Source organism: Sminthopsis crassicaudata, chromosome 1, assembly GCF_048593235.1.
Source record: "Sminthopsis crassicaudata isolate SCR6 chromosome 1, ASM4859323v1, whole genome shotgun sequence".
Taxonomy (NCBI): domain Eukaryota; kingdom Metazoa; phylum Chordata; class Mammalia; order Dasyuromorphia; family Dasyuridae; genus Sminthopsis; species Sminthopsis crassicaudata.
Genome location: NC_133617.1, coordinates 596,450,843 through 596,572,738, shown reverse-complemented (window position 1 = coordinate 596,572,738; position 121,896 = coordinate 596,450,843). Strand labels below are relative to the sequence as shown.

Genomic DNA, 121,896 nt, shown 5'->3' with positions numbered 1-121,896 from the left:
AGACAGATAACATTCAAGGTGAATGTCAGTCCTTCAGAACTTTTTTTTTTTTTTAAGTGCCATAACACTGTAGAAATCTCAAAGGAGATTAAAGCTAAAAGCCACAAAAACTATACTCTAAAGAGGATACCTTTTTTCTTTTTTGAGAGGGACAATTAATTATTCTGTGGTACTAGCATTTGAATGATTCCATAATCATTTTTCTCTGGTTGCTTTTATTAAAAAAAGCATAATACATATACAGATATACTTACTTTTAGACATCTTCCCTTTTATTTGCATTTATTTGCTTCCAAAGCTATCTCTAAAAGATATCTGAATAGTGGATATTACCTCTGAATTATATTTAATATAACAGACTCCAAAAAAGTTGCTTAATCTTCACCATTGAAGTGAAGTGGTGAACATTTTAACTGGAGTTAAAATAAACTCCAGGATCATTGAAGTGTTTTATGAAGTCAACAGTGATCATCTATAAAGCCAGCCCACCTTCAACAATATCTAAGCTACTGGTTTCACCTCTTCTCAGTGCTCAAAATATGAGATATTTTTCATGCATGTTAGACTTCTTTGAAGAGGATTCTACCTTAACTGCCTTGTATCAGTGTAATGAAAGGTATTGAGCAAGACCTTTAGATTCTATATAGCAATGGAAAATGTCAAAACAAAAAACAAACAAACAAACAGACAAACAAAAACCCTGAAGATTCATTTCTTTTTCTTTTATTTTTTAAATTTTTTTTAATTTTTTTTTCCCCTGCTGAGGCAATTGGGGTTAAGTGACTTGCCCAGGGTCACACAGCTAGGAAGTATAAAGTATCTGAGGCCAGATTTGAACTCAGGTCCTCCTAACTTCAGGGCTGGTGTCAATCCACTGTATCACCTAACTGTCCCTGAAGATTCATTTCTAATCTGCATATTACCCTCCCTTTCAAATATCAGAAACCCAAATAACTTATCATAAAAATGCAAGCTCTTGGTTTTGAAGAAAAACATACAAAATGTACTGCACATCTAAATATGTTCTGATTGTCTAGGAATATAGGATAACAGTCTGAAGTATCTGTGTCAACATGAGATTTCAATTATTCTTGCTTTTGCAGACTCCATTTTTCACAGTTTTGGGCAGCCTTTGCCCCTTAGTGTAAGCACGATACCAAAAGTGGGAAAACAAAATCAGGAAGATACACCCATAGCACAAAATGATGTACTGGAAGATTGGAAACTGGTATTTGCAATCCTTCACAAAGAAAGACTGTCCTATATGGACTGTCACCATTATAAATTGAACCTAAAGAAGAGAACAACAACAACAACAAAAAATAGTCAGGTATTTTAGTAATTTAATGTAATTAATTAACTTAAAATGTTTTAATTAATTAGTAGTTTAATTCTTAACTATTTGCAGAACCAACCTATATCTCTCTTCCACCTCTATTGCCTGTTCCTTGTCCATACAATGTTGACTAAAAAGTAACTTCCTTGAGAGTTATTTTGCTATGGATATAAGTTCAGGACTGGTTGCCACTAGCAACAGAGAAGATCTTCTTTGGAGAATCTAGGTTGTCCTAAATGTATCCCTAAATGAGTGCAGGAGGGAGTAAGTTCAAATTGGACCTCAGGCATGTCCTAGCTGTGTGAAAGTGGGAAATTCACTTAACTCTGCCTCAATTTAATTGTTTGTAAAATAAAGTGGAGAAGGAAATGGAAAGTTACACCAACATCTCTGCCATAAAAACCTCAAATGGGGTCACAAAGAGTCATATGCAACTGGGCAACAACAATCTAAATGTATAGCGGTTCTCTTTGCAAAATGAGCTAAGAGCATCTCTGACTTTGAAATAATAATAATAAAAAAATCCTATCATCTTCTCACACACTAAATTTAGTTCTTAAAAAGGATGCCCCAAAGTTTAGGCAGTTATGTCCCAAATGAAATGGAAGGTCCACTTTCAATTACATAGAGATGTATGATTCAGGAATTAGACGGAACTTACATTTTCATACTTATAATTACATGCATAAGCCTCTCAAATGATACTGTAACTAGTTTGAAAAGAGTTTTGAGAATCATTGTTGCATGCAAAAATGGCTTTCCCTTTCCCTGCTGTTCTAAGTTTTCAGAGTTATGTTCTACAAAGAAGGATTTACTGATCTCAGTTTATAGGATTTTAGGATCATAAATCTAGATCTAAAAGGGATTTCAGAGGCAATATAATCCAACCTTTTCATTTTACAGATGAGGAAATCTCAAAGAGGTTAACTAAGTTAACAAAGCTAGTTAAAAGTCAGAGTCAGCATTTGAACCTAGAAGTTTTCCTAGTTCCAATTACAGTATTTTTACTATAACACTATGAAACTTTATAGGAGGCTTCCTACAGAGAGAACAAAGAGTAGCTCCTTCTGGATATACTCAAGGCAAACAGACTAAGCATACATTCAAATCTTGACATGGCACAAGTCTTAAATCAAAAATTAATTCTTCTATCTTAATACATGGAACATAATGATAGATTTGTTTTATTGGGTACCTAGCATTTTCTGGGCACTCAATCCTTGTTAAGCAATAACTAGAAGTTCCTTTTTTTTAATGTCAGATCTAGCTACACAACCCTAAATCTATTCTTTCTTCTTTAGCTTTGGACACAGTGAGTTGCTGATAGAAAAACATTTAAGCTAATACTCTGCTTAAGTCTTAAATAATACTTCTAAAGTAAACATAGCTACGTCATATTTTTTATAGAAATTTATATGATGCAGAATTTAAACTTATATGTTGGAGAGGTATTCCTGCTAGACAGATTTTTTAGGCATGTGTTTTAGGTATGTGACTATTCATTTGATTAGAGGGTAATTATGAACTGTGATTGGAAAACAATTTTTAAAAGCATTATTTGTTTATTATTTATCACCTTTCTGAATTTTGGTTTTGGGTTCTGATAATAATCCTCTCATGTTAAAGAAATATGGGAATTTCTACATATTAAGGTTAGGAATAGTGCAGAGGAGGAAGAAGGGTTAGTAATTTTTAATTACTTAAAAATTAAATAATTCATTCAATATTGTGGGATAATCTATAGAGTGTTTAAACCAAGAAACAGAATCTTTTTGTCTTTCAGTTCAGTATTATAGTCATAATAGATCCCATTAGGCTAATTCATGTTAATTATTCAAATATACCTATTTGATTTAATTAAATGAAACAGCTGGGATAGTACACACATTATTCTGGCTTAAGATTTTATAATTAGTACTTACTATTTTATACATATACTCAATTGTTTTCAGCTAGATTAGTGATAAAACTAAAATTATATAAAAAAAGATTAACTGCACACTGTACAATGATGAAGTTATTTGTTCGCTCGGTGGACTATTTAGTTGGGAATATAATTTACATAGAAATGGACTGATTTCTACTTATGGCCTTAAAATCCACTGTGGGGGGAAGGAAGGGTGAATTACTTACAAGCTGTAGTGTTGTCAAATATTTTTTCCACCACAAATATTTCTGGTAGGCTGGTCCCAGGGCACACAATCCATAGTAGGTGTACATGACTACATGGACAGCTGTATTCAATAAGGCATGGAATGTTCCCAAACCACCTGCAAAAATTCAGCATTGTCACTGGTTGTCTAAGAGACAGATATATATGATTAAATATTTTAATGTTATTATTCTTTGATTTTTAATTGGAAGAAAATGTCATGTGAAACCTCAAGTTTACTGAATCAACAGACTTAACAAATTAGAAAAAATATATGAACAATTACCAAAACTGGCAAAATACATGACTTTAGCCAATATAATTTGTTTATATGAGGTGTAAAATGGCTCTTGCTTCAAATACAACATGAACTTCATTAAAACCATTATCAGAACATACTTTTTAAAAATTTGTTCTATCTACAATAGTTTTCAAAAATATTCTTTAAGTAGTACAATGATTTGTAGTACTGACAGGGAAATATTACAAAAAGTTTCTCCTTCCACCAAAGACACAATAGGTAACATATTTTTCATGGTTGTAAGAGAAGATATCCGTTTTGGTACTTTCAAATATAATAATAAAAGCATTTTGCTTTTTCCAAAGAATGGTGCTCTTTTAATTCATTAATATAACAAATCCCCAAAGCTTCAGATTAATTACTGGAGAAACCCAATTTAAACCAAAAAAATTTAAAATTATAAAATTTTAAAGAAAATAATTTTTTAAATCTTCTAACAATTAAAAGATCTGTATTTTTATCACTAGGTTATTTTCCAATAATGTAGATTAGTAGCTCCTATGTGGAAGCACTGAGTTATGTTCTATATATGCAAATACAAAATCAAAACAAAACAAAAAAAAAAAAAAAGTCCCTGTCCTCAAGGAGCTTACTTTGTAATGGAGGAGGCAAGTAGTAAATATATCAGCAGCTTCAAGATATTTGAAAAAAGAGAGAATGCCAAAAATTAAAGGGAAATTAGGAAAGATTTTCTGTAAGAGTGGTACCTAAGCAGAACCTTAAAGGAAGTAAAAAATTCTAAGACAAGATTTATTAAGTATTTTTGTATCATGGACTCCTTTGAGTCTGGAAAAGACTTGTGAATATCTTATCAGAGTAATATTTTTAAATGATAAAATGTAAAACATGGGACTGATTACAAAGAAAAACAACTATACTGAAATAGTTAACAAATATTTTTAAAAGCAAATTCATTTTACCTAGGTTAAAATATCCTGTGTTAAGATGCAAAGATGAGAAGGGGATACAAGCCAGGCATGGAGGGAATGGATTGTATAAAGGTAAAGAGCCTATGAAATGAATTCAGAATTCTGGAAATTTCAAGAAGAATATTTTGAATAGAATGTAGAATGCCTGAGAGGGACTTACATGGAAATAAGTTAGGAAAGGACCTTAAATGTTAGGCTAAGGAGTTTGTGTTTTATTTCCAAAGCAATAGGGTGTCCCTAAAGATTTTTTAGGCAAAAGTATACTGTGGTCAGACCTGTACATTAGAATGGTTATTTGGGGAACTGCATATAAGATCATTTGAATAGAGGTTGGAAGCAAGAAGCAAATCCAAATTATTTTTGCAATAATCAAAGAAAGAGACAATAAAGGTCAGAAACAATTTCAGAAATGTAGAAATAGCATCCATAAGAATTAGTAATTGATTGGATATAGTTGGCGAAAGGAAAGAAAATTAAGGATGACTACAAGGTTGCAAATCTGAAAGTAGAAGGATAATGATGCCCTCATTAGAAATAAGGAAATGTGACGGAAGAAAAGTTTTATGGGAAAAGACAAAAAGTTTCATATTTAACTTAGTGAATTTAATATGCTAATGAGATACCCAGATGACATTCAGAAAAAAGACTATTATCTATATGAACTTTAGTGGCCACAAAAAGTTATCAACTATTGGACAATTTTTGGTGTTAAACCTCTTGCAATTTAGAACATAGATAGCAGATTTATACCTAAAGACCTTCCAAAAACTTGATAGAAACTGAGACTATGTGAAAGAACCATCAAGGTTCCAGGTTACCCTCTAAGGATGGAATAAGACTTTTGTGGAGCAATACTTTATATATGAGTCCTTGTGGAGAACTCTCTTATCAACTAACTATATATGACTTAGAACATCTGTTCTAAGGAATTTTGTGGGTACTGATTGATTAGGTGTTTGCCTAGGGTCACACTGCCAATCAGTGCCAACCATGGAATTTTAATCCAAGTCTTTCTGCATCCCAATCCAACATTTTCTTTACCATATTGCCCCATTTGGTTTTCTAACACAGTAGTTTAGTGATCAACATAGAAATAGATAATTACTTCTAAATATATACAAGAAGTCCAACTAGATTAACAAAATGTTATTTCAAAGAGATTAGATGAATTTATAAGATTTATAATCAGCATAATAATTATACACAAAACACATGCTCACAAGGCACCAAGGGAGTGCCTAAAATAATTTATTCTCTCAAGCAATTGCATTTCCCTCCTCTAATCTTGTTGATACAATTTGCTTTTAGCAAACTCTTTCTTTATAAGCATGGTCAAATTCAATTTTGGCAAGTCTCTGTGCCCCCAGAGTTCCCACTGGAGTCAGAATTAATGAAGTTTTATTATGTATGTAACCCTGATTATTATAATTTTTAAACTTTCTATTATTCACATTTTTCTTAACCTTATAAAATATAAATTTAAACATATACTAGAAGAGTTGCAAAATTTTTCTGGAGAGCTACAAGATGTAGTCCATTTTTGATTGTTTATGTCAGTTCACAAAAACGCTTTCATATTTAACACATTTTAGATGTTCATTTGAACTTCATGATTCTAGGATGGAAAAATATTTCCTTGGTATTAGCATGGAACCATCATTATAATTATCTATTAAATCATGAAATTCTGATTATTCTCACCAAGGAAAGGTTTCTAAGGTATAGATTCTAGAATCAATGACTTAACAAGTCAGAACCTATTACACAGAGTACCAAAGTATATTAATGATAATCTTCTCTTTAAAATGTCTATTAACATGCCTAAAATGAGATTTTATCATATATGAAACTCATACTCCTATAATTCATCAAACTTTTATTATTCGCAATTTGCACAATCTTCTGGAAAATAAATTTAAGCAAATATGCCAGGAAAGAAGTAAAATGTTTTAAAGAAATTTAATATATGACACTTAATCTATCTTTGATAGTTTAGGTTTAAGCTTATTATTCTTGGTTTTGCAAGGTTTTCCTAATAAAAGATTATTTTTCTCTGAAGTTGTTTTTCTTTCTCTGACAACAGGTCTCCCAAGTATTCGAATCTTCAAATGCATTAGATTTTGTAGATATACAACACAAAATATTTTATTACCTGGAGAGGAAGGAAATTCTTGCCATTCTTTTTTTCTTTCTTTTGATTTGGACATATGCTAAGTCAATTTCAAACTTATCTACAGATATCTTTTAAGCACATACTCTTTTAAATAAAGGAAAACAAAGAGGAAAACCCATACTAATGTTATTGTATAAGGAAGTTCAACAGCCAGCCAGGATAAATATCCACTGGGCTGGAATGCATTAAAAAATCTCTTCCAAGTTGGACAATTTCATTCTGAGTGAGAAAGGTTAGAACTACAAGTTGAAAATATTTAAATATTATTGCCTTGAATGGCACTGAATACGATGAACAAAATACCATGAACAAAATATTTCAAAGACCTCTACATGAAAGACCAAACAAAGATGCCAAGAAAATAATTCATATAGTTCTGTGAGGTTTCCAAAGTGTTTTACAAATATTATTTTATATAATCCCAGGGCAGGGTGTTAAGTGCTATTATCATATCCCTATTTTGCAGATGAGGCAATTGAAGTAGACAAAGATCAGATCACTTGCTCAGGTCACTTAGCTGATATCTAAAGCTGGATTTGAACTCAGGTTTTCCTGACTCCAGGTCCAGTGATATAGTTACCTCAAAAATGCATGAATCCAAAAAAAAAAAAAAAAAAAAAAAAAAAAAAAGCTAGCACGACAGAAAGTAGAAGCCATTGATTTTAAGAGAATCCGGAATACAGTGTATTATATCAACAAAATTGCTGTCTTTAGAAAATTAAAATAAATGGTCTCTAAAATCCCTTTCAGCTCTAACTTTTACATCTGATGACTTTCAGGAGCTTCTGTTTCTTCAAACTTTAAAGTGGGTATTGGCCCAAAGGGCCTCTAAAGTTCTTTCCAGATCTAAATTCTTTTTTTTTTTTTAATTTTTTTTAAATTTTATTTATTTATAATTTTTGACAGTATATATGCATGAGTAATTTTTTTTTAAATAACATCCCTTGTATTCATTTTTCCAAATTATCCCCTCCCTCCCTCTACTCCCTCCCCTTGATGACAGGCAATCCCATACATTTTACATGTGTTACAATATAACCTAGATACAATATATGTGTGTAAATACTATTTTCTTGTTGCACATTAAGTATTAGATTCCGAAGGTATAAGTAACCTGGGTAGATAGACAGTAGTGCTAACAATTTACATTCACTTCCCAGTGTTCCTTCTCTGGGTGTAGTTTTTCTGTCCATCATTGATCAACTGGAAGTGAGTTGGATCTTCTTTATGTTGAAGATATCCACTTCCATCAGAATACACCAGATCTAAATTTTTAATATTTTTATTAACTCTCAAAAGCAATAAAGAATAAGATTTTGAGAGTCAATGGGCACAAAATAAAATGTAAAATAATTCTCAATTCCTCTCAAATCCTTTCTTGTACTATTAACTTGAATTATCTACATAGTAAATCCTATTAAATCACCTAAGCCCACTACATGATGTCATATTATACAGAGTCCTCAGAGAGACTCCTCTTAAATCTGATCTCAGATACTAGCTGTGTGATCTTAGGCAAGTCATTTAACCCTGTTTACCTTAGTTTTCTCATCTATCAAATGACTTGTAGAAGGAAATAGCAAAGCACTCCAGTGTATTTACCAAGAAAATCCCAAGAAGAGTCGTGAAAACTCAGACATGATTGAAACAATTGAACAAAAACAAATCAAGAGTTGGCTCTTAAGCCAGACATATTGGCTATATGGGATACTGGGCAAATAAATTACACTCTCAGTACCTTAAGACGGTGGTGTCAAACTCATAGAAACAAAAGAGCCCTGCAGTTCATGCCATTGATTCAGCATAAAAATGTAATGTTATCATATGTGTTATTGTATTTTTGTTTATTTTGTTAAATTTTTCACCTTTACATTTTTTAGGTAAGGTTTTACTTTTTTATTGAGAATTCACAATTACATTTTAATCTGATTCAATGGGAGTGTTGTGGTTTGCATGCTGCTCAGGGACATGTAAGAGTAATTCTATTCCAGGAAACTCAAAAGTGTGCTAGCTAGAGGGTGCTTTGAATAGAACACTGGCCTTGATCAGGAAATACTGAGTTCAAATCTGAACTCAAATACTTAACACATATTAGCTTAATTAACCCCAATTGCCTTGCAAAAAAAAAAAAAAAAAATTAAAGAAACTCAAAGGTGGAAAGAAGCAGTCAACCTTCACTGTTACAAGGAGTTCCCTTGCCTGGAAGTTCCTTATACCAATGAAATTAGGGGCCAGATTCTATCCCCCTATCTGCTGAAACTTTATCCCCATGCACAGAAGGGCTACTTAATGATGTATGAGTTGTAGATAAAAATCTTTTCCATATGTATATGTACACATTTAAAACTTAAGAATATGATTGGAGTAATGTCTGCTTTATATTTTAATATTTATAAACATATATATTTGGGTAGCTAAGTAACACAGTTGATTGTTCTGTGCCTGAAATGATGACGATTCATCTCCCTGAATTCAAATTTGGCTTCAGATTCTTACTAGCTGTATGACTCCGGACATGTCACTTAATCCTGTTTGCCTTAGTTTCCTCATGTGTAAAATGAACTGAAGAAGGAAATGATAAGGCACTCCAATATCTGGGTGAAGGTAATCCCCAAATGAGGTCTGATGAATTGGACATGATTGAAAAATGACTAAACAACTTACCGTGATATAAGATAATAAATCAAGAGATAAGGCAGCTAGGTGAATAGAGCTCTGGGCCTGTAATCAGATAGACTCAATTTCTTAAGTAATTCAGTGGATAAAGTGCTGAGTCTGGAATCAGAAATTCAAATCTGACTTTCCTGAGTTCAAATGTGACCTCAGATACTATCTGTGTGACTTTGGGCAAGTCACTTACCTTGTTTAAGTCAATGAGTTGGAGAAGGAAAAGGCAAACCACTCTAGTATGTTTGACCAGAAAACCCCAAATAAGATCATGAAGAGTCAGACATGACTGAAATGACTGAATAATGACAACAAATACATTTTTATGAAATATGGATTTAAAGACTAGGCTTAAGTAACTTAATCTTGTGTTAAGGATTCAGATATGGTTGTTCCTCACTTTATGGCCTTAAAAGTCTCTTGTAAAGTAGTGTTAATATATAGATTAGATAGCATTTTTCTAAAAAAAAAAAAAAAAAAAAAAAAAAAAAAAAAAAAAGCTTAATACTTTTTGAGATTTTATTTATTTAATATTTATTGGAAAGCTATAATGTAGTTACTAAGGCATTATACCATGAATTCTAATCCTTAAAACGTCAATGACTTTTTATATATGACAAACAACTATAAAGATGACTTAGAACTCAGTAAGAATATTTTTAAGCCTTTAACAATAAATAGAAACAAGATAGGGTGGAAGAAGGTAGCAGAGTAACAGTGACTTCTCCCTATAAATCCTTAACAAAGGATTGCTTGGAATTATATTTGTACATTTCACCTTGTATGAATATTCTCTCCCTCCTATTAGATTATAAATGCATCAAAGAGGGGTGGGTTACTGCTCCCATTTGCACTGGCTTCTCTCTCTTTTGAGTCTAGTATACTGTGTTGCAAATGGCAGGTACTTAATAAACATTTCTTAAATGAAAGTAAAATGAAATAGATACAGTTAAAAAATATAACTGTAGCCTAAATTCTATTTCATGAACTGGGTTAAAAAAATCAGATCTGTTTCCTCAGGAAAAATTCTCCCTGGCTAGCTGCCCACTTGAACAATTTCAATGGCTGATATGTCTCCTGGTATGCAGGGAACTCAAAAGCAAGTATGAAGTCACAGTAGGCTCTGCCAACTCCTTCTGCTATAGTTTCCTCTTAGTTTTCTTACCCCTGAATTACAGTGGGTTTTTTTCACAAGGTTGTGAGTTTGTTATGTCAACTTGGAACTGGAAGCTTCTAAAAGTTTTCTCCTTAATCTTTAAAATTAGATTGCAATCATATTATTATGTAAAAAAAAGCTTTATTCCAGCAGCCTGAAAAATTCTTAAACTTGAGAACAGCTATAAATTTTATTCCCCAAAATTTTATACTATGTAAGAGAAGGTTCAATTTTTTAAATGTTATTTCCCTTTTTCCATTCTGAACTTAACAAATATCTAGAAATGAAAACATTTCCAAGTGCAAAAAAGAGGATTGTACATAATCTCAGTTATATAAACTGCATTTTTTTTTTAAAGTACATCATAAATTTAAGGTGGGAATCAATCCTGGATTGCACTATTTGTATGAGATCTTGGATGAAAGTCTTGGGGAAAAAAAGACTCAGTGGAAATTGATTTATATATCAGAAAAAGGATAAATTCTCTGAAAGTTCTCTTTGTAGGCCCAATATATAATTTAATAATAATTATTAACATTTATAATTATAAGCACATATTAAATAATTATTTAAATGATTAGTATAATTGTATTATGACTATAATATTAATAATATTCAAGACATATTATGTAAAATACTCTTCACTCAATATATATTTATTAAACACAACAATGGGCAACTCCTAAAGACTTGGATCTAGTCAGTCATAAGCTAATTGAGATCTGTATTGAAAGAAAAAGTTCCTATAATAAAAGTTTTCTCAGCCAAAGTAATTACAAGAATCATAGATCTAGAGCTGGAAGAGACCTCTCAGATGGCCATCTAATCCAACCCTCTCATTTCACAGATCACAGAATTGAGCCCCAGAACAACTTTTCCCAAGGTTATGTAGGTTGTAATAATCAGAAATGAGATTTGAACCCATATCCTCTGACTCCAGAACTGGCGTGTGTTCTTCCCACTATACCATGCTGCCTTCCTTTTAAAGTCAGTTCATAAATTAATCTAGGAGCTGGAATATCTATGTCTTTAAATAACTTAAAAGATAAAATAATTCCAGAGTTCATTAATCATATCAATTCAAAAGAACTAAATTCAAATACTATTCATGACCAATCTAAAAAAAATTTTTTTTAAGAATATGTTCAGAGGATACTTCAGTACTAAAAGTAGCACAAAAATTTAAGTCAATTTTGGACAGGTCCTTTAATGGGAACATTACTGATTATGTTTAATAAATGTTGGTGGGAAGAAATCTAGATATAGGTACAGTATATTGAACATTGACATTAACTTTCCAGTATAGAAGGGGAAGTTAGGTGGTGAAATGGATAGAGCTCCTGGCCTGGAATCAGGAAGACCTAAATTTAAATCTAGCCTCAAACACTTAGCTGTGTGACACTGGGCAAGTTACTTAACCCTATTTGCCTCAGTTTCCTCATCAGTAAAATGAGCTGAAGAAGGAAATGGCAAACATTACACGTTCTCTTTGCCAAAAAATTCCAACTAGGGTCACAAACAGACACAACTGAAACAAATTAAATCCAGTATTTCATGAATGAAGAAATGTTCTCATCAATGGAGGTTGACACCTTCTTTACAAGTTACAGTCTCAGAGGATTGCCTTGGAGAAATTAAGTTAAGTTGCTCAAGGTCATATTGTCTGAATATGTCATAGGAAGGACATAAATCCAGGTCTAGACTTAACTGGATTATTATGCACTATGCAATGCTGCCTCCCAATTATTTAACAAAATCTCTACCAATAAAGGATTTACATTACACTATGGAGCAAATGATACTGGTAAAAAGAGGACCCAAAGTATTCTTAAATAAATAAAGAATACATTTTCCAAAGAACATTAAATAGCTAGTATTTTGGACTAGGAAAGAGTAAATAGGCAAAACAGAAAAAAAAAAAAAAAACTATGTAAAATCCCCACAAATGAAGTGAGGGATTTAAAAAGTCAACAAAGAGTTTCATTTGAATTTCTTCTCTGACCTTCCAGGAAATTTTAAAAAATTATTTTAATGACTATTTTCATGTATTATTCTGGGGAAGACCCCTTTCTGCCTCAGTTTCCTTATCTGTAAAGGGAGGATAATATTAGCACCTACTTTCCAGGGTTGTTTTGAGGATCAAATGAGATAATATTTGTCAAGGCACTTAGAAAACCTTTAAGTGCAATGTAAATGCTATTATCATTATTACTGTTGTTATAACATGGAAATTTTATTATTATTATAACACATGATCCCAATTCTCCCTCAACTACCTGCAGCAAATTTGACTCCAAACCACCAGGTCCATGGCATGATGGTGTGATGGAAGACATGCAGGAAAGTAACTTGGCTATTTTTCTTACGCAGAACAAAAAAGATCTGAAATAATTTAAAGAAAATCAAGTTCACATTTAAAATACATGCAATAATCATTTAGTATACACAAACACAGGGAAAGTATGAAATATTTTTAGTAAATACACAAACATAATTTGCTTTAAAAATCAAGTTTTCTGGAATGTTTACAGAAGAAAATGGTTTCACAAGAGGAAACATCAAAGAAACTGTCTCTCCTTTATCTGATTATGAAGTCAGATAATTCAAGAGAAATTAAGGTTTTAGTGTTATGAGGAATGGGGAAGTAGGAATGAAATGAATTGGTCAAATGGGCAGGGTAGAGGAAGGAGTAGGAACAAATAAAAGAAATCAGAGTGATTTTTTGAAGCAAATGTGAGAAAATAATGATAGGAATAGACTAGCCTTAATTCTTGGGATTAGAAACAAATTTAGATAAATTCAGACTTAAACAAATAAGGAAGATTTTCTTTTCAAACGATTAGCAATCGTCCAAAAAGAAAAAAGTAAAAGGGATAATAATAATAATGTGCTGTGTGTTGACTCCAGAATTAATTTGGGAAACAAAAGGCAAAGTAGTTCAAGAAACATGGCCAAGTCAAGGCACTATAAAACAGAATCTGCTTATTGGTTTGAAAAGTATGAAAGAAAAATTAATAGGAAACTTGAGAGTAAAAAAAAAAGGTTAAAAAGAAAAGAAAAGAAAAGCAGAATTCCACAGGAATAAGCTAACTAAGAAGAGAACAGCCCAAGGAACAATGTTATATAGCAATATTGAGAAAGAAGAAGATTACTGGAAGGCAAATGCACAGCATTCTGCAAAGTACCAAGAGCATGCAAAATAGTAACACAGCCAAAATATATATGCTTACAAAAATATAAGGAAGCAACATGGTTCTGTGGAAAGAAAACTGAACTGGGTGGGAGTCTATAGGATTCTGGTCGTTGACTTGTTTTCACCCAGGATTCACTCACTATGACTTTGGAAAAATCAGTTTATCTCTCTGAGCCTCAGCTGTGTTATCTGTAAAATGAAAGAGTTGGGCTAAAGGATATTTAATATCCCTTCCACTTCCAACATTCTCTGAATAACAAAATAGAGAAAGAAGTGAAGTGAAAATTTGAAACACAGGGCATGGTTGTATAGCTCTAGTGGGAGAATACAATTGAAAAGATTTGGAGTTTAAGGTTCTCATACTAGGTCTAATTAGAGTTAGAAGCAACAGAGAATGGAGTGATTCTTTTGTCCTAACTTCCATAGAAGGAAAAGAAAAAAAACACATGGATTTTTTTTCTAATGGGATCATTTGAATTGAGAGAAAGGGAATCTTTGGTAGAAGCATTTCAGCAGATCCTGAGGCCAAAGTTTGCAGACACTTCGCATACCCACAAGCAAGATTAAAAGGAGACCTAATAAGCAAGGGCTTTAGTATGAAATAACTCACTTGGATTGTGCTCTCTATAGATCCATGATAGGTTGGTTGTGAGAGGATTTATTGTTGTTTGCTTTTATTTTATAAGATAGGTTCTTTGGGAATCTTTTAGCATTTGTTTATAGTGCTTTAAAGACTGAAGGTCCTTTACCCTCTGATAGGAAAAATTTTGTTTAATAACAATAGTCCTTCCCAAATCTGAATTATAAAAAGCCTAGAATAGATTCGTTCCTGTCCTGAACTTAATCAAAAGACTCAAAGTAATGAAAAATATTTTAAGGATTTTGAGACAGTATTGTAGAACTCAAATCAGTGGAGTAAAGGAGAACTCTTGTATAGATTGTAAAAAAGTTGTGCTTATGTATATTTATTACTTAATAATACATTATTTGATGTATAGAGATATTCTTTTTTAAAGTTTGGGGAACATTTTGAAAACTGAATTATTTTTCTCCATGCATTCTTTTTTCTTTTTTAAATGAGAGATAATTAAGCTAATGAAAGATACAAAATCTAGCTAGTGAGAAAGGGAAGTGAGGCATCAAAACAATACTGTTTTAACTTCTTTATATTTACTTAACTGGATGACTTCCTACTTACAGTGTCTAATAGCTCAATGAACTTGGAGAAGTAATAAAGCCAGCACGTCCATGCCATCTGCAAAAACATACATAGGAGAACAAAAAATTTTAATTAGAGACTGCAAATAATGATACTAACATTTTCTATTACATCAAAAAAAAAAAAGAAAAGAAAAGAAAAGAGAAAGAAAGAAAGAAAAGGAAATTATGTTCAATTTTCTGATTTTTTCATTAAAAAAAATTAAGTTCTTCTAAGGCTTTCAGCCTCAAATCTGAATTCATTCATTCATCATCAGTTTTTAAGTTAGTAAATTAAAATTCATAGATTTTTATTCAGACACCATAATTAGTAACTATTATAGCTGGACAATCAGAAGGATTTTTTAAAACTGATTTTATGTTGATTCAATATTCTATTTTTCCCCAATTCCATGTAAAAACAATTTTTAACATTTCTTTTTAAATTTTGAGTTTTAAATTCTCTCACCCATCCCTTTATTGAGAAGGAAAGCAATTTGATACAGGTACACAAGTATAGTCATGCAAATATTATTTCCATATTAGGAATCGTGTGAAAGAAAACATAAACCAAACAACAACAGCAACAACAATAAATAAAGAAATTAAAGAAAAAGTATGCTTTGATCTGCAATCATATTTCATCAGTTCTCTGGAGATGGATAGCATTTTTCATCACAAGTCCTTTTGTATTGTCTTAGATCATCATATTGCTGACAATAGTTGCCATTCATAATCATCTTATTATAAATCTATTACTGTGTACAATGTTTTCCTGGTTCTGTTCATTTCACTTTGCATCAATTCATGTAAGTCTTTCCAAGTTTCCCCCAAAGTATCCCGCTCATCATTTCCAATAGCTTAATAGTATTTCATCATGATCATATATAACATTATGTTCAGTCACTCCCCAATTGATATACATCCTTCATTTTTCAATTCTTTGCCATCATTAGAAGAGTTGCCACAAATATTTTTGTACATATAGATCCTTTCCTTTAAAAAAAAATCTCTTTAGGATATAGAGCTAATAGTAGTATTGCTTGATCAAAGATATGCATGGTTTTATACCTCTTTGGTCATAGTTCCAAATTGCTCTACAGGATGATTGAATCAGTATACAATTTTACTAACAGTACATTGATGTTTCAATTTTCCTACATCTACTCCAACATTTGTAATTTTCTTTTTCTGGTGCAGTATGGTAGCTCAAAGTTGTTTTACTTTGCATTTCTTTAATCAACAGTGACATAGAACATTTTATATGATTATAGATAGCTTTGATTACTTTTTTTTTTGAAAACTATCTGTTCATATCCTTTGACCTTTTAAGAATTGAGGAATAGCTCTTATTTTTATAAATATGACTCAGTTCTCTATGCATTTGAGAAATTAAGTTTTTATTAGAGAAACTGCTTGTAAAGTTGTTGTGAGGATTATTCAAAAAAAACTGAGTGTAATCCTTCATGAGGAATAAAGTAGATATTTAATAAAATAGAGGACTTTCAAGCATTCCTGATGAAAATAGCAGAGCTGAATAGAAAATTTGACTTTCAAAGATAAGACACAAGAGAGGCATAAAAAGGCACATAGGAAAAAAGGAATCATAAGATTCATGGGAAAATGATATTGTTAATTTGTAAAAACTTTAGAGCAGTTAAGAATATACCTATTCAGAGGGCGCAGGTATGAGTTGAATATAATGGGGGGTTTGTACATGTTCCAAGACCTCTTACCTTATAGAGAAAAAACCAATATGTCTTATGTTTTTCTGACTGTAGTTCCATGATATTTGAATTGTTTATTTCTGCCTGCTTACATTTTTTTTTCCTTGACCTAAACTCTAGAATTAGTTATAATATTCCCGGGAGTTTTCATTTTGGGCTCACTTTCAGGAGATAATCAGTGGATTCTTTTGATTTCTATATTTTTACCTCTGCTTCTTGGGATGAAAAATTATTTCACCTCATCCTTTTGTAGGTTCTACAAATCTAGAATTTATTTTGAGACATTATTTTGGTATTTGGAGGGGAATTTGTGAGAGTTTAGGTGAGACCCAGCCTTTTCTCTACCATCTTAGGTCTATCCTCCCACTGATTTTGAATCTATGGTAGAGTAAATGTGATTAAAATTGAGTTTAAAAACACCCTTCTAAATTGTCCAGCTGTAATAGTAACTAATTATCTTTGAGGACAGCTAAGTGGCACAGTGGATAGAATGCCATGCTAGGAGTCAAAGCCTCTTCTTCCTGAGTTCAAATCTGGCCTCAGACACTAGCTGTGTGATTCTGGATAAGCTACTTTATTCTGTTTGCCTCAGTTTCCTCATCTACAAAATGATCTGGAGATGGAAAAAGCAAATCACTATAGTATTTATGCTAAGAAAACCCCAAATGCGGTTATAACTAGTCAGACACAACTGAAAAATTACTAAACAACAACTTACCCTTAGGGCTATAGGTGATCTGGAATAGTCAACAATGTCACACCGGTATGAATAGCCTACACCCCAGCCAGACATTATGAACTACAGATAAAGAAAAAATAAAAAAACAGGAAAAAATGAGGAAATATTTGCTTACCAGCTGCACCTAAGTATTTCAATTAGGTTTTCCCCACACCTTTCTTACAAGAATACCTGAATGAGAAATCTCAACAATGAAGGAAAAAGGTTAGCTAAAATGGTGACCAAGTATGAATCATACTCAAATTAATTTTGTTGTTCATATAAATATTGTTCCAAATAAAATAACTTTCTTTGGACCATTATCCCAACATAGTGTATTCCACTGAAACAACAAACAGAAGAAAAGTGAAGCAAAGATTATCCAAAATGAATTTAACTCAGATGCTTCCCAGGTGAAGAAAGATGATATAATCAGCTTTTAATACCTGAAATTTTTTCTTATAACTGGCAACAATCAATATTTGATTTAAGAAATCATCAAATAACCAAGTCAAAATATTAATTTAAGATATTTTCTAGGTAAACACAACAACTGTTTTTATTTGCCTTCTGCCCAGGGTTCATCTTTAAGTTATAGATCATATGACACTATTTTCTTTTAAATAAAAATTCAAAAAAATGGACAAAGTAGTATTTTTTAAAAAGATAAGGGAAACTAGTAGATCTTCTTCTTTATGGCTTTGGATCATCTAAAAAACAAAACAATCTTGTTAGTAAGTCAGCTACAATTTTGCAAACTGGTAGACCTTAATTCCAACACACCCACAAAATGGCTTTAGTCCAGTAAAGAAAAGAATGAACTGTTTGTTGAAGATGATGGCTTGAAATTGAATATAAATACTGTATCAACATACTTTCAAATCTGATTGTGATCAAGTTTACTATTAAAACTCACTTGAAAGTGAGTAACCAAGGTTTCTATTTATTTTAAAACTAAGGGATATTCTAAGTGTTTGGTAATAGTCTATTTGCCCACAAGTGCCCACATCCAACATTTCACTTTTCTTAGAAATTTTCACTGAGTAGGACAGTTGATGTCATTGTCTTTCCCCTGACTTCAGTATGAACATTTCTAATTTGATAAATCTAAAGCAAAAACTTTTAAATTAAAAACATTTCATCATGTGATGGCACCTACTTAAACTTAAACAAATAGTCTATCAGAGATAAAATGTAGTCATATCATTTTTAAACTTGAAAATATGATTTTTCAAGGCCATATGGAGACATTTCAGGAAGAAAAAAAACCATGAAATATCATGAAGGTTGTGTGATAAAAAATTCATCTTAAAAATACAAGCACCTGACTTGGATTATATATATATATATATATATATTTAATTTAAAATTTTATTAGTATCTTTTTTTTTTTACAACATAATTATTTTCAGATAGATCCTCCTACTCCTAACCAGCAGTAGTACCTTTTTTGTAACAAAGAAATACAGCAAAGCAAACACAATTGATATCATTTTATTTCCCTACACATGATAGATTTTTACACATGTTATTAATAGAATGATTATAAAGAAAGCATAGTTCTATAGATACAAATACATAATGTATCCATGCATAGATTAAAGGGACACATGTGATTTCAATTATTGAGAGCACAATCAATGTAGAACCTCTTCTATTCATGGGGATTGACAATTTATCTCTAATTTAAATTCTCAGACCATTGTAAAGTTGTGATTTTTTGGTCATTGTCATATTTATTATGTATCTGAGATAGGAAACATACTGCTTCCCTATTTTGATAAAAATACATGCATAAATACATTGTCAGGACTCTCTTTTCTAAATCAGCTGAGAAAATTTCAAAATGGACCACAGGAGTGAGACATGTCAAAAGACATAACTGATTCCATTAAAGGAAAGCTAAATCTGCTAATATCTGGAAACCTTTTTATTAGTACTCTCGTTTACACTAAGACATAGTCTACACCTCAGTTAAAGTTTTGCTTTGTGTTCCTGAGACCTAAACTGTAATGATTAATTAATTTATAATTATCAATAAATAATTAACCTGTGTCCTTTGCTGGATCTTCATCCAGATCACCTTGTTAACCTCAGAAAAGGCTTCTCTCCTGGTCTCTTCTCCCTCTGTTAAACTTCATATCCTGATCTCATCTCATGCTAATTATTCTCAAATCCACCTACTTAGCCCCACATTTTTAGCTGATTTCCAATTACCTATTAAACATTAAATTGTATGTCATGGGCAGCTAGGTGGCGCAGTGGATAGAGCACCAGCCTTGAATTCAGGAGGACCAGAGTTCAAATCTGGTCTCAGACACTTAATACTTTCTAGCTGTGTGACCCTGGGCAAGTCACTTAACCCCAGCCTCAGGGAGGGGAAAAATTGTATGTCATATAAACACCATAAGCTCAACATATTCAAAACTGAACTTGTTATCCCTTCTCCCTTACAAATTTTTCTATTACTATTGAGGGCAGCAGCATCTTTTCAGGCATTCAGGCTTACATTTTATGCATCATGCTTGACTTATAACTCTCTTTCACACACACACACACACACACACACACACACACACACACACACACACCACCATCACTACCATCAATCCCATCAGTACCACCACCATATCCAATCAATTATTTCTCTTTGGCAAGTCTCTCCTACACTCGGCTACCAAAGCGATCTTCCTAAAGCACAAGTTTGACCATATTGTCCCCTAATCTTCATGTAATAAACTCCAATGGCTCTCTCTTACCTCCAGTATCCAGTGCAAAATCTTCTGTTTAGCTTTTAAAGCCCTTTATAACCTGATTTCTTCCTATTTTTTCCAGTGTTTCTCTATTTTACTTAGCTCCCAATATCTATCACTGAAGCAACACTAGCTTCTTTAATGTTGGAACAAGATCCATGCATTTTCTCTAGTTATCTTCAATGCCTCGAATCTCTCCCTCTTTATCTCTACCTTCTAGTTTCCTTTAAATCCAAGCTAAAATTCTACCTTCTACAGACATCCTTTGCAACCCCTCTTAATTATAGAGCCTTGATGATTTTCAATTTATCCTATATATTGCTTGTTTGTACATGATTATTTGCAAGTTGCCTGTTTCATTATATTGTAAGGTCTCCAAAACAAAACTATCTTTTACCTTTTGTATCCTCAGTAAAGTACCATGCTTAACCCACAGCAGGAGTTTATAAATGTTTGCTGACTGACTGGCCCAACTATCTTTTTAGAAAATTTCTCCCCCCCAAAAAGTCATCTTTCCTTGAACACCATTGTCTTTTATATTAGAATATAAACTCCTCAAAGATAAAGACCATAATTTTCTTGTTTGTATTCTTAGCACTCAACACAGTACCTAGCATATTATATGTATTTAACAAATACCTTTCATCAAGTCATACTTTAAGGAACTCTGATTTTGACTAAGTGACATTCCCTCCCTTACGACTCATCCTAATGGCCCCATAGATTGTTTTTACGAGTTGCTTGTGGCCCAAAAAGTTCTCAACAGATAAATATCTTATTCTATAGAAAATAAACATTATATTGAATTGTATTGACAGTACATGAAATTTTTAACTTTTACATTCTACACTAGACTCTTTCTTGGCCTCTAATGTGTGCTGAGTAATTAATACTCTTAAGGAGATTTTGAATATACATAGAATATGAAGAGTATAATATCCTAAGCATAATATCCAGTCTTGGTTCTTCAAGTAAAAATTTTTTTCTTTATCTCATTCCCAATTTGACCCAGGGTCAACAAGAGCCTATCTTTACATTCTTGATAAGGTTATTTACCTTGCATACTTAATGACTCCATATCTTATACAACCAAGAAAGCATCTTTTTTATCTGTTAAAGGTAGCAACCTTTTTGCTAAGGTGGGGCTCTTGCTGCTTTTCTTCATTTTCTTATCTCTAAATTTCTATTAGTTAAGAATGCCACAGTAAGATATGCATATATTCATTTCACATATACTTGAGTCTTTCAAAATAGCTATTTAACAAGGATCAGAAATCACTTACATCATCCAAGCCAAAAGGAACACCCATTTCATTGTGAGAAAAAGCTGGTGCAAGAGTAACTCAATCATTTAGGCTAACTGAATACAAGGCAGGCTAAGAGGAAAAGACATTCTCTTCTTATCTCATTTCTAATACTTTCAATTTCTTACTCATCAGTCCACAATGCATAAAGAGAAATGAGAATTTTTGCTACAAGCAGCATAGGGAAGCAAGTAGAAGGAACAAAGAAAATGGTTAAATTCCTTTTTACTGAAGATGATGAATGAAGTTGGCTCTATTTTGCTCTGGAAGGGAAAGGGCAAGCTGAATGCAGCCTGGTTACTGCTTAATAGAAGAAAATGAGGTCACAGAAGTACTAGTTATTGCGGTACAAGGTATGACTAGCTCTTTTGATCTTCACAACAAACTTGGTTGGAAGATACTGTTAAACCCATTTTAAAGATGAGGAAACTGAAACAAAGTGAAGTTAAGTGACACACCCATAGTGACACAGCTAGTAAGTATAGGAGTCTGGATATACTCAGGTATTCCTGATTTCAGGCTCAGGCTTATCCACTGCACCATCTAGCTGCCATTACAAGTATCACTATATACAACAATTGCATAACTAGCCTACTTCCAAGCTCCAAACTCTTACAAACCATCTACTGTTATCACAACAATGGAATTTGTTCCACTTTCTCTACTCCCTGTCCATCTACCCTATGTAATAAATTCTACCTTCAGACATCAACCTCTAAAAAGAAAAAAACTTGGGGATTACAAATTTGAAGCTGAAAGTTACCTTAGTGGTGATCTTAACCTAATTTTACAGATTACAAAACTAAAGCCAAGGAAGTTAAATGATTTGCCTAAGACCCATATATAGTAAGAGACATGGTAAGATTCCCACATTCAAGTACTCTGATTTCCATCCAGTTTTCTTTCCACTATACAGATTGGTTTAAGCATTGGAAAGAAGAGAATATTTTTTGATAACCAGGAGCAATTAGTCCACTAATTCATTCTCTAATTTAATAAGCATTTATTTTCTATACAAAGGATACATAATCAATATGTTTTGTTTTCAAGACTTGCCATTTGGGTGCATTAATTTCAGTAGAATTCCATTATAACTAAACATTTTGGAAATTCATTATAACATATCCCCTCCTCCCACAAATGAAGTGCTACATAATCACTATTTTAATAATATATTTATTATATCTGAAAAACAAAAACAACAACCAAAAAAACCCCACTGTTTTTAGCTTAATAGGACTAGAATGGGTTTTTAATGACTAAAACTTTAAAAAACACTTCTTGAAATACAGACTAAATTAAGTGCATAAGAAAACTACAGCCTTCTCATAATATGCAACACTACCATATATTTACATAGCTTTTTAAGGTTTTCAAAGAATATTTATATCATTTATGTCTTACTACATCTTGGTTTGCAAGATTGCACAGTTACCTGGGAATCAGGAAGATTTGTTTTCCTGATAATAACGATATTCAATAATAACTAGCATTTACATACTGATTTAAGGTTTTCAAAGTATTTTACAAATAGTATTCCACATAGCAATATTAGGATGTGGTAACTATAAGAGGAGCTAATATATCAAAAAGTATTTTGGGGATGAAAATGATAAGGAAAAATGTCATTAGAAAGCTTTTTTTTTTTTTCAATGTCAAAACAAAGGAATTTCTACTTGATATTCAGTGCCTCCCACCCCAATCTATTTCCTGAATATTTTAATCATAATCTTTCTGTGAAACATTTTTAATATTTCACAAAAAAATTCAGATTCCATACTTTTAAAGCTAAAATTTAATTTGGAATTATTAACTTTAAAGCTATTAAAAATTCACACTGCTTTGATAAATTAACAAATTTCTCACTTTGCCTCTAGACTGAATTTTACTGAGCTTGTTCCTGATTCATTATCTTTAATACAATTCATGGAGTTTTTAAGGGAAGCATATGACAAAGCCTTCTAAGGCTCAACTCAGTCAATAAAAATCTGTCTCTGTACTTTTCCTCATAATCATAATAATTATTAAAGTGACAGTATGTGAAGCAAGCTTATTATATACCCTAATAACAAAAAAATCTCCCATTAGAAAAACTAAAAATACTTACCTCATAACACATATATAAAGAAAAGAGCACTATTAAGCAGTTGTATATAATCATCAATTTCTTGAGGTCAAAGGGCTTGCGGTTTTCCATAAGCTTTGGACCCAGAGAAGTGACAAAGTAGACATAGAGCCCAAGGATAATGGCTTGTGGCAGAGGAGAAGACATGAGTGGCCAGTCTCCCACTCTGGGATCTAAAAGAAAATCACATGTTAATGAATGCTGTATCAAGAGACAGCTAATGGAGATTATATATTATTCCAGTGATTAGAATGAGGTGTCTAAATTGGAATACATAATAACATAGGCAATCACTTTGGATTCAACCCCACTATTATTAATTGTGTGATCATGGAAAAATCATTTAATTCCTCTTACCTCCATCATTTGTTTAAGATGGTAAACTTTACAGAAGAGAAAATTGTGACTTGCCTAAAATCTCATAGAAAGTAATAAAGAGAATCAGGCTTTAAACAAAGTTCTCTAATAGTAAATGCAGCATTTTTTCCCTGTGCCACACTGTCCTGACACAGATATGGAAACTGAAAAATTGTGACTTGCCCAGGGAAGTCTTAAATTGGACCTTAAACCACCTTTAAATTAGACACAGGTAAATTTTAGGTTAAAAAATATTTTAATCAAATTAGAAAATAATTTTTAAATAACTATTTTTTTCCTTCAATATCACACTAAATGGAGCTTCTCTTATGTTGAGTTGAATCCACATCTTCTAATGGGTTATCCAATGGAAGGCTATAGAATAAATCTAATATATCTCATTTATTTGATAGCTATGCCTTTTCCATTTACCTTATTTTTCATGCATTATTTATTTTTTCTCAACTAAAAATTATCAGTTTCTACAATCATTCACCGATGACTCTAAACCTCTTTACCATCTTATATTACTAAGTTCTAAATGTTCCTTTAAATTTTAGTGTCTTGAATTGCACAGTTGGGCCTACCTATTACTTTGTGATCAAGATTTCTTCTATCCCTTTTGGGTATTTCACCACTCATTGTCACCTTTACCAAAAAGGAGAGTTCTACTGATAGTAGAGAGAATATGAGTTAATAGGAGCTTTAAAAAAAAAAAAAAAAAAAAAAAAAAAAGGAGAGAGACCTTAAAAAAAAAAAAAAAAACCTTAGTAGTAGTTATAGTTAAAAGGCAATATGGACAAAGTTGAAATAATCCCTAATTCTCACTTTGCCCATTAGTTGTATAAATTAATCTTTACAAGTTATTTATTTCATTTCTTTCTTTTCCAGCATTTTTGGGAAGAGTTTATAGACATTTTAATGTGTCTTATTTTATTGTGCTTTGCAGATATTATAGGGAATGGTTTTTTTTTTTTGTTTTTGTTTTTGCTGTGATTGATGTTGTTTACAATTTGAAGGTTTGCGGCAAAGAGCAAGTCTATCAGGGCTATTTTTCCGAACAGCATGTTCTCTGTTTCACATTTTGGTAATTCTCAAAATATTTCCAACTTTTTCATTATTATCATATTTGTTAGGGTGAATTGTGATCAGTGATCTTTGATGTTACTATTTTAATTGTTTTGGGGACCATGAACCACACTCATGTGAGAGAGGAAATAAATGTTGTGTGTGTTCTGAATGCTCCACCTACCAGCTATCCCTCTCTTTCCCTCTCCTCAAAATTCCCTATTCATAACAAAATTAGGTCAATTAATAACACTCCTATGGCCTCTAAGTATTCAAGTGAAATGAGGAGTCAACTGTTGAGGCAAATTTCATTGTCCTATTTTAAGAAATTGTCATAGAGACCTAAATTTTCACCACCCCAAATAGCCATCATTATTGAACCAATACCTTTCACTGGGACAATTATGACTTACTAAGAGGTAGGATTTTTATTAGTAAGTATTTTTAATTAAGGCATATACATTTTTAAGACATAATACAACTGTACATTTAATAGTGTAATAATGGTACAGTGTAAATATAACTTTTATATATACTGGGAAACAAAAAATTTCATGAGATTGGTTTTATTGCCATATTCACTTTATTGAGATGTTTTGGAACCAAACCTGCAATATCTCCAAGTTATGCCTATACTCTAGAGAAAGTGATACTTTTTTCAAGATTTATTTTTCTATAACATATATTATAGTTTTAATTAAAGAGAAATTTGGTAACAGTTAGCCTAGTAAATCTCACTAAAGTCTCAACTGCTTCTCAAAATCTCCCTTCACTTATAAAAGTAAAGAACCAATTTTTTTTAATTTAAATTTAAAAAATTTAAAACAATAAAAAAAAAAGTAAAGGACCATCTGTTAGACCATCACTGTCATATCAATTAATATAGCCAGTGTAAACCTCGAAACTGATTCATAAATCACCATCTTTGAGCAACACCATGCCAAGAGGAGATTTAGGAACAAAAATAATCTCTTACTTTGGCATAGCCAAGGTTTACAGAACACTTTACATAAATTCTCCCTCAAAAAATGGTTACAATTATACAGAACTGGGATTGACTAAGGAAGCCATAATAGATCACAAACAAAAGTTGTTTGTGACAAAGTTGGAAATGACTGAGAAACTCAATAATTAGCTTTGAGATAATCTGATCCCTAAAGAATGATATTAATTTATTGTTCTTAATAAAAGGAATCCAATACTATAACATATTTAATATGTATGGGAATGCCTGCCATCTAGGGGAGGGAGTGGAGGGAAGGAGGAGAAAATTCGGAACAGAAGGGAGTACAAAGGATAATGTTGTAAAAAATTACCTATGCATATGTACTGTCAAAAAATGTTATAATTATAAAATAAAATAAAAAAAATTTAAAAATAAATAAATAAATAAAAGGAATCCAGAGAACATGTGTGAAACCAGAACACCAGTATATATTAGTTTCCTGATTTATAAAGTGAGGTTGAATTAGATGATTCTAATGGTCCCTTCTAGCTCAAATCTAATTGCCTGTAAGGCAGAATGCAGTTTTCTTCCCTTTAATAATATTTATATTTTCCCAAGTGCATGTAAAAATGTTTTAACATTTTTTTGAACTTCGAATCCCAAATTCTATCCCTCTTCTTACCCTCTCTCCTTCCCAGAGACAGTAAGCAATTTGATATAGATTATTTATGTGCAATAATGTGAAGTTTATTTCTAAATTGTTCACACTATGAAAGAAAACACAGGCAAGTTTTATTTTTAATAAAGTGAAAATGAGTATACATTCAGACTTTATCAGGTCTTTCTCTGGCGATGGATAGCACTTTCATCCTAAATCCCTTGACAATCTCAGAGCATTATGTTACTGAGATTAATTTAGTTATTCACAGTTAACCATCCCACAATATTGGTTTAACTGTGGACAATGTTCTTCTGATTCTGTTCATTTTATTTTGCATCAGTTCATGTAAGTCTTTCCAGGATTTTGTGAACTCAGCATGCTTGTGTTATCAAAGAACTCTGGAACTCAGAAGGACTGGGGAATAAACCAAGAGGGAGCTGCCACTGCCCACTGCTTCCCCAGTTGCAAGCTGGTCCAGGAATAGTGTTACAACCATCACTGAGTTTAGTTTAGAGTGAGAGAAGATCCTTTATTCAGCGATTCTCATGAGAAGTGGGTATATTCATAGATGAGGCACAATGAGTACCTTAAGGTAGCAAACTTTATACTGGTAACTCATTTCTTTACCCCTCCTTTCAAGGTTTAGATTAGTCAGATTTACAGTCAGGATTGGTTACAATTGGTCAGATTTACTATTCAAATAGTAACTAGGTTGGATACAATTGGTCGTAGATTCATCATCTGAATAGCAATTAGGTTGGATTATAATCCCCTCAAAAAGTCTTGTACGGTGTCACTGACCATATCATAGCTGATTTAGGTTAAAAACACCATTTGTTAAGAATTTAGTTGTCTAACCAGTTCCTCAACTCACAAGTGATTGGATACACCCCAACAAGATTTTACCTCTCCCTCCTCTTTTCCTGTTCTATCAATATCTGTGGAAACCCAATTTCTCATACTTATCCACACTTATCTATAGCACAATAATATTCTATTACAATCATATACCACAACTTATTCAGCCATTTCCCAATAATGGGCATCCTCTCAATATCCAATTCTTTGCCACCACACAAAAAACTATTTTTGTACTAATAGATTCTCACCACCACCCCCAATCTCTTTGAGATACATATATAATAGTTGTATTGCTAGATCAAAGGGTATGCATAGTTTTATGCCCTTTAGGCATAATTCCAAATTACTCTCTGGAATGGTTGAATAAGCAGAATGTACTTTAATTTTACTATATCATTTCTTGACTTGGGAAAGCATCTCATTCATTATTTTTTTCTTTTAAAAGACATCATCTAGGACTTTTCCTCCATGACTGTCAGCATAAAAAGAACACATAAATAAGTGATTTAGGATGACATAGGATTATTGATTCATATGAAGAGAAGAGAAAAATGAATTATTTATTTTAAATATCATCTTTTACTTTGATCAAAACTTCTTTCAGCTTAAAGTTTAAATATGTCTAATTTAAAGTGGACTAAGATTTCTGTATTTCAAAGCTATAATTTCACCAATGTAAAGATTTCCTTGGATAAATTATAATTTTTCTGGGCCTCAGTTTCCTCAGTGAAATGGGGGAGTGGAATATATGATCTCCAAGGTCCTTTTTATTTATTATTTTTTTCCCATATGGAAACCCCCTCAAATAGTATAGATCTGGAACTTATAGTCCTAGAGAGTTTCCAGGACACACATGATATGACTATCATCATAAAGCTAGTAAACTAGTAAATGTCAGAAGATTTGAACCCAGTGCTTTCTAACTCCAACTCCAGCACTCCAGAAACAATGCCATGTTGCTTGTCATGTGTGTGTTTAAAAAATAAATACATTTTGTTCTTGAAAAGTAAGTTGAACCAAGAAATAAAATTCTAGAGTGTCCACACCCCCCCACCCCCCCACCAATCTTTGGAAATGATAGAAATCTTGTCCTCTGGGAAAAGATGTCAATTTTTTTCACATGCCATTTTCAAAGCAAGCTTATTTAGCAGAATTAATGATTTATCAGGATGATTTCAGGAAAAACCCCAGATTTTTAAAAATTGTTTTAACATAATTGGAGGGAGACATTTATATTAATATCTATATCTATGTGTGCGCATATATAATGTGTGTATGTATTGCCTTTTAACAGACATTTTAATTAAGGAACATGTTCATTGTATAAAAAATTTTTCTTATTTCCAGATTCTTTTGATGTTTTGATTGAATATAGGATAATGATTTTATCCACAGTGGGGACAGAGAAAACATGTGGCTTGTTTCCAGCCCTTTTTTTTCCCATCCCACAACTGCTTTCCATGAATGCATATTGGTAAAAGTATTATTTTCTTAAGAAAGGACTCATAGGCTGGCAGTAAGATCACAAACTCTCAGACCAAGAACTGGAAGTAATGTTCAAGGATAAGCAAATCCAACATCTTTATTTTACTGAGGAAGAAACTGAAACCCAAATAGTTAAGTGACCTGCTGAAGGTGGGGGGAGGATTGAGTGACTGGTATTATATTCAAAAATCAGGTTTTTTGACTCTAAAACCAGTTCTTCTCAATTCAAGTCAATGAACACACAAGGTGAAGTTAAGAAGTTGAGAGTCTAGGGAACAAATAGGTAGGTGGTACAGTGACCCTGGAATCAAGAGAACTGAGTTCAAATACTACACTGTCAGTAGGCTTCCCAACAAGTCACTTAACCCTGATTACCTCCAAAAGAAAAGGAAGAAACAACAAACAAAGAAGTTGAGACAATTAATTTTTTCTCAGTCTTTAAAAGCATTTTTTTAAAGTGTTAGTCTCCTACATCCTCCATCTAATATAGTATGTTAAACATATTTTTGGAATCAGAGAAGTTGATTTCATTGATATGGGGAAACTCCAAATGAGGAAACTCCCTCTACCAATACAACTCAATACCTGCTCTTCTTATAGTTCTAAAAAGTTCTCTGAGAGCCCTGGCAGATTAAGGGATTTGCCCAGGATCCCACAGGTCATATGTTAAATTTGAATGGAGATCCTCAAACTTTTGATTTCATTTTTTCTATCCCTGATGCCATGCTGCCTCTTTGGATGAGTTCAAAGAAGGCTAATCTATTGTTAAGTAGTTAAATGGAACCAGGATACTAATTTCTTAATCCTTAAAGAATACAAAGAATAGATTTTTAAAATACTAACAAAATTCTCATTTCCCTAGCTACTTACTCTCTGACTCCTTGATTAGTAGAATAATACTTTCCTTTTGCTCATTAATTACATTTGTAATGAGCATTTGGTCCAAGCACAGATCATCTAAGATGGCTTCACTCACATAAAAAATACCAGGTGCCTGATTCCAGGAGACAGGAGAATTGGTGCATGTGGTTCATTCTGACATTCTGAAATGGTGTACCATGTGGTTCAGAGCAGCCTTTTCCCACTGGCCATACAATTAGAAATGCCATGTCTTTAAAAATGCCTGACTCAGTGCAGTCTGGATCTTTTCTGCATTTGCATTGTCACTCACATCAGGAGACACATAAGAGGGGAGGATTTAAGAGCCATCTCTCTCCTTCACCTAATTAAATTATATGGCCCCAAGAAATAGAATGGGAGTTCTGGTCTTTTTTTGGTTATCCTTTTCAATTCTAGGTATAAAAATATGAGTCTCTAACCTGGCAGCTCAAATCATTGGGATCCTGATATTTAGCAATCCAAATGAAAGTATTGCAGCTAGTCCAGTTGTTCTTCAATCATTTTTCAGAGATATCCAATTCTCTGCGACTCCATATGGAGTTTTCTTGGCAAAGATACTGGAGTGGTCTGCCATTTCTTTCTCTAGTTCATTTTACAGATGAGGAAGCTGAGGCAAACAGGAGTAAGTGATTTGTCCAGAGTCACACAGATAGTCAGTGCCTAAGGCCAAATTTGAATTCAGGAAAAGTTTTCCTGACACTAGAGCCAGTGCTTTATCCACTATGCCACCTCACTGTCCATCCAGTCCCATAGGGAAACCCTAAGGAGCAAGGGTCCTGGGTCTTAGCCTAGTGGAGCTTTGAACTTCAATTTGGTAGGAAAAATGCCATGTAGGGATTGAGCTAAATTGTGAGTTGAATTTTCCTCCCTCCCCCAAAGACTGAGATGGTATAATGGAGTTATAATGTCCACTAAGCACTGGAAAAAATATTGATGTATTTATTCTTACCAATCTAATGTTAAATAATTAAATGAAACTAGGATGCTAGTAAGTCAGACTTTAAAACTGGAAGAACACAATCATTAGTAGTTCCAGCCAATGACAAGAAAAGGGAGACTCCTCAATCCTGGAAAACCCTGGTGGAAAGGATGGAATAAAATGTAACAGACCTGGCCAGAGTGTACCCAGAACAATCCGATACACATGACTTGGCACTTGTTATATTACACTAAGATCAGGCAATTTATATGTAGGGATCATCAAAGGTGCCCTTGACAAATGTTACTTTTAATTAGCTTTGCTTTGAAATATATGCATTGTTATTGAACCTGCGGGGGATTTGCAGGTTTTTGATCTACTGCCAAATTCTGGTTTTTTGTAGTTCCTAGACCATGGAATTTTCCTGCTGATGTTAATAGTCATGATGTCCATGCCATCACAGGTCAAAAAATTATTAACATCAGCAAATTTCCCAAGAGCTATGGGTACCAGAATTAGGGTCAAAGTCAAGATTCCAGGCCCTCAATCTTGAGCCCAGATTATTGTAGTCTTAAACTAATTTATTCTTCTTTGACATTTATTCAAAGGTGAGCAAATAAAAACACAGGAAGGACCAAAATGATCCTAGACTACAGAAGCTCTTGGCCAAATAGAGGAAACAAACTTGGAAAGAGGTATTCTAACCGTGTGTGTGTGTGTGTGTGTGTGTGTGTGTGTGTGTGTGTGAGAGAGAGAGAGAGAGAGAGAGAGAGAGAGAGAGAGAGAGAGAGAGAGAGAGAGAGAGAGAGAGAGAGAGAAAGAAAGAGAAATAGGGATCCTTTGGCAGCTGGTGAAACCTCTAAACCACTTCTTTCAGAATGTTTTTAAATCATTGAAGGAAATGCTAAGTTTTAGTTAGAGATCAATGAAAATAAAGATGTAATATTTTTTCCCAAGTTCACCAACCTCTTCATATTTATGTACAATTCCACCCAAAACCTTAGGAGTAAATCTTGAACTATTTTTTTTTAATTAAAGCAAAGCAAAACAAAACAAAAACCCTAAACATCTCTAAGGTGAGAATTTAAAAGGAAGAGATGATTTTTTGGGAAAAAAAAGAAGATGAAAAGATGAAAAAGACAATTCTGTATTTTTGTTGTTGAGGCAATTGGGGTTAAAGTCATTTGCCTAAAGTGACACAGTAAGTGTTAAGTTTCTCAAGTCAAATTTGAACTCAGGTCCCTCGTGATTCTGAGTTGATGCTCGATTCTTCGATATTTCAGACCAGCTTTGGACCAATCATTGGTAGACCACTTCTCTCCACCTTACAATACCCATTCTGTGCTGCCTCAACTTCTGTATCATAAGGTAAATGGCTTCAAGATGGTTCTTTTCCCCTCTACATTTGAGGTACAAGAATCTTCAATATATAATCTATTGAGCTTATTAAGTCTTTATGTAGTGGTGGTAAAAGGGAAAATATTTTAAACCCTAACTTAAAATATAAGCTTTAGACTGAGAGGCAGATCTGACATCTAGTTATGTGACCTTGGGAAAAATCATTTTAACCTCTGTGAGCTTGAATATTTCATTTAAATTATACAATTCTATACACTTTCTTTCCTGGCAATAAAATTAATCATTTCTTTTAACTTGGAGGGGGAAAAAAAAGCTTTGACCACAAAGTACTCATTTAGATGCAACAAAATAGTATTAAATATCCTATTTAAAAAAGAGAACGGGAGATCTCTATGAGACATACAAGAAATTTAGTAACTTACCAGCATCTTTGATCCATTCATCATAAAGGTGCACAGTCCTCGATGTAAGATCACTGAAGACCATTTCCCATAAAAGTTATTGGACCTCAGGCTGGATCCTTCATTAAAAGAAAGCAAGAAAAAAGCTCTTATGGTTTACAAATGCAAATAAGCCTAATCTTCATGGAATGCAATATTCAAAAATGCTAAAAATTTAATAGGGACAACTGGCAAAGCAATAAGCTTTAATTGTAGGCTAATGCATTAGCAGAATACATTTATATTGGACCCAATGCAGTTTCAGATGAGTCAAGTTTTCCATTATTTCAGAGACATGGCTTACTTCAGTAAAGATGGTTACAATTTCATGTACCAAATGGAAAAACTGTAAAAGAAATATTATTTCAAGAAATACAGCAAGAGTAACTCCCATCCCAACAATTACATAGGACAATATCAACTGAACCTGTCTCTACCATAGTTACACTGATGTAAAATCCAAGGGAAAAAAAGATTTATGAAGATAAGTCTTCAAAAGTTAGAGACAATTATGCAAGTCTCTGATAGTAGGTGAAGTGGGGGAGTAGGGAAGGGGTTACATATGAATTTCCTTGCTGAAGCTAAAGAAGACATAAAAGGGAGATGAGGGTTAGAGAATTTAATTTCTTCAAAACAGTATCACCATCCAGTAAATCAAGTATGACTTAAGTCATGGCCTCCTAGTTATACAAATGAAGTATTTCAAAATCAAGGCCCCTCCTACCTATATAGTATCATATAGACATTCAATTAAAAGTAACAAAATGTTTTATTAGCCTTTGATTGTGAAAGAAAAGTCTTAAGCTAGAAATAAAAAAGATCTTTAAATACATAGCTTTGAAATTTGAAATTTCAGATTCATCATAAACAAGTGGAAGATGTTTCACTTCAAAAAAGATCTTTTTGATCACCTCTCAAGTTATCCTGTATCTTTTCTCCCCATCACAGCCAAATTCCCAAGAAAGAAACATCTACTTAATTTACTTCCCATTTCTCAACCTCTTGCAATTTGAATTCCACACCCATGGTGACTAAAGCTGTACTTGCCAAGATTACCAATGATATAGAAATAACTAAATCCTATGCTCTTTTCTGAGTTCTCATACTTTTTGATCCTTTTTGATTTTTGCACTATTGAGCACCTTCCACCTACTGAATACTCTCTCCTCCATCAGATTTTGGGACATTGCTCTCTCCTGATTCTCCTCCCAGAACATTCCTTTCATGGATCAATCCAATGAACCTCCTCTTAAAGCATAGGTATATTCCAGGGTTTAATCTAACCCTCTTCTTTTTCTTTACACCTCTCTCAGTGACCTCACCAATTCCTCTGAGTTCAGTTATTATTTTATGCATATGATGTCTAGATCCATAAACGCAAATTTCAGCTTTCTCCTACATTCCTCAGCAACTGCCAACTGGACATCTTTACCCATATCTCAAACTCAACATAACTAAAATGGAAATCACTATCTCTCTCTCTCTGAATGTGCCTCCACCCTATTATCCTTATTTCTATCCAGAGCATGACCATACTTCCAGTTAGTCAGGTTCATGCAGAGACTTAATAGGCACAGAACACAGTATCTTAGGGATTCTATGCACCCAAATATAGAGAGGAAAGGAACCACCTTGAAGCTCTTTCCCTCTTGTACAGAGTGGTTGGATAGCATAAGGGTGGGAATGAGAAAGTTTAGCAATGATTGACTGGTTTAAAGCTGCTTGGAAGGTTGAAGAGTTGTCTTAAAAAAAAAAAAAGACAAGATAATTCATTCCTTTTAAATTCTCTTCTGAGAATAAGCAGAAATTCTTAACATGTAGTCTAACTTTTCATTCTGCTTTCTAGGTCTCATCATTTCAATCATCACAAATCCTTGCCCATCCCATTTATTACTTTTTACTCACCTTACTTTTTAACCAACACCATAAATCAGGTCATTATTGTCTCTTACCTAAATTCCTTCAATAGCCTCCTAATTCTGTTTCTTGCTTCCATGGTCTCCTTTGTTCAATCTATCTCCAATACAAATGCCAAAATAATCTTAAAGCACAAATCTAATCAATTCCATTCCCCTCCTACAAGATCTTCCAAGATTTTCTATTGTTTGTAGAATAAAATAAACTCTGCTGTTTGTCATTTCAGACCAAGGATAATCTGACAGCAATGTAATGTTCCAAACATTTTTTATACATTACTTCATCCCACATATGCTAAACAATACTGGCTTATTTTCTTGCCCCCATGTATAGTATTCCATCTCCCATATGCAGGACAATGCACAGTGGATCCTTCATAACTATAATATACTCCTCTCTCACCTCTGTTTCTTGGAATAACAAAGACAGCAACTAGCATTTATATATCACTTTACACACACACACACACACACACACACACACAACATATATACAGGTATTTTTGTGTGTGTGTGTGTAGATAGATAAATAAATAGACAGATATAGATATAGCTATAGATATATGCATGTACACATATATATATATATATATATGTGAATATGTACACACACACAAAAAAAAAGATCCATGGCTTTCTTCAAGATTTCTCAGGTGTCAATTCCTTCACAAGGCCTTTCCTGATCTATCTTCATTTCACAGTTGAATGTGCTTTTCCTCTTCTAAAACTATTTTGAATAAACTTCATAACAATTTATTGGTATAATATCAAATCTTCTCCACTGAAGATAAAGTTCTAAAGGATAAACATTCTTATTTTTATACTTATTTTCCCTGTGTCTAGCACAATGTTTTGCACCTAGTAAATGCTAATTTACTACTAAATTGAATTAAATTAGTAAATGGGTGGTTATCTGATCTATTCTTTACTTTTTCTGTTATTTCATTTACACTAAATGTAATCTCATTTTCAATTACATTAACTAATAGATCTTGTGAATATACAATCCTTTAAGCTAATATTGGGAGATAATGAATGAAAAATCTCTGCCAAATACAATTGCATCCTGAGATTTCGTGACTATGAGATCATGAGAGGGGTTATTAGATAAGAGGAAACAATTCCATTTAGCTGTACAGACCAATTCCCAACCTAAAGAGTTGTCATATGAGGTTCACCCCAATGGAGTCAGTCACTGGAATGAGTAAAAAGGACAATGTATCTTTGGGCAAGTCATTTAACCCTTCAGAAACTAAATGATAAGTCAAATGATAAATTACAAAACAGTCATTCCCTTATTCAAAAAGATGGTGGTTCTCAAACTTTTGTTCTTTAAACTATTAAGAGTTGTTCAGGATGTGTCCAAAGAGTTTTTGTTTATATGGGTTACATTTATGGATATTTATCATATTAGAAATAGAAACTAATTTTGGACCCCCTGAGAGGGTTTCAGTGACTTCAAGATTCTCTGAATCATACTTTAAGAACTGCTACAATAAGAGGCAGAAGAAGAGAAAAGAAATAGTAGTTGGTAATCCTCTTCTTAAGGATGGCAAGCCTATTGTCTTCCAGGGGTATACATCTAAAACATAACACAGAAACCTCAAAAAACTGAACAGAACTAAAGGCAAGTACCCACTTCTTGTCCTTCTATAGTAGCAAAAATAACACTTCCAGAAGGAAGATAAAAAGTATTGCCAATGTGTGTGAATACACCAGTGGGGCAGTGAACTGGTCCAACCATTCTGGAAAGCAATTTGGAACTATGCCCCAGAAATTATTAAATTGTATCCAACAATCCAACACATTGATCCAACAACAATATCATTAAACCTATATCCCAGAGAGATCAAAGAAGGGTAAAGGAACCCATATATTCAAAATATTTATAGCTTTCTTTTCTATCGTAGCAAATAGAAACTGGAGTAGATGTCAAATGAAGACTAGCCAAACAAATCATGACATATGAATGTAATAGAATACTATTGTGTCATAAGAAATAATGAAAGGGATGATTCCAATATAATTTAGTTTGAATTATATGCATTGATGCAGAGTTAAGAAGAAAAACCAGAAGAATAATTTATACAAAAACAATATTGTAAAAACAAACAAGACTCAAGAATTTTGATCAATGCAATGACCTACACAATTCAAGAAAAATGATGATGAAATGTGCTGTTCAAAGAGGCAGAATGAGACATTTTTAAAAGTATGAACAACACAGAGATTTGTTTTGTTTGACTATACGTGTTTGTTATAATTGGGGAGCTAGGTAGCACATTGGATTGAATGTAGGGCCTGGAGTCAGGAAAATCTAGCCTCAAACACTTACTATCTGTATGAGCCTGGGCAAGTCACGTAATCATATTTGCCTCGGTTTCCTCATCTATAAAATGAGCTAGAGAAGGAAATGGCAAACCATTTCAGTATTTGAAGGGTGCCAAGTATTTTCTTGTGCCAAGAAAATTATACATGAGGTCATGAAGAGTTGGACACAGTTGAGAAGCAACTGAAGAACAAAAGGGTTGAAGTGCTACATAGCACTATATATTAAGAAAATAAACTCATGTGAGGAAATCCAGACATTTAGAGGAAAGTGTAGAACAGAATATTTGATTGGTAGGAGAGAGAAACAAATGATTTTTATCATGAATATATCATAGGCCACCTGAACAAAAAGAGGAAATGGATCATGAATTTAAAACAAAAACCAATAGTTCAATTATCCAGACATTTCTGGAACTCTCTGTGCCAAAAGTTTAGCAACTAATAATTTCTTGAAGACACAAAGGGAAATAAGTCTAATAAGGGGAAAAGTGGTTTTATTCAATGCTGAAAAATTATCCATGCATATATCTTGTACATAAAAAGCTATAATAAAAAAAGCTTAATTATAAACTTAATTGCAATTTTAAAAATTGATTTATTCAAATAAGACCAAGGAAAATGAGTAGCCAACTTAAATTTTTTAAAAGGAATGCAGATTAAAATGGTAATAGGTTTTGCAAAACTAAACATGATTTCAGGACAGGAGACGGTGAGGGAGAGAAAGAAAAAAACTGGAATACAAAACCTTTTTTAAACAAATGTTAAAAATTGTCTTTATATGTAAGTGGATGAAAATTTTTTTTCAAAAATATTTTTTAAGGAATATATAGAAGCAAGGCCAAGAAAAAGAAATGTAAATATAAGAACACAACACATGATGTAAAAAATAATATCAGGAAGGCTAAAACTCAGAATGAGATAAGGCTGAACAGAAAAGCTAAGGACAAAAAAAAAAGGGGGAAGAGGTGTGTGTTTTTTAAACCTATTGGAGGAAAAAAGGAGGTTCAAAGAAAGAATAGGGTCTTCACTTAAGGGTCCATGAAACAATTACTGATAGCAGGTACAAGGTGAGGTTACTGAATTTTTTTTCTATGTTCTCTACAAGGACAGTGGCCTTAACATTGGGAATGACAGAACAAAAATGACTAATAGGGAGTTGATATTCTAGATTAATACAAAGATAACATGTAGCTACCTGTGATAAATTCAAGTAACCTGGCTCAGATGAACTATATCTTTATATCCTGAAAGAAATGGCAGATAGGACTGTTGAGTCACTGTCAGTGATATTTAAATGATCATGAAAAATAAGAAAGGTACTACAAAATTGGAGATGGCCAAATGTCTTGCTTTTTTTATTTAAAGGGAAGAGAACAGAATCTGAAAATTATAGGCCAGTAAACCTAACTAACTTCAAGTCCTTGGGGAAATTCTAGAACAGATCATTAAAAAGATGACTGGTCAACATTTAGAAAGGAAACGGGGTGACAACAAAAATCAGCTTGACTTCATCAAGAACAGGTCATTCCAGAATAACCTCATTTCATGATTTTTAACATGATTAGTAAATTAGTAGAAAAGGGGGAAAGCTTTGGATGTAGTTTGCCAATATTGTAACAAGCTTTTGATATTCTTTTTTAATCTTTTTTAAATTTTATTTTTTTAGATCATACATGTACATTCATTTTTATATATTTCCATATGAGTTAGATTGGGAGAGAAAAATCAGAACAAAAGGGAAAAACCATCTCATAATATTTTTATAGAAAAAATGAAGTAGGCAATAATGATGCATTCAGATGAATTTAAAACTGGTTGGCTGAACACCTTAAAAAGTGGTTGTGAAAGGTTTAGTGTCAATGTGGCAGGAAGTGTCCAGTAGAATATCCCAAGGATCTATGGTTGGTCCTGTGTTGTTTGACATTTTTATCAATGACTTGGATGAAGCCATAGATGTAAGCCATTATTTTCATTATTTTTAGAGATGACACAAATCTGGAAGGGCCAACGCAATAAATCACAGGGTCGGCTCCAAAACAACCTTGAGAGCCTAGAGCTTTGGTGTGAAATACAGGGATATATCAACATAAAAAATGGAGCATGTGAGAAACATGGATAGACAGAAGTAGTTCTGAAGAACTAAAACTCTGGTACACTTCAAATGCAATGAAGCAGTAGTGTGATGCAGCAGTAACAAAAGTAAATAGAATCTTAGTTTAATTGGGATATATCTTCCAGGAAGAGGGAGATCATAATCTCACTGAATTGGGCCCACACTTGACATTATTTAGAGTATTGTTTTCAGTTCTAGACACCAAAAGAATACTCATATGTCGAGGGCAAACCAAGGAAAGGCAACCAGGACGTGATGGGCCTTGAGTCCATGTCATATGTCTATCAATTGAAGGAAATGGACATGTTTAGCCAAGAACAATACAATGATTTCAGAGCAGAGGTAACAAGGACATACACTATGGGCCATGGTCTGCAACACTCCCAAATACGGCCCAAACCAGATTAAAATGTAATTAGAAAAATTTTAAACAGATAAATTTTAAAAATATAATAAGACAGAGATAATATTATATTTTAAAACTAAATTAATATTCAGCTTCCTGGGATCCTTTATGTATGGTTTAATGGTCCCCATTTCTTTTTAAGTTTGACAGGAGGGAAGGAGGGAGAAAGAAATTTTTTTTTAAATTTAATTTTTATTTTATTTTATAATTATAACTTTTTTTTTGACAGTACATATGCATGGGTAATTTTTTACAACATTATCCCTCGAACTTACTTCTATTCAGATTTTTTCCCTTCCTCCCCCAACCCCCTCCCCCAGATGGCAGGCAGTCTTATACATGTTAAATATATTATAGTATATTCTAGATAGAATATATGTGTGTAGAACCGAATTTCTTGTTGCACAGGAAGAATTGGATTCAGAAGGTAAAAATAACAGTTTACACTCATTTCCCAGTGTTCCTTTTCTGGATGTAGCTGATTCTGTCCATCATTGATCAATTGGAATTGGATTAGCTCTTCTCTATGTTGAAGATATCCACTTCCATCAGAATACATCCTCGTACAGTATCATTGTTGAAGTGTATAATGATCCCCTAGTTCTGCTCGTTTCACTCAGCATCAGTTGATGTAAGTCTCTCCAAGCCTCTCTGTATTGCTCCTGTTGGTCATTTCTTACAGAACAATAATATTCCATAACATTCATATACCATAGTTTACCCAACCATTCTCCAATTGATGGACATCCATTCATCTTCCAGCTTCTAGCCACTATGAAAAGGGCTGCCACAAACATTTTGGCACATACAGGTCCCTTTCCCTTCTTTAGTATTTCCTTGGGATATAAGCCCAAAGGTAGTATGGCTGGGTCAAAGGGTATGCACATTTTGATAACTTTTTGGGCATAATTTCAGATTGCTCTCCAGAATGGTTGGATTCTTTCACAACTCCACCAACAATGCATCAGTGTCCCAGTTTTCCCACAGCCCCTCCAACATTCATCATTATTTGTTCCTGTCATCTTAGCCAGTCTGACAGGTGTGTAATGATATCTCAGAGTTGTCTTAATTTGCATTTCTCTGATCAATAGTGATTTGGAACACTCTTTCATATGAGTGGAAATAGTTTTAATTTCATCATCTGAAAATTGTCTGTTCATATCCTTTGACCATTTATCAATTGGAGAATGGCTTATAAATTCTTATAAATTAAAGTCAATTCTCTGTATATTTTGGAGATGAGGTCTTTATCAGAACCTTTAACTGTAAAAGAGTTTTCCCAATTTGTTACTTCCCTTCTAATCTTGTTTGCATTAGTTTTGTTCGTGCAGAAACTTTTTAATTTGGTGTAATCAAAATTTTCTATTTTGTGATCAATAATGGTCTCTAGTTCTCCCTTGGACACAAACTCCTTCCTCCTCCACAAGTCTGAGAGGTAAACCCTCCCATGTTCCTCCAATTTATTTATGATTTTGTTCTTTATGCCTAAATCTTGGACCCATTTTGATCTAATCTTAGTATGTGGTGTTAAATGTGGGGCCATGCCTAGTTTCTGCCATACTAATTTCCAGTTTTCCCAGCAGTTTTTGTCAAATAATGAATTCTTATCCCAAAATTTGGGATCTTTGGGTTTGTCAAACACTAGATTACTATTTTTATTCACTATCTTGCCCTGTGAACCTAACCTATGCCACTGATCAACTAGTCTATTTCTTACCCAATACCAAATGGTTTTGGTGACTGTTGCTTTATAATATAGTTCTAGATCAGGTACAGCTAGACCACCTTCATTTCATTTTTTTTTTTCATTACTTCCCTTGAAATTCTCGACCTTTTGTTGTTCCATATGAATTCTGTTGTTATTTTTTCTAGGTTATTTAAATAGTTTCTTGGAAGTCTGATTGGTATAGCACTAAATAAATAGATTAGTTTAGGGAGTATTGTCATCTTAATTATATTCGCTCGGCCTATCCAAGAGCACTCAATGTCTTTCCAATTATTTAAATGTGACTTTATTTTTGTGGCAAGTGTTTTGTAATTTTGCTCATATAATTCCTGACTCTCCTTTGGTAGATATATTCCCAAATATTTTATACTATCTACCGTTATTTTGAATGGAATTTCTCTTTGTATCTCTTGCTGTTGGATTGTGTTGGTAATGTATAAAAATGCTGAGGATGGGAGAAAGAAAGTAAGGAAAGATTTATTAAGCACTTATGTTCCAGGCACCATGCTAACCACTAAAGATATAAATACAAGCACAAAGATGATCACTGCACTCAAGGATCTTACATTTTAGTAGGTGAATACACATAAAAGGAAGGGGAAAGTATTACAAAAGGAGATTATTTTGAAGACTAAAGTCAGAAAATCAGGGCCAGGGGATAAATGGAGGGAAGTATATCCTTCTGGGGACCTCAGGGAGAACTTGCCAATGGATGAAGACAAGATAGTTCTTGCAGAAGATTATCTGAGGGTGAAAGCATAGTAGAATGTTCCAGGGGAAGAAGGCCCCAGCAATAATTGAAGTGCAGAAAAAAATCAAGAATTGGTCTGAGAAGATATGAGTAAACTTGATACCAAATAGAACTTGAAAATGTGAGATGTGTTAAGCAAAGTACTATGAAAATTTAAAGAATGAAGGGATTCCTTTTATTTAGGGCAGGAGTTCTTAACCTTTTGATGTCATGATTCCCTTTGGCAGTCTGGTGAAAACCAATGCCCTATTTTCAGAAGAATGTTTTAAAATGTATAAGATAAAATGCAGAGGATTAAAAAAGAAATAAGTTCTAGTGAAATAAACACTATTTTTTTTTTAACCATCCAAAATAATAGGCCTTTCTTATTATTCTGTCCACAGAATCTTTAGGGATCTATGGGCCCCAGGTTAAGAACCTGTGAATTAGAAAAATAATCTTTTCTCCCACCTCTCCCACCTTTAAGATTTTTGTACTATGATGGAAGGTGTCATGGAGGAGTTGGTACTTGAGCTGAGGTTTAAAAGGATAAATAAGATTTTGACTGGCAAAAAAATACAAGGAAAGGATATTTCAGATAGAGATAATGAAGAAGGAACCCTGAAACTCTCTAAAACTCCTTGAAGGACAAATTCTCCTTGAATGCTGCCACTGTGGGAACCCCACCGGAGGACAAGCAGCTTCATTCTGTTGTCTGCTTGGGGCTGGTTGAGTTCCCAGTTGGAGATACCACCCCTATTGAATTAAAGAGACTCATTCAATTCCATTCAATCCAGCTCAAAGTGAAATCCAACTTGTAGATAAAAAGAGCCAACTTGGAATTCCACCCACTAGCCCAGCTCTCATGGAGCAGGCTTAGAATGTAGCCAGACTTCCTTATAAAAAATGGCAATTAAAAACTCATTTCTTTGAAGAGGTCCTAACATGTCATGCCATGCTATGCCAAGGAAACCTCTGCCCACTGGAATAATATTCTCTTCCAGTGCTACCCTCTCTTTATCTACCTCATCTATTTCCCTAAAGAGACGTTTTATCTCTTTGCCGGGATTTCTCTAAATTTTACTTCTCTGCTGGAACTCTTCCACTGAGAAATTCAGCCTTTCTATTATTGCATAGTAAAGACTGACTTCCCAATGCTAATAATAAACATCTTTTATCAGTCTAGCCTTAACAGGTCTGTAAATTCCATTACAGAGAATCTCTGTGTTGCCAGAAGGGGGTTCCCCAAAACTGTCTACACTTGCACCAAATCCCAAAGGGGTATAGCAGAGCCAAACCTCTCCATTTGGTTCCCTAAGCTCCAAACCTGTCACTAGACCTTATTATTTAACTCCATGATCACCAGTAACCCTATCTCATTTTGGTTCCCTAAATCTAGATCTCATCAATAATAATACATGCAAATGCACAAAGACAGGAAAGTACATGGTGAGTTCAAGGAACAAAGAACAGTCTCTTTGGTTTGGACACTGGAAGACTATACTATAAACAACAATATTTACCTATGTAGTATTTTGTAACAATTAAACAATTTTTGAAATGAAAAAAAAATCCCTGAATGATGTCCAATTATAATAAGCAAACTGGACCCTATTATAAAGAAATAATAATGCACCTCCCTCCCATCTTTGTAAAAGTTATATGGGTATGGAACATTTCAAATAATGTCAGACTCGATCAGACTAATATATCAATGTTAGTTTCATGAACCACCTTTCCCCCTTTATTTTTAAATTATTTGTTTCAAAGGATTATTCATAGATGCGGGAAATAAAGGCCAGAAACATTAGGAGATAATATCAATAAAAACAAATTTTAAGCATTTTCAATACATCATTTCACTTTATCCTACAATAATCCTGTGGGATGGTTGGTATTGCTGATTTTAATAGTTTACAGATCATTTTAAATTTCAAGAAGAGAAATAACTTACCTATGATATGAGAAGTAAGATGTGCGAAAAAAGGGAGGATTCAAAAATAAAGGTTGAAAATTAGTTGGGCAACACACTGTAGAGTGACAAATATTTGGCTTCTAAGAAGGTGAGACTTAGTAAGGGAGTATTAAAGACTTTTGAGCAAAGGGATAACTTGAATAAAGTCATACATCAAGAAGATTAGTCCCAAATGGTGAGTTCAGCAGGACCAAAAATACAAAAGAATGGCAATACAAAATCACTTAAAATATTTTTACAATAGTCCTCTGAAAGATGTATGCCTGTGGTGCATATGATGTAAATTGTGTCCCCCTTAACCTTTGGGGGGGGGACTCTGATGTAAACTGTCCCCTTTGCGGGAGCTCTCAAACTGTGGGAAAAGCACACCCTTCAGTCTATGAGGGAAACTCCCAGTTAAATGGTCTCATTCAATTGGAGATCTGGGCCTGATAGTCCTTTATTGAGTGGCTCAAACTGCCAGTTAAATAATCAATTGAATTGAAGCCCCAAGCCTCAGATGATAATAAAAGACAACTCTGAATCTGAATCTTTGCAGACATCCTAAACAGGACCTTGCCCACTGTTGAAGATATTTTCTTCTCAGTGTAACCCACCTTTGCCTTACCCACTAAGAAGTCTGTCTTCCTAGAAAGCTGGCTTCTTAGTGTAATTAAATCCCATTTTCTGCCACAAATCTCATGCCTATATTCATTGGAGTTTGTGAATTCTTTCTTTCACAAAGCCTGCCACCGGCCTGGGGGATTCCATTGCGGTTAGGGGATCTCTTTCCCTTTATTCTCATATCTCATCATTTGCACCTTATCACATTCTTTTCAATATGTGTAAATGGTGGTTAATCTTCATCCTTTCAAAATGGATGCACTTTTCAAAAACAAGTCTCAAGTCATTCAGAATTGAATCTAGTGATGACAGTTGATGATGGATATAATAAAATAACGATGCAGATTTTTATCTTATAAACTAGCTCTGAAGGCAATTACAAAGAGCTCTAACACCAATGTTAAGTATCCTTCAAAGAAAGGTGATTACTTTGAAGGAAAGTAGTTATTTGGATTTATCTATAATGATCCTTATTTTTAATTGATCCTATTATTTTAAAGCCTATTCAAATAATAAAGTCAAAAGACCTTTTCTTTTTAAAAAATAGAACAAATTGGGTGTCCAGCAATTGAGAAATGGTTGAACAAGCTGTGACATAATAATGCAAAGGAATATTATTGGGCAATAAAAAAATAAGGTTATAAGAAAGCCACAGAAACATAGAGAAAAGTTTATATAAACTGCTGGAGAGTGAAATAAGCAAAACCCAAAAAATAATTATATATATAATGTAATGTAAATAATGTACTGTATAAAATGTATTATATATAGTGTAAACTAGAAGAATATTTTAAAAAACAGAACACTGAAAGGAAATCATACTCTAAACTGGAAAAAAAATCATTGATGGTCTGGGAAAATAGATGATGAAAGCTTCTTCTCTCTACAAAGATGAGATATGAGAAAGAGTAACTAGGACAGAATACTGCAAGAATTATCATAAATAATCACTGACTGAATTATTTAGGGCTGGTTTTCCTTTGTTAGAAGGAAAAAACTCAGATCATGATAAAAAGTATCAATAAGACATTTTAGTTTCTTTGTTTTTTTATCCCATTCACCCTTTTACTTCTCCAAAAATTGTTTAAAATTCTGTTGCTCTCTTTCTCAACTTTTACATTCATACTTTAGAGAAAAATAATAAAGCAGAGTCAATAGTCACTCATACAAATTCATGCTGATTCTTGAGTTTTAGTAGTATCTAGTAGATTTTATCTTCTGTATAATTCCAATCAAATTCCCCTACCCAGGCTCTTTTCTACTCAAAGCCGCACCCCAAACCTGCCCAAACTCTGTGAAAGACTTCATTCTACTCCATTGAGTACACAGATCTTCAAATGGGTAGGTATTATCTCTTTCAAATTTACTTCAGAATAAATTCATGATTTAAATGATTTAGTAGGTTTATTATTGGATTTGATGTTCAAATCTCATTTTTTACATTTACTAGCTACATACCCTTGGGCAGATAATTTAACCTTTAAATGCAAATAGCAATAGCAGCTACTTGAAAGAGACCTTGAGAATTAAATGAGGTATAAATAAGTATTAGTTATTATTATTATTCAATCATTGTCTCCTTTCCAATCCTCAGAATTCTTTCTTCTCCAGTTTGTGGATAATTCTTCCTTTTGCGTCCTTAATCTAATTTCTAACCTCTTCCAACAGGACCTAGTTCTATCAATTATTCCTTCTCTCCTTCTATCATCTTCAGAAAAGTCTTCCCCTCCCAGATTTATAATTTATGATAGGCCATCTTTTGTCTCAATTCTTATTTACTCCTTATTCATTGATTGAGACAAATTAAGATCTTAGAAAGAACTTAATTTAGAAATACCAAGATCATCTACTATATCTCAGGCCATCTTGACTTTTATCTTACCACTGGATTTCATGACAATCGGCATGATAACACATTGTTAATTACATGAAAAATTATTATAAGAAACATAGGGATAGCCATCTTTATCACCCTGAGGACAAATGAAACTGAGTTTGAATTAAAAGATGAGTAATTTGAGCTATCTATAATGAAGAATTATATTTCATTCATCTGTTGATGAAGCTGGTAGAAGAATTTTTAAGAGAATGCGAAAAATCTTTTACCTAAAGATCTCCAAGAATGAAGGCTAGAAACCTGAGTTTGTATGCCTTTGTTCTCCTAACAATTTGTCCCCCCTTACATGTATCAAACTCATATTGCTTGAAATTGTATGAAAGATGTAACAATGGATATAACTTTGTTTTAGAACCCTCTGATTACTAATAGTAAAAGAGGTCTTCCACATATTTGCCATTTAATGCAGGTGATTCCCCTACGTCAGGGTTTCTTAAATTCTTCTGTGATTTGGCTCCCTTTTGACAGTCTGGTGAAGTCTATCCTTGGAATAATGTTTTTTAAATGTATAAAATAAAATACATAGGACTAAAGAGGAAGCCAGCTTTATTGACATATATAAAGGAGGAAATAGCTCTGATCTCCATAATAAGGAAAACTCATGAACATCAAGTTAAGACCCTTCTATAGATGATTATGTCCTCCAGAGTCTCGTTTGCAAATAACAAAGAGCTCATCGTATTGGGTCCCATGGAGCTTTCTAAATGATACTTCATACCCCTGAAGGTTTTAACCTATTTGAATGGGGTGGGAGAGGGTATTAGAGGGGGGAGATGTGGACTTACAACAATATGCAGTTAGATTCACAATCCACAGAGTTGATATATGTCTATATTTTGAACACTTATCAGAGTCAATAAATTATGCCTAGTAATGAAAAGGAGCTGAGGAAACTTTAATACCTTTCAATGAACTCAGTTTCACACCGAGTTTAACAGAAATTTAACAGAAATATTCTTGCAGGAATACTTTGTAGTTGTAAGTGATATACTATAAAGACTCTGGAGAACTAAAGGGAGGATTATTCCCCTCTCCCAAGAAAGTATTGGAAAAACTTACATGGCTATGAATGGGGTGCAATACATTACCTGTTAAGAGTTCTACAGAAAAGATAAATTGTCATTAAAAGCTTGTGTGATTAGAAAGGAAGATGAGAAAATTACATATTAAGAATCATAAGACAATCTGTGTCTTCTGTTGGTATCTAAGCAATGCCAAGGAAGACAGAGGAAGGTTCCCAAACTGTTGGACCCAAAGAAAGGTATTATTAATGGCAGAAAAGACTCAAGAGTTGCACTGAATTGAGAGACATGGACAAGTTGCCACCTGCATCTTTGGCTGACGTGCCAACAGTGATGCAATCACAGAGCAAAACAAGTTGTCTTCCTACACTCTAGAAGAATTTGGGAGTAGTTTTAAAAAGTAAGGGCTCAGGGATGTCTATTTGATACTATGGAAAACTGACAAAAAGACACCACATAGGAGCACTGCTACAAATGTCAAACACATTCATTCTCCCTCCCTCCCTCTTTTCCTCCCTCCCTTCTTGATTTCCTCTCGGTAGATAGATAAGATATGGGAGGGGGGAGTTCTATTTCTGTCTCTATATCTGTGTGTGAAGGTGGAGTTGACTGATATTTATACAAACAAGACACAAATCAATTAAAAACATGTTTGTTCAATCAATCTCAGTCAGACTTCAGACAAAATGTGAAAAATGTCTTTGAAAGCTGTTGTACGAAAATGAAATGACGTAAGACAGGAACTGTGTTACAATTGACTCAGAGATTTTATCATGCCTTATGGAACTACTTGCATCAAAGCATGGAGTTTAACTTAAAAATGAAGCATTCTAATAATGGCAAATAAGAGAGAGGCAATTGCACTAAACCCTGAGAGGTAGGGGAGAGGAAGAAGAGACTCCAGGCTTGGTTTTGGCCTAAGTCTTAGAATGAAGCACATTTAACAATTGCTGTCCAAGGGGGAAAATGTAACCAAGATAGAATTTAAGTTTAATCTCTATTATTAACATTTTCTCCATTGTTTTCTTAAATCTAGTGAGTCAAGAGAAGAATAAATCAATCCTTGATTTGTAGCATTTGCTGGTTTCTAAGATATAAATGTTCACACTAAAAACTTTATAACTACCTATTGAAAGCCAAGTTGAGCATATTCTAATCTTTTATTTCCTTAACCTCATTATTTGGGCCGAAGGAAGACTTTGTGTTTACATATGTGTATAACTATATGTGGGTGGCATTTATATACATATACATGTGTATATATACACACATATATCTACATATAAACACATATACTTCCATGCAAAATACATACAAAATAGAGACTTCCCCTGTAGAAGGGTCTTTATCATATCTAGCTATACAACTTATACCTGAATAAGAATTCTCACTACAAAATATCTAAGAATTCAGTCCATAGACAGTAATAAATAAAGATAGACATATAGGTAGACAGATTTAGATAGATGGATAGATAATAGTTAGCATTTATATATCCCTTAAGGTGAAAGAAATGATTATTTCTCTCTTATTTTAATAACCAATTATTGAATTAGGATCAAGGTTTTTCTCTTTTTCTATTTCCTCATCCAGAAAACAACCAGTATAGGAAATCTTTTTCAAACATTTACCAAACCAGGATGGCTAAGATCTAATCAGAGAAAGTAAAAGAAATTCTAAGTTTAGTAAAATGGGTGGATTCCTGCTCATTGTGTTTACTCAGACAGGTCTGAGGAAAATGTGGACTCTCCCTTTTGTCAGATCTCTTTAACCAAGACTGGGTGATCCAAATCATGTATTTCCCCAAGACCCTCATTAGAATAAGCATATTCCTCAATGTAATAATAATTATTCTCTCATTAATTGTTAACTAAGCACAGTTGATTGCTACCCTCAGGAACAGCCACTTTTTCAAGTATGGCTAAGCTGTGTGCATACTATCATGAAGATCTTTGGCTTTTAAGAGTACCACTTATCTTCTTTATTAATAACATGCTAACTTCATTAATAAAATAAATAAATTATCCAGAGACTATGTCTTTTGAACTTTTTAAATATCCCAAAGGTTTTCAAAGTGCTTTAATATATTGTCTCATTTGATCGCCACAAGAATGCTGTGAAATAGGTATTATTATTATACCTATTTTACAAGTGAATAAAATAAGGCTTAGAGAGTTTAAAGGGCTTGTGTAGAGTGATAGTTAATGAATAATAGGCAGGTTTTCCTGACACTCAAGTCCAATGTTCTATTTACTACTGCATTCAAGTAACCTGGATTGCAGAAAGGCCCCTGTAGATGGGATGGAGAGTGGAACAACACTTGTAACTAAGTCCTGCTGAGTATTCTATTAAAAGGCAGTCTTTTGTAGCATCCTAGATCCCTTGGAATCCTTTCCCTTTATTATACTTCTGCCTTCACAGGATTTCTGAAATATTGGTAGATCTTACAAAGGCCTGAGTAAAATGAAGATTGACAATTGGGGGGATAGAATCTGGTATAAGCTCTCAATGAGGTGATAAAGCTTTCAATTCTTTGAGGACCAAAGGTTAGCTATTTTTCTCATGATAAATAAATGCTAAGCTTAGTTAACATATGCCATCATAATTATAGCAGATGGGGGGGGCATAAGACATTCTATTTTCCGGTTAATGATAAATTTTTTTAAGTGAAAGTTGTTTTACATATAGAAGAAAAAAGAAAAAAAAAAAAACCACTACTCCTTCCTTTAGTTTGAAACTAGAGAATACACTGAGTTCTGTGGTTTTTAGACTTTAAGTATCTATGATATAATCAGCTTAGACATAAACGAGTCACAGTTCCTCTTTTTAAATCTTTCCCAGATAATGAACAACTTAATTTTTTTATTGGTTTTGCTGCTCTCATCATGCAAAGCAGTATGATGGGTTTGAAGAAGTTCTAGAGGGTCTGAGTTCAAATCTTAGCTTTATTCTTTCCAGTATACTTGTATTATGAAGCAAACCTTTTTGAGGATGCTACTGTTTTCTTCTGTGAGGTGGGTGAGAGTGGGGTGGGACAAGGCAGCATGGAAGAGGGTTGGAATAAATGATTTTAAAGATTTCTTTGTACTCATGATTTTTAAAAATTCATCCCAAATTTCATACAGAAAAAAAGTCTCAAGCTTTCATGCCTTCCAGTTCTGTAAACAGTCTCTAGAATGTTGATTTCTGGCATTTTATTTAACCTAATCACAACAACCAAATTTGATGCCAACCTCTCCCCAACAGGGGAAAAGGATAAGAATGTATATGTTCTAAAATATTTATAGCAACTGTTTATATGGTGCCAAAGAACTGGAAATTGTGGGGATGCCCACCAATTGGAGAATAGTTGAACAAGTTGTGACATATGATTGTGATAAAATATTACAGCTATAAGAAATGATGAGGTTAATGATCTTAGAAAAACACAATTGGATTTGCAAAAAATAATAAAATAAGCAGAATCAAGAGAATGTTGTATATACAGTGACAGCAATATTGTTTTAAGAACAATTTTGAGTAAATCATTTTGACTATTATAAATGCCCAAATTAACTCAAAGGACCCATGAAGGAAGACACAGCCTACATACAAAAACAAACAAACAAAAAAACCAAACAAACTAGTAAATAGATACATAGAATAATTTTATATTCATACTATATGTATACATACATATATATATATATACGTGAACATATTTCAAGAAGTAGTGAAGGAAAAAAAGACCTGCTCTATGGGGTGACAAAGAATCAGACACAACTGAATGACTGAATAACAATTAAAATATAGAAATCTGAAATCATAAATTTTACTGATGTCTCCTATCTTGATTTTTGTTTTCTATGAATTTGTGCAGATGCTTTTTCTTCCTATAGTAGTTCGATAAATATCTGTAGGCAGTTTCTCTGTCTACAGCTTAAAGTCATTTTAATTATATTTGTGAAACTCCAGACTAATTATCTAGATAGTTAGCTATTGTTCAATTTATGCCACCTCATCAAAAAAATCCTCATCGTTCATATTAGAGAAATTAAATGACTTCTTGATAATTTTTAGCTCATCTTCAACTCCTAATATACTTTTTTTCTACTTTTCCCACCTGCCTATCCCATGTGAAAATACAAAAAGTACAAAAAAAAAAAAAGATTTTTTTCCCCTCATTTTATCTTGTAATTATTATATCTATAGTTGTCCTAATTTATGACTACTTCACTGTCTCAATTCATATATCTTCCCAAAGTTCTCTGGATTTTTCATATTCCTTGCTTTCATCACAATAATCATTGACTTCATTCATGTTCTATCTTTTGTTTAGCCATTTCCCAAATAATGGGTATCTACATTATTTCCCATCCTTGTCTATTACAAAATTTTGTTGCTACAAATACAAATTCTTGTTGTCTACAAATATTTTGATGTATAAGAAAAAAAAAGGTAACTATTAAAACTGAAAGATTTTTAATCTAAGGAGTGCAAGAAAGGGGGAGCTTTAATGAAAAATTAATATTTCACTTCATTTTGATATCCAATAACTGGAGACCTCTTCAAAATGGTCAGATTTGTTGACCATGAGATGTGCAAATCCTGATTAAAGTAGTTCATTAAAAGTGAAGTAGGGTTTAATTACCTCTGCACTTTCTCTATCTTCCTGAACCGGGTCACCAAACCAATTTATTAGTCAGTGATCTTCAAGCAAAGAAAGCAGCATATTAAGAATCCCTCACTTCTTTCTCTCTCTTGGTTTTCAAATAACAAAAACACATTTTGAACAATTCCCACAGACAACTAACACAAAAACTTAAATCAAGTCTAACAGCATGATGGTAGAGAAGAGAGAGCTTTGAAACTGGCTGGCTTCATGTCACTCACTTTTTATTTTTGGCTAGGACAATTGGAGTTAAGTGACTTGCTCAGGGTCACAAAGCTAAGAAGTGTTAAGTGTCTGAGACCAGATTTGAACTCAGGTCTTCCTGACTTCAGGACTGGTCCTCTATCCACTGTACCAACTAGCTACCTCAATGTCACTCATTTTTACCAGCAAGTATAGCTCATGCACAAGGACATCCTAACCTTGGTTTCTAATGCCTCAGGAGGACAAATGATAGTAAAACTACCCTCTCCTCTATTACTTTAAAGTTTAAAAAAGGCTTTCTCCACAATAAACCTGTGAGATAAGCAATGCAACTATAAAATTGTGTATTTCACATATAAGGAAATGGAGACTCAAAGAGCTTATGTGTCTTGCCAAGAGCACAGTAGTCAGTAAATTTTAGGATTAGGATTACAAATCTGATCTCTGGATCCTAAATGCTGTCCTCTTGACATTACAGCATGCCGCAGACATTAGCAGAAGACAGAGAATCACCATCATTACAGCAGTTCTTGCCATTCTCACTAACAATATAACATGCATGACACTGAGGAGTAATATGGTTTGTCAATCTCAATTTCAGATTTTGTCTTCTTAAAAAATATCTCTTAATAGAAGCTAATAGAAAGACAGAGTTCAACATAAAATACCTTGGCTATTTTCAGGAACTTTTTTGTCTTTCAGTTCAGTATTTGTCATGTCCTACTCTTCATGACCCTATCTGGGTTTTTTTTTTTAAAGATGCTGCAGTGGTTTGTCATTTCTTTCTCCAGCTCATTTTACCAACGAGGAAACTGAGGCAAACAGAATTAAGTGAGTTGGTTAGTAAGTGTCTGAGGCCAGATTTGAATTCAGGAAAATGAGACTTCCTGATTTCTGTCCCAGGGCTCTATCCACTAAGCGTCCCAAAGAAACTTGTTCATCTTAGTCAATTTGCAGACAAATTTTACCAAGAGGACTTCTTAACTACATTAATGATTACATGGTAAGAAAAGAACCTCCAAAGAAGTCAAATCAGCAGCAGTACTAAAATGGCAAGATCACAGATCCAGGGTGGGAATGGACCTCAGAGGTAAATTAGTCTGACCTCTAGCATTTACAAAGGAAGCAGCTGAGACTAACAAAAGATTTCACTGAGGTTGCAAAGGTACTTATTAAGTGACCATGATGGAATTGGAACCTGGATCCTCTAATTCTTTTCACTAGAGCACATGTCCACCATCATTCTCTGATTCCATTTTAGAGCTAGGAGAACCTTGAAGATCATCTTGTTGAAACTTCTACCTTCTTTTTTGTGGAAAATGGAATGGAAAAACTGAAGAACCCATGTACCCTGTGAAATGCCATGTGGTTGAGAAGCAACATGAAACAAAGAGTGATTTCAAACTCTATGACTGCACTCTGACACACATAATTTCAAATCTCTGATCTAATGCAGACCAATTAGCACCTCTATGACTCAGTTTTCTCATTTGTGAAAGAGGGATAGTATTACTTGTAATATAGACCTCTTGGGATCCTTGGGAAGAAGAGTGTAAAAGCTCTATAAAAGTTAAATAAACTCAATTCTGTCAAGTTAAGAAGAAAAAGTGTTCACTGTGCCAGACATAACAGGAAGCACTACTACAGTTATCCTCTTCACATCTTATGATTAGGGATGATGTGCCTTTACAATCTGGAAAATTCAAGTAAAAGCCTTTGGCCTTCCAGAGCCAAAGACCAGAAAAGAAGTCTAAATTATTATGGTACTAAAATATAACATTATACAATATACAAATGCAAATATACAATATAAAATATACAAATATTATATAATATTATGCGATATATGTAGTTTATACATTTCTGTGTTTCTAAATTTTTTCTGTGTCATCTTCTGGCCTTTTGTGTATTGTCTGCAGTTTCTGCAAAACTGTCTCAAAATTCCCATTTAATTTCCTATGCCAACTTAAGATATATAAAAACCTTGATGGGAAAAGTCATAATAAGGATAATTATGCTACCAAACAGTCTAAGTCCAGTTATACACTTAGGAGCAAACTACAAGACACATACAATTTTTTGTCCATCCTCTTCCTGAACCATTGTAATATGCAATTAAGAATTTCTTTTCAATTCAAAAAGCACTTGGGCAGGCACAGGAGAGCCAAACACAAGATGAAAATCCAGCTTTGTCCTTTATAAGCTTACATGCTACCAAGATAAGATGCACATAAGTAATTTGCAAAATTGTGCTCTTCTCATAGGCATTCCAAATGGATTTATGCCTTTCTGAATCTGACTAATTCTTTTGGTCTTTTGTTTTAAGAAGAATTTTAGTTTAAAAGTGATTTTAATTGTTGACTATGTATTCATGCCACCTGGACTAATGTTGATGCACTTTTAAGAATGATCTTTCATATCATCTTTTATTCTTCCTTTTCCCATAACAATTTTATAATAATTAGTTATACAGGACAATTGTGTGGTACAGTGGATAGATTGACAGGCTTGGACTCAGAAAAACTTAAGTCCAGATCTGGCCTCAGACATTTACTAGCTGTGTGATTCTGGCCAGGTCACTTGACTTCTATTTGCCTCAACTTCTTCATCTATAAAGTGAGCTAGAGAAGTAAACAGCAAATCACTTCGGTATCTTTACCAAGAAACCCCCAAATGGGCTCACAAAGAGTCAGAAATAACAGAAATGACTGAACAACAATTAATTATTCCTTAGGAATATCTCATTAGTATCTCATTAGGAAAAGACTTGATTTCTAAAAGTGTTGGGAAAAAATGAGATAATGATTAAATAACTGATTTTGTAAAGTGTTTTAAGATTTACAAAGTTTTTTTTATTGTAAATTCTCACCTAGTCCACACCACTAGTCAAATATCTCAGAAACTATCACTATTCTGAAAAAGCTGAGACTTGGATATCCATAATTGCATAGCAATAATTACTATAACATATAATAATAATAATTACTATGTGCAAGATACTGAAATTATTAAAGACAAAAAAGAAAAAATTCCTGTTTTTAAGCATTTACATTTTACTGTGAGGGAGATGCAACAGACAGTCAAGAAAGTAAACAGGATGTATATGCAAAGTAATTTCAAAAATTATGGAGTGACAATAATGGAGAATACAGAATAGGAATCAGGAAAGAATTTGTGGGCTTTTTTAACTCCTGAAGAAGGCAGAGAACCCATTACCAGGACATCAAAAGATATCTACATTGAAGCGGTTGTCTAAGAAATATGGGACAGGCATATATTTCTTTAAATCCTGATTTATTTATTTTCATATTTAAATTCTAGATACCAGCTGGACATCTCTCAAGTCAACAATCCCACAATTCTCGAGTTATGAATTATTTTTAAACAAAACCTTACAGAGGACATAGCAAGCCAGTAGAGTCTAACTAGCCTCTTATATAACATAAATCATTCGCACACCTAACCAAGAAATACAGGAGATAAGCTGGAAGAATAACATATGGGGAAATAAGAGTGTTACTGCATTTCATGGAGATGTTGAGTTAAGTGTCTGGGGGAGGAAGGGCGGTAGCAAGAGATAGTATCATTATTAACAAAGAGTTCTCTGATGATTCAGAAAAACATTCAAGATATAACTTAAGTCTAAGGAACATGTCTTTATGATTCAAGAGCAGATAGATTTTGAAAAATATTGGTACAAAGAAGTTGTATAAATATGAAATTTTCATATATTAAAAAATAGGATCCAGGACTACTTAATAAATTAAGAACTGACAGACAACAAACTTTGTTATGAAAAGAGCTGTGTAAAAAGAACATATGCTAAAGAAACAAAGACATAGTCAACTCTCAAGTAGCTAAGTAGGAATTATCTACAATAAAGATTGTTTGCAGTGAATTTTTAAACATGGATTGCCCTTTCCCTGTTATACAGTGAATTTATAAGTTCCTTCTCCCACTGTCCAACTGGTGTTGTATTCAAAGAAAGCAATTTTGTTATAAGAGTAGTTTAAATAAATATAAATGAGAAGAGAAATAATGAATTTCAAATATTTTATCCTGGTTTTCCCATAATTGTGTAAGAAACTATCAAGCTCCAAAACCAAATGAAAAAGGTTTACAGGTGAAAAAACTGAGGCTTGGAGTGGTTGTAACTTACCCAGAATCACATAGCAATTAAGTTAAAAGAAATTCAACAAATATTAATTTCCTACTATATACAAAATAATTATTTCAAGGAACTCACAATCTAATGGAGGAACATGACATAAAAAGAAACTGAAAAGGGTCATGTTTCTCTTTAAAAATCTCCAGTGTCTCCCTATTCCCTACTATGTCAACTTCAAATTCTTTTACCCAAAATTCAAGGTCCTCTATATCAAAGCTTCTTAAATTGTGGATCACAATATGGAGTCGTGTAACTGAATGTGGGGGTAGTGAAAAACTTGGCAACAATAAATGACATCAAATATTCTGCCAAGATTTAATTCTTTATGTAAAAATAAACAAGCACATCCATCTCATTAGTATGCAAATTTGCTTTTGTCTTTAATAAATGGTAAAATTATATGTCAAAGAATTGTTTTGAAATAAATTTCTTTATGATTTATTAATAGAAAAGATTTGATTTGTGTACCTATTTTATACACCTACATACTTTAGGTGTCATAAAAATTTCTCAGGCGAAAAGGGGTTGCAAAGGGAAAAAATTAAGAAACCTTGCTCTATATTATGCTTTCTCCATCCTTATCTCCCATTTCTTTTCACTCCACCTCTCTCCAAAAACAGTCCCCTGGACTTCCCTTACCTCCACGCCTTTTCATAGGCAGTAATTACTATTCCCAGTTCTTGGAATGTCTTCCCTCCCTTCTCCTTAACTGCTGAATTCCTACCCATCCTTCAAAGAACAACTTAATGCTATTTTTCTTCTCCATGAAATCTACCTTGACCTCCTCTGGCAATTATATTCCCTCTCAAACCTCCCAAATATCTTTTTTTGGGCAGCTCTTTAACATATTTTATCATATGATAATATACATTTTATTCATAGGATAATAAGCCAAGTGCCAAGGGCAAGGTATCTACCTTTTCTAAAATTTAAATCATCCTAAGCCTAGCATAGAGTTTACTTTGCTAATATACATTTAATAAATGTTGAATAGAAGATCCCTGATGAGAAAACAGTTTACCTAATATCTGAGTTAAATAGTAGACCCCAAACCAAAGTCTCCTAACTTCTATTGAAAGTTCTAATACATCATAGTTACTCCTCTTTATGATTAGTATATAGATTGTTATTGTAATTGTTCAGTCATTTTCAGTCATATTCAACCCCATTTGGACTTTTCTTGGCAAAAATAATGGTTTGTCATTTCTTCAGTTCAATTTGCAGATGAAGAAATTGAGGTAAGCTATGTTAAATGACTTTCCCAGAGTCACACAGTTAGTAGGTGCCTAAAGCCATAATTGAACTCAGAAAGATGAATCCTACGGACTCTAGGCCATATACTTTGTCTATTACACAACTTAGCTGCCCCAGAATTTGTTGTTGTTCATTCAAAAGCATACAGAAGCAATGCAATTCAACAAAATGAATGCTACGTTTGAAGTCAGGTAACCTGGGTTCAAATATAGCCAACAAGCTATATGCAAATTGCATATAGCTATGCAATTATTCCATTTTCTTTAATACTCATCAAAGCCCTTATTAGGACACATGGTTTAGAAGGCCCATTCAAAGCTTCACATTTTAGGGAATATGGAAGAGAGTACTATTTAAACTGGGATAAATGAAGAAAGTATTCCCATGGAATCAGGAAATACTTTAACTTGTAATCTCATTTCTAATGCTCAGTAGCTTTCAGAACATGGAGAAATCATTTAATCATTATAGTTAGTCTCAGTTTTCTTATCCACAAAATGGGACTAATATCTACAGCACTATCTCATAGCGCTGTTGTGAAGTTCAAACAAGATAACATATGTAAATACTTTGAAAATCTGAAACTACTAAATAGTTATAAAACACTGTTAATATTTTATTACTCCTAGTAGGTCTGGTGTTTTTTTGTCAGCTAGTTAAGAAATATTTATTTAGTACTTACCATATGTCCCAGGTACTATGTTAAGCTCTGGTGATATAAAGAAAGGAAAAATTTGACAGACCTTAATCTCAAAGAGCTCAAAGGGAAGTCAATGTGTAAATAATCAGGGTCAAACAAGATACAGGAAAAAATGGAGATGATCAACAGAGGGGTTGGAAAAGACTATAGGTAGGATTTTTTTGAAGGAAACCAGAAGGCAGAGTATTCCACCCACAGGAAATAGCCAATAAGAATAGAGGTGGATTATCTTGTGTAGGGAACAGCAGGGAGACTAGTGTCAAAAAATTATAGCATTTAGGGATTAGTAAACTTCAGAAGAGTGACCTGATAGGAAAGGATTACTATTAAGAATGTCCTAAATGTGTATTGTCCACCAACTTCCATACAATTTGAACAATATCTCTATGCAGTCTAGAATATGTAATCCCAGCTAAGATACTTGTCATGGAATAAATTCTCTTTCACATAAATAAAGTACCAGTTTAATTTTCTTAAAATAAGAAAAAATTTTAAAAGAATATCCTAAAAGTGCTACTTAGGCAAATAAATGAGTTTTTAGAGGCAATTACTGAATCTTTGGTTTAAAAAAAATGGTGAGCTTATAATCAGGGCAGCTAAATGGCACAATGGATAGACCATGAGCCCTGAAGTCAGAGAGATGTAAGTTCAAACCCAACCTCAGACACTTACTAACTGTGTGACCCTGAGAAAGCTATTTAACCCTGTTTACCTCAGTTCCCTTATCTGTAAAATGAGGTGAATTACTCCAGTATCTTTGCCAGAAAAAAAAAAAAAATCCAAGTACAGTCATAGAGAATTGGTTTCAATGGAAATGACTGAACAACAACAATCATTCACCCCTTGGGCCTGGGAATATTCTTACATTTACAACCTTTCTCACTTTGTGTTTCATGCAGCTCTTTCATTCCACAAATAAAAACAACTTTGCAAACAGATAAAAGCCAGCCTTGGAAACAGAAAGACCAGGATTCATCGCCTAACTCTTTCACATATTGGCTGTTTGTCCTTGGACAAGGAATTAGCTTTAATATGAAATCACAGGTGCAGGAGAACATTACAGGAGGAGAGAACAACAAACACTATGGAAAAAGAAAGTGAGATTGGGGATATAACTCCAGAGTTATATGAGCTTTGTATTGGATGATCTAGTAAACTGGGAACAAAAGGTAAGGGATTTGAACTTTGTTCTATATAGGTAACCCTTTATAGTTTATGGATGGGTGAGAGTTATGTTCAGAGTGATGTTCTAAAGGTTAATGTAATGCAAGATAGATAACAGAGGAGAGAGACTAAAGTCTAGGAGACCAGTTAGGAGAGTAGGAAGTTATAAAGGCCTAAAATAGGATAACAGTAGTGAAAATAAAAAGAAAGGATGGATGTGAAATGGGGAAAAGGGAAGAATTTATAGCATTAGGAAAACAGTAACAGAGGCAAATGAATTAAAGATGAATCTGGGATTATGACCCTGGGAGGTCTAAAATGATAACATTAATGGAAGGAGTAAGGGCGATGAGTTTAGCTTTAGCTTTTCAAATGCTAATGGATTTTTCTAGTGAAATCATTCAACATGTAGTCAGAAATTTGAAACTAAAATGAAAAGAGAGAGATTAAGAGGAAGATAAAATTTGGAACTTACAATGATAGAGATGACAATTGAAGCAACAGGGAAAAATGAGCTCTCTAAATGAAGGAGTGCAGAACTTTGTAAAATACTTATATTTAGGTTGCCAAAGAAAGAGTAAGAAAAGACTACTCAGGGACATAGACAAGCAGACTGGCTTATCAAAGGAGAATATAGAAAAGAAGTCCAAAAGGATAAAGACTATGAAAGGGTTATTAGATTATATAATAGGGCACCACCAATGACCTTCAAGAAGGCAGTTTCAGTTCAGTGTGGAAAGAGAAGATAGATTGCTAGGGATTAAAAGGTTTTTTAAAGAACAGCATTATTTTATATATTTTTGCCAATATCTTTACTGTCTGGCTTCACAGAAAATATGGTTTCTCATATCTATTTCTACATTCTATCTATTGTGTGATGTATTGTTTTGGTTTTAGTGTATCAAGAAAATCTGGCCTCACATAAATAGGAAGTTGGAAGACTATTATAATGGGTAAATAACATTTCAGTATTACTACAAACAGTTTTGGCCCTGTAGACTCTTGAAAGGGTCTTGGAGACCCTATACTTTTGAAATCATTGGACTAAATTGTGAAGATACACTCACACTGATAAAAATCGGTTATCTAGATCTGCATGCACACGTGTGTAAGTATAGATAAAGCAATAGAGATAGACTTTTGTTCATCCCTTCACCTCTCTCCTTAGGTGGTCTCCTACAACCACCTTAACTCTGATCTTTCTTTAGAGCTGGAGGGGAGAATATGAAAACATTCTCCTGTTAATTTCAATACTTAAAAGCTCATTTGTTTATATCAAGCAGTAATTTCTCTTTAAGTCTGATGGCTAACTACTCCCAATGACTGTAATTTTTCAAAAGATTCTAAGGCCAAAAAATGAATTTTAACTTAAAATCAATTACCACAATATATCCTGGAACTTTTCTTAAGACCAATATACAAGCAGACAAATTGAAAAGCTTGATATATAGTTATCTGGAGTGACACCTCTTAAAAGATATCACTCTTAATCTTTTCAGTTTTTAACCCCAGGCAAAAGAAAACTTCCCTGTCTGACTTTTTGAGACCCTTTTGGGGTTTTTTTTTGGCAAAGATACTTGACTGGTTTGCCATTTTCTTCTCTGGCTCATTTTATAGATACAGTTTAAATCAACCTATCTACAACTTACAACTATGTCTGCTCCTTGGGACCAAGAAGAATAAATTTTATCTCTTTTTCAAGATTGTAATAAAAAAGCTGAACATCAAGGGTCAAATACAGATTTCTGAATCATTGTTCTGAAGACCTCTCTGGAAGCAGATGACTCTCAGTTAACATATAATCTGTGGACATGGTCAATCAGCCAATCGATAAACACATACTAAATACCTACTGTTATAAATATTATTGTGTCAGTTACTGTGCTAAGCCCTGGAAAAACAAAAAGAGGCAAAAAAATTAGTTTCTATCTTTAAGAAGCTTACAATCTAATCTAATGATGAGGCAAAAAAAAATTTTTTTAAAGCTATAAACAGAATAAAGAGGAAATGATTAATAGAGGGAAGGCCCCCAAATTAAGAAGGGTTGGGGGAGGCTTTCTGTAAATGGAATTTTAATTGGGACTTGAAGTCAGGGAGAGGAGTCCAAGTATACAGGCCAGCCAGAGAGGGTGTATGGGTTTAAGAGATAGAGTATATTATTCATGGAACAGCTAGAAGGCCAGGTTCATTGAACTGAAGAGTGCATGTTGGGGAGCAGGTGTCAAAAGACTGGAAAGGTAGAAAAAAGCTAAGTTATGAAAGGTCTGAATGCTAAACATAGTATTTTGTATTTAGTCTTGGAAGTAATAAGAAGTAACTGGAGTTTATTATTAGCCAGTTCCATATCCAACTGATTCTGCTCTCATCTAACCAATATCTTTATTTTGTCTACAAGGATTTTATCAAAGAAATTATTGAAATCTAAATATGTCTATGGCATTCTCTTAATCAACCAGTCCAATTATTCTGTCATGAAAGGAAATTAATTTTATCTATACTGATTTATTTGACATGCCGACTTTTAGTGATCACTGCTTCCCTTTCAAAGTTCTCATAAACTATCCTTTTAATAATATGTTATGAAGATTTCTAAAGAATAAAAGTCATGCTCACTAACCTGCAGTTAGCAGATTTCACTTTCTTTTCTTTTTTTCTTTTATTGAAAACTGGGACATTATTTGCCCTTCTCCAATCCTATGAAACATCTCCCATTTTTTCCAGATCTTTCAAATATCATAGATCATAGGCTTTGATCTGAAGGGACCTTGAAGTGACATAATCCAAGTCTTACCTTGAAGAAATTGATGTTAAAATTGTATCTGCTAGTACTATCAGTACTCTAGGATATAATTTACCCATGCCTAGTTACTCTAAATATTTTAATGTAGGTAGCAAACTGCCCTTGGCCTTGGCAAAGGATGCCAGGCCAAGAGAAGGTTTTTGGTATGGCAGAGTTATTGCCCTTGTTAGAAGGCCACTGGAGAAAAGATAGGGGAGTGCTTCAACAAGCTGTAGGCTGAGCTGAATGATGTGACTTGTCTAGAATGTGAAAAGAAAGATGGGCTAGGACTTGAATACAAGTTCTGTAACTAGAACTTCCTCTTCATTGTCTCATAATGAGTGGCCAGTCCATCCTTCTTACCATTGTCTATTATCATCCTGTCTAGAAGAAATAACAGGGGTCCTCTATCCTGTTCTAATCCAGAATAGAAGAGAGAAAGGTATTGTAGAATATAGTTAGAATTTTATAGGGCAAAATTTGTTCTAATGATTTTTTCAAATGAAATTCAGATATTTTTAAAACTAGTTAATTTACTTTAGGGTTTCCCTAAAGTAAACAGCAACACATACTGTTTTGTATTTTCTTTTCTCTACTTTTACCATCACAAGCTGCTATAAGGTAGCATCTGAAAAAAAATTATGATAGAATAATGTATAAAAAGGATGATTATATTTGAATTGAACAGTCTTATTTGGGTTAATAGTCTACACTAATTTAAAACTTTCCCTGAGCTCTTACTTGACAGAAAGGAGAGGGATAGAAGGGAGAGTGAAAAAGACAGAAAAAGCCACCTTCTCTATAAATCAAAACATCTTGATTCATATATGGTTCCACACAAGCTTAGCATCAAACACATTTTCTATACCTCAGTTTATTTATTCATAAAAAGATGGCTGCATCAGAGACTCTCAAATATATTTTCCCCAGCTCTAAAGTGATGTGATGCTAACAATACTTGAGAATAGATCAGTGTTCATACTGGTATGAGTTGTGCCTCCAACAGTTCACATCACAATCCATCCATGTCTTTTCATCCCTTGCAACTATTGTCTATTCTATTCTATTCATCCGCCCATCCTTTCATCCCCTGCACATGAGGGACCAAACATGCTTAACTTCTCTGGGATATACTTTTCTCATTTGTAAAATGCAGGTGCTATATCATCTAAAAACCCAGTTCTATGACCTTGTGAAACTCTATGAGTCCTAAGAAGATCAGATTCCCTAAGATAAAACTCAAAATATATTTAAATACATTGAATATTTTTTAGAACAGCTGGATAGGATAGTGAATACAGCACTTAGTCTGGCATCAGAAAATTCTTCCTGTGTTCAAATCTGACTTCAGACCACTTTCTAGCTGTGTGATCCTAGGCAAGTCACTTAATCCTGATTGCCTCACTTTCCTTATCTGCAAAATGATCTGGGGAAGGAGATGGCAAACCACTTCAGTATCTCTGCCAAGAAAACCCCAAATGGAGTCACAAAGTCAGATTTGATTGAAATGACTGAATAACAAAATGTTTTTAAAAATTATCAACAAATGAAATTTCGCATATGCAAGTTTCATCTGCCTTATTTTTATGCACTCTCCAATTAGTCCATAACACTAATGACTTTTTTTTTCTTACTGAAATTATGTTCATTGATAGAGGGAAATTCCTAGACAGGAATTTCAATGCAGATTGGCACCTGCTCTGAAACCTACATTATTACAGAGCTGCTAGATGACAGTGAGTCTTTAAGCAACTTGTGCATGATCACACAACCACTTATGTGTTAAAAAAAAAAAAAAGACTTCCACCCAGTTTTTCCTGACTCCACAAGCTTCTTATTAACTCTTCTACCTTGCCTCTCATCAGTGCTACTACCAATGGAAAAGCAAAAACCAAGATAACAACAAAAATATTAAAGTGTGAAAAACAGCCAGTCATCTATGACATTATTCCTTTTCTCAAACAACAAGCAAGACTTACTACTCACACAACTATAAAAAGAAAATAATACTTGGGCCAAGAGGAGGAATCAATATACATTATTACTGAAACAACAGCCAAGATAGGCATCAGGATGATGGTGCAAAAGCACTGACTCGGTTCTTGTCATGAAGAAATGTTCCTGATGCAAATTCCCATCTCAGATAATTGTTTCTTGCTTTAAAAGACTATGCAGCAAAATAGCATGATTTAAATAATGAAGAGTTTGCCTTTTATTACTTGGCTTTCTTCCTGCCAGTACAGAAGGAGGTTACTGCCTGTTAACACTTCTACCACCGGAATCGTAGCCATATTGTATCACCACCCCCACTTTACAAGGAACCTAGAATCATAGCCAGTTCTTAGGTATGTTCCACCTAGTATTATCCTAACCCTGATCGTGGTGGTCAATGTAAAATGGACTTGTTAAGGACATTCTGAGCAGCCGGGCAGCACACTAGACAGAGTGCTGGGCTTGGTGTCAGGAAGACTGAGTTTACCTGGGTTCAAATCCAGGCTCAGATACTTATTGGATGTGTGACCCAGGACAAGTCACTTAACCCTATTTGCTTCAGTTTCCTTATCTATAAAATGGAGAAGGAAATGGCAAACCATTTCAGTATCTTCACCAAGTAAATCCCAAAATGGCTCACAAAGAGTTGTATACAACTGAAAAGACTAACCACCACCAAGAAGAAGAAGGACATTTCAAGGATGATTCTAAACTGGAATTATAGGTCTAAATTTTTTTTTCATAATAGCCTATCCCTTTCCTTCAAGTCTGACAATGTCCTTTTTCCCAAACTATACACTGTTATCTCTTCCTAGGGCTCCTTTCCCATTATTACTTCATTCAGAGTAGCAATTCTTTCCTCCTCTATCTAGCCATAGCTTGATCCTTATTCTTGCCTGTCCTAGAAGAAAAACGAAGGAAATACTAAAAATTTAACACTTATTTTTCCAATCCTATCTTTATGAGTCTTTGAAGTGTCACTTGAATTAGGACTTGAAGAAAAAGAGGATTTTAATGGACAAAAATAAGGAGGGAAAAAGTCTATTCCATGCAGATGATCATGGGCAGAGATGAAAGAAGAGAGGATAAAAGGAGTATTTTATGGATAATTTGGTTTGATAGCAAATTTTAATATTTACAAAGGTCTGTGCCCTTTACAATTACTATTGTAATTTAATTTTCACAATAACCCTGTGAGATAGGTGCTATTAATACCCCTATATAACAGATAAGGAAACTGAGGCTGGAAGAAGTTAAATGAATCTGCTTTACATTACACTGATAGTAAGTACCTGATGTTTTGCTGACTCCAAAGCTATTTGCTAAAGTTATTGTTGTGTCCTAATCTTTGTGATTCTATTTAGGCTTTTCTTGGCAAAGATACTGGGGTATCTGGGGTCACAGAGAGTCAGATATGCCTGGAAGAACTCAATAACTAAAGGGCTGTATTCAGAGAAGTTATTGACTTATGGATTCACACTTATAAGCACAAGCTCTCATTGGGGGGAGGGACAAAGACGTAAAATGGTAGCATAAGGATCACAATCACATTTGCTGATTTCACAATCTAGATGAGTGAGCATAGATGTTTAAAATAGACTCCTGTCCTAAATCAGCAGCTCACCAAATATAAAAAAGTAAGAAATATAGTTAAATTAGTACTCATCATGGCTTACCACTCCCTCTCTATTACATAGACTTTGAGTTATAAATTCAGGGGACATGGTTCACTTTCTTTTAACTTCTAGGGTTCTTCAGATAACAATGTTTGAAATGAGAGACTTTTGTGATCTGATCTAGTTGCCTCATGTTATAGATGAGATGAGAAAATTGAGTTCTGGGAGGGTCAGAACATAAAGTTAGTTAGTTGACAGAGGTGATCCAATACTCTAGGTCTGTTGGCACTATTTAAAAGAAAATTCAATAATTACATTCTTGCTCCTTAAAGGCTCAGTTAGAACATAAGACAACCATTTAAGTATCAACAATTTTTTTTAAAAAAACTGAACAACCAAAATGTTTGTTCTTGTCATCATTATTTGTATTCACTGAGCACTGATTATAGATGTGAGACAAATAAGAAAAAAAAATACTTCCTAAGGGAATCTGGCCACAGATCTAGTTCCTTTACTTTCATAGTTGAACAAACAGGTTTAAAAATAAGTTAGCAACAATCTGACTACAAAGGCAGTGACGAAAATCAGAAAGTATCATAATGACCATATGGATCAAATTTTTCTGTGTTGACCCAGACTTTAGGAATAAAAAGTCAATTTCTAATAAGGTTTTATAAGCCAGAATATTTTTATTGTCTTTTATTTCCCCAAATTTGAGGCTTAGACATTCCCTGAACTTACATAGTCATAATACCATACCAAATTAACTACTGGTACCCTAGTGAAGTACACAATTGCCTCTGATGGAAGACTTTGTACAATGGGTATGTGTGTATATGTCCATATTTATATTACACATATATATATTCCTTAATAATTCATATTGGTATGGCACTTTCAAATCCACAAAGTAATCACTCTAACCCTTTAAAGGTAAGTAGTACAAGTGTCAGACAGTTAGATGGTACAGTAAATAGAACTCCTGGCCTGGAATCAAGAAGACCTAAGTACAAATCCAGTCTCAGATATCTCCTAGGTGTGAGATCCTGGGCAAGCCACTGAATTCTGTTTGTCTCAGTTCCTCATTATAAAATGAGCTAGAGAAGGATATGGAAAATTATTCCAGTAGTTTGGCCAACAAAACCCAAAGTGGAATCATGAAAAGCTGAAACAACTGAACAAGTGTGGTTCAGGTGTGGCTCATAATGACAAACTTATGTAATGATGGAATGAGGACCCAGAAGTGGAAGAATCATAGAATCATACATCTAGAACCAGAAGAACCCTCAGAAACCAACTAATCCAAATTTTCATTTTCTTTTAAAAAACATAATAGCTTTTTATTTTTCAAAATCAATGCAAAAATAGTTTTCAACATTCACCTTTGCAAAATCTTCCCTTCCTCCCCTTTCCCTGGACACCAATTAATACAATATATGTTGAACATATGTAATTATTCTAAACATAGTTCCACATTTATCATGCTACATGAGAAAAAATCAAAAAGGGAAAAATGAGAAAGAAAAAAAACAAGCAAACAAACAACAAAGGTAAAAACACTATGCTGTGATCCACATTCAGTCTCCATAGTGTTCTTTCTGGATGTGGATGGCTCTATCCCAAGTTCTTGGAATTGCCATGAATCACCTCATTGTTGAAAAGAATCAAGTCCATCACAGATGATCATTACATAATCTTATTATTGCTGTGTACAATGTTCTTTTGGTTCTATTCACTTCATTTTGCATCATTTCATATAAGTCTCTTCAGGCCTTTTGGAAATCATCCTGCTAATCATTTCTTACAGAACAATAAAATTCTGTTACATTTATATACCATAACTTATTCATCCATTTCCTAACTGATGAGTATTCACTCAATTTCTAGTTTCTTGCTACTACAAAAAGGGCTGCTTTAAAGATTTTTGCATATGTGGATCATTGTCTCTTTTTTTATGATCACTTTGACACAGACACCCAGTAGTGATAATGCTGAATCAAAAGGTATGCACAGTTGGATAGTCCTTTGGGCATAGTTCCAAATTGCTCTTCAGAATGGTTGTATCAATTCACAATTCTACAAACAATGTATTAGTGTCCCAGTTATCCCACATTTATCATTACCTTTTCCTATCATCTTAGTCAATCTGAGAAGGGCAAAGTGGTACCTCAGAGTTTTCTTAATTTGCATTTCTCTAATCAAATCTTCAATTTCAAATGAGGTAATGGAGGCCCAGAGAAATTAAGGGTTTTGTCTATAAAATGGAAGAAGAGTGAATTTAATCCTGGTCTCTGGTCCAAAACATTCCACTCCTCCCATCCTTAGCTTTTCTCTACTTAATTTAACTGCTCAAGAACCTTAGCCATAGTTATTTATGTTGACAAAATTCATTAATATTTTGCATTAACATTTTTTTCAAGAAGAAAAATGTTAATTAGAAATAAGGAGTTGATTTAAATAGTCAAAATTAGAAAACAGATCCATTAAATTTTAAATAGTAGGAGCAGCTAGGTGGTGCAGTGGATAAAGTACCAACCCTGAAGTCAGGAGGACCTGAATTCAAATTTGGTCTCAAGACACTTAACTTTTCCTAGCTATATAACCCTGGGCAAGTCACTTAACTCCAATTGCCTTAGGAAAAAAAAATAATAAATTCAAAAGGAATTCATTTAGAGGGGTCCAAATCATGCTAAATGGCAGTTTGTCCGGCTGGGTAGTTTTAATCTTATGTATTGATAAAAGAAGAATTTTGAATAGTTAAGTCATTTAAGATTCTTTGTAATTCCATTTGGATTTTCTTGAATATTAGAATAATTTGCCATTTCCTTCTCCAGTTTATTTTACAAATGAGGAAACTGATGCAAATAGGATTAAGCCCAGGATCACACAGCTAGTAGGGTTAAATTTGAACTCACAAAGAGAAGTCCCTTTGACTCCAAGCCCAGTGCTCTTTTCCTTGTGTCACCTAGTTGCCTGTTTGACAATTTAATTTAATGGAAGTAAGTCAACTTAAAAGAAATTAAAAAAAAAAAAAAAGTAGGATATAGGGCCGCCATTTGATTTTTCCTGAAACCAACTCTTACTAACTAACTAAATCAACTAAAGGCAAGACAGTGATATCATTTTTCTTTTAATAGGTACTTGTATCTTTAAGTAGGTACTTGTATCTTTAAAAAATAGAGTTAAAGTAAAAAAAAAAAATTAAAGCAGTTACATTAAATAAGATGATTGAAACATCATTCAAAAACAGCAACAGTTAGAAATATCTGATATAATGTGGTGAAACATCAGCTACTCCAACTAAGTTTTGGGGTTTTTTTTGAGTCTAAAGAGAACTTCTTAAGACTATCAAACGTTCAAACTAGAATAAACTTCTCCAAAAACATGACAATTTGAGGTTTCCTCTTCCTTGAAACCAACGTCCCTTAACTTTGTTTCTGACACAAATCCAAGACAAATATCTGTTTTATAGTCTAAATCATTTTTCAACCTTGTGATATATCTACTAAAAAAAAAAAATCACACATATACACACAATATATATGTATCATGGGCAGAGACATCAACTCTACAATTTAGGAAGCATGTAAAGGAGTTATGGCTTGAGCCTGAGATTAATCAACAATGGGAGTTACTTTCTATAGGAAGCTTTCATCACAGAGTAACCTATCTTATTCTGGGGTTTGGAGCTAGCTTACTGATAAGATCAAGGTACCTCCCCCTCTGTTATTAGGATATATTTCATAATGCCAACCTAAATGGTTATTAGAGGAAAAACTCATAAACTTGGGGATTGTAAAATGTTATGAATATATGTTGAAATCAAGAAGGATCATGATATCATATGGAAATACAATCAAAAGGGTGATGACTTGCCAAGAATCTAAAAAATATGGAGGACAAGATTAAGGACTTCAATGTTTTCTGTACCAAGAAGAGGGCCTTCCAAATCTCAGTCCTTAACACAGCCACAGAAATATCCTTAGAATGAAAACAAGCAATTTATGGGGCTGCTCCATCACTAGTTAAGTGTCTGAAGTTAAAATTTTAACTCAGTGAAATGAACAGAACCAGAAGATCGCTGTACACTTCAACAACAATGCTGTATGAAGATGTATTCTGATGGAAGTGGATATCTTCAACATAAAGAAGATCCAACTCACTTCCAGTTGATCAATGATGGACAAAAACAACTACACCCAAAGAAGGAACACTGGAAGTGAATGTAAATTGTTAGCACTACTGTCTATCTACCCAGGTTACTTATACCTTCGGAATCCAATACTTAACGTGCAACAAGAAAATTGGATTTACACACATATATTGTATCTAGGTTATACTGTAACACATGTAAAATGTATGGGATTGCCTGTCATCTAGGGGAGGGAGTAGAAGGAGGGAAAGGAAAATTTGGAAAAATGAATACAAGGGATAATGTTATTTAAAAATTACTCATGCATATATACTGTCAAAAAATTTATAATTAGAAAATTAAAAACTAATAAAAAAAATAAATAAAAAGAAAAAAAAATTGAACTCAGGTACTCCTGACTCTAGAACTAGTACAATATCCAGTGCATCACCTAGTTGCCCCAACTCTCCCTTATTAACACTTAATTTTGTCTTAATTCTATGTCTAACCAAGTGATCTACTGAATTATAATATGATTACCTGAGCAGAGTTGTATTTTACTTCTAAGCCACTTAATTTCTGGGCCTCAGTTTCCTTACTGGTAAAATGAATGGGTTGTGTTTGGTGAACTCTGGGGTCTCTTCCAGCTATCCTTGGTTGTGTTAAAATGAAATCATCTTTCAAAGTCTAATTATCCCCTCAGGTGAATGGATTGGGAATGGAGAAAGCTGGATATGACCATAATGATTCCATGAACATGTAACCATCTCACATTTCACCTACAATGGCCAGCTGATCCCATTCTTATATTGAGGGTAAAAAAAAGTGAGATGCATGGATTCCTAGAATGATAGATTTAGGATTGAAAAATAATTTAAAAGTAGCACAACTCTTTTATACACTTATACATATTGAAACATAAGGAGGTTACATGACTTATCTATGCATTGAAAGAAAAAAAATATTTGAGCCCAAGTCCTGATTCCAAATTTTAGGGATCTTTCCAGCTTTCAATCTATGACCCTGTAGATTTCCTATTTTAGTGAGGCATGGGGTCTGCAATGCAACAAATGATAATAGCCCTAAAATGTGTATGGAAACATTAAAAGAGGCTCTTCAAATATACTTGTAGCATACAGCTTGTTGCACAACTTATTTGATCAGTGCAATGGCTAGACCGAAGGCCTCAAAGGAAGGAAAATCTAGGTTCAAATCTTGCCTCAAATAAATACTCTGTGTGATGCTAGGGAAAATCACCAAATGGCTCTATGTTCTAGGACCATCAAGAATATATGCTGCAGAGAAAATGTTGACCTGCACTGATACAGTTTCCTTATTCAGGAGGTCCCAATAGCAGGGAAATCACTGATCTAGTCCTTACCTACTTGGTCAGAATTATGTTTCATGGCAATTATAAAGCTGTATTTGAATACATATTTTGAAGTCATCTGCTATGGGACTTCAAATGATAAAGGAAAATTCAAGATGAATGCCTTTCCTCCTTACTTTTATTTACATTTGGATCAGTGATACTATTCTTAGAATTATAAAACATTAATATTTCAGGGCAAAAGGAATTTACATTCTCTCTCCCCATTGCAGAAAGGTACATTATCTCTCTCATTTGCCTAGTCCTACCTTCTAAGAGGCAACTAACTAGTCCTAGTTCAAATCCAGCTTCAGATACTTATTAGTTGTGTGATCCTGGGCAAGCCACTTAACCTTAGTTTGCCTCAATTTCCTTAGTTGTAAAAAGACGATAATAATATTTGCCTCAAAGGAATTGTAGTTCCTTCCCTTATCTTTCATTATTTTTCTTTTTTCTCTCTTTCCTTTCCCTTCTTTCCCTTTCCTAAGAGCCATTTGGACCTGAGTTTAGATCTAGATCCAGATATTTACTAGCTGTGTGCCTCAGTTTCCTCAAATATAAAATTGTGGATAGTAATGACATCCATTTCTCAGGGTAGTTGTAAAGATTGAATGATTTATTTGGAAAGCACTCAGCATAGTGCACGGCACAGAGTCAGTGCTGATCTTTCCTTCTTTATTTTCTTCTCTCATTAATGTTATGTACAAAACTGAAACATTTTTATTTCACCTCTTTTGCAAATAGTAATTTTTATCTATGGTAAAAATTTATATTTTAATTATCAATTAAGACCTAGATGTTGGCAAGTTATATGTTTCTTTCTGAATACTCCCACTTTTCATTAATTTTATACAATAACCATCTATGCAACTTCTCAAAACAAAAGTGATTTTTACTTGAATAAAAGAATTTTTGCATTCTTTTCTCTAAGTAGCCCACATGAAAAATATTTATCATTCCTTCAGTCTCTCTTGTTCAGTCCTTCTTATGGACAACTCTAATGCTTAAGGGTTAGCAGCTATTTATGTTTTTGTTTTGTTTTGTTTTGTTTTTTGTTTTTTAATGTCTAGAAACAGAGAACTTTAAGAGACAATGAATCCTTTTACCAAAATACAGCCACTTCTGGTTCTGCCACAAACTTGAGGCAGGTAAATGAGTAGACTGCACAAGACAGATTGGTGTTATATTATTCACAACAGAAATCAGGAGAACTAGCTCATTCAGGGAACCAAGCTCCATCCTTTTTGAATTCCATTCTGCTTGGAAAGTCTTTCCTCTCAAGGTTTTCATGACTCGATTTCATCCTGTTTTCTCTTACCTCTCTGACAACTCCTTTCAGGTTTTCTTTGCTACACTATCATCCTTGTCATACCCATAAAAACTGAGTTTCCCCAAAGCTCTGTTCTGGTGCTCTTTTTTTTGTTCCTTCAATCTCTTCTAGTGATCTCATCAACTTCAATAGATTTTATGATCATCTCTAACCAGATGATTCAAAGAACTACATATTCAGTCCTTCTCTTTCTTCTGAGCTGCAATCTTCCCTCATCACCAGCTGGCTAACTGACATTTCAAACTGAATATCTGGTAGGCGACTCAAACTCAACATGTCCAAAACAGAATTCATTGTCTTTTCCTCCAACCCACTGGCCTTTCAAACTTCCTTTGGCCCTATGGAGGCTACTAGATTCATAACTCCAGTTTAATTCTAGAGTCCAAGGTTCATAACTCAGTTTAATTCTAGGGTCTTGTACCCCATATATCTAATCAGTCACAACATCTTGCCATTTCTACTACCACATCATCTCTTATGAACTATCATTTCTCTCTAGTAACATCATCACTACCTTACTTTAGCACCTCATTATCTCACTTATATTATTGCAAAAGCCTTCTAATTAGTCCCCCTACCACACAATTCTTTTGCCTACTCCAAATCTCTTGATCCATAGGCAAACAGTTTAAGTGACTTGTCCAGAGTCACACAGCTAGGAAGTTTCTGAGGCTATATTTGAACTCAGGTCTTCCTGAGTCCAGTACTCTCTCTACTGTGCCATCTACCTGCTTCTTAATCTGCCCCTTTCCTTACTATCTAGCCTTATTATACAATATTCTTCTCTACATATTCCAATTCAGTCTTACTGATTCATTGGTTGTAGGTCGCTTTAGCACAAAGCACTCCATCTGAATATGAGCCTTTGTCCTGGCTGGTTCCCAAAATCTCCTTCCCCCCCTCCCAAGCCTTTTGAAATCAGCTCAAGCCCCACCTGATGAAATGTTCGATATCCAGCAATTGTTCTCTTCCTCCTTCCCTTCCTCCCCAAACTACCTTTATGTATGGTCTGCATATACTTCTATATTTATTTGTTGTCCTCCTGGATAGAATGTAAACTGTCCAAGGTTAGGGGCTGTTTCATTTTTGCATTTCATTTCCAGGACATTCTTGGCATGTTTGCTGACTAGTTAAACTGAGTAATAGTTAAGGAGAGTCTCAGATTTTGGAAAAGAACCTTAACTTTTTTTTGGATTGACTCTATGCATTGTAAAATAGGAGCAATAGGGTTAAAAACCTTAAGGACAGCAAAGTATAAGAGAACTAGACTACCAGTCAAGAAGATCTAGGTTCAAATTCCAGCTCACCAGCTCTGTTATTGTGAAGAAAATCTCCCAGAGGCTTAGTTTTCTCATCTGCAAAATGGGAATTTTCATCTCTAGTACTTAGGCTACTCAAATTCATGTATGTAAAGTGCTTTGCAAACTTTATAAATGTCCGTTGTTGCTATTTATTAGCTGTTGTTATTGTTGTTTGTCCTTTGTTCTTGAAGAGGACCCTGACTTCAGGGAGGTGATGCTATGACATGCAAGTGAATTGGATTTGAATGAGGGAAGACTGTACAAAGTGACCCGCCTCAATAGCGTAATCTGTGTCCAGTGGCAATATACAGATCAAGATGATTGGAGATGGCCCTGAGTGAAAAGGAAGACCTTGGATTTTTTAAACTAAGGCTTTCAACAGATTTCAGTTTGACTAAAGCAGCATCCATTCAGTGCTAGTGAAGCACAAGAACCTTAGAGAGTTAACTAGGACATTGGTCTGCCCACAGTCATATAGTGAGTCGGAAGTGTCATAAGTGGGAATTGAAACCAGGTCCTCCCAATTCTGAGGTCAGATCTCTATCCACTATATCTTGGAACTCTCAAAGCCTAATTACAGAGTGTGAGCAAGTCTCAATCTATATCGATAGAGAAAGTTTGCCATTATAGGTCTATGTCCTCACTCCCAACATCCGAAAATGTAAAAACAGCAAAGGAAAGTATGTAGGACAAGAAGAAGTTGTACCCTAGAAGCAACAGATCTGTTTCTGAGCTTCACTAAAATGAAGTGAAACCTTTGATCCTCTTGTTCTTTGCAACAATGAGTCATTAGGGAATATTATTGTTCTTTAAGAAATGATGAACACAGAAAGGCTAACTGACTAAGTAAATAGAACTAAAAAAACATACACACAATAGCAAAATTATGTGATAATCACCTCTGATGGACATGGCTTTTTTCAACAATGAGGTGATTCAGCCCAATTCCAATAGACTTGTGGATGGAGAAAGCCATCTGCATTTAGAGAGAGGACTATGGGGACTGAATGTGGATCACAACATAACATTTTCACCTGTTTTTTGTTGTTTGTTTGCTTTTTTCTTTCTCAATTTTTCTCCTTTTTGATTTGATTTTTCTTGTGCAACATGATAAATGTAGAAATATATATGGAAGAATTGCACATGTTTAACATATATTGGATCACTTGCTGTCTAGAAGAGGGAGAGGAAGGGAGGGAGAAAAACACAAGATTTTCCAAGGATGAAGGTTGAAAACTATCTTTGCATATATTTTGAAAGTAGAAAACTATTATTTAAAAATAGATAGATAAACAGATAGACAAACAAATAAATAAAAAAGAAAGAAATGCGAGTAAGTGGCTTTTTAAAAAACCCCAGAAAGATCTATATGAATTGATGCTAAGTAAAGTTAGCAGAACCATAAGTGTCCATAGTAACAAGATTATGTGATGATCAATTATGAGATTCTTGACTCTTCTCATCAATGTAGTGATTCAAGGCAATTACAATAGATTTGTTATGGGAAATGCCATCATGTCTAGAAGAGAACTACAGATACTAAATATGGATCAAAGTACAGTATTTTCACCTTTTTGTTTCTTTCTTTCTCCTGGGTTTTATTTTTTTCCCTTTTGGTCTGATATTTTCTTGCACAACATGACAAATATGTAAACATGTTTAATCAGATTCCTTGCTATCTTAGGGAGGGGGAAGGTAAAGGAAGAAACACAAAGTTTTACAAAAATGTATGTTGAAAACTATATTTACATATATTTGGAAAAATAAAATATTATTAAAATAAAAATGAAAAAAAGACCAAGTCATTAGGTTTTAGTCCCAATGCTGCTCCATCTTCTTTCCTGATAGAACATTCTCCAGATATGACAATGTGTCCAGCTTCTGGTCAAGCCTACTACTCCAGTCAAAAGATTACTGGGTCACCATGGGTTTATAGATTTCAATCTAGAAGGGCCCAGAAAGCGACTATAGAGGATGCATATAAAAGATTTAGTGATTTGCTCAAGATAACACAAATACTAAGTGAATGAATCAGTTTGAACCCAATTGTGAAATCAATTCCAACATTCCAGACCCCCCAAAAAAAAAAAAAAAATCAAAAGATACCACAACAATGTCTTGTAAAAGGTCCTTCTATAAATGTCAAAATTGTTACATTTCAGCTGCACTGGACTGGCAGAGTGATAAAAATATACAATACCAAGATATCAAGGATATAAATCACTCCACAGAATTCACTAAATGTTTACACAGAACTTTGTGCTCTAGCACCTAGAAGAGTATGGTGAATTATCTGACCATGAAGATGAGGGATCAGCCCAAGGATATTAATTAAACTTATGTGTGGTCAACAAGGGTACAAAGTAATCTCTGGAAGCTTTCTAGTTAGCAGGGAGATTATCCCCACTTCACTTCTTCATTTCTTCAGCAGGCACAGTGAACATATTTTAATCTTTTCTTTATGACTAGAGGCCATTATTTTAAATATAATAATAATTTTAAAATCAGCATTTATATAGTACCAATTATATGCCAGGTAAGCACTTTATAAGTATTTTCATTTGATCCCAACAATAAACGGGGGAGGCAGGTGCAATTATTATTCCCCTTCTATAGTTGAGAAAATTCAAATCTAAAATTATACTGAATTGTAATTGAGTAGTGACTTCAGAGACTTCTTACAAGAATAGGATTATTTGTCCCTTCACTGAATAATGCAAGATTGCTATATTTTTGGGAGGATTATGTGTGTTCTTTGTAGGGTTTTTTTCTGGCTCTCTATTATCTTCCAGCCAATCAAATTATTTCTTACTCCTAATAGCATCATGCCTGTCTCTTCCCTTAAATGTGTTGTTTTTAATCTTTTATGGGATGGAAACTTAGTCAAACTTGTTAGAATTATGGCTAAACAATTTGGAACTATAACCAAAAGGCTATAGAACTGTACATACCATTTAACCCAGCAATATAACTGTCAGATCTGTTTGCTAAAGAGATTTTTTTTAAAAAGGTGTTTTTTTTTTAAAAGTTATTTTTAAAAGGGGAGACATAATCTATTTATACAAATATGTTCCAAGACAATCCCAAAAACTCATGATGAAAAATATTATCCACCTCTAGAGAAAGAACTGATGGCATTTTATATAGTATAAAATAGTATTTCTCACTTTCTTTCTTTTTTTTGTTTGTTCAAGTTTTCTATAAAATGATTAATATGGAAACATTTTTACATGATTACACTTGAATAAACTATATAGCACTGCTTGCCATATGGGGAGGGAGAAAGAATTTGGAACTCAACTCCTTTACTTGTGTCTATTTATTTTTATTTTAATCAAAGTGGTACTCAAACTTTTAAAATAGGGGGCCAGGTCACTGTCCCTCAGACTGTTGGAGGGCCAGACTATAGTAAAAACAAAAACTCACATTCTTGTCTCCACCCCTCAGCACATTTGCCATAACTCAGTGGGCCACATCTGGCCCCGGAGCCGTAGTTTGAGAACCCCTGAGAATTAGCTTTCCTATGAGCACATAAATCCAGTGAGATGGCATTTATGGCATCATTTTTGCCTGCTAAGAAGTCTTATTCTTTCTTTCCTTCCTTTCTGGTTCATGGGGCACAGTTTTTAGGATCATCATAAAATCATAAAAATAGAGCTTAAAGATGTTTCAGAGGCCAGGTTGTCTATCTGTACCACTCCCACCCTTTTTTAATCTATGAACAAACCAAGGCCCAGAGGAGTGAAGTCACTTGTCCAAAGGCCACTTCAAGTGGCACAGCCAATATTAAATTTCAAATCCAGTGATTCCTAAGTTCAGTCCTTTTCCAACTCCATCGCTCTGCGTTGTTTCAATGATGCTCCAGATAATTATGGTTGCTAGAGAGATGCAACCTCTGGAAAACAACAGCTCTGTTTTATATAGTTCTTTCCTTTTACTACTTTCTTCTCAATGACTATTTGATGCAATTAATGCAGATATTATTGTTTTAATTTTACAAATGAGGAAACAGATTCTGAGAAATGATTTGCAGAGAATCACACAATTAAGTGGCAGGGTTGAAATAAATAAAGTAGCTTTACTTCAGATCTTTTGCCCATTCTAGAGTCAATGTTGATGCAGGATGGTGAACTGAGATCTTCTGCAATTTATGTTTCATAGAGCAAGTGAATTTTTCCTAACCAAAGAAAAAGTATAGCTCTGGCTTTTAGTGAATTTTTAGTGAACAGTTTAGCAAAACTATATTAAAGTCCTAATATGAAAACTCATCATAGTATGGAAATGACCCGGGGTTTGCAAAAAAGGGAGGGGGGGAAAGTAAATTTTATTTTTAAATGTGAAATTAATCAAACAGTTCAATTTACAAAGTATTACTAAAAAGAGGATTATGTAAAACTGAATTTTTTCTTTTTAAAGAATGTATATAATATGTAAACTTTAAAAGTAGTAACTAAATTGTTCTGTCAACATCCATTATTATACTTTTTCCTTCTGTGTTTGTCTTTTTAAAAGATTTTATTGATGCTTTTTGGGAGGCATGTCTGTTACTATCTACCATATCACATGCCCTCCAAATAGAAGACTTTTAACAAACAGATATAATCAATAAAAACTACCTCTGACCCAAGAGATGAGAAGTATTCAATTTACTCCATCAAGCTTTCAAAGCTATGATTGGAATGAAAGGAATTCTGAAGTCTTTCAAGACCTGTTTCTTTCCTTATATCCTAAAGAGATCTTAAAGAAGGGAAAGGGCAAAAAAAAAAAAAAAAAAAAAAAAAACTGTGCAAAAATGTTTGTGGCAGCCCTTTTAGTAGTGGCTTGAAACTGGAAACTGAAAACTGAATGGATGCCCATTAATTGGAGAATGGCTGAATAAATTATGGTATATGGATGTTATGGAATATTATTGTCCTGTAAGAAAGGACCAACAGGATGATTTCAGAGAAGGCTGGAGAGACTTATATGAACTGATATGGAGTGAAATGAGAGAACCAGGAGATCATGATACATGGCAACAACAAGACTATACGATGATCAGTTCTGATGGACATAGTTCTCTTCAACATTGAGTTGATTCAAACAAGTTCCAATTGTCCAGCAATGAAGACAGCCCTCTACACCAAGAGAGAGGCTTGTAGCATTTTCATTCTTTCTGTTATTGTTTGTTTGCATTTTTGTTTTCTTTCTCAAGTTTTTTTTTTTCATTCTAGATCTGATTTTTCTTTTGCAGCAAGATAACTATATAAATATTCATACATATGTTGGTTTTAACATATAATTTAACATATTTGACATGTATTGGACTATATGCCATCTAGGGGAGAGGATGGGGGGAAGGCGGGGAAAATTTAGAACAGGAGGTTTTGCAAGGGTCAATGATGAAAAATTATCCATGCATATGTCTTGTACATAAAAAGATATAATTTTTAAAAATTTTAAGACCTGTTTCTCTCCCATTGTTATGAACATTATTAAAATTATTTTGGTTCTACTCATTTCACTCTATCAGTTCAAATAAATTTCCGCACAATTTTTTGAAACATTCACATTTTTTCTGGCCCAATAATATACTATTGTATTTATATTCTAAAGTTTCTTTAGCCATTTATCAACTACTGGGCAATTATTTTGTTTACAGTAACATGGTGACATGTTACATATATTCTCGTACATGACCAGCCTGTTTAATTCAGTCAAGCAATGGAGGCATAGATATCAGTGATTACTTGTTTTCTGCCATGGTGACCAAAGACAGTCTTAGACATGGAGTTCCCAGGATTTGGATTAGCAGAGGAAACACCTACATCAACAAAATTAAAGGTCTTTAAAGCACACACATGTGTTTCAATCAGTATTTTTTAAGGAAGTTCAAGAATAAGCAAAGGAACATAGATGAAAGTTGAGCTATGATGGCCTCATCCCTTTTCCAAAGAAAGGACTACAGATTGGGCAAATATAAAAGTCTGTGTCTCTCAGAGATGATTATAGCTTATTGTTACACTGCTTCTCATTTAGATTATTATAATAGCTTCCTAATTGGTTTCCCTACTTCAAATCTCTCTATATTCCAGTCTACAATCCATGTAGCTTTCAGTGCTTCTCCTAAATCAGATTTGTCTGTTTCACTGCTTAACTAGAATGATCTTTATGTCCTCTAGGATAAATTGTAATATTTTTTAGGAGGGTTAAAACTTACCACAATCTGGCCCAAATCTCTCTTTCCAGCCTCATTATACATTATTTCCCCTCCTTCTTTATAAGATTATAAATCTAACCTGACTTTATAACTTTCTAGATGAAAATCCAAGTCAAGTGCCAAGTTGAAATTCCAAGAATTTATTTTCTGTCCTGGTTCATCCTTGCTATTAGGAGAAAAAAATCTCTATTCTTTGGATCACAACAGTGAGACTGAGAATTAAGAATTCTATGACTACAAGAGAAGGAAATGGGATTGGATAGTGGGTTCTAAGACACCCCAATAGAAAGTCAGAGATGAGGGGAATACTGAAGTTTCTAAAAGGAGAAAAGAAAAAAAAGACACTGGCCATTACAAGAAGTCAGATCTTTTTTTGTGAGTAAATCTATATACATGGGACACTGACAATGAAGAAAAGATAAATTGATTCTTCTCTCTTACCTTTCCAGTTTTCTTATACTTTTACTCAAGTATAATGTCAATGTTGTTCAGTAGTTTCGTCCCAGCTTTATGATCCTATATGGTGTTTTCTTGGCAAAGATACTGAAGTGGTTGGCCATTTCCTTCATTAATTCATTTGACAGATTAAGAAACTGGGGCAAAAAGGATTGACTTGCCCAAGGTCACAGAGCTAGGACATGTCTGAAGACAGATTTGAATTTAGGAAGATGTCTTCTTGACTCTAGACTTGGCACTTGATTCACTGCCCCACCTTAGCAGCCCATCAGAGCATTTCACTGGCAGCAAAATTAGCCTACTTGCTATTCTCATACACAACTATCTCCCTTTGTCTTAACTACTACCCATGCCCCAAATGCTCTCATCCTTCCTCTTAGCTTTTCTTGCCTTCTTTCAAGATTGAGCTCAAATCCCACTTCATGCAAGAGGCTTTTTCCAGTCACCTGGATATTAATACTTTTTCTTTTCAAATTATCTTCTGTCTATATGTCTCATATGTATGTAGTCATATTCATATTTCCCTCATTAGCATGTGAGTTCCTTGAGGAAAGGAAAAATTTATATATAAAGAAAGCACTTAAAATTATGCCTGGTATCTAATAAGTACTTAATAATTGCTTATCAATTTGACTGACCCTAGAACCCAGCCAAACTGGTCTTTGTTCTTCATATGTTGCACTCCATCTCTTTATGCTCATTCATGGACTATCCTCTCTTCACTTTTGTCTGCTAGAGCGCTTGTCTCCATTCAAATGTGCTACATAAAGGCTTTGTTGATCCCTATTATCATGGTCACCACTATTGCCCATCCTCTTTAAGTACTAAGTGTTTTACATCAAGTACATACTCTCGTAATTCTAGTGTCTTTTCTCTATTAATTATTTCCCATTTATCCTATTTATAGCTTGTTTGTACATAGTTTTTTTTTTTTTAATTTACAAGATATATGCATGGGTTATTTAACATCACTGACAATTGCCAAGCCTTTTGTTCCAATTTTTCCCCTCCTTCCCCCACCCCCTCCCCCAGATGGCAGGTTGACCAATACATGTTACATATGTTAAAGTATAAATTAAATATAATATATGTATACATGTCCAAAAAGTTATTTTGCTTGTACATAGGTTTTTTTGCAAGTTATTTCCAAAGGCAGGGACTATCTTTTTCCTTTCATTGTATCCCAGAGCTCATCACAATGCCTGACAAACTGTAAGAGCTTAATAAATACTGACTGATGTGACATTCATTCACATTCACACACACACACACACACACACACACACACACACACACACACACACACACACTGTTTCCCCAGATAGAAAGTAAGGTCCATATGAATAGAAATTATATCATTATTTTTACCTATATCCTCGGTATCTAGCACAATGCTTGATACATAAAAAGCTATTTAGCAAATGTCTGTTGATTGATTGACTATGTAATTATAATGACCAAGCTGTACCCCAGGAAAGTTGTGAGAAAATATACCTCTTTAATCTCTTTGAACAGTTCTAGTTTCATTGAACTGCATTTTTTTTCTTAAAGGATTGATTTGCTGGACAGGAAAGAGAACATTTGGAAAGAAAGCTTTATTAAAATAAAAGATATCAAAAAATGTTTTAAAAACTCATGAAAAGATGGAAAGTCAACACAATAAAATGAAAAAGATCATAATAAATTCAATTATTTTTTGAACCAAATAAAAATTCAATCTTGTGATTCACTGAAGCTTTACCTGTCATATTTAAGTTCCCAATGCTATCCTCTATTACTTGCTAGTCCCTGTTCATAAGTCATCCTTTCCTCCATACCCAAGGATGATGTATATAATTTCTCCTTCCCATAATTTCTTCCTCGCTATCAAACTATATGCCTCCACTCCATGAATTCACACAAGACTCAGAGATTGAAGCTAATCCCTGGACTACTTTCACTAATTCCAATGACTCTATTAGCTATGCCCATCCTACATTATTGCCAGTAGCAGCTCATATGCATGGATGAATCATCTCTCCATAACAGAAACAATTTTGAACACAGACCTTGTTCTTTGAACTCAAAGTACCCTAGAACATCAGCTGCCATCATAAATACCTTTTTCTCACCAGCTGATTTCTATCCTGGTAAATTCATAAGTCCCTTAACTGCTCTGCACTAATATGTTATTCCATGCTCCTAAAGACAAATATCCTGATTCCTAACTATGAGCTGAAAGAGTGAATATTTCTGCCTTTCTTTCCAGAATTACTTCTTCCTGACCTTTTTTAGTCCCTCAACCCCCTTCACATCTTACATCCTGCCAAGGCCTGTTGATTTTACCTTTGCAACATCTCTTGAATATGCTCTTTTCCCTCCTCTGACATTGCCACACTCTGGTGCAGGCTTTCACCTCTTCAGGATTGGACTATTGCAATAGCCTGTTGGTGGGTCTGCCTGCTTCAGATCTCTCCCATCATCTATTCAGCTTCTAAAGTGATTTTCCTAAAATTCAGGTCTGACCATGGCAGCCCCTACTCAATAAATTCTAGTGTTTCCCTGTCGCCTTCAGAATCAAATACAAAATACTCGGTTTGGTGTTCAATTTACCCTCCTCCTATATTTCCAGTCTTATATCTTATACCCTACCATTTATTCTTTGATCTTGGTCTCTTGTCTGTTACACCAAGAAGATACTCCATTTCTTGGCTTTTGTCATTTTCTCTGGCTGCCCTCCATGCCTGGAAAGCTCTCCTTCCTCAATTCTATCTCGTGATTTCAAGTTTCAATTACAATTCCACTTTTTACAGGAAGTCCTTCCTGATCCCTCTTAGTTCTGGGTCTTTCCTGTTAATTATTTTCTATTTTTCCTATCCATAGCTTGTCTTTTTTTTTAGATATTTGTTTGAGGATTGTCTCCCTCATTAGATTGTGAGCTCCTTGAGGGTAAGGACTGTTTTTTGCCTCCACTTGTATCTCAAGCATATAGCACAGTACCTAGCACACAGTAGATACTTAACAAATATTGATTGATATAATTTTTTCCTTAGTAAAGTCTAGAGCCTGACATTCAACACTGTCCCATCCTATCTTTTTACTATGGCAGAAACTATGTCCATTCAGCCCATGAGTATTTCTTCTATTTTATGTTCTTCAATTATAATTTTGAATAGTTATGATTGGTCTTATCTTTTACTTTATATTTCTGTCATTTATTATATTGTTTCTGTTCCCATTAAATAACAAATTATACAATGGCAGGAATTGTTTTCTATTGCATTAGAATAGGAATTGTAACAATTTATTTATTTGGAATGATAACTATAAATTCTGCTCTAGGAAAACTCTCAAGAGCATGAAAACAATTTCATCTATTAAAACATACTATGTGGATAATGGATTTGTTCCATTTTGTTAGCCTATTTTTATTTTACTAAACTGGTGATGGGTTCTAAATTTGAAAATATCTATTAAATATTATCATGAAACTCATAAGAAAAGGCAAACTGCTGCATTTTTCACACTCCATGTCTCTTTTTCTCCTCTGCTCTTCCTCCACAACCCCATTATTAACATCTGAGATAAATCAAAGGGACTTTGAGATGGGGTAATTAGCATTATAAGTTTATACAGTAGATTATAAAAGAAACTAGGAAGAAAAATCCATATAATCTGGGGAAATAGCCAAATTGTTTAATTATATATATATTAGTATATTAATATTTCTTCACAGATTAAAAAATTCTCACCTATCTGTTCCCTTCTTTATGTGTGGGTAGATTTAATGGCCTCTCTTCTTAATGGCATAACTGGAGAGCTATTTTTCCAATTAAAGTAGGATATGTGGATTGTGGTGAATGTGTTTTATTACTGTTTTGTTTTTGGTTTTTTTTTAATATGTGATATGGAGGATGGATGGTTTCCCAATCTACAAATTGGGCCTTGACTCAAAAGTCAAAAAAAAAGAAAAAAAGACTCACTGTTTCTTTATCTATTACTAATTGGCTTAGACCAGGAGGAACCAGCTAAATATTAATATTAAATTAGCCAAATCTTCATTCAATGGACACCTGGCTGATATAAGCCAATGAAAATGACTGACACTATATTTTAATAATAGGCTTACTGCAGATTCACTGAATGATTTCCATCCTGAAACTCTTTTTTAGCTTTGCTATCTGTAAGATATAAAAATAATCACTATTCTTGTCAACTAGCATGTAAGAAGGGTTGAAATTTAGTTAATGATATTTTAATTAAGATAACCTATGGTTCTTTTATAAATTCAAGATGGAGTCTCTCATGTCAAGAGTGCTTCTATAACACTTATAGGAACAAAACTAAGAAGAGCCAGAACTTCTTTTCCTTGCTTCTTTTAAAATTAAACTCAAAGCCCATCTTCTGCATTATGTCTACCTGGCTGAAAATCCTTTCCTCTTTCATACTGTCTTCCATTTACACTACATTTACTATGTACCTAGTTATACATGTTGCCTTTCCCATTAGAATGTATGCTTTGTGAGTACAGAACCATGTTTTTACCCTTCTTTGTATCAGTTATTTAACCAGCATTTATAAAGTATCTACTATGTATCCAAGCATTGTGCTAACCCTTGGGAATACAAAAAAAAAGCAAAGAAAATCTTTATTCTCAAGCTGCCTACATTCAAATGGGAAGGCAGTTCGTATGGAACATTTTAGCTTCAAGTCAGATGGAAAGATCCCATATTTAGGGTACTATATCAAAGCAGGTGGTATGTTCTTTCTTTTTTAAATGTAATTTTCACTGACAAAATCATATCACTTTCTGAATGCCAAAGAAAATTTTAGGGATAAGCTTTCTTTTCTATGTCTTCTGTAGGCATGGCTGGCTATAGCACCTTCAGGAGCAGTTGCCAGATTGCCATTTCCACAGAGCCTGCTTTTCAAGATAATTGAGGATATTAAGCTAGAAACATTGGCAATCCCAAGGTTGTTGGGCTCTGAGTCATCTCCATGGAAGTCTGAAGGGAGATAGTAGTCAAAGTTGTGACATAACTTGCCTGGCACATGCTGCCTTCTGTCTTTCTCTAAGGGGGTCTTGATTCTTCAGTGAGGGACCCTAAGATGCCTAGGCTAGCTTGCCCTTCCTGTAAATTGCAATTGATAATTAATGGCCCCTTCTTTTATAGAAATTATGCCCTATTCTTCTATCTAGTGATGACTGAGGGCTATATAGGAAGCAGAATCAGTGATCACAGCAGGGTTTCTGCACCTATCTGCCAGAAGATGGCAAGAATAAGCAGTTATTACTTGTAGTGGTAACTCAGCTAGGTGACACAGTGAATAGAATATGGGGCCTGAGTTCAAATCTAATCTCTGATACTTACTATATGATCCTGGGCAAGTCACTTAACCCTGTTTGCCTCACTTTTCTTATCTATAGATGAAGCTGGAGAAGTAAATGGCAAATACTACCTACTACATACCTACTACAATATCTCTGCCATGAAAATCCGAATGAAGGTCACAAAGAGTCAAACATGACTGAAATGATTGAACAGCAACTGTAGCAGGTGGTAAGAAGGTGGGTCTTCTCAACATATTGATTTTTCCCTCCTTACTGATGGCTAGAGATGGGGAGAGATTGCCAGAAACAGGTCTGATGAGTTAGTGGACATTGCTATGAGCTCGTGGCTGAGGGTGCTGAGCTGTCACTGTCAAGGTTTGAGGGGATATGGTAGTCAAGGTCGTAATGATACCCTTACTTTCCCTTATACCTGTTGCCTCCTATCATACTTTCGGGGTATCACAATTGCTTCAGCTAAATCAGCTTGTCTATCCTATGCTTCTATACAAGCTTTTTTTTCCTTCTTTCCAGAGTTTAGCACACTGCCTGTCACATAATACGCCTTTAATAAATACTTATTGACTGACATCTAGAAAACACTGATTAAAGCCTAATCCAATCAATCAATAAGCATTTACTTATTATGTGCCAAATAAGGAAATAATCAATGAAAGACAAAGGAAAAAAAAAGAGAGAAGTGAGATTGAAAATGAAAATAAATAAACCCCTGTATGATGTCATGGAAACCACAGTGAGCTGTGATAAAAAATAATAATAACAATAATAATCCCCAATTTCTATTCCCCAGCTCTTTCACTTATGTAAACTTTGAGTAAGATACTTCTCTCAGGAGTTTGATTTTCTCACCTATAAAAGGAAAAAGTGTAATCAGGTGATCTTTCGGGTACTTTCTAGCTCTAATACTCTATGATTCTATCAATCTTTAAAAATAAAAACACTACAAATCATATTGGAGACTCGGAAGCAGATTAAGGGAATTTCAAAGATACAAATTATTTGTACCTCTGTCATTTATATCTTCTTGCTATATGACCTTGATCTATTCTCATCAATCTAAAAAACAGGATCTTATTATGCTTTCAATAAAGGTCACTTAATTGTTGTTTGTGCCTCAAATTAGAAATGCTATGAAAGATTCCATTTGCCAGCTTCACTCACACTGGTTCAAAGTCTTGAGGAATTTTTCAAATTTAAAGACTTTAGTTAATGCTGTAATGCGCATTTTTGGCTTCAATTCACATGCTACTCATTAAAATCAGATGGGAACCTGCTCTAAATTCCCTAAAGGAACCTGTTTCCTGGCACTTTGCTAAATCTAAAAGTCACCAGGATGCTGAACAAAAACATAATTTAAAAATAAGAACTAGAATTTTGACCTAATATATTCCTACTAGAAATAATTTTCTTAAAAGTTTATCTTTATTAAATTCAAAGGAACAAGAAAAAGTCCCTAGAAATAAACACATTCATAGCATGGTTCAATGTTTGAATGATTAACATGGATGGGAGATTACATCATAAAGTGGTCTCATTTTTAAGTAGACACAATTCCTACAAAAATAAAGAATCAATTCATTTAAAACTAAAGCATACTTTTAAAAATAAATACCTAAATTTCAAATGAATCATATAGTTGTTGGGTTGTTGATTTTTTGTATGTTTTTTGTTTTTTTATTAGTCTTTTGATTTGTTTATCTGAAAGGATATGTGTTTGGTAGTAGGAGATAGAATAAGCAATTTGGAATTAGGAAGAGCTAGGTTCATTTCCTGTCTCCAGCACACATTAGTGGTGTGACTTTAGAAAAATAAATTAATTTCTATCAGTCTCAATTTTATAATTTGAAAAATGGGTATAATAGCTCTTATAAAACTTACCTCATAGTATCAATGTTAAAGTTGAAATAAGGTAGTGTAATGCAACCTGATTTGCAAATGTTACAGGGCTATTTTTTTCCCCTGAGGCAATTGAGGTTAAGTGACTTGCCCAGAGTCTCACAGCTAGGAAATATTAAAGTGTCTGAGACCACATTTGAATTCAGATCCTCCTGACTTCAAGGCTGGTACTCTATCCATTGTGCCACCTAGCTGCTTCTATAGGGCTATTAAAATGTTAGTTATTTCTATTAACAATGTTTCAGAGTATATCCTAATCTATATTTTAGAAGGGACAGAAGGGGGTCATCAGAGGAAATTAGTCATTCCTATGAATTTCTTAAAGTACATATTAGGATTTTTTTCAAAGTAATTATCACATTCCCCAATAAATAAGGGGTAAAAAGATTTGAATAAACAGTTCTCCAGAGAAGTTCAAAATACTGACATGGAGGGGGGGGGGGATACTCCAAATTCCTAAGAAAAAAAGAAATGTTATTCATAAAACTCAAGTTTTACATTCATCATAGCAAACTGGTAAAAATGGCAAAGGATGGGAATAGTCAGTATTGGAAGAGTTGTAGAAAAAGACAGCTGCCCAATAAACTGTAGGTAGGGTTGTCATTTGTTCTAACCATTCAGGAAAGCAATTTGAAATTATGTTGAGAAAGTGAGGAGAAATATCCATGCTCTTTGGCCAAGAGATCCCAAAGCTAGAAATATAACAAGGTCAAAATACATAAACATATAAACTAAAATATTTATAGAAACACTTATGTCAGGTAGTTTCAAACAATTGGAAACAAAATAGATGTCTACTAATAAGGAAATACCTAAATGTCTAAAATGCCTAAACAAAATGTGACACTTGAATGTAACAGAGCATTACTGCTTCATAAAGTACAATGAGTATGAGGAATACAGAGATGTATGGAAAGATAGTAGCAAATAAATAATAGCTAACACTTATATAGAGCACTCACTGTGTGCCAGGCACTCTGCAAAGCAATTTACAATTATTATTTCTTTTGATCCTCATAACAAACCTAGGAGGTAGATGCTATTATTATCACCATTTTACAGATAAGGACACTAAGGCAAGCAGGTGAAATGACTTGCTCAGGTCACAATTAATGAGTGTTTAAGACTGGATTTTATTTCAGGTCTTAACTCCAGGTCTGAAGCTCTATCCAACTGTACACCTAGATTTCTATAAAACCAGAATAGACCCAGTAACAACAGCAAAAACAAAATTGAATTTTATGTGATCATAATGAAAATGCTCAGTATCCCAAAAGAGAAGAAAATACACCTCTTTCCCTCTTTGCTGAGGCATGGAACACTACACATACTATCAGATTCAGCTAATGTTAGTTTTGATGAAATGCTTCTCTCCCTCTTTTTTTTCTTTGTTACAAGGAATAGCTCTCTTAGTAAGAAAGGGGAGGGTTATAGATTTGGAAATGAAGATAATGTAAAAACATTAAAAAAAAAAAAAAAAAGGAAATAGATATTCACTAAATGCCTAAAATAAGAGGTCAAGTAAGCAAACAGAATTACTTATATTAACTAATGAGGAAAAAAAAAATAAGGTTGATTCACTGACTAATGGTATAGGGAGGTGCAAATTATACAGTATCTTTAATTAGCTGTTTAAATGGTACATAGAAGTAACTGTTTTTAAGTTTAAATTTTTTCTAACCATGAGAAATAAGCTTTAAACAGACACATGGCTACAAGTAAAAAGGAGAAAGGCCAACACCTAGGACAAAAAACTCCTTAAAAAGTACTAGTGTGAGAAGTCCTCCAAAAAACAAATTTCAAAAATATATCTAAAGTTAATGCTAAGTACCCGATTTAGTTTATTTAGCTTTTCTCTCTTCTGATAGCCTGATCCTGTTTCTCCACTAAATTCATTAATCCTCCAGCTTCCAGATCCCATTGTAAAAACTAAGACACTGCCCCTCCCACACTCATGCTCTTCCCTCAGGAACTAGATTGTAAATTTGTATTGTAAATTTGATAAGAAGTCATTTATCCATAAGGCTTTTTTTCCTTCAGCAACTGCTTCAGTGAAAGTGTCAGGAGGAATTACAAGAAATGGAATGAAGGTGTTAGAAGCCAATTCTTAGTGGGAGAAAATACAAAGAATTTGCAAATGAGTGAAGTGTAGTAATTGCTTTCTTGTGGAGTTTCCCTTCAGAGCCAGAGATAAACTAAGTGCTACAGAGTTTGAAATCAGCCCACGGAACGTAAGAACAAAATATTAAAAGAGGAAAAAGAGAGCTACACCATCCAGTAACTAGCAACTTTAAACAACTTTTTGCTTTGGGAAAGGAGTGTACCTTAATGAAAGAACTGGGTTATGGCAAAAGGAAATGCCTTTAAGAGTATAGATTGCACTAGGATGTCCTGGCCCAAATTCTGAAAGTCAACGATGCTCTAAGATCTGAAATATATTTACATTAGAATATCTGGTCCAGTGTCTTTACTCTAGAATCCAGGAAAATAAGGAAAAAAGAAATCAAGGAACTTCATTATGTGACCCAATGTCACAGAGAGGCAGATTCAGGAGATCCTTCTTTAAATCTAAGATTCATGTTACAAATCTAAGAAAGAACTCCAAATGCATGACTGTGTTTATATTGTGAGCCCGTGCATGTACATATGTGGGTTTGTGTGAGTGTATATTTGTGAGAGTGTATGAGTATATGTATGGGTGGATAAATGTGTGAGTGAGGGTGTGTGTGTGTGTGTGTGTGTGTGTGTAAACAAAAAATGTAGATTTTAGAAGAAAAACTCCTTTCTAAAGAATGATCAAGAAATAATGTAAAGAAAGCAAATATATAAATCCAAGAGATCTTTCCTTTAGAAAGTCAGTCCTTGACATATTTTTATCTACGCTGCTAATACTTCCATAACTCAGACTTCTTACTGTCATTTATTCAGCATGTAAGGCAATGTGAAGAATGGACAAAACTATCTCAAAGGAACTCTAGCATTTTCTTCTAAATAAAAAGAATGTGTGTGTGTGTGTGTGTGTGTGTGTGTGTGTGTGTCTTCCTCAAATATTTTTAGATGTATTGGGAAAATACAAATAAGAGAAAGAACGTGGAGAATGGCCTTGGTGGAGAATGGCAATTCTCTGAGGCTCTAAGTATGAGTTATAGATATGTATCAGTAAAGGGAATTTCTACATTGAGAGTTCCCTATACATTGTATATAATGTATATGACATGTATGTATGTAATATATGTGTCTTTATATGCAAATATGTTTATAAAGAGAGGAAGAGAGAGAGATGATAGACAGAAACAGAGATGCAGAGAGAGGAGAGAGGCAAAGACAGAGACAGAGACAAGGAGGGGGGAGGAAGGAGAGAGAGAGAAGAGAAGGAAATGGAAAGAGGTGGGGGGAGAAGGGAGAGAGAAGGGGGCAAGAGAGAAATGGTTTAGAGACAAAAAGAATTGGGGCCATTTTAGAGAAGGATTGAAAAGTCACACATATTTAAATGAACAATACAAATTAGGCTTGTATGGTGATGATTTGCATATAAGTACTAATTTATTGCAAAGTCTTAGCCTGAGGACCCAAGCTTTGGAAAAGCAAAAATTTCAAAAAAATATGTCAAGTCAAATGGTTATCACTTATATACTTATGTACTTCTCATACATAACATAGCATATAGTTTAACACTAACCAGTCACAAACCCTGTAAATTTGTTTCCTATACTTTATAACTAAAAGAATAGAAAAAAATACTAAATATTTTTTATGTGTGAGTTTTGGTTTGTTTGAGTTTCCCCACACACATTCGATGAGCTTCTAAGATGATTTTAACTTAAACTGAACGAACACTACTAAGTTTTTGTTTAATTTCCATTTCTCCGAATACAATGAAATATATTTTGGAATAATACTTCTATTAATGAAGAGGATGAATACCAAGGACTTGCTTCATTTAAAAAAAAAAAAAAAAACTTGTATTATCGAGATTAGAAAGCATATAGAGGGAATAGAAGGGATGTTTTCTAAGATACCAGATAAGGATAAAGGAGTGTAGAAATAGAATTTATGGGGTTTAAATATAATTAAATAGTGTCTAAATTGCCAGACATATCAGAAAAAATATAATATATTCAGCATAGATTTATAGTTGAAAGAACCTGTGGTCCCTTATTTTACAGATGAGGTCACTTGGGCTCAAAGATGTCGCTTCTTACCCAACATCACAAGTGGGAGTCGAAGTAAAAGAAAAAAAATTTAAAACCAGATTGATTTTAAAATTGCTTTCAGACTCCCAATCTAGCAGTCTTTCCACTCAAGTCTTGGCACAGAAAGAAGGGAAGAGAGGCATTAAGTAAAAGTTCTCTCAATCAAATACCTGCTAGAAAGAGCAGGGCAAGTTTCCTCCTATTCTTAGAGACCAATTGGTTGGTGTTTTTCATTCTTGAAGGGAACCCAAATGACATCAATCACTATGTTAGAGTCAATTTATAGTGTGTCCTACTGCTCATGGCTAATACACCAATATGAGTTTGGAATACTGTACCACAGACTGGGCACAAATAATCCATGTGAACATTTGGAATAAATTCTCTAAATTGTTTTTGTTGTTGTTGTTGTTGTTGTTTTATGTTTCTTTTGAGCTGCTTCAATTCTGCTTTGCTCATATAGCACAGCATCTTCTCTGATGCGAACAGATCATGCTAGGTGGTCCTGTGCCAGTGTTTCCCATTTTATAAATCAATTCTAAAGTTCTTAAGAGAGATCTATAAAGTGTCTGTGTATCACTTTTCTGACCATGTGTGAGCTCTTGCCCTGTATAAAAGTTTAACATAAAATAATCTTTTTGATAAGTATATGTTTGGCATTTGAACAATGTGGCCAACCCAACAGAGTTACATTACCTTGAACTAGATAACTGGTCTTGGCCCCATTAATCCTTAGGAGAAAGATGAGCTAACTGTGAAAATGGAGGTATGGTCACCAGTTCTAGACTCCAAATTTCTAGAATTCATCCCAAAATTATTGAATCAAGTTTATCCTTATGTCCATCTGAAGAACTGGAAGAGCAGCATTTGAGGATCTTTATATATGTGAGAGGCAGTTTGGTAAAGTACAGTGAGATCTGAATCAAAATGACCTGTGCTCAAATTCTAATTCTAATGCAATTAGTTGTGTTTAAAAGTATATAAAACTCTAATTTTTTTAAAAAAAAAAAAAAGGAATTATAAGGGGCAACTAAGTGGCACAGTAGATAGAATACCAACTCTGGAGTCAAGAGGACCTGAATTCAAATCCAGTCTCAGACATTTGACATTTACTAACTATATAATCCTAGGCAAATTACTTAACCCTGATTGCCTCTCTTCCCCTCCTCCCCAACGAACAATTTCATTTCTTCTATTCTCTCAATCCTACTGTCTTTCAAACAATAATACAAAAACTATCTTGGAACCCTTTCCATTAATTCTTTGTAGAAAAATCAAGTCAACACTGGTTTTTCCTCATTCATCATCTCCCATAATTCAGTGTTAATACCACATATATTGTCATTTAATTACTAAGACTTCTAGATGTGGAACTACTGTGTCCCCAGTGAATAATAAAAGCTCAGATTTATAACATGGACAATAATAATAATAGCTAGTATTTTAATTGCACTTTTATGTTTGCAAAGCACTTTATAAATGCCTCATTTTATCCTTTCACCCTGGAAGACGGATACTATTCTTAATCTCCATTTTATAGATGATGATTTACCTAATGTTCCATATCTAGGAAATAATTAAATCTACATTTGAATTCAGATTCTAGGTCTATTCAGTTTAGTTAACAATCATTTAGTAAGTGCCTACTATCAAATGAGATCATGTTTGTCTAGTGCTCACTACAGTGCAGATGATTAATAAATGTTTCTTTCTCATCCGAGATATGTGAAAGGCACCATGCTAAGTGCTGGGGATATAAAGAAAAGGCAAAAAACAAACAAAACAGTGCAAGTGCCACACTCGCATGCACACACACGTACATTTTGGTCAAGTAACTCAGTTCCCCACCTCATGGGAGAAATAACATTGAACACAACTAGGCACAAACATAGGTACAGTATAAATAGGATATAATCAACAGAGAGAAAGTGCTAGAATTAAAGGGGATTGGGGAAAGGATTTTAACTGCGATTTGAAGGAAGTCAGTTAAGTCAGGAGGTGGAGATGAGGAGGAACATTCCAGGCATGGGGGACATTATCATCCCCATTTCACAACTGAAGAAGCTGAGATTCAGAGAGATTAAGCGAATTTCTCAGTACTACCAAGTTTATAACAGCTTGAGTCCAGACTCCAGCTTCAGTACTTTAGAACAATGGTGTCAAGCACAGGGCAGTTCTACTATACTATATTACAAGGTAATTAGGAATCATTTAACAAAACAAATAAAATAAAATACAGATAATGTCTAAGTCAATATATTTACCTGAATGTACAGGTTAATGGCCAAATTTCTACTTTGAGTTTGACACCATTTCTCTAGGAAAAACACATCGTAAAATTATTTTACACAGGTCACAGAGAGTCCTAGACAAGCAGAATAGAACAAAGTGATAAAAAGCTAGTACTCACACAAAATACACATTACATTCAAAGGGACAAGATTTTTCCTGCCTCTGAAATCTTCCTGTCACTACCACGATCACTTGTTGATGTTCCAGGTGCTTGGAACAATGTCTTTCTCTCTTTGACCCTACATGTCAAAAGTTGTCAAAACTTGACTCAAGAAGTTTTCCTCTTTCAAAGCAATACAGATAAATCCAGCCAACTCTTCACACAGCCAACCAGTCTATTTCCATTAAACAGCTCCAAGCATCTAGTCTCCAAAGACATCCTAACAATAAATATAAAGTCAGTCACTATCACCTTAAATGTTATAGTGCCTTCTAAGATTATCTCCAAGTTATCCTGTTTACATTAAACTGTGAACTCCTGGAAAGCAGGAGATAGGTTTTTGGGGTTTTTTGTAAGGGAGGGGGAAAGGGCTAGGCTTTTTTGCTCCTTTCTTTACAGCCTCAACACTTAGCACAGCTATTGTTCAGTCCACCTTTCAATTTCATCCAACTCTTTATCATCCCTTTAGGGAGGACAAAGATACTGTAGTGTTGCTTGTAGTGTAGTGACTAATCTCAATCAGCACTCATCAAGCTCTGCCTGAAGAAATGAGTCTTTCCTAATAGTGTTCTGCTCTGCTCATTCCAAAGAGCTAGGGTAGTCCCCACTCTTTCTATTTCCTTTCCTTCTCTCTTCATGTGGCTGCCACATCTTCCCTTGTGACTTCTTTTGATGTGATTTCTAATGATTCAAATCAGGACCTCTTCATAAGTAATAATCAATCTTTAACTGGGGATGAAAAGTTTCAAACCCACATTCTATCAGATATAACAAATAATTATTATATAGTAGTCCCCAAATACATCTATTACCTGTATTTTCCTCAGTTATGCCCTTAAAACCCTGAAAACAATCTTATATTAATAAACTAGTGGAAAACAATACAATGCAATGCAACCTTCATGCAATATTCATGCCACTGAAGCATGCTTTTCACATGATTTGTAGCTCTTCTCAAGTATTTGTATCTAAGACACTGTGTTCTCTTTTAGTTGCTTCTAGTAAAGTTTCTCAAGCAAATGAGAAATGAACAGAACCAGAAGAACATTGTATATAGTGATAGCAACATTGTTTTAAGAATGACTTTGAGTGAATAAATCATTTTGACTATTATAAATATCCAAATTAAGTGTAAAGAACATATGAAGAAAGACACTATCTGCAAACAGAGAAAGAGCAAACAAATATAAGTGTGTGTTTTAGTTCTACTATTTATCATCTGTGTAACTTTGGTGAAGTCATGCCATTTATTCCAGGATTCTCAAGGAGACCTAGTTCTGTCACCAGAAGGAACTTGGGCAAGTCTGAACCTCAGTTTCCTTCTCTATAAAAATGACATGGGCTAGACTCGATGATCTCTAATGCCCTTCCTATCCCTGATAATCTATGAATCTATCAATTTAGCCCAATGCAGGAAAGATGTGAGGCAATCTTGGTTAAATGACGTGCTTCTATATGGCAAACCAACATTTCCTTTTTTCCTCAGATAATTTATAGTATTGCCAAAAGAGTCAGAATCCAATGCTAAACAGCATCTGAGAATTACCAGATTGGCTGCTACTAAAAATCACTGGGGAGATAATAGTAGAGTTACTTGGTGGAAGTTGTATTTGCAAAAGAGATTGAAATCAGATATCCAGATCATTGGAGAAAAGGAAATCACTTAAAGTCATTTTAGGGAATGTCTAGCAATTGAATTTGACTGGAATAGAGAGGAGAGTAAAATAAAGCGATAACAGGTAGATTATAGTCAGTTTGGAGTATCTTATTAACAAACTAAGGAGTTTGTACTTTGCCTTACAGAAAACCCTTGTTACTGAATGCATTTAATCAAGGGAAAAACATGATTAGATCTGTACTCCCTGTAATCTTCCAAGATTATTTTGAAATCTGTGTTATGCTTACATTGGAAGAAGCTAGTAAGTAGACCAATGAAGATGTTATTAGAATATTTCAGAAAAAGAAAACTGGAGCATGAATTGGGGTTACGACAGCATGACTGAAGACTAGAGGATCTATGAAAGATATGGCATGAACATGACTTAGACACTGACTTGTTTTGAAAGCAAAAGGAGATTACAGATGATATAATGATATACTTAGAGAATCCTAGAAAAAAATTATCCAAAAATCTACTGAAAACAATTAACAGTGTTAGCAAAGTTGCAAGATATAAAATAAACCCACACAAATCATCAGCATTTCTATATATTACTGGCAAAGCTCATCAGCAAGAGATAGAAAGAGAAATTCCATTTAAAATTATTGTAGATAAAATAAATTACTTGGGGGGTTTACCTGCCAGGACAAATCCAAGAACTATATGAACATAATTACAAAACATTTCTCATACAAATAAAATCAGACTTAAACAATTGGGAAAATACCAATTGCTCATGGGTAGGGCTGAGCTAATATAATAAAAATAACAATTCTGTCTAAATTGGCCTACTTGTTCAGTGCCATACCAATCAAACTGCCAAAACATTATTTTAATAGAACTAGAAAAAATAATAACAAAATTCATCTGGAAGAAAAAAAGGTCAAGAATATCAAGGGAATTAATGAAAAAAAAATACAAAGGCTAGAGATTTAGCAGCACCAAACCTAAAACTATATTACAAAGCAACAGTCAAAAATTATTTGGTACTGCCTAAGAGTAGTACACTTAATAGAGTAGTGGATCAGTAGAACAGATTAGATGCGCACAACAGGATAATCAGGGCCTAGAGCAATCTAACATTTGATAAACCCCCAAACTCCAGCTTCTGGAATAAGAACTCACTATTTGACAAAAATTGCTGGAAAAACTGGAAAATAATATGTCAGGAACTGGGCATAGCTCTTCATCTCACATCCCATACCAAAATAAGGTCAAAAATGGGTACATGATTTGGACATAAAGGATGATATAAACAAATTAGGAGAACAAGGGATAATTTATCTATCAGATCTTTGGAGAAGAGAAGAATTTATGACCAAAAAGAAAGAAACAATATTATGAAAGGCAAAATACATTAAAAAGGTATTGCATAAACAAAACCAACATAAACAACATTAAAAGGGAAGTACAAAACTGGGGAAAAAATCTTTACAACTAGTATTTATGATAAAGATCTCATTTCTACAATATATAAAGAATGGTGCCAAATTTATAAGAATTCAAATCATTCCCTAATCGATAAATGTTTAAAGGATATGAACAGACAATTTTCAGTTGATGAAATTAAAGCCATCTATAGTCATGTGAAAAAATGTTCTAAATCATTATTAATTAGAGTAATAAAATTAAAACAACTCTGAGGTACACCTCACATCTCTCAGCTTGGCTAAGATGATAGAAAAAGATAATGATAAATGTTGGAAAACTGGGCCACTAATACATTGTTGATGGAGTTTATAAAATGATTCAACCATTCTGGAGAGCAATTTGGAACTATGTCCAAAGGTAATAAAACTGGGCATAACTTTTGACCCAGGAGTGCCTTTCTTTGGTCTGTATCCCAAGGAAATCATAAAGGAGGGAAAAGGACCCACATATGCAAAAATGTTTGTAGCAGCTCTTTTTTTTTTTTTTTTATTATATATATATATTTTTTATAATATTATCCCTTGTATTCATTTTTCCAAATTACCCCCCCTCCCTCTATTCCCTCCCCCCGACGACAGGCAATACCATACATTTTACGTGTGTTACAATATAGTCTAAGTACAATACATGTGTGTGAATATCATTTTCTTGTTGCACAATAAACATTAGAATCCGAAGGTACATGCAACCTGGGCAGACAGATATTAGTGCTAAGAATTTACATTCCCCTCCCAGTGTTTCTTCTCTGGGTGTATCTACCTCTGTCCATCATTGATCAACTGGAAGTGAGTTGGATCTTCTTTATGTTGAAGATTTCCACTTCCATCAGAATACATCCTCATACAGTATTGTTGTTGAAGTATACAGTGATCTTCTGGTTCTGCTCATTTCACTCAGCATCAGTTGATTTAAGTCTCTCCAACCCTCTCTGTATTCCTCCTGCTGGTCATTTCTTACCGAGCAATAATATTCCATAACTTTCATATACCACAATTTACCCAACCATTCTCCAACTGATGGACATCCATTCATCTTCCAGTTTCTAGCTACAACAAAAAGAGCTGCCACAAACATTTTGGCACATATATGTCTCTTTCCGCTCTTTAGTATTTCTTTGGGATATAATCCCAGTAGTAGCGCTTGTAGCAGCTCTTTTTATGGTGGCAAAGAATTGGACAATGAGTAGATGCCCATCAGCTGGGAAATGGCTGAAAAAGCTGTGGAATATGAAGGTAATGGAATATTATTGTTCTATAAAAAAAAATGAACAAGCTAATTTCAGAAAGACTTGGAAAGATTTACATGAACTGATGCTCAGGGAAACAAGCAGAACTAGGAATATATTGTATAAAATAACAGCAAGAATGTATGATGACCAACTATGAAAGATTTGGTTGTCAGTTCAGTGACCCACAGCAGTCCCAAACGGACTTTGGACAGAAAATGACATCTGCATCCAGAAAAAGAACTAAGGAGATTGAATGTAAATCAACACATGTTATGTTCACTTCTTTTTTTTTTTTTTTTATCTCTCCCATAGTCTTCCTCTTTTGCTCTGATTTTTCTCTCCCAACATAATTCATAAAGCAATGTGTATAAAAAATAAATAAATTTATTAGACGGAAAAAAGGAAAGCAAAGGGAGAGAGAAGAGTCAAAAATGATTTGGCAATGTGAAATCTGGAAGGATGGTGGGCAATATCAGCTCTAGAAATACAGATATTGGGAGAAGACAGACATTTTGAAGGGAGCATTAGTTTTAGATGTGTTAATTTTGAGGTAGTATAAAATGAAAATGTTGAACATAAGCAATTGTAGATTCAGAAATGAAGTTGGAAAAGAGACCAGTATCCACCATACAAATCTGGGAATCAACTATATAAAAGCAATAATAGAAAGAATCCTCTTCATGCTCTCTCCATTCCAGTCAAACTGGCTTGAAAAGCATCTCCAGTCTCTGCACTTTTATCCAAGCTCTTCTCTTGCTTGGAATGCTAGCTATCTCACTTCACTTTTGCCTTCCTACATCCTAGGTTTTCTTCAAAACATTGCACACATACCACTTCTTATAGCAGGCTTCTCTTGATAACTCTAGTTATTAGCATTCTTTCCTTTTTGAAATTTTTTAAATTGTATGTATTCTTGTTATTTACTTGTGAGCACATTAGATCTCACAAATAGAATATAAATTCCTTGAGGGCAGGAAGTCTTTAGCTTTTTATATCCAGCTCCTAACATGGTGCCTAGAACATGGCACATTTGATAAATGGTGAACTAAAAGGGAGTGGATAAAATTACCAAAGAAAAAAAAGAGAGTTAAAAGTAGAATTTTTGAAAGATACCCATAGTTAATTGGTGGAAGGAGTAATTAGCCAAAGATGAAGAAGGATATGTAAGAAAACGAGAAGACAGCAGTATTAGAACAGTAAAGGAAGAAAAAGGTATCAAGAAGAAAGAAGAGGTTGTGGATAGTAATATAAGTCAGTTTGCCTGGAATGGAAGGTCCATATAAGAGTGAAATAAGAGATAAGGTAAAAAAGTTATGTTCCCTTGGACATGAAGCTATGGCATTAGGACTTTATTCCATAGGATGTAGAGATATTGAATTTCTTAATACAGGGGAGTTTCATGTACAAAGCTGTTTTGATAATAATGTGGCAGTGGCGGTTAGGACAGATTATAAAGGAATACTACAATCTGGGAGAAAAATTAGAACACTATTGAAATAGTTCAGCTTCAAGGTGATGAGAGTAATAATAGAATGAGTAGTAATAGTAGAAAAGGAAAAAGTGGATACAAGAGATTACAATGAAAACAGCAGAACTTAGAAAATTGGACATGAGGGATGGGAGTATGTAAAACAAAATAGTAGAAAAAGTCATAGCTGGCTAAAATTTCCAAATGTTGGCAATTATGAAAATAATAGATAGTACCACTGAAAAATTGTGAGTCCAGAGGGGAAACTTTCTTTGAGAAAAAAGATCAGTTGAATTCCATTTCATAAAGTTTGACTTTGAAATGATAATGGAATAATCCAAATGAAAAATTGTAGAAGGCAATTCAAGATGCTGTGGGATAATTCAGGAAGGAAATCGGAGCAGCAAAGGTAAACAAGGGAACTATCAAGAAGAGATAGTTTAAATCATGAACTTGGATGAGACCTCCTTCATAAAAGAACGTATAAACAGAAAAACCTGTAGCAGAGGCCTTAGTCCTGGACTATATGAATTTAGGGAAGGCTGGAAGGAGGAAAAATGAGTCCAGAGAAAGAGACAAAATAAGAATATCCAATCAGAGAGGGAATCAAAATGGTGTTTTTGAGAAACCACAAAAAGAGAAATCAAAGAAAGGAGAGTTAATGGTTTTTTAAAACAGCAGGGAGGTGAAAAAAGAGGGCTAAGAAAAAGGCCAATTGATTTGGCAATAAGTAAGGTGGTTGGTGACCTTGGAAAGAACAGGAAGCCAGATTTCAAGAGGACAAAGAAAGTATATGTGAAGAAATTTAAAGTGAGCTTCACCTATAAAACATTATTTTTAAGGAAAGTTTGTAATAAATAAAAATGTGTGTATGTGTGTGTGTGTGTGTGTGTGTGTGTACAAAGGTTTACAAAGTAGTTCCCATCTATTTACCTCAAGGGATAGAATAACAGAAAGGAGCCTTAAAGTGATAAGAAGGGCCCAGGGAAAATGTATATAAAAGGAGATACCAACAAGTTTAGATCAGAGATAAAGGATCCAAAGAGGAGGAATACTTCTCTGGCTAAGAGGTCGTAAATAGTTCGGATTACTTGAATTGTGAGCTTCTCAAAAACCGGTTGTATTTTTATACCCATTGCATTCTTTATCTAAGACAATGCTCTGCACATAGCAGACACTGAACATTTAACAAAACAAAAGTTGGATGACTAGAAAGATTCTTTTCCTTATCCAAGTACCTGGAAGGGGAAAAAGCAACAACTCTTTCCCATTTCCCATCTCTGGCACGACCAGTTTTACAAGTAAAAACTACTACTCATCCTTCTCCGACCAGCAAAAGCTACCAGTACAGGATGTAGTTCGGGGAGCCAAAGAAACAGTACACGGCGCCAAGTGCAACGCCCAAAGTGGATTCCGGGCTGCTAGAGCACAAAAAGACTAGGAAGGGCAAGGAAGTTAGGGAATTCTGATAATCCAGAGAGCTAATAATTAGAGGCAAAAATGAGAGCAAGAGTGTGCCCGTCAGTGGTACGGTCAAATCAGGATGACCTCTGTACTTCAAGGGCAGATCCCCGCTGAACACCTTTTCTCTCCGGGGACCCACGCGGTTGGAAGCCTGGTGTAGGGCGCCGTGCTGGGGCACTCCATAGAGGGCGAAACCTACCATCCCGGAACCGAGAGAACTTCCTACCAGTTCCCCTCCCTCGGTGGTGGTCTACAACATCAATCTGTCAATTGATTCCCTTGGGACATTAGAAGAGAAGGAAGAGAGGGAAAGCTGGTGTGCATCACATTTCGGTTTGTCTCTCCGCTCCCCCCGCCCCCCATTAAGCAGCAGCACTACGGGATCTACAGCTGAGAGAACGGCCTCCTTTCTCATTTCAGATCCCTATTAAAAGGTCGTTCCCATCGTGATGTGGGGGCTCCACTCCTATTCACCCCGAAATCCAGGCATCTCAATCTCAGGACACCTGGATTCTCAAGAGCTTTCAGGTTCCCCTAAATTACTCTGTCCTCCTCCTCTCCCGATACCTCGCCCAGGTCCCAAACCTTGGAGAGAGATTCCACTCCAAACAAAGTTCGTTTCCCACCCGAGGGAGAGTAGCACTCACGAGCTGGCGCAGGGTGGAGCGAAGCGGCGCGCAAAGGGGAAGACGCCTGGCCGAGCGCTAGTCTTGGGAACCACAGAGCAGGAGGGAAGCGCAGCGGAGCGCACACAGCACTGGATTTAAGGGAGTTGTTCAGCCGACCTCCGCACAGCGGCCCCTGCCGCCTTCGCAGAGGAGCAGCTAGGGAAAAAAAAAAAAGTAGAAAAAAGGGGAGGAGAAAAACCAGCTGAGGGAGTTACTTGCCCAGCTCTCCCGCCCACCCCGTAGCGTGATTAGGGGGGCGGGATAGCCCAGCCCAACCCGCCCGGGCGCGGTCAGGTACTGAGAGAGAGAGAAAGAGAGAGAGAAAAAGAGAGAGAGACCCTGGGGGCCCCAGTTCAGGAGGGAACAGCAGAGAGTGGGGCCTCTGGCAGGCCTTCAGCTAGTCGTCTGCAGCCAAGGAATATAGACAAGCCTCCTGGAACTTGAAGCCAAATCTCTTACACTTCCCAGAACAGAACTGTAAGGAGAGGGAACAAACAGCTTCTGTTTAAGATATTAGGTTATGTATTAATAATATTTCTCCTGATCGATTTATTTGTTCGTTTGTTTTGGACTAAAATGCCACTCACCATTTGATATCTTCTGGATGCTTAGTCATCCCTTGTAAATGTGGATGACCTCAGATGTACAGTGTAAGGGAATGTGGAATGGAAAGATCTGGCTGAATCCATTCATTCCTTTAACACATGCTTATTCAGCATCTACTGCATGTCAGGATCTTTCTAAGGCCTGAAACTACAAAGAAACAAACAAAAATTCCTGCTTTCAAGGGGCTTATTCTCTAAAGGGGGAAACATGCCTAAAAATAACTAGGCAATATAACATATAGATCTAAATCTATCTATATCCATATTATAGATCACAACATCTATATCTGTCAATAGCCACAAATAGATTATAGCCATAGCTTATTAGGTAGATATAGCTATACATTATAGATATACAATGTATCTAGTTGTTTTCATGATGTTTTCCCCCTCGAGAATAAAGGTAAGTTTATGGATATAGAGATAGAGATAGAGATAAATCTGTGTATGCACTTAGCAACCTGAAAAATTGTTGATGACATTTCCCTTGGGGCCCGTCAAAATACTTGATTGATTTTAATGAACCTCTCCTCTTAATGATTACAGTACTTGGCCTATATACTTCACAGGATTATAGTGATTATAGTATTTGATAATTGTAGTACTTGGTCTTAAAATTTGACATGTGCTGGCTTTTTACCTATGTATATACTTGTTCATATACCTCTATGTAGGACATATATATGCATGTACATATATATGTATGTATGTATGTATTTGCATTTGTGCTGCTCTATATCCATATCTATATCTTACCTCTGCAAAGGAATTGGAGAAAGAGATCTCTTATTTCTTGGGGAGGGGAAGATGCTTATTTATAATTTCTCAACATTCACTTTTCTTTGTTCTGTAATATTTTTGTTCCATTTACCCATTTTCTTGGTCCTGCTTATTTCATTTTTCACAGTGATTTTTAAATACCAAGGAAGAAATACTAGAGGTATTGGAGAACTGTTGGAGTTTGCTGAGTGATTAGGATAGGGCGAAACATACTACAATTTTAGTATGAATGAAGAAATACTAGAGAGATATTGGAGAACTGTTGGAGTTTGCTGAGTGGTTGGGATGGGGCAAAACAGACTAAGGCTTTAGTAAAGACACTTTAAGAGCTAGTTGAAGAATTGACTAGAATCAAAAGAACCCTGAAGTAGAGGATCAAGTTAAAAGATTATTGCAATAGGCCAGGAAAGAAGATATGAGTGCATAACCTAGGGCAGTAACTTTATGGATGGAAAGCTTATGCTATATCACATCTGTATGGTTACATACAGAATGTGTCATGTACATACAACTAGTAGATACTTTGGTGACATTTCATTCATAATGAATATATCATATTATTGGCCTGTTCACTGGCCAAATAGTTCTCATGATTTTGTGGTGACTTGCTTCAATCAACTTTGACCCTTCATGTCCTCACATCCATTGTCTTTTGGTTTCAGTATTGGATCTGTGAATAGCCCAAGCTGACTACCACTGGCTTCAACCCCTTAATGCTTTAAACATATGGGAAGTCTCAGTTCCTTTAGAAATGTCACATCTGGATTAGTAAGTAGGAATGGGATAGATAGTGAATTTAACCCTCTTTCTACAAAGACTGCTTCCTACAAGCAGTTGTAACAGGTACCCCAGATTCAAGAGGGTACCAAGGTGTGATTTCATTTTTATCCCCATTTTTATCTTGGTTACTATTAAGTCATCTGCTTTTCAGTTATACCTAGTGGACTCCAAGACTATTCTTGGAGCTTGATTCCTCATGACTCCCCTATTGGATTTCAGAGAATATAGCTAACTCCTTTGTGGGCTGCAGGTGATTATGAGGTATTATCTCTCTAGGAGCCAACTTTTCTCAGGTTCTATATTATAAACTAATAAATTGATCAATCTTTCAACTACTTGGTATGGAGCAATTCTTTAATGAACCATTATTTTATATTTTGACCAATATCAAAATTCCAGAGCACAGTACCATAATCCCAGCTGGAGTCTTTCACAGTGAAACTGTTATATCATTTTTGGTTCCTCTTAGGGCTAAAACCTTCCTTGACTTAGTAGAATGCTAATCTTTTAGCTTCTGTTGATATTTTAGCCAAGTGATATGCTGGTGTCAGTCTCCACATCTCTTTAAAATCTGTAAGAATCTGTAAGGCATAGATCAATAGGCAAACATTCCTCTTATCCACACAACTACAGATATGGAGTAAACTCTGTCATTGTTCACAGTAATATTATATGCATGTTTTAGAAATGTCACATGCTGATGTTAATGAATCTCATGGTCTTCACATGTTCAATAATGTGATTAGAATGTTCTAACTGTAGATTGGTTCCCTTTAGAATAATAAGATATATATCTAGACTTCTAGATTTTAGCCAAGCTAGCACCTCTTTGAATAGCCAAAAGATGCCAGAATATCATTTCTGTTCTTTGTTAATCTTGATCAGAACAAATCTTGGCAGAAATACCATACGTAGATAACTATTTCAATAACACATTGCTACTGTGGAAGTTATAAGAAGCTTGGTTGGGTAGGCCTTGTATGGCAAATGAAATAGTAAACTAGGATTTTGGTTATATTTTTCTTTTCTGCAAAAGATAAGTCTATACATGATACTTCCAAAGGCTTGTTGGTGCTTATGTTCCTCCAGGTATGTTGAGTCATTTAAAGTCTAGTATTACCTTGTACACCTCCAACTTCTGAACTCAGTATGAGGGTGCTATCTGTGGAACTAAGCTTGTTGTATCCCTTTTCCTTGGCTTTTATCAGTTCATCTGGATGTTCCTCTTGTACTAGTTCTTACTACCTATCATTCAAGGTTTGATTTATTATTTTTTATTGTTTAGACTTAAAGTGATGGAGAAAATTTTAATAATGCAAATTAAACCCAAAGTGTATCATGTTCTCAAAGAGCCAGTTGTTAAACATTTACTAGCACAGTCCCAAAATATGCTATAAAAATTGCTTTCATTGATAGGATGCTTATTATCTCTAGTAAACATCCTATCAATGAAAGTTGATAGGATTTTCCTAGAATTTTCCAGTGGCTCAGCTCCCTTAAATGAACATATGTTTTTCTCCTTTTCCTAGGAATATGAACAGGCCTTGTGGTAAAGTATAACCCTCTGTTGAAGGTCTTCAAGCAAGATTAAATGACCACTTGCCAGGAACATTAAAGTGTTCCCTTTGAGGAGCATAGTTTAGACTGATGGCTGCTGAACTCCCTTCCAGTTCTTAACTTCTGTGATTCTTCATATGTATTGTTCTTCCCTAGCACACTGAATTTGTAGTTCATTAGCACTACCATATAGATATAGACATACAATTTAATGCTCCTCCAATTATGTCAGTGAATTATGTGCATTTACTCGGAAGTGAGCTCAATAGACATGGTTTACAAACTTCTCAGCAACAATTTACTTTATAGCCAATAATTCCAATTTATGGAATATATCTCACTATCAGTAGCCCTCTATCAACAAATATAATGATTTTCTGGTCACCATCACTCTACCTGTATAATATATCTTCCAGGCTGCCAATGCTTGATCTGCAAATGCCAACACAGGAACAATTAACCAATCCTTCAAAGAGTTCATATAGTCGACCATGTTTTCTATGAAATATTGAAAATTGCACATATTCAGCAATTTATTAGATAAACACTCAAAATTATAGATTCTACTGGGTAGGGGAATACTATCTTTTTCCTTACTCTCTGACATCCAGATCTTAGAATACCCATTGACTAAGTCCAGGATTGAAAATCACTGTTTGGTCAGCTAGTCCAAGACATCTTGATCTTGTGTTATAACATGCTAATTCTCCTTAGTCTTGTTACTCAAAGTCCAGTGTTTCACACATGTTTGAATTTTGCAATCCTCTTCTAAAAAATTATTTTGGGTGATACACTCACTATATACCTGGTATTGTGTTAAGTGTTGATACAAAGCAAAGTGGAAACCACTCTTTTCTTCATTGAGCCCACATATTAATGAGAAAGACAACAAATAAATATTTATAAACATGCGAGATGGCAGGTAGTGGAGCCAGGAGGCAGAACTTAGGAAAGAAAATATTCTAGGAATGGAAGTAAGCTAGTGCAAATATATGGAATGGTATATGGGAGGAACAGGAGGTACAGAAGTAAGGTGTTGTTTACTATCAGCTACTCTGCTTGTTTTTGATTCCACCATACCCATCATCCCAGTTGTAGCTCATTTCCTCATTTGCTGTGAGATTTTCTTATCAGTTTTCCCTCTACCATCATCATTATGCCCTCCTGCTCCATATACCTTCAGTATTCCCCCTTATATTTCCCCTCTATTTTCAATTTCCTTTTGTGTGATATCCTTCCCCATTATTATTTGAATCCCCAGTACTTAACACAATTCTTTACATGTGATGAAGGTGCTTAATAAATGTTTAAGATATGGTTATATCACATCTGATTGTAAAGTTTGGAAAGATACAAAGGGGCCAAATTGTGAAGGGTTTTAAACACCAAAGTTTATCATAGAATTTAACTGTATGTGAAATACAGATGGCATTATTATAAGAACTTCCACTTATATACTGCTTTTAAAGAACTTTCATATTCATAATCTTTTTTGATCTTCATAATAGCCACAGGCATATCTCAAAGAATTTACAGTTTCAGTTCCAGACCATCACAATAAAGCGATTATTACAATAAAGAGTCATACAAATTTATTTCCCAGTACATATAAAAAGTTATATTTGTACTTTTGTAATCTATTAAGTTTGCAATAATATTGGGTCTTTTAAAATGTACATACTTTAATTTAAAATACATCATTGTTAGAAAATGATGATCATCATCTGAGCCTTTATCAAATCATAAACTTTTTTTCTAGTACAAGTGCTTGCCTCAGTGTTGATGGCTGCTAACTGATGGAAAGAGGGGGTTGTTACTGAAGGTTGGGGTGGCTGTGGCAATTTCTTAAAATAAAATAATGAATCTGGCTTCAGACACTTAACACTTCCTAGTTGTATGACCTTGGACAAGTCACTTAACTCCAATTGCCTCCAAAAAATAATAATAATAATAAAATTTGTCCCATTGATTGACTTTTCTCTGTAGCATGTAATTCTATTTGATAGCATTTTACCCATAGTAGGATTCCTTTCAAAACTGAACTCAATCTTCTTAAATCCTGTTGCTGCTTTATCAACTAAGTTTATATAATATTACTCAATACTGTGTCCCAAGGAATGGGAAGGCCTGAGGAGAAGGAGAGGAATGGGGGAACCAGTCAGTTGAGCAGTCCAAAGACACACAACATTTATTGATTAAATTCACCATCTCATATGGGAATGTTCATGGTATCCCAAAACAAGTATAATAATAACACCAAAGATCACTGATCATAAACCACCATAACAGATGTTATTATAATGAAAAAGTTCAAACTATTGTGACATAAAGATACAATATGAACATATGCTATTGGAAAAATGGAGCTGATAGAGTTGCTCAGTGCAATTGCCACAAACCTTAAATGTTAAAAAAAAATGCAATATCTACAAAACTCAATTAAGTGAAGTACAATAAAATGAGATGTGCCTTTTTGTGATGTAGATGAGGAAAATGTTGTTTTACACATGAGGAAAATTAGATAGGGAAATTAAATTACTTACCCAGGGTACTAAAACTCATTAAATATTGGGCAGAACCACTATATTAGAGAAAGATGAAAATTTATCCTATTGTATGCCAGGATCTATTACTGAGTACTATATAAATATTTTCTCATTTGACTCTAGTAATAGCTCTGGGCTGTAGGTATTACTATGATAACTTTTTTTTTACTTTTGAGGAAACTAAAACAGATAGAAATTGGCGGGAGTCACACAGCTAGTAAGTGCTTGTGGACAAATTTGGACTCAGGTTTTCCTAACACAAGCCCTAGTGCTATATCTATGGCATCACCTAAGTGCCTGATTTCAGAATCAGGAGTTAGATATGGACAATCTGGAGTGATAGGCTAAATCTAAGGGTTGAAAAAGATAGTAATTATAGCAACTAGACCTGTAGCTACAATACCTCTGAACATGGCCCTCTGCAGCAGCTTTGTCAGCTTCATGATAGTTTTTCCTCTTATTGGGAACTTTGTGGCACTTCTAAATTAGCTACTTAATATCTGTAGCTAATATAACATGGCAAGGTGATGCTTTAAATACTACTACAATATCAGCATCAAATTTCCTGAGGCTCTTTGATAATCCCCTTTTTCCTACATCCCCTATGCCACCATTCTAATCTTAGGGCATGTTCTGATCAAATATTAAAGGTTTCCTGTTGAATCATTGCTATTTGAGAATTGTCCATAATGTATTTTGCCATTTCCTGCTTGGATGATAGTCTGTGTGCACCAATAGTTAAATTGACCTAACAGGTGATTTTCCAAAAAGTGGCTCATTCACTGTTGATAGAGTGACCCTCCCCTCAGCAGGAATTTTTCATCATCCCTAGCTCATTCTGCTCTAATCATGTGAACTTCAAACTCATTCACAAAATCACAGAATTTGAGAATTAGAAAGGACCTAGAGACCAAACCGTCCAGAACTATATACAAAAGAAATTCCCTATAACAGACCTCCAAGGAATGGAACCCATCACCTCTCAAGGGATCCCATTCCATTGCATGCAGTTCCAATTGTTGGAAGTTTTCCCTGGCAGCAAGCTTCAATTGATTTTTTTTTGTAACACTCCCTGCTTTTTTCTTCTTTAAAATGTATTGATGTGGTTTGTTTTTACATTACATACATTTAGAAACCATCCTCCCACTTAGTAGTCTCATATAACAAAGTAAAACATAAAGTTAAAGTAATAATACAGTGACTTCATCTGAAAGTGCACACTTTATTTAACATCTGTAGCATTCCCTATATCTCCTTTAAAAACAAAAGAACAAAGAAACCTATTTTCTTTTGCTCTCACCACCCACACCATGGAAAAACAAAACAACCAAAGTTCTTTAAACTTATATACATAATCAAACAAAACACATTCTTTTAATGGTTAATATACATTTATACATACATGCATGCATAAATATTGTGTTTTATTGTTATGAACTAGTATATAACTAAAATAAGCTAGGTTTTAAATTTAAATATGCAGAATACTCACATTAAGTATTAACAAAATGGTATTTCTATAAAATAAACATGGAGAAATATTATTATTTTTAAAATCCCATGTAAACTATGACTCTTATTTAAATGTTCCCATAGAATGCATTTACAGCAAATGTCACAGTCATTTTAATGTGTGACTGAAAGAGCTCCCCTTTCTAACTTCATATATGCGTTCTTTATATTATGCAATAATACATCATGTGAGTAGTTTGGCAACTAATTTCTACAATTTTTTTATCAGAGAATTTGAATGCTTAGCTGCAAGTTGATTTTATTTATTTAATTTATAAAACTGTGTCCTGTGTAATGCTCAGAGCACATGTTCAAAATGACCTTTGGTTAAGGTCATTTGAAATATATTATTGTTTAATATTCATGATATATTGCTGCATATATATATATTCTAAGAATTATGACTATCTTTTCAAACTGGTTCACACAATTTCCAATTATATTTCCAGAGGACTCATGATGAAACATACTACCTACTTCCTGTTAGGAAGGTGATAAATTCAGAATGCAGGTTTTTTTTTTTTTCCCTTGGTCAATATGGAAATTTGTTTTGCTTAATATACAAGTTTGTAACAGGGTAAAAAAATAAAGTCATTGATATCAGGGGAAATTATCTGAAACTAGAGATTCTGTTCCTTTAAAAATTCTTCAATTTCTTTCAAATTCTGCCAGATTTCTTCATCCCACATTCAATTTCTGAACTACTTCAGTCACTTCAATTTTCTTCTTATTAAGCTGGCTCCAGTTTTTCTTCTCCTGCTTCTTCTTCCATAGAAACTGGAAATTGAATGAAATTAATTAAATCACTATTTCAGTACAAAGATAATTCATATTGATTTGAGTTGCAACAACACCCATCAAATAAGAGAGATAAGAGATGCTTTCTTCTCAAATGTCATGGTATTTTACATATTTTTTAAGCCATCTGGGGAAAAAAAAATAATAACGTAGAAAGTGACAACAATTTTAATTGTGGGCTATGTGCTACATGTATCCTACAAAATTTTTTTCTCCATGATGCCATAGTCTAACTAACCTTAGGTATGAAAGTCTGTTGAGACAGAGCATAAAAAGTTTTGTTTTCCTCTCTCTTTTTCTGAGGCATTTGGGGTTAAACGACTTGTCCAGGATCACACAGGTAGGAAATATTATATATCTGAGAGCACATTTGAACTCAGATCCTCTTGACTTCAGGGCCAGTGTTCTACCCATTGCATCATCTACTACCCCAAGAGAGGTGGTTTTGGAATCAGATAATCTACATTTGATTCCTGGCACTGTTTTCCATATGACTTTGGATAGCTCACAATCTCAGCGGCTCAGTTTCATTTATAAAATGAGGCAGATCAACAAAATGTAAAAGCTCTGTATTTGTGATTCTATTGTGCAACAAGAAATTTTCTTGCTAAGTTTCAAAAACATCTCTAACCTCTCTCCTATTTAAGTAAATATGGTATTATGTATATAAATAACTAAAGCAGTGAAGAAATCACTTTGAAAACAGAACTGGGTAAGCAGAGGTTAAACAAAAGAAATTATATTATTGTTATCACTTTATTATTTATTACATTTATCATTCTTTCAAAATTCCTAGTATTTTGCCTACTAAATATATTACTTGTAGAAGCACCTAATTTATTGAACAACTAATTCCTAATTCCTCAGATTTAAAGAAAAATGAACATCCTTTGGCCAATAAGGAGGACAAATAATATTTTATTTTATTAGTAGAGTATGATTTTAGTTTTTTTATGATTGTTTCACAATTTTATGGTTAAAAAATTCCTTTAAAAACATTAAGCTATTTGGAATTTATCTGAGGGCATTAGTTTGACTGTTTAAAAAATATACCAAGGTATATGTTCATTTAATACTTTGGGTGTTTTAGAATATTGGGACAGCTAGTTTTCTTAATATATCAAAACAATGAGCACAATGATATATGTACACACCCAGAAGTGGTATGATATGTAATGAGCTGTTTTTACATACTTTTAAACTAAAGTAGTTCTATATAGAATAGCTAACTGCTAATCATCAATAGTTTTATATAATACTAATAAATCTGGAGTATTTTCCTGCCTACCATCCTACTCCTATTCTTCCCATGTAATGTTGAGCTAAAAGAACCTAAGAGAAGGGATTAATGTTAAGTAAAGTAGCCCTCCATAGGCACAATAAGTTGGGGGCAGACAGGAAGCATATTTTAAATATTGCTTCCCTCTAATGCCAGAGACTTCTACTCCCTGGGGCATGTGGGTATTTATTTTGCAAAGTCAATTTATATATTTTCTGAGGACCAAAGCTTCTGGTATACAGTAAATTGGAACTGCAATTTTCAAATGGAAGGGCAGGCAATTTTCAAACGTTGTATTACACACAAAAACTTTTGTCCTGATTTTGGGAGAGGTTAGCTAAGTGGATTAATATATCTCTATGTGTGTATTTGTATGTAACTTCATCTACAAAGCTAAATATAAACATTTCTGAACTATACATTGTTTTGCAATATACATATTTCTTATTAACACATATGATAAAGAGTTTCCTATATAAAACTGAAATGGGAAGGGAAAATAATAAGCATCATTTATATAGTACTTATCATGTTCCAGGTACTCTGCTAAGTGTATTTTTCCCAAAAATATTTTTGTTATTTGATTTTCACAACAATCCTTTGAGGGAAGTGCTATTATTATTATTCCTGTTTCAAAATTAATGAAACTGAGGCAGACAGAAGTAAGTGACTTGCCCAGAGTCATACAGTAAGTGTTTGACACTGGATTTGAGTTTACTTATTTTTTTTATTAAAGCTTTTTATTTTCAAATATGCATGCATGAATAATTTTTCAACATTAACCCTTGCAAAATTTTGTGTTCCAATTCCCTTCCCCTTCCTGCTCCCCTAAATGGCAAGCAATACAATATATGCTAAAAATGGTAGAAATATATGTTAAATCCAATATATGTACACATATTTATACAATTATCTTACTGCACAAGAAAAGTCAAATCAAACAGGAAAAAAATGAGAAAGGAAATAAAATGTAAGCAAGCAACAACAAAAAGAGTGAAAATTCTATATTGTGAACCACAGTCAGTTCCCACAGTCCTCTCTCTCTGAGGATAGATGGCTCTCTTTATCACAAGAACAACATTGGAACATTGTTGAAGGGAGAGAGCCACATCTATGAGAATTGATTATCTTATAATCTTGTTATTGTTGTATACAATGATTTTAGGTCAGTTCATATTGACATCAGACCTAGCACTCTACCCATTGCACCATCAACTGTCTCAAGAAGAGAATATTAAGGACAATCAGTAGTGTCAAAGGCTATAGAGATTGGGATGTGGATAGAGTATGTGATTAAGAGGATAAAAATTGGAATTAAGATATTTAGAGTTTGGAGCCAAGAGGTTAGAGCCCAGACAGAAGCTTACCTGAGCTCTCCCCCAAACTCTTTAAACACCTTTAAATAATTCCATCAAATAATTCCTAGAGCAGCAGAAGCCACAAAAGGATGGGGTGAAATAATTTTCCAACCATTAACCCTTGCAAAATTTTGTGTTCCAATTTCCTTCCCTTCTCCCTCCTGTTCCCCTAGATGGCAAGCAATACAATATATACTAAAAATGGTAGAAATATGCTAAATCCAATATATGTACACATATTTATACAATTATCTTACTGCACAAGAAAAATCAAATCAAACAGGAAAAAATGAGAAAGAAAATAAAATGTAAGCAAGCAACAACAAAAAGAGTGAAAATGCTATGTTGTGAACCACAGTCAGTTCCCACAGTGCTTTCTCTCTGGGGATAGATAGCTCTCTTTATCACAAGAACATTGGAACTGGTCTGAATCATCTCATTGTTGAAGAGAGCCACATCCATGAGAACTGATAATCGTATGATCTTGTTGTTGTTGTGTACAATGATTTGAGGTCAGGCTTAGCACTCTACCCATTGCACCATCAACTGTTTCAAGAAGAGAGTATTAAGGGCAATCAGTAGTATTAAAGGTTATAGAGATTGGGATATAGATAGAGCATGTGATTGAGAGGATAAAATTTGTAATTAAGATATCATTTAGAGTTTGGAGCCAAGAGGTTAGAGCCCAGACAGAAGCTTACCTGAGCTCTCGCCCAAATCCTTTAAACACCTGTAAATAATGCTATCAAACAATCCTAGAGCAATAGAAGCCACAAAAGGATGGAGTGAAGTAATTTTCCAATCAAAGATAACTTAGAGAGTCAGCAGTAGTTGCACTTGGGTGATAGTGAAGCACAATCTAGCAAGGGATGTATTATCACAGATCCAGCCCCGGCAAACCAAGAGCAAGCCTGGAAACCACTGCATCATCAGAGGCAGCAGCTGCTTCCAGAGCTGTCAGTCTACAGACAGCAAGGGTTGAACAACTGGTTAGATAGAAATTACAGGTGGTCTCTTTGATAGCACTGAGGCAGGACTCTGTTGCTTTGTTCATACTTAGATCATCTGGATTTCAGTCCTGGATAGGAATTTCATATTTGTCATGCTGCACAAGAAAAATCAGATTAAAAAGGAAAAGAAAAACATGAAAAAGAAAAAAAGTAAGCAAACAGCATTATCACCACCACCACCCCCCCAAAAAAAAGTGAAAAGGTGAAAATACTGTGCTTTGATTTACATTCAGTCTCCATAATTCTCTCTCTGGATGTGGATAACTCTTTCCATCACAAGTCTATTGGAATTGGAACCTCATTGTTGAAGAGCCAAGTCCATCACAGCTGATCATCATATAATCTTGTTGTTATGTACAATGTTCTCTTGGTTCTACTCACTTCACTTAGTATCAGTTCATGTAAATCTTTTCAGGCTTTTCCAAAATCAACTTGCTCATTATTTCTTATAGAACAATAATATTCCATTGCATTTATATACCATAACTTATTCAGCCATTCCCCAACTGGTGAGTATCCATTAAGTTTTCAGTTCCTTGCCACTACAATAAGGGCTGCCAAAAGCATTTTTGCACATGTGAATCTTTTTCCCTTTTTATGATCGCTTTGGGATACAGGTCCGGTAGAGATATTGCTTGATCAAAGGGTTTGCAGTTTTATAGCCTTTTGGGTATAGGTACTCAAAATTTAAAAAACAAATGTTAACAATTATTTTGCATATAATTGTGGGAAATAAAATACTAAATATTTTTAAAAGATTGTTGATAATTTTAGAATAGTTTCATTTTAATAATAAGGTCAAAAGCCAGACTTTAAAGAGTTAAGAAGAAAGTGAGAAGAAAGGAAATATCTACAAATTGTAAACAGCCTTTTCAATGAATTCAGTCACCAAAATGAGGAAGATATGGAATGATAGCTAGCAGAGATGGACTGACGAATGAGAGATTTTTTTTTTTTTAAGATGGGGAAGACATGAGCATATTAATAGGCATTGGAAAAGTAGCCAGTAGGCGGGGAGGAATAGAAGATTAGTGAGAAAGTAAGGATGACAGAAGGAGTAATCTGCTGAAGAAGACTGGATGGAATGAGATAAAGAGTGCATGTAGAGAGATTAATATTGGTAAGGATATAGGACAAATCTTCATGTGAAAGGGGGTAAAGGAAGAGATAGTGGTCAAAGGCAAGTAACTTATCATGTCAGAGGAGAGGAAAAGGAGTTTCAGGCAAATAGCCTCAATTTTTCAATGAATTACAAGGCAAGATTTTCAGCTGAAAAGGTAAGATGGGGGCAGTCAAAGAATGTTTGAGAAGGAAAGAATTTTGAAGAAGGCTTTGTGGTGCGATAGAGAATACATTTGGGATGTATAAAAGAATTATCTTGTCACAGTAGATTTCCATTTGAGATTATGTAATAGTGCTTACAGGCTGAAGTTTATCAGGGCAAGGTCAATGACAGGATAAAGAGGCAAAGAGTCAAGATAGGGAAGGGAAGAGTGTAGTCTGCAAGAATGATTACCAGAAAAAAAGAACTAAGCAATGGAGGAATTGAGGAGTGAGAACAGGGTTTAGGCCTATTAAGGAAAAGAGAGATGGAATGATAAAAGATTTATACTGTGCTTAGAATTTTCCTCATAGCAACCTTTTGAGTTTTGTAGTGAATGCCCATTTCTAAGTGAGGAAATTAAAAATAGGTAAGTCAGGATTAACCAAGGTGAGTAGGCATTAAGTGACAGAACCAGTGTTTAAATCCACCTAGGGTTGTGTTACTGATTATGGGTATCATGAAATCATAATTTATAAAGAACAAATGTTTAATTTGTATATCTACTTTATATACTTATATATATGGGGTCACATTAAAATTTCTTAGAGGAGAAGGGATTGCTAGCAGAGAAAGTTTAAGAAGTGGTATAATAGAGCAGTGAGCCTAGAGTCAGGAAGCTTCATCTTCTAGAATACAAATCTGGCTACTGTATGACCCTGGAAAAGTCATTTAACCCTGTTTGCCTCATTTATAAAATGAGCTAGATAAGGAAATGGCAAACTACTCTAGTATCTTTGCCAGAAATATCCCAAATAGGATCACAGAGAGTCAGACATAACTGAAAAACAACAAAATTTTACCATTGGTGGTTTGGGAGTATATAATTTTTGCTGAGCATTGCTGCTTCTTACTCTCATTTTTTGGGCTTCATCTCTTCATTGTCACCTATCAGCCATGTTTGTACTAGACAAAAGGATATATTTATAAGTGTATATGTGTGTGTGTGTGTGTGTGTGTGTGTATGTATATGTATGTGCCTTTGCCAGTGTAAGACTAGGAACATATTTAGTAATTATAATTATACAATGTTTCAATTTATTTTCCCCCTCTTTCCATTTACATTGTTGTTCTCATTTTGTATGCTATTTGGGTCTGTTTATTTCACTCTGTATCAGTTCATATATGTCTTCACAGGCTTCGTGAATTCTTCAGATTTATCATTTCTTAAGAAATAATAACAATATTGGTCAACCTGCCATCTGGGGGGGTGAGGGAGGAAAAAATTGGAACAAGGGGTTTGGCAATTATCAATGTTGTCAAATTACCCATGCATATACCTGGTAAATAAAAAAAAAAGTTATTAATTAAAAAAAAGAAATAATAACATTTCATTTAATTTTTGTCATTGCCAAATTGATGAATTTCCTGCTAGTTCTTTCAATATTGTAAGATATGGTTTCAAATCTCTTCTTTACTCAAGTCTTTCTCAGTAATCCCTTCTTCTAGTAATAATAGCTAACAGTTATATACCTCTTTAAGGTCTGAAAAGTGTTTTACAAATATTTCATTTTATCCTCACAATAACCTGGGGAGATAAATGCTATTAATTTCATTTCTATTTTACTGATAAAAAAACAGAGGTAAAAAAATTTGAATGACTAGGTCAATATCACCCAGCTATGAAGTATCTGAGGCAGGATTTGAACTCAGATCATCCTGAATAAAAATGTAGCATTTTTATCTATTGCATCATTTAGTCACCTATATCATATATGAATGCTGTCTCTCCACAAGAATGTAAGCACTTTGAGATCATGGACTGTGTCCAATTGCATTCCTAGCAATTACCACATACCAGCTGCTTAATTGCTTTATTGAGAATTGACCAAGGCCATGTGACTTGACCTACATTTTCCCTTATCTCTCCCATTCAACAAGGACTTTACTTCATATATCACTGAAAAAAAATTGAGCCATCAGTCATGAATTTACCAATTCTGCCCTTCATACTCATTTATTTTTCTCTTATTTTATTTTTTCTGAATTAAATGTAAAATTTTTAAACATTTGTTTCCCAAAATTTTGAGTTCCAAATTCTCTCCCTCACTTTTCCAACATCAGAAGACAAATAATTGAAGTTCTCAGATTTTCAATCATAGAATATTTGCTGGGAAAACATTTGTGTTGAAAAATGAGTCTTTCAAATATGGTAATACATTTTGTATGACTGAACGTGTTAACCTATATCAAATTGCTTACTGTCTCAGTGAGGAAGGAAGTGAGAGAGAAAGAGAAAATTTGGAGCTCAAATGTTTTTAAATGAATATTAAAAGTTGTCTTTACATATAATTAGAGAAAATAAGATATTCCTTAAAAATATATAAATACATGAAATTTGCTTAATTTTAGTTGAAAAAAAGAAAAGAAAAACGCATCTTTGTATCAAGAAGTTTCATGGGGGTTATTAAAAAGTACTACAAAATTTACAACTAAAAAAAAAAGAAGACAAACAATTTGACATCAATTAGACATGTGAAGTCATGTAAATATATTTCCATATTATCTGTATTGCAAAAGAAAACAAACAAAAAGAAAAGAAAAAAAATCTTTAAAGATTATCTTTAACCTACCCTCAGAATTCATCAATCTCTCTGGAGGTGGATAGCATTTCTTATCATGAATTTTTTGGAATTGTCTTGGATAATTGTCTTGATCAGAGAAGCTAAGTCTTTTACAGTTGGTTATCATTACAACATTGCTGCTGCTATGTACAATATTCTTCTGGTTCTGCCCATTTCATTTTTCATCAGTTCAAATAAGTCTTCCCATGTTTTTCTGAAACATACTTCTTATAGCATAATTATATTCCATCACAACTATATACCACAACTTGTTTAGTTTCTAATTCTTTGCCACCATAAAAAGAGTGGATATAAATATTTTTGGGTCCTTTTCCTTTTTCCTTGATCTATGTGGGATATAGACCTTGTAGTAAGATTGTTGGGTCAAAGAGTATGAACAGTTTTGTAATCCCTTGGGCATAGTTCCAAATTAATCTCCACATCAGTTGAAATATTTCACAGCTCTACTCAATTTTTCCACATCCCTTCCAACACTTGTCATTTTCTTTTCTGTCATATTCTATGGCATGGGAGGGTGCCTGCCTCAGAAATGTTTTAATTTCAATTGCCCTAATAATAGTTATTTTAATAATTTTTATATGTATACAGATTGTTTTGATTTTCTTCTGAAAACTGCCTGTTCATATCTTTTACCTATTTATCAACTGGGAAACAATAATGAATTTGATTCAGTTCTCTATATATTTCAGAAATGAGAACCTTATCAGAGAAACTTGCTGTAAAAATTATTTTCCTGCTTTCTACTTTCTTCCTAATCTTAGCTGCCTTACTTTTAAAATTCATGTAAATCAGAATTATCCATTATGTATCCCATTCAGCTAAGTGGCATAGTATATAGAGTTCTGAGTCTGGAGTCAGGAAGACTCATCTTCCTGAGTTCAAACTTATTAACTATGTGATCCTGAGGAAATCCTTAACCCTGTTTGCCTTAGTTTCCTCATTTATAAAATGAGTTGGAAAAGGAAATGGCAAACTACTCCATTATCTTTGCCAAGAAAACCCCAAGTAGGATATGACTGAAGAACAACAGCAATTCTGATTATCTTGTTTGGTCATTAAATTTTCCATTATTCATAGATCTGACAGGTAAATTTTTCCATGCTCCCCTAATTTACTTATGATGTCACCTTTTATGTTTACATTACATCCCCATTTTGACTTTATCTTGGTATGTAGTATGAGCTGTTGGTTTATATCTAGTTTCTGGAAACCCCTTTCCATTTTTTCCAGCACTTTTTGTCAAATAGAAAGTTCTTATTACAAAAGCTTGCATATTTTAGTTCATCAAACATTAAATTACTATGGTCATTTACTGATATATATATTGTGCATCTAATCTATTCCACTGATTTGATAGTTTTAAATAGATACTACTTATCATCTAAGGAAAGTTCTATTATTCCTAATCTTTCTAGGGTTTTAAATAGTAATGAATGATGTATTTTGTCAAAAACTTTTCTGCATTTATTGTGAACCTTATGGTTTTTGTTGGTGTTGTCATTGATGTAATCAGTTATGCTGATAATTGAACCAAATTTGCATTCCTAGTATAAATCCCACCTGATCAAAGTATATTATCTTTGTGGCATATTGCTGTAATCTCCTTGTAAGTATTTTGTTTCAATTTTTAGCATCAATGTTCACTAGTTTTCTAATTTTCTATTAGTCTAGTTTTCTTTTTCTGTATTAGCTCTTCTTGGTTTAGGTAATTGCATATTTGTATTACAAAAAGAATTTGGTAGGACTTCTTCTTTCCTATTCTTCCAAATAGTTTTATATGGAATTGGAACTAACTGTTTTTTAAATGTTTGGTAGTATTCACTTATGAATCCATCTGATCTGGAGATTTTTTTTTTCCTTGGGAAGTTCTTTGATAGCTTATTCAATTTCTTTTTTCTAAGACAGGGTTTTTAAATATTCTATTCCTTTTACTTTAGTCTGGACAATTTATATTTTTGCAAATATTCAATCAATTAACTTAGAATGTCAGACTTATTTGGCATATAATTGGACAAAATAGCTCCTAATAATTGCTTTAATTTCATCTTCATTGGTGATAAATTCATTTTTTTCATTTTTGATACTAGTAATTTGGTTTTCTTTTTTAAATCAAATTGAATAATGGATTATTTGTTTTATTGTTTGTTTGTTTGTTTTTACCATAAAATAGTTCTTAGTTTATTAGTTCAGTGTTTTTCTTTTTTTCTATTTTATTAATCTCTCCTTTGATTTTCAGACTTTCCAATTTGGTGTCTAATTGGGGATTTTTAATTTATTCCTTTTTTACTTTTTCAGTTGCATTCCCAATTCATTACTTTACCCTTTTTCTATTTTCTTGATGTACGTGTTTAGAGAGAAAGAAATTTCCCCTACATACTATTTTGGCTAGATCCCATAAATCTTAGTATGTTGTCTCATTATTGTCCTTTTTGATGAAATTGCTGATTATCTGTATGTATGCTTTGTTCTTTGACCCACTCATTCTTTAGAATTAGATTATTTAGGTTCCAGTTAATTTTTAATCTATCTTACATGACCTCTTATTGAATGTAACTTTATTACATTAAGGTCTTAAAAGGACTTGTTTAATATTTCTACTTTTCTGAATGGCAAGATTTTTATGTCCTAATACAGGATTCATTTTTGTAAAGGTGCCATGTACTGCTGAGAAAAAAATGGTATTCTCCTTTCTGTTCCCATTCAATTTTCTCCAGCGGTCTACCATATATAACCTTTCCAAAATTCATCTCTTTAGCTTCCTTCTTTTTTATTTTATGGTTAGATTATCTACTTCTGAGAAGGAGAAATTGAGGTCTTTCTATTAGTATAGTTTTACTATCAATTTCTTCCTATTACTCATTACCTTATTCTCTATTGTACCTTTGAACAAATGCAGTTTCCCTGCTTATCTTTTTTAGTTAGTTCTATTTTTGTTTTTGCTTTGACTAAGAACCTCTAACCCAGTTTTTTTTTTTTTTTTAGCCTTAGCTAAAGCCCTATAGATAATGCAACGGCCCATTATTTTTATTCCATATGTGTTTCTTTGTTTCAAGTGTATTTCAGGTAAACACATGGTTGGATTCTGGTTTCAAATCTATTCTGCTATTAGTTTCCATTTTTTGGGGGGGGGTTATCCCATTTACATTCACAGTTATGATTACTAACTATATATTTTTCTCCATCTGTTCTCTCTTTCTCTCTGTCTCTGTCTTTGT

The 121,896-nt window shown here is 34.0% G+C and overlaps 1 protein-coding gene across 2 annotated transcripts; it reads right to left on the bottom strand.

Annotated features, from left to right (window-relative positions):
* Nucleotides 1–707: 707 nt before the first annotated feature.
* ELOVL7 (ELOVL fatty acid elongase 7) lies at nucleotides 708–102,694 on the bottom strand. 2 transcript variants are annotated; one of them, XM_074282434.1, is made up of 8 exons: nucleotides 102,530–102,694; nucleotides 32,710–32,807; nucleotides 23,714–23,904; nucleotides 17,550–17,630; nucleotides 15,106–15,162; nucleotides 12,991–13,096; nucleotides 3,470–3,606; nucleotides 708–1,291 (listed from the first exon to the last, which is right to left on the bottom strand). In XM_074282434.1, exons 2-8 carry the CDS (start codon nucleotides 32,771–32,773, stop codon nucleotides 1,082–1,084), a joined length of 846 nt encoding a protein of 281 aa, XP_074138535.1. In that variant the 5' UTR covers nucleotides 32,774–32,807; nucleotides 102,530–102,694; the 3' UTR covers nucleotides 708–1,081. The 2 variants fall into 2 exon arrangements, with proteins under 2 accessions (XP_074138535.1, XP_074138536.1); XM_074282435.1 differs by having other exon boundaries at nucleotides 102,468–102,604.
* Between the last annotated feature and the right edge of the window lie 19,202 nt (nucleotides 102,695–121,896).

Bases quoted from the DNA above. Each gene is read 5' to 3' on its own strand.
- ELOVL7 (XM_074282434.1), bottom strand. From the start codon at position 32,773: ATGGTCTTCAGTGATCTTACATCGAGGACTGTGCACCTTTATGATGAA. The intron at 17,631-23,713 runs GTAAGTATTTTT...CTTTATCTGTAG, and splicing joins CTTTATATATGTGTTATGAG to TTCATAATGTCTGGCTGGGG. The intron at 15,163-17,549 runs GTAAGTTGTTGT...ATGTTTTTGCAG, and splicing joins GATCACCTATAGCCCTAAGG to ATGGCATGGACGTGCTGGCT.